The sequence below is a fragment of the Styela clava genome, chromosome 15, assembly GCF_964204865.1.
Source record: "Styela clava chromosome 15, kaStyClav1.hap1.2, whole genome shotgun sequence".
Lineage (NCBI taxonomy): Eukaryota > Metazoa > Chordata > Ascidiacea > Stolidobranchia > Styelidae > Styela > Styela clava.
The window spans coordinates 6,921,931-7,066,109 of NC_135264.1; the positions used below are offsets into that span (position 1 = coordinate 6,921,931).

Genomic DNA, 144,179 nt, shown 5'->3' on the forward strand with positions numbered 1-144,179 from the left:
ATTTCGTCATGGCATCTTGCTCGCCAATCGGTAAGTTAGTGTTAGTGAAGTAATTTGTAAGTTATTCTATTATAGGACAGAGTATTTTATGCGAATGAATTGAAACATGCCAATACCGTGCAATCTATGTGCCTCATGAATTAAGCCAGTTAGTTTAATTTTTGGATTTACAAAATTAATTTTCATATAAATTAAAGGTCGAAATTGTATTATATTACCTTGATAAAGTTTCTTCGACAACTCTTGGTGGATTAATGTTTTAAGATTTGCGATTGCCGATTGGATAAAAAATATTTTTTGTAGGAATGATGGGATTCTCATTCTTCAGAACCATAACCCCTACAGCCAGGGCAGTTTATGACATGTGGAATGTGTTTGCTGATCACAACGAAGTGACTGGTGTTGGATGGGAGAACATCTGCTTCAATAGAGGGAATAAAACAGAACAGATCATTTGATTTCATTCGTAATTAACATGTATTTTATGAGCCAATGTTCATATTTTGGTAATGAGATTTCCGAATTAAAAAAATTAATCTGAATTTATATGTATATATAGTAAGCCCTTTTTCTTTTAATACCGAATGACTTCAATCGAAAACTGATCTTATTTGTGTTCTGTTATATATATCGAGTGTTTTTCATTTTATGGGAAATAAATATAGTATTGAAGTAACGCTGCACAACAGTCTATAATCCCAATATAATAATTATATCTCAACGAGTATTATCAATACATCATTAACAAATGTTATCTGATTTGAGTGAGTGAGTATGATATCAGCATTGTTGGGTAGAAGGCTTTTTAAATACCACGAATACTTTTTTAATTCCTGATGTCAAATCTCTCTAGGAATAATAAGTAATAATCTGTATAATTTTGCTTCTTATTTTCGCAACTGTAGAGGACCAACACCAAAGTTTAACTAGTAATTTGGGGGCTCCCGAAGTATTCGTACTAAATGGCGCACGACCTGAACATAGCATGTGTACCAGGTTAGGGTTGTTCAGGTTGTGCGTCATCTTGGTACGAATACTTCCAGAGCGCCGTAATTTGTGCTCAAATTTGAATATGGTAATGTTAGGAAATGAGTTACGGATACCGAAGACAATTAACGATATACTCACACTGTCGTTTATTTCAATGAACCTTCACCATGTCTAAACATTTGAAAGGTATCTACGGAGTTTTACCAAAGAGAGGAATATTAAAATATCAATATTAATATTAAAATTTATACGCACAATGGTATCGCACAATTTATTAAATCTCCGTATAAAATGCCTTTATTTTAAAATAAATTGAGTATTTCACTGGATTATTAGAAGATAAGACTACTAACACACTCTTCAAAGAAAAATCTGGACATGCAATAAAGAACTAGATCTTGTGTTGGTTTGCTACACATTTGCACTAATAGTATTCAATTTGCAACACATATAATGAGATTTGATCGTTCCAAAAGTAAGCTGTCACAAGCGGTTGTTGCGAAAAAATCATTTATATTCCACCGAGTCTAGCAGCTATCACGTCATGATACATGAAATACAGAATTGTCATTTGCCCCCCTGCACCCCCCCCCCCCCAAATAATAATAACGATTGAGTCCGCATTATATTATTTCGAAAATTAACTACTTTGGTTGGGGGCACAATATGAATAGGGTTTTAAAAGAATTTTGGAATTCTATGTTCAATAAATACCTTTGATGAAATTGACATAAACTAATTTAACCTTCTGAAGATTGACAGACTGGAATAGCTAGGCAGAGCTTTCTTTACACGAAAATGTTGTTTTTTGACGTATTGTACAAATGTATTAACTTGAACAATAGCGAACAACTGTCTAGACGTGATCAATTGTTTGAAATGTACCGTGGAAGCGCTCCATCACGAAGTCGAGGAATTGTTGCACAAAAGTTGGACAATGCACAAACATGGAATTGAAAGATTTTTTTTCTCGATTTCTATAAAAATATAATACGGACACGATGCTTTAACATTGTCATATCTGTACCATTTTGCAAGATGAAAGAAGGCATTAAATGCAGTGTTTTGATCGTCTGGTTTTTAGCCGGAAGCGCTCGTTCGCTTTCGTGCCCAAAAACTGGAGAATACCAAGTCATTGACTGGGAAAAGGGACGTTCAAAGCGAAAATTAAATTTTGATTTTTTGAAGACAGTTCGTTTAGGACTATAACTTCGAATTCATCGGCAGACAACATATGACTGAAATGCAAATTGGCAAGGCCTTCAGCTTAAAATCGTGGCGGATAAATGCGGTGTATGATTATTTGTATATAATCCTGCCGAATTGAATCGCTCTTTACATTATTGAATTTAAAATTGAAACTTGTCTACCATAACTAATTTCTTCCATAAATATGTATATATATATTTAGGTAAATCAAATGGAAGGAATTGGTTTGATGTTTCAGCTTCGATGGGTATTGACATAGTCGATTGTTGCGACATGCATCACATCCAACCAACAGAGGATGGATTCATGTTCAATTTGACGCAATATATCCAGGGGAAGAGTGTAGAATAAATCTTAGAATATGATCACACATGTATTCAAGCCTGAATTGTTACGGATTATAAAATTTGTAACATATATATATATACCTTCCTGCATTCTTTTTGAGGTGACTACGCGCCTTCAGCGTGAACAGTTCTGGTAATTTGGCGAAACAGTTTTCACCAACCTAGCTAATTATATTGTGAACAAGGACTTGAGTCTGACCAAGCACGAGAGATTATTTAGCATAAAACTGACAGATAGCAAAACTATTTCGAAAGTTATTCAAGGCTTCATTACAACAGCGAAATTAATGATATATACTTGTGCTGTAGTTTCAACTTATTTTGGTAACTAATCTGGACAGCGTGTCTTATGATACAATGTCACTCGCCAATTTCCATATTCGTATTTTTTTTTCAAATTACCAAGAAACTCCTAAAAGATCTATTGGATGTCACCTTTCACTTAATTAGGAAAAAAGGAGAAACTTACACAATGGATTAACGACTGAGTGAGTGAATGTTTTGATTGCGCATGTAGACTAACTGACTACTAAATCATTCCAAGGGTCTTCGAACATAGGATTTCGGTCTACGTTTATTCAGAATCAATGTATAATTCAACTTCAACAAAGTCATGCTCTAATAGCCAAGGTGACGAGGCCGAAGAAGATATAGTGAATTGAGAGTAGGCTATAGTATCCTTCGCATGTTAAAACCTAATTGCTTATTGGTCACGAAATGTACGTTTGGATCGTATTGTTATTATGTTGTTCTTCTTAGGGGTTTTCCCATATTGCTATGATAAATCGCTTCCATCATTAACTACCGGATCGTTTGCTTTGAAGTTGAAAGACATTTTATTTTCGCTAAAAGGCTATTTCTTTTATTTACCTCAAAAATTTCTGTGGGCTCTATGAGATTAGTTTTTTTTTGTGTGCGATAACTCATCAAAATTGCGCACTTTGTGGCGACACCGCGTTAGTAAAGAAGATGTCTTCGATGACCATACCGGTAGTACTTTGTTTCGGCTTTCGTGTCCATAAATTTGAGCATCGCTCTATTGTTTATTCATTACGACTGTGAAGGATGCTTTATCGGACACGAAATATACATGCCCATACTTTTGATAAGTTCTTGTTAATAAAACGCTTTTTGATAATTAATGGATCAATCGATTTCAAATTGTCAGTACAGACAGATAGCCCAAGACGCTAAAAGGCTGTTTTAATTTTTCATAGCTCTTTCATTGTATTTAAAATGGAACACTTTTTATTATGTCATGCTTGTCCGCCGATTATATCTGTAAACTCGGTGTTCTAAGCCAGGGCTACTCAACTATCACGCAAAACGTGTACATCGCAGTTCCCAGGCGAGTGATTATTTGCAAATCAATGGGATCGCATCCCGTGAGTACTGATTATGTGGTAAAGGATAGCTAGACCGTTGTGGGGGGTCAAAGCTAAAATGCAAGTCGTGTTTTCTTCAGAGTGATATTCTGAAAATTGTTCAGCGGTTCATGACTTCTTAACGCCATGTATTTGTAAACAAATAACTGGCTAACTAATCATATACCCGATATCGTCTAGTAACCGGACGAGGGGCCGGGGTACGCCATATGATTAAGCCGTCCTATCGGTTTCCCCTCACTCTGTTTTAATATGTAAAGTCTCTTCCATAATATTCCCGAAAAGACTCGGGTGATCGGGACTAAATATTTGTATAGTGTTCGCATATTTAAGAGACAGTACAAAACACCTTTAGCAACATTTCCCTAACTGTTGAGAGATTTTATTTCAGTTGCTGAAATTTTGTTTGGGGCAGAGTATTTCTTCATGACAGACTACGATACTTACTTGGTGATGGCATCTTGCCCACCAAATGGTCGGTAAATGTGCATTTCGGGGTTATGGATAAATACGGAAATACAATCAAAATTTGTTTTTTGACAGGATTGAGCGGATTCTCCCACTTCAGAACTATTGATCCTACCTCCAGAGCATTTTAATCGTAGAATGCATTTGCTGACCACAATCAAGTGACAAGAGTAGGATGGGAAAATGTGCTTCAATAGGAAATAGTGATCCCCATAAAGTAGCGACAATGACCCATGTTTATTGCGTTATCAGTGTTGTGTTTTTATTTTATTATTCTTTCACTGCAACTGTTTTTGTCATTCTACAAAGCAATTTAGGTACTCCTGGAGTATGCGCATCAAGATGTCGCATAACCTGAACTCTAACTTGGTACACAACCCGAGTTCAGATTGTGCACCATCTTGGTGCGCACACTTCAGGAGGTCCGCAATTTAATCATAAAATAAGGTCAATTAGTCGAAACGTAATCGCCATTACATTATTTACAAACCAGTATAAAAACACGTTTTAATTTTTGTCACAGCATCCACAATAAATTTCATTTGATAGTGATTTCCGATGGATTATTTTCGATAAAAAGGAAAGATCAAGGGCACGAATGTCGAACACCAACATGAGATATCCACAGCACATCGGGCTATTCTTTGCTTTGCCAGAAAACTATAATGAAAAATAAAGTACCCCGTCCCGAGTTGATCGTTCACGTTTCTCTGTACTCTACTGCCAATAAAGAGAGTGGTCACCCACAACGACATTTTGTTGGAAAATTTTAAATACACAATGAGTAATGCCAATAAAAATGGTATATTTTTCAAATATTTAAACAGAATAAATAAAAAATGAACAATAACTAACTTTGATTATCAAATCTCAGCAATTTTCTGAAAAAAAATAATATAATATTTTACAAATGCATAACGTAATACATAGTATCAAATAGTTAGAGTGATATTACTCACATTACGAATTAACATTTCAGTCCTTGTTCAAGTTATCTTCATTTTGATATGACGAACCAGGGACTCCATATTCCTCTGCAATTTTTGTTCGAACATCAGTTAACATATCTTTGATAGCACGAAGGCCAGCAAGAGTTGATAAACTGCTACCTGATAGACACAAGTAGACTAAATCACGAATCTGACGTTGTTCAAAAAAATTTATTGATTACCATCATTATTATTCATATATTACACAATACCTTGATACCCTCTATCAAAGAATATCAAATTAATTATTCTTATTTCAACCCTGTTAGCAAGAAGCTTGAAATATTCGAAGATTATATGCCTTTTGAAAGTGAAAATGATTGTTGACAAATAAAGACAGAGCTATTTGCGTTATAGTTAAGTGCAAATACGATAAAGAATTCGCAAGAACTATGGATAAAAGATATTTAATAAAAATAAAACTTTCACATATCCAATGGCTCAATGCAATTGCACTGTGAAGATAGCGCAACAGTATGGCAGATACGCCATATGATTAATCTGTCTTATCGGCTTTTTCCCACTTGGGATTAATAAGTAAATCCTCTCCTGTGAGAGGCCAAACATTCTTGAAAACAAAATATGTTATATTAAAGGAACTTGAAATATATAAATATTACATGCCTTCTGACAGTGAATAGCCACTATAACTCCGTTTTCTGCTGATAGTAATATCTTCTTGTTTTTCCTTTTCTTCATTTGCCTCCACTCCAGCTGAAAAGAACATAATTACTTCCAAATAAGAATCCGAGTTACCAAAATACCGCACATAAATTATGTACAAAGAGTTGAATATCTATCTCTAGGTTATATTGTGATTTCGTGAAATGCAAGGCTTTTGAAAGCCTTCATTGCCTAACAGATTTTACCTGTAAAACCTGAAGGATTTATTTTCTCTAGTTCAGTTCATTAGAGTATAGAATTCATTAGAATAAACAAAATATTCGTTCGGTATTAAAATATCCAAAAACTATGATGACCGACTATTTTTGGGATTACGGTAGATATACAGGGTGGTCGCTGAAAAAGCAGAAAATTTGAAGATCATATGAGATCGCGAATAAAATGCGTATAGGTATAGGGTGAGTTGGAACGATATCCCACAATTTAATTTTCAAAAGAGTTAAGACACTGCTCTGAAGTGCACTGACAACATTTTGAGCATCTACAACACAAGCAACATAGGCCTTTAAAAACCTTGAAAAAGTTATCCATTGTAAAATTAAATAGCTGTTCGACAAATTTTCTGTTTTTCTGACAACCAACCACCCTGTATATTTATTTTTCAAAATTAAAAAATTTCACCTCTTTTCAGCTGATCAAGAATAGAACTGAGTCTTTCATTCACTTTCTGGTCTCTAACAGTCACATTAGAAACGCCAGGAAACAAAATATTTTCACTTTCTGTAGGACTGGCCGGATGAATAGCAAAATTTTCAAGACTACATGGCCTAAGAGAACTCGAACTGCCAGTTTTAGCAGACGTCATAATAGAACTTGAATCGATGTTTATGATGGATGGAATAGGTTCAGCAATATGTTGAGTAACAGGACGTGGAGGTCGAGTATTTGTCACATTTAATCCTGATTGAAATGACTCTACTTGGTATGCTATCACCCCTGGAGTTATTCTGTTATCATGTGTTTCAGGCACAAAATCAGATGACTGCACTCGGCAAAGAATAACTTTTCCAAACTGATTCTTAGTTTCTGTATGTAGGATATTTTTGTTTTGATTCTTTTGCGCACGAGAATCAAATTCAACATCTTGGTATGTTGGTTGTTTCCCCTGTGAAGCATCATCACGAAGTACAGTCTTAGAAACAACTTTGGAGTCTATTTCATATTTCATTGGCAGACTTCCTTCAGGACGTAAGACATTGAAAACTTCTCTTATTAGAGAATTTGGCAGATTTATCATTGAAAAAGAAGGTTCTGAGATTTCTGATTGTAGAGATAAAATATCGGATTCAAATTTTTGTCGTTGTCCTAAAATGCTTCTCATTGCAACTGCTTCACCATTTTTAAAAAGATATGGTGAAAAGTCGCTCAAATTAGAAGAGGATAGTGTAGATTCATATGTAATAGTGGATCCAGTTGAGAGACGAGATTTCTTTTCGACAATGGGAACAGCTAGCGAGGACAAAGACTCGGGCTTTTGTTCCACTCTCGTTGCTTTTCTTTTGAACATGACACTGGGTACTTTTGATAAGTCAATTGACATTGTGCCTGATGATGTTTCTTTCCTCGCACTTAATTTTGTAGAGGTTGATGTAGTCTCACTAGTTTCAGATCGGGTCTTCACAGGTCGAGTTATTTTGATGAGGTTACTAGGAACCCGTGACAAGTCGATCGATTGTGTGTCAGAAGACCAATCTTCTTCTACAGAACCAGTTTGCATTTCTGGTGTTTGTGACTCGACTGAATAGTCCTTCGAGCTTCCAGCTGGCGAAGTAATGTCAAGTGCAGATAATTTTTCTTCATAATGTCGCGTTTTTGATTTCTGACTTTCCACACTTTTGACTGATGATTTTTTTATACTGAGTGATGAAATTGATTTCAATGATGGAATAGAACTCATTGCTCGAGAGGCCACCTCGGCTGATTCTAAGCTGGAAACATTACTCGTTTCTCCATCAAGAGCAGTGTGATATGAAAGTAAAGATATGTCTGATGACTCTGATTCCCTACTTTCAACTGAAGAAATTTTTGGACTGCCTGTGGCACTTTTTGTACTTCCACTCCATGATGATGTAATGGCATGTGCAGATAATTTTTCTTCATAATGTTGCATTTTTGATTTCTGACTTTCCTCACTTTTGACTAATGATTTTGTTCTACTAAGTGATGAAATTGATTCCAATGGTGGGACAGATTCTTGATAGGAAGACAGTTTCAAAGAACTCATTGTTGCTTGAGAGCCCACCCTAGTGGAATCTAAGTTGGAAACATTACTCTTTTCTCCGCCAAAAGCAGTGTGATATGAACTTAAAGATATGTCCAATGATTTGGATTCCTTACTTTCAATTGAAGAAATTTCTGGACTGCCTGTGGCATTTTCTGTACTTTCACTCCATAATGATATACCGGTAATGGCATGTGCAGATAATTTTTCTTCATAATGTCGCATTTTTGATTTCTGACTTTCCTCACTTTTGACAAATGATTTTGTTCTTCTAAGTGATGACATTGATTCTGATGGTGGAGTAGATTCTTCATAAGACGACAGTTTGAAAGAACTCATTGTTTCTTCAGAGCCCATCACGATTGATTCTAAGTTGGAAACATTACTCATTTCTCCACCAAAAGCAGTGTGATATGAAAGTAAACCCATGTCTGATGACTTGGAATCCTCACTTTCAATTGAAGGAATTTCTGGTATGTCCGTGGCACTTTTCGTACTCTCACTCCAAGTTGGTGTAATGTCATAGGCAGATAATTTTTCTTCATAATGTCGCATTTTTGATTTCTGACTTTTCTCACTTTTGATTAATGATGTTGTTCTACCAAGTGACGAAATTGATTCCAATGGTGGAATAGATTCTTCGTAAGAAGAAAGTTTTAAAGAAGTCATTGTTTCTTGAGAGCCCACCTCAGTTGATTCTATGTTGGAAACATTACTCATTTCTCCATCAAAAGCAGTGTGATATGAATTTAAAGAAATGTCTAATGATTTGGATTCCTTACTTTCAATTGAAGGAATTTCTGGTCTGTCTGTGGCACTTTTTGTGCTTTCACTCCATATTGATGATAAAGATATTGTTTTATCAGAAATGCTAGAAGGTTTATTTTTCACTTGTTTGTGTGATTTCCAAAACATGCTTGGAACTCTCGACAAATCAATTGAGTGATTTTCTGATGAGGAAACTTCCTCAGATGAAGATGGCATAGTCTCATCTGTTTCTTTTTGCAATTCCTCAGAATTCCAAGAAGCCTGTGATGAGCCTGTAAATCTTCTTTCTGACAAAGTAGACTTTGATAGTTCACTGCTAAGATATTGACTCTTTTTATCATCTTCTCTTCGAAAAATTCGGCCTCCAGATTTCATTGCTATATCATGGTATGACGGAGGTTTTGGTGAAATTGTTTGAGACGGCTGTAAAACATTTTTATCCGATACCCTCAACACAGGAATATTTATTCTCTCTCTTGATTCTCCATCCATAGCTGTATGGTATGACAAAGACGGCTGTGTTTCAATTTCCAAGTTATTTTCAGTGACCGAGTACCGAGATTTCTTTTTACTGATTGGAGCTGTTTCATCTTCATGCCAAAGAGATGAGTGAGAAGTCACAGATTCATTTAGTTTTGCTGCAGAAGTGACAGAACTGGATACTCTGGATTTAGATGAATCAATCAAAGTTCCGACCAAAGAATGCTGCCTTCTTTCAATTCGATTTTTCGTTGATGATATTGATTTGGGGTACTCAATAACTGATTTTGTCAAACTAGAAGATTTACCACTATATGTACTGGGTAAATGGGATGAATCAACAGACCATGTTCTAGATGAAACAGCTTCATCAGAAGGAAGTGTTTCGATAACGTTCATCCTATTTCTGCTGTCATCAATCCACTTTTTAACGTAGGGTAACCTTGATCTGGATACATCACTAAAAGTTTCTTGTTGATCAACTTTTTTGGGTAAAGGTTGTCTCACTTCAACACTATTCAAATCACGGGAAAGAGATTCAGAAATTGCGTCACCTATATTTTCATCAGATAATTGCTTTGAACCTTTCTCTGTAAAACTTTGGCACCAAGAAGTATCATCAGTCTGAGTCCTATGTATATTTTCAACATCCCGACTATCAACACCAATGAAGTGTGACAATTTTCTTTTCGAAGTTGTGCTTTTTATTTGACTTCTTTCCGATTCATAGTCAAACCATTCTGCAGATCGATTAGCTCCAGAATCTGGTAGCTTTTCAAGTGTTAAAGAAGAGGCCCCAACATTTGTTGCATGTTCATATCGTTTCACCGGTAATGTATCAGGCAAAGAATCGTCTTTTGAAATGGAAAGTTGTTTCTCCCGAATTACTTGAACTGAAGATTTTTGTCGTGTGCTTTCAGCATCTATCTTTGCTGCGATGCCACTTACCATTTCTTCATAAGTTGGGAAGTCACTTGCATCTTCTCCATTTGTTAGAATTGATTCTTCTGCTGAATGTTTCAATTCTCTTTCCACATCTTCATAATCAACCATGCTATCAGCAACATCAAATGTTCTATCAGAACCGTATCCAGTATGGCTCAAACCAGTGTCTATCATTTGAGAGGCAGGTGAATATTGAGAAGCTCCAGATTCAGAAAACTTCGTAGATTGTTTCTCATAAGACATTTTCTCTGGTACATTCTCATGAGATGTCTCAATTTCACTTTCAGAATCATCATCAGAATCGAGCGTTTGTGCACGTATCTCTTTATGACTAGGCCATTTCAATTTCTCTGAAGGTTTTTTTGAATCGATACCTTTATAGATGGGTGAAACGGGAGCTGCTGGTTCTTCATAAAGAACTGAAGATGTTTCATAAGAATTCTCTCTGTCAGGTATGATCATTGTATCAACAGTTTTTCGCCTTCTTTCTGGCAAATATTGTTCCACAATATCACCAGGTTCAGTAATATGAGATGCTTTTTTCATCCGGTCGGTTGATCGCTTCCTGTCACTAGAGATTCTTCTATCTGTGGTCTTCATTGTGGAATGTTTTTGTTCATGCCTGAACTTGCTACTATATTTTCTAGGTATATCCACAGGTGGCTCAGTGACATCAGATTGGCTATATTCTTCCTTTTTTCCAATTTGCTTAGAAGCAATTTTTTCCAGTTGTTCAGGATAGCCCTTCCTATCAGTTTGAGCAGGTGCTCTGGTGTCAATTTGGATTTTGCGACTATGTTTGTTCATAATTTCTTCTGATGGCTTTATTAAAGCAGCTGCATTTTTACTTTTCAGTATTTGTTTAGAAGTCAGTTTATCAGGGCGCTCAGGTGAGTCCTTTTGATCAGTCCATATTACCTTGGTACTTGATTTTATCATAGATTGTTTTGAGTCCTGTTTAGGTTCGCTATCATGTTTCTTGATTATTGCAGCTGATTTCTGAGCTACAAATGCATCAAGTGGTTTCTCATATAGACTTTCAGAATCATCCGCAGAATCGAAAACTTGAGGTATCTGTTCATACCTAGGTCTCAGCGGCCTTTGTTTCACATGAATATCTTTATATGCAGATGCATCTGATTCGGTGGAAGTGGTTGAAAATGTTTCATGAACTTTTTGTTCTTCGTATACCAATGTCGAATCAACACTTTTTTGCTTTCTTTTGAGTGAATGTTGCTTCACAATATCATGAGGTTCTAACACTTGGGGTTGGATACGAGAAGAAGATTTTCTAGGTCGTTTATGAGATCTCTCACTATCACTAAAAATCTTTCCCTCATATGTATTTATCATAGATGATTTAGTGCCATGTTTTAATTTTGGATTCCAGAAAGCATATTGTGCATCATCCTCTCTTTCCTGTTTAAATGAAAATTGTGAAACTTCTTGTCGTTTTTCAGATAGCTTTTTTAGTGGTACAGAAGACGCAAGAGATTGCTTCATTTCAATTTCAGAATCGTCATCGAAATCAATGACTTGTTCATGTGTTTCTTTGTGACGAGGTGACTCTGATTCAGGTTCAGTGGAAAAAACTGAAGATATTTTGTAAGATTCGACCAATGTGTCAATACTCTTTCTTCTCTTTCCTGGTAAAACTGGATCAACAATATCACTAGATTCGGTAACACTGGGTTGAACTTTGGATGGAACTTTTTCCATTCGTTCAGTTACAACCTTCCTATCGCCAGAGATAATTCTATCCTTGGTTTTGATAGTAGATTGTTTAGCTACATGCTTGAACTGGCTACTAAATTTTCTAGGCATATCCACAGGTGGCTCAGTAACATCAGATTGCCTATATTTTTCCTTTTTTCCAATTTGCTTAGAAGCAATTGTCCCCAGTTGTTTAGAAGAGCCCTTCCTATCAGTTTCAACGGGCACTCTTGTGTCACTTTTGAAGTTGCTACTATATTTCTTCATGATTTGTTCTGATGGTCGTTTTTGTCGTCTTTCAGATGACTTTTTCTGCGGCACGAAAGTTGCAAGAGATTCTTCCAGTTCAGTTTCAGAATCGTCATCGGAATCAATGACTTGTTTATGTATCTCTTTGTGATGAGGTGACTTAGATTCAGATTCAATGGAAGAGGATGTGTCAGAAGATTCGACCAATGTTTCAATAATACTCTTCCATTTCCTTTCTGGTGAAACTGGTTCAACAATATCACTAGATTCAGTAACACTGGGTTGAACTCTAGATTGCACTTTTTCCATGCGTTCAGTTGAGCCAATCCTATCACTAGAGATTCTTCCATCCTTGGTTTTGATAATGGATTGTTTCGCTACATGCTTGAACTTGCTACTATATTTTTTAGACATATCCACAGGTGACACAGTAACAACAGATTGGCTTCGTTCTTCCTTTTTTCCAATTTGCTTATAAGCAATTTTACCTAGTAATTTAGGATACACAGCCTTATAAGTTTCAACAGGTACTTTTGTGCCATCTTTGAAGTTGCCACTATAAGTCCTCATGATTTCTTCTGATGGCAGTTTTTGTCGTCTCTCAGACGACTTTTTCTGTGGTACAGAAGTCGCAAGGGATTCCTCCAGTTCAGTTTCAGAATCGAAATCAATGACTTGTTCATGTATCTTTTTGTGATGAGGTGACTCCGATTCAGATTGGATGGAAGAAGATGTGTCAGAAGATTCGACCAATGTGTCAATACTCTTCCACTTCCTTTCTGGTAAAACTGGTTCCACAAAATCACTAGATTTGGTAACATTGGGTTGTACGGATGGGAACTTTTCCATGCGTTCAGTCAAGCCTCTCCTATCGCCATAGATTTTTCCATCCTTGGTTTTGATGATTGATTGTTTCGCTACATACTTGAACTTGCTAGTATATTTTCTAGGCATATCCACAGGTGGCTCAGTGACATCAGATTGGTTATATTCTTTCTTTTTCGCAATTTGCTTAGAAGCAATTTTAACTAGTCGTTTAGGAGAGACTGCCTTATAAGTTTCAACAGGCACTCCTGTGTCATTTTTGAAGTTGCCACTATATTTCTTCATGATTTCTTCTGATGTTCGTTTTCGTTGTCTCTCAGATGACTTTTTCTGTGGTACAGAATTCGCAGGAGATTCCTTCAGTGCTGTTTCAGAATCTCCATTGGAATCAATGACTTGTTCATCTATATCTTTGTGACTAGGTGACTCCGATTCAGATTCAGTGGAAAAAACTGAAGATGGGCTATAAGATTTGACCAATGTGTCAATACTCTTCCTTCTTTTTTCTGGTAAAACGGGTTTCACAAAATTACTAGGTTCAGTAACTTTGTGCTTGACTCTAGATGGCACTTTTTCCATTTGTTCAGTTAAGCCCCTTCTATCGCCAGAGATTCCCCCATCCTTGGCTTTGATAGTGAATTGTTTCGCTACATGCTTGAACTTGCTACTATATTTTCTAGGTATACGCATAGGTGGCTCAGTGACATCAGATTGGCTACGTTCTTCCTTTTTTCCAATTTGCTTAGAAGTAATTTTACCTAGTAATTTAGGAGACACAGCCTTATAAGTTTCAACAGGTACTCTTGTGTCACTTTTGAGGTTAGCACTATATTTCTTTATAATTTGTTCTGATGGTCGTTTTTCAGATGACTTTTTCTGTGGTACAGAAGTCGCAAGAGATTCCTCCAGTTCAGTTTCAGAATCGTCATCGGAATCAATGACTTGTTCATGTATCTCTTTGTGATGAGGTGATTCCGATTCAGATTCAGTGGAAAAAACTGAAGAGACGTCAGAAGATTCAACTAATGTGTCAATACTTTTCCATTTCCTCTCTGGTAAAACTGGTTCAACAATATCACTAGATTCGGTAACACTGGGTTGAACTCTGGATGGAACCTTTTCCATGTTTTCAGTTAAGCCCATCCTATCACTAGAGATTCTTCCATTCTTGGTTTTGATAGTGGATTGTTTCGCTATGTGCTTGAACTTGCTAGTATATCTTCTAGACATGTCTACAGGTGGCTCAGTGGAATCAGATTGGCTAAATTCTTTCTTGCACCTAATTTCATTAGAAGCAATTTTATTTAGTCGTTTAGGAGAGATCGCCTTAAAGGTTTCAACAAGCACTCCTGTGTCACTTTCGAATTTGCCACTATATTTCTTTGTGACTTCCGATGGTCGTTTTTGTTGTCTTTCAGGTTGCTTTTTCTGTGGTACAGAAGTCGCAAGAGATTCCTCCAGTTCAGTTTCAGAATCAACATCGGAGTCAATGACTAGTTCATGTATCTCTTTGTGATGAGGTGACTCCGATTCAGATTCAGTGGAAAAAACTGAAGATGTGTCAGAAGATTCGACCAGTGTGTCAATACTCTTCCATTTCCTCTCTGGTAAAACTGGTTCCACAATATCAATAGATTCAGTAACACTGGGTTGAACTCTGGATGGAACCTTTTCTATGCGTTCAGTTACGCCCTTCCTATCACTAGAGAGTCTTCCATCCTTGGTTTTGATAGTGGATTGTTTCGCTACGTGCTTGAACTTGCTACTATATTTTATAGGCATATCCACAGGTGGCTTAGTGACATCAGTTTGGGTATATTCTTCCTTTTTCCTAATTTGCTGGGAAGCTATTTTGCCTAATCGCTTAGGTGAGACCGCCTTATCAGCTTCAACTGGCACTCCTGTGTCACTTTTGAATTTGCTACTATATTTCTTCATGATTTCTTCTGATGGTTTTATTAAAGCAGCAGCATTTTTACTCTTCCATTTTTGTTGATAAGTTAATTTTTCAGGCTGTTCATGTGAGTCCTTTTTATCAGTTTGTATTTCCCTGGTACTTGTTTTCATCATAGATTGTTTTGCGCCATGTTTAGGTTTGCTATCTTGTTTCTTGATCATTGGAGATGTTTTCTGCACTACAGATGTGTCAAGTGGTTTCTCGTCTACACTTCCATTCTCATCTTCAGAATCAACAATTTGTGGTATCTCTTTATAACTCGGCTTCGACGGCTGGTTTGCTTGGATATCCGTATATGATACTATTGATTCAGTGGAAGAGGTTGAAGATGTTTCATAAAATTTTTGTTTGTCAGATAAAACCGCTGATTCAACACTAACACTTTTTTGATCTCCTTTCAGCGAATGTCGTTTTATAATTTCATCATGTTCAAACATGTGGGATTGAATACTAGAAGCAACTTTTTTAGGTTGTTCAGATATTCCCTTACTATCACAGGAAATTTTCTTTTCGAATGTGATAAGTTGTTTTGTGTCATGTTTGGATTTTTGCTTTGCAAAATCATATGGGGCATCATCTTCCTTTTCTAGAATATTCTTAGGAGTATAACCAGGTTGTCCAGATGAGTTCTTTCTATCACTTATGGCTGATTGCTTTTTATCATGTTCAAACTTGCTGCCATGTTTTTTGATCATTTCCTTTGGTGTTTTTTTTATAGAAGTTATGTCAGGTTGTTCAGGTAAAGTCTTCTTGTCACTCAAGAATTTTTCATCGTTAGTAATGATTCCTGATCGATTTTTGTCATCAAACTTTTCTCTATGCCTTGTCCCCAATGGTACTTTTTCCAAAACAGAAGATTTTTTCGTTTTCGGAATATCCAATTTTGTTTTGACATCATCTGTTGCAGAAACAGGCTCAGAAACAAATGACAATGAAATAAGATCCTTGGCAGAACGTCTGGCTTTCTTTTCATTTTTAGATTTGACAGTGTCATCAGTTTTGATGGTGGGCAAAGTTGATTTGTCTGCCACAATCTGTGATGAAGATTGCTTGTGAGGTTGCTTCATTTTGTGAGGAATTCCAAGCATCAGCCTTTTCGACTCAGCTTTGGAGTCTTTTTCCAAATGTTTGCTCTTACTGCTTTTGCTATCAGTATGTAATGAGGATACGTTATCTTCTTCTTCAAAATTGTAATTTTTGAATTTTCCGGTGTCGTCTACTGAACATTCAGAAGTCGAAGTACCAGTAATATCAGATTGCTTAGTTGATATTTGACTTTTTTCAGAGAAAGAGGTTATCAAATCTAGTTCTGCTGGTCCTCCAGGATATACTGCTTTTGTAGGACCAACGTCATGATCAGAATCATCTTCTGATACATCATTTAAGATTAAGTCCTGTGGAGCCTGAGTGCTGCTTTGTTTTGAAATACCAATTTCACCCAATGACGCAAAAGAGTCCGAATCTGTGACAAAAGCAGATTCTTTTATATCCTTATATATCTGTTCAGCCATAATGCTATCTACTGTGGTTGAACTGCTTTTAGCACAAGTACAGCAACTAAAAAGACCTCTCTTCTTCCTTGCCTTCCTGGAAGTTTGTTTTGTAATCTTTGCTTTCTTCTGTCTTGTACCTTGAGATTTAGTGCTACCTGGTAAAAATATTTCTTCGGAGGCAACCTGAGATTTTAATCTGCTAACAGAACTTTTACGTTGTCGTTTATTTGGAGTTTCATAGTCAGGCTCCACTGGCGAGGGAGACTTTCCAACTTCACCTCTTCCGAACACATTATCTGAATCACTTTCAGAAGCAAAACCGTCTTCAGAATCGGTGTCAGAACTAGCTAAGCTTTCATTAAGATTTTCTTTTTTCCATTTCTCTTTATCACCATACTTTTTCTGCTGAGTCTTTCTCATGGGTTCAACTCTACTTTGAACTGTAATCGTTTCTGAGCTTTTATCAAATGCCTTATTGTCCTCTTTTATTACTGAAACTTGATCAGATGCTCTGTGGTGACGAACATTTGACTTATCTTGCTTTGTCACAGTTGGTTTGTCATATGACTTTTGTCCCTTATTTTTTTCAGTGGGTTTCTTTTGTAAATCTTTGAGGTTACTTAGTGTGATATTACCTTGCTCATTAATTGTGATACGCTTGCTTTCATTGTCTGGCTTGAAATGAGACAAATGGACAGATTCCCCAAGTATCTTATTAACTATGGAAGCGGCTTGTTTTTCCAAAGTACTATGGACCTTTTCGGAAATTTGGTCTTTAGGTAGTTTGGTTTTGGTAACGTGCGTCTTGTAATTGAATGGATTCTGCAAATTATCTTGAACCAAAATACGTCCATCCATATGTGTTAAGCTAGATTTATCAGAAGTTGTTAGTAAACTCATATCAGAAACTGCCCTCGACTGTGGTTGGACATCGATAGTGCCATCATCTTGAATTTCAAATCGCTTGTTACTTTCAACAACAGTCGAATCACCAAAATGTGATCTGCCGATTTGTGCTGATTGCAATACTCTCAATGATGAAACAGGTTTGTGAGACGTAGCAATCTTTTTCTGATGTTGATGGATAGGCTGGAATGAATTTGCGTCTTCTTGTGGAAGGTCATTTGTTGGATAGCTTGTCTCATTTACTGACTCATCCAACTTGTTCTGTTCACGCTTTACAGTTTTAGTTGGAACTTGCACTGACGTCTTCGACGAGCGATCAAATGTCTCCACACAGGATTTTCCAGCCAATTTGTCTCCAGATTTGTACTTCTTATCTGAAGTGCCTGGAGGAGAGGAACTTGTTGCAGTATAGCTGATAGAATCCGCTTTTGGGCTTACACTTTTCTCTCTGTCGAGTTTGGGCTGATGAAGACGTGATTTTTGAGATACAATTTCAGGTGACTGATTGCGCAATTCAGTATCTGGTAATAAATCATCAGGTGTATTCACTTTAGAACATGATCCAGATGAACTTTGATATCCATCATGCCCAACAGATCCATCTACTTCTAGAAGAGAATATGTTTTAGCTGATGGAGTTTTGCTTGATATCTCAGATAATAGTTTGCTTGTATGTGACACAGAGCTACTTTCACTCATGGATCTTGTAATAGGGTCTTTAATACTCTTTGGGTCTTTGGGTTTAGTTGAAGTTATATCTTTGCTAGTTTCTACAACATCACTGCCTGTATGTTCTATACCATATTGAGTTGGCTTGTTGGCCTTGTCGCTAGTACTAATATCCAATCTTAACTTTTCAGGTTTATCGCACTGTGATTCCGATAAAACTTCACTCAGTTTATTCAAAGACTTAGAACTACTTTCAATTTCAGAACTAAGCACATCAACATTATTCATGTCATCATCAAATCTAGTATAAGATGATGTTGTTCTTGATAATTGTTCATATGATTTTTCTAATGATTGCGAAAAAGCATCAATATCAGAGTGGCTACCTTTATCCTGAGAATCTAAAACTCTTTGACTTGATGAACTCTGTGAATATGATGTAGTAATCTTTTTCTCAGGTGTTGTATCCTCTTGAAGCATTGACTTTGAAAAGTTCGAAAGTAATCCTGACACGACTTCACCAAATGCTTGTATAGAAAACTTCTTGAAGGAAAATTTGGATGTTTGGTCAGTCAAACTACCCATTGCAGAAGTAGATCCTGAAGTAATTGTTGAAACAGCATCAGATTTTTCAGGCAATGGGGATGCTGCAAAATTATCTTTCTCAGGACGGCTGCTTAGTTCTGAGTAACCTAATGATGAATTTGATAACTCTCTCACAGAAGGTAACTTGGAATATGATCTAGAAAGATCATCATTCAGAAGCTCACTTCCCTTTGCCACAGAATCGATGGAAGATTTTGAAATTCTATCTGGCTTTTTCAGTGAAGAGACACCAGAATATTGTGATGCATTCTCTTCACTTCTGTCAGTTTGAGAACCCGAGTAATTCAATAATTCTGACTCCGACTTTTCAGATATTTTCGAAAATGCTTTATCGGAATGAGAAATTGACTTAGTTTTTTGAGAATCAATATTTGATTTCTTTGAATCATATGGTAAATGGGTAGGCAGACGTGAAGAGTTTTCAGATATATTGATTGACAGTTGAGCAGAATATGATGGTGGCAAAGTTCCCTGTCCAGAAATTTTACCAGTACTAGCATCAGCATGAATCAAAGAGTCATCACTTTTTAGTGAGAGCTTTTCTGAATTAGATTCTGAAGTTTTAGACCCTGCAGAATCAAACTTCCTAGGATCAGCAACTGAGTAGTTCGAAGTCTTTAGGCGTGCTTTTTCATTTGTCTTTACAGACTGAACACCAGAATAAGACTGTGACAATGTGTCATGATCAGATTGAGAACTGTTTTGGCTACTAGAACCTGAATAGCTAGATAAATTGGCATGAGATTTTTTAGGCAAAGACAGATCAGAATAGGATTGACTTTGCTCGATATTTGTACCCTTTTCTTTGTCCGACAACGAGTGAGATGTACCAGAATAAGATGCAGGTGACCGATCTTCATGGAAAAGGTCTATCCGTCCAGTATCAGACATCATTTTTGATTCTTCACTCATTTTTTCGGAGGAATATAACTGATGATTAGACGACAATAAATCTCCGTCTTCAGTAATTCTTCCAGTTTCAGATTTTGAATAATTTGATGATCCAAGTGATTGTTTTCCATCTTCTCGCAAGGAAGGCAAATGTGAATATGTTGACGTGTTTTTTGATATGTTTTCAAATCCATATCTTGAGTAAATCGAAGATTTTGGTGTAGCTTGTTTCGATGGCAACTGATTAGAAAAGGAAGCCAATGAACTTCCTTGATTCGAAATGTCACTCTGTACAAAACTTTTCTCTGTTCCAGATCTTGAATGAATTGGGGATTCATAGACGTTTTTAGTGGAAGACTGATCCGATGATGCAGACGAAATTTGCTGTTCGTAACTATCACTCACTGAGGACCTTTTTCTCGCACCAAATTTTGAGTAATGTGAAGATTCTGATGAAGAACCATCAGAGTCGTTAACTGATGAATGATGAGAATTCGGTTTCCATGAACTCTTTAGATTAGAAATATCACTGTCTAGAGAGCTTTTCCCGGCAGAGTGATGTGAAGTTTTATCAGGTTTCTTTATTGAAGACTGTTCAGAATATACCTCTGACAAACTTGAATAGGCTTTGGCAGAAGCTATACTAGATTTTTCAGAAGGTGGTAATAATAATGGACTTGGCTGGTTAGTAATATTACTTTTTGTAGAACTCTTTTCAGCTACAGAGTTGGTATGGTCCGAAGAAAATTCTGTTTTTGGTTCATCATCTTTTTCAGATGTTGATTGTCCTAAATAGGATTTTAGTGGAGTTTCGTGACTGGAAAAATCACTTTTCTCTGTTTCAGACTTTGTAGAAATTGCATCACGTTTTTTCGGAAAGCCTCTACTGTTTCTTGATATTGAGTAGCTTAAAGAAAGTTTGTCGTAAATTTCATCAGATTGCTTGTGAGAAGATGGTTCAGAATATGATGCTGACAAACTTTCCTCTTTAGAAACATTGCTCTTTGTTGAAATTTTTTCGGATGCTAATCTTGAGTACCCTGAGAATTTTGACAAAGTTTGTTCAATGTTAATCTCAGCCGAAGGATCAGAATATGATACTGATAAACCTTCTTGTTTAGAAATATCACTTTGCTTAGAGCTTTTTTCAGCAGCAGATCTTGAGTAACTTGAAGGTTTTGGCGAAACTTTATCTAGTCGTTTTTCTGCCACATACTCAGAATATGTCTTTGATGAAGTGTTACTACCACTTAAGTCACTCATTGCAGAAGTCCTTTTGGATATAGATTTTGTGTAACTTGAAGAAGCTTTTGATAGGGATTCATCAGACTTTACTTTTGTCGATTGTTCGTCATCGAATTCAGAAAAACTTACATTTTTAGCAAAGTCACTCACTATAGAGGTCCTTTCCGAGGAAGCACTCTGCTCCTGAGGATCAATCCTCACCAAAATCCCGTCTGATACGGGATTTGAGTAACTTGAAGTAATGTTCGATAAAGATTCATCAAACTTTCTTTTTGTTGTATTTTTAGAAGCTGATTTCGAAGAAACTCTCTGCCCAGAAATATTGCTTGTACTTGCAGTATTGTCTGAGGCAAGGTTTGAGTAGTTTGACAAAGACTCTGAAGACACCCTCTTCTCAGAAATGTCACTGCCTACTGAAATCTCCCCTGATGCAGTTTTTGAGTAACTTGGAGTAGATTTTAATGTTGTCCCATCAGGTTTCCTTGTTGTCGACTGTTCATAATTAGATTCTGACGCACTTTCACTTCTGGTAAAGTCACTCTCTGCAAAATATTTTTCGGCCTCAGATTTTGAGTGACTTGATGCAGATTCTAATGATGCTACTTCAGATTTTTTTTCTGGTAGTTGTTTATCATAGGATTCCGACAAGCTTACACTTTTTGCAAAGTCACTCATAGAAGTGGTGTTACTTAAGTGAGATTTTGAATAACTTGAAGTGGAGTCACTTTTACCCGAAATCTTCTCAGTTGGAAATTTTGAGTAATTATTCACAGGTTTCCTTTTTGTGAGTTGATCAGCATATGGTTTTGAAGCATTTTGCTCAAAATAGTCACTCCTCACTGAAATTTCTCTTGATGTAGACTTTGAGTAACTTGAAGTAGATTTTAATGAGGTTTTATCAGGTTTTCTCAGTGCCGATTTCTCATAATTAGATTCTGAAATGCTTGCACTTATATTGAGGTCACTTTCTGCAGAGTACTTTTCAGCTCCAGGTTTTGAGTGACTGGATGCCGATTCTAATGACTTTACTTCAGATTTTCTCTCTGTTAGTTGTTTATCATAAGAGTCCGAGAAACTTACACTTTTTGCAAAGTCGCTCACAGAAGAATTATTATCTGACAAAGATTTTGAGTAACTTGAAGTAGAGTGACTCATACTCGATATTTTTTCAGTATCAAGTTTCGGGTAATTTGAAGTCGGTTTCCTTTTTGTCAGTTGACCAGAATATAACTCGGAAGATTCATTCTGCTCTAAAAAATCACTTTCTATTGAAATCTCCTCTGATGCAGATTTTGAGTAACTCGGAGTAGATTTTAATGAGGCTTCAAAAGTTTTTTTTGATGCAGATTTTTCGTAATCGGATTCTGAAACACTCTCACTCATATCAATATCATTCTCTGAAGAGATCTTTTCGGACTCAATGTTTGAGTAACTTGAAGGAGATTTTGTGGATTTTTCTCCAGATTCACTCTTCGGCAACTGTTCAGAATACGATTTCGAATAACTCTTCTGCTCAGAAAGTTCACTGGTGGCTGATAACTTCTTTGATTTTGAGTAGCTTGAAGACTTTGACAATCTTTCACCAGTATTTTTTCTTAAAGACATCTCTGAGTATGATGCTGAACTTTTTGGATCAATAAATTCACTTTTTGAAGATGCCGATTTCATGTCACTTCTATCGCTTTCAGTTTTATCGTATTCAGATTTGGTTGAATTTTGTGAGTATGTCGGCGTATCACTTTTTTTAGAAATGCTCTTACTAGAATCTTTTTGATGAGATATTGAATAAATTGCACTTCTTTCAGCTTCACTTGTACTTGAGTGGTCTTTCTGCGAATACTCCGAACTGCCAACTGATTCTAAAAATTTGGAAGATTTTTCAGATGAGCTTGTTGTTTTAGATACAGTTTCACCTTGACTACTTAATCCTGATTTACTAATAATATCACTATACTTTTGTTTATCTGTTCTACTGCTGAGAGTAGTAGCATCAGGTGAAATCTCATGGCCGAATGAGGTTGATTCACCACTTTCTGACTGTTTCTGACTTTCAGGCATTTTTTCATATGTTTCATATGAATCTGAACTATCTTTGCGCACAGAGGATTCCCTGATCTTTTTATATATACTTGATAATTTTTCTTGATCTTGTCCGTCTAGTGATGAATACTCATCATATGAAGCATCACTTTTTGATATGCGCTCATCTTCGGAAACTACACTACCCTTATAAGTTTTGTCAATTCCATATGATGAAATCTCACTGCTGGGGTGACTTTTCGTAACTACAATAGAAGAGTGGGACGATTGACCCTCACCAAAAGGCCCTGAATGTTTGATGGTTTGACTTGGATATGGTTTATTAGAAATTTTTGGACGAAAATCACCATGCTCCGATCTGATTGGTGGAAAAGGAATGTCTATAGCATCCCAGAAAATTTCTTCTTCCACAGGCGTTGATTTACTATCAATTCTATCATCTGGCATAACTGACCATATAGTGCTAATTTTAGGCACATCGCCACTACGTTGAGCCTTCTCATAAACTTGCAAATTTGTAATATCAACGGAAGAAGAGACATCAACTTGATCAGGTGGCAAAACATCAAGAAGATCCAATTTTAAAATGTCGGCAGATTCATCAACACCAAGTTGATCTAGACGAGAAAGATCAGCTTGAGCTGTGAAGTCTAATCTAGAAAGTTCCTTATCAGGTATATCACATTTGAGATTCCTCGGAAGACTTTTCCTTGACATTGTATCAATAAGATTCGCTGTTGATGTCGGTCTTTTGATTTGAAACTTGTCAAATGAAGACTGTGATTTCTGGCAAGCGGTTGTCCTTCGTTTCCAGCGTGCTTTTGATAACAAGGTCGCAGATGAAGAATCATCCTTGCCTGAATAATCATCTTCTTCAGATATAATTGAAATACTATCAACAACATCATTTTTGTCCACTTTTTGTGAAACATGTTTTAGGAGCATTGTTTTGGGCTGTAAGAAAAACATCGGTACTTGAAATAAAAGACCTTTAAGCTATTTAACTAACAATGGTGGTTGAAATAGACTCGTTAAAAAGCCAGATGTGTATCAGCTCAACATATATTAGAGCATAATTCAAAATTGATAAAATTAATTTTTTTTATAATTTTATATCACAATGATCATTAAATTAATTATGAACTAAACATAACAAAAATCTGAAAAATTTTGCATTTATTTTAATTTCATTGAAGATGATATTGATTTCGAAGAAATGATGATTGTAAAAACCATTTAGCCCCAAATAAATGGGAGTATTTTTGATTTAATGCTATCGAAATTTTTGATAGCATTTCTTCATAATGATAGATTAAAAAACTAATTATTTAAGTAAAAGTCAAATTTTTTTTATATCAAACTAGTTTAATGACAAAAATTAAAAATGGTTTCTCACCTCATTTTCAAAATTGATTTCATCTTGCATCCAATTAGCATTGAAGAAGATGAAAGCGAGAAGATCTTCAACAAACGTTCCAATAATTAAAAACAAGACGGCAGATGACAAAGAAGCATCAGTCATGTATTTAAAATCAATACCAGCAAAAGATACAACTTGGTAGCAATAATATAAGCAAAATGCAGACAGTAAAAGTGACATAGCCATTGTTATAATAGTCATGAATCCGTGTATGTAAGACACATTGTTTCTGATATTAGTTGAACCTGGATACTGATAAACTGTTCCTGTGTCAGTAACAATGCTGCTGCTATCTGCTGTTGTTTTGCTCCATGTGGTCTGAATGAATTGATTATCTCAGACTGAACATAATCATAATCTGAGATACAACAACACATAACCTACTCAAAGAATAAGGGTCGCGTTCTACTGACATTTTAAAATTGCCTTAAATATTTTTTCTTTCTTAAAACAAATACTACATTATATCTAACCATCATTTGTCTCAGAAATAATATTCAAAACATAAATTGGTGAATATAACTTTCAGTGATCACCTTTCCATTATTGTTTCTGCTGTTAGTTGAGGGCTTGCAAGCTTACTTTGAAAAAAGGGCGCTCCAGAAGTATGTGTACAAATATGGAGGTAACTTATTTTGTTCCCCCACTTTACATCAAGTTGAGTGAGGGGACTGAAACTCATGGGCAGGGGGTGTATTTACTTGGCTAATACAGACAGTCCCTGACTTCGTAATAGAACTAAATAAGGGAAATCGGAATAACTTTTCCTTAACCTGCTACACATACTACAGGAGTACCAAAAAAAAGCACAAAAAAATGGGGCGATCACTTGCACACAACGACTGCAACCTAATCATTCAGTCAAAAAATATGTTGTAATTGAGAGATGCTAAGATTACCATTTTCAGCAGAATTATCTTCATATTTCGAAACGATTTCAAGGCCTAATTACCTCTGCAATATCAACAAGTTTTTCATCAATCACTTCATCCTTACTTCCGTGGAGCAAAACAGAGCTAGTAATCACAGGAGCATTGATAATACGAGGAATATTTTGGAAAGTTTTATTTGTAGATGAAGCATTCGATAAAACTTGAGATGAAGATTCATTTTCATTTATTATCGAAACAGATGTAGTAGATTGTCCTGAAATACGATTAGTGGTATTATCCATTGTGTAAATGAGTAGTTCACCAAGAGAGCAATGCTCTAATATAAGGACAAGAAGTCAAACATGAAGTGGGATGTGTATCAAATCTTCGTATCATATTATCTTTGTAATCATAGTATCGATACGGTACTGCAGTCTTCTCGATTTTGACTGACCACCAGATTGCAACAATTATTGTGAATACAAAACTGCCACAAGGTACGCAATTTCTAATTTTGATGGCGTCATCGCAAACAAAAAAAAGCAAATCTCATAGAGCCCACAGCAATTTTTAAAATAAAAATAAGTAATGAATAGTCAGCCTTCTAGTGACAACAATTTTCAACCACTGAAAATGTCAAAGAACTATGTCTAGCAATTGAAGACAAAAGCGATTCTTCCATAACAACAAGAGAATTCTACCAACAACATAACACCAAAACGAACGTACTTTACTGTATAAAATTTACCTGTTCCAAACAGCATTTTAATCAAGTTAACAAAAAAGTTTGGTTCTGCATATTGCTCATATGAAGAAGATTGTGAAGCATTGCTGTCATGCGTATGAGTATTATTAGTTGATTTTGATATTGCATCTGCTCTTTGGCTCAAATTTACAGTTTTTATAGATTGGCTTTGGGATTTTTTCTCCGCATTTGACACATTATCCAAAGATTTTTTGTAGCTATTGTCATCATCTGTCATTGGCATATAAGCAGAAGAATTATCGATTCTACTGGAAGACCCGCCTGCGGAAGGTTGTGGGACAAAAGCAACATGTAGTGTTGTTAACGGAGCACTTTTACATCCCTCAGGAAATTGCTTGTATTTGTTTTTGCTGAACTGTCGCTGTCTTCTCCACATTACCTGAAAATTGATACGAGGAATAAGTGCAGTATGTCTGATTGAAACAACTGATATAAATGAGCAATAATTGATGAATCATTAAAAAATATTATTTAAAATTCAATTATTTTTTTTAATTGCAACCTATAATATAAACACACAAATACAATTTAACAGTTGGCTTATTGTGAAAAGTGCTTAGGACAGGCTAATTGCTGCACGAGTGATTATCAGCATGGACTTTGTAATGGGGTTTGCAAGTCTGAACACTAAAACAGTGTCAATCTGGGGTAAGATTGTTGGAATCTATACTTATGCAACAGATGCTCGGTTATGTTTTCAATATCCAACCAGAATCATTCATCTGTAATATACATTGTTAGTGTTTGTAAAGTTAGTGAATCAATTTATGGATCATCATATGATTAGGTGGCCTAATTGTCTTCTAACTTCTCCCGGATAAAATAAAAATCAATTTGGTTTAGATTTGCTTTCAATATTTGTGTCGGATATGTCATGTTATGCTCAAACTGAAAGAAACGAAACAAGTAAATCACCTGAGTTGAGTAAGTCGGAAATGGATATCCAGGACCTCTATCATCTGAAAAAGACAAATGAATTATAGTTCCAATTCTCACATAATTAAATAACTTCAATTTAGTTAGCTATCTTCCTTGTCTTTCCATTCTAATACCTGAATAAATATAAAGATTAGTTTTACATTATACCTCTATCATCAAATAGTTTCATCTCCGTATCAGTGATACCAAGCTTAGATTGAGACACTCCTGGTATTGCTTGAACAGTAGCAACTCCCTATAATATAAAGACGCTAACATTACCATTTGTTCAAATTGATAATTTTTATATTTTGTTTATGAAAAAGATACCTTTGCACTATACATAAACTTCCTGTTTCCTCTTGCACTCAATACAAATATTATTCTCAATATAAACAGTAACAAAATTCCGCCACACAAACCACTTGATATTGACAGAATTAAATTGTTTGTGACGCTTTCCAACCTAAATATACAAAAATGGAAATATTAATATATTTTTCGCTGATTATTTGTTTTCTGCGAGACTAACTACTTATCCTTCTTCTATGCTTTTGTGCCGGTGGATCTGTATTCATATTGTTGCAAGGATGCTGTAGCAAGAGTAGAGATAACAATCCTAAGTGATTCAAGAGTCTTGTTGCACACTAACACAAATATATTTCTGTAACGTTTCGTCTGAACTATGTATGTCTGAAGAAGTCTGACCTTGGTCAGACGAAACGTTACAGAAATATATTTGTGTTAGTGTGCAGCAAGACTCTTGAATCACTTAGGATTACTATATTTTACTGTATTATCAAGGTTGCAACTTGATTTGTCTACCCGTGCTGACGATAACCTTGTTGAGCATTAGGAAATACTCGCTTGCCGATGTGGCACATCGTGCCGAGCGCCAGGAATATGCTCACCACTGTACCTTTAATTACCCTGCGTGAGTTCGCAGATTCAAATCCCATGCTAGAGTTAATTATGTGCAAGATGATTGCTGGTTTCCTCGCGCCGTAGGGTGGTCCACATAACTGCTGGTGGGTTACAGCTTCGTCCTCTACCAAGTCAATGCTTCCGAAAACAAATGACTGGCTAACTAATCCCATACCAGACATGGACTGGTAACCGGATGAGAGGCCGTGGTTCGCTATATTAATGAGACAGCTTTCTTTCCTTGGGATAAATATGCAAATCTTATTTTCTCCTATCCTACATAAAACACTGTCAAACGAATATATTCTAATCTCTAAATATTTAGACAGACTATAACAAAATTTAAAAATAAAAAATAATAATTACCACACAGCCGCTTCAAAATCTTTTGACAATACTACATCAGGTCTAATATAATCATAAACCATGGCCGAAATAAGTATAGAAGCTGATAAAGATGTGAGGATGGAAAATAGACGGGGTGTCATCCGAAACATGTGATATCCTGAAGGACACCAAGAATATTTTGTTTAGTATATGTTAGTGATGTAGTGTATTTTACTATTTTAAGACACCTTAGACATATGCCGTTCGTTCACTCTTCTCTTTCCAAATCATCTCGCATTCATTTTATTGTATACGATTAACACGAACAAACTAATAGAATTGATTTTATTGAGCCTTATTAAACGAATAAAATAAAAAAGAGCAGTGAAATCTTCTGTCCATTCTTGTCTGCTGTAGAAACTTTTAAAAATGAAACGAGTAACCAGTGGTGTTTACTATCAAAGAAGTTTCCTTTTTTGATACTTTTTAGTATTCTAAGTACTAAGTTAGGAAGCGAACGTTTTTGTGTTATAAAAATTTGAAAATTCATTCGACAACTACCAATAATACTGAGATAAATACTTACTTAAACAATCCACAGGACATAAAAACGCTAAGGAGTGTCGCTTCATAAATTTGTTTTGAGATCCAAACTAAAACAACAACAAAAAATGGAAAAACAAAGGAAGTTATTGATGCATAGCTATAAATTAAGGCGATATTATCTTGCAAAAATACAGGTGGACAAAATTAATGACTTTATGAGATTTACAAAATTTGTCATGAATATGGTATAAAATATGGTTACAATACACCCAGGTTCGCCAATTTTGTAAATGCAAGGTGTATTACTTTTTGCAATACAGGTCATGGTGCATTGCGGATGAAAATTTGATTTTTTAATAAAAATTAGAAAGAGGGATAGTTTTACAGTGCTTTATAACACAACTATTACTTTACAACTTTATCTTAATAATATGCGTAACAGAAAATAATAAATATTTTTCTAGAAAATGGATCAATATTTCGCGACACACTTATACTTACATGTTCGTCATTTGTGTCATTCTCCAGTACAAGTGGCACGGTTACACTAGAGTTTGTGGATAATGAATATTGATTTTTCATAGAACACCACTTTTGCTTATTACACGTCACTTCAACTTGACTGAAAATCCTGCCAAATGTGTATTTGTCAGTGTAAAAACCTGAATATACTAATTCCGACACCAAATATGATAGTTAAGATATTGTTGTTCAAGATATTCAAACAATTGCATATTTTGAAATCGAAATAGTTCGATTTTGAGAAAAAAAATTTAATTTAATTTTGATTTTAAAACATGATTCATTGATGCTTTTATCAAGTTTTTGATAATATAAAACAAATATCAACTTCAAAAGTAGTAAACAATTGATAGAAAAAATATGGATACAAAAAAGATTTCTAGCCAGCTAATCTAGCCTATGTCCAGTTTTTAAGTAGAAGTAATTTCCTAAATGAGATATAGGACATAAAATAGTTGACTGCATATTGCCACGGGAAAACAGTAGCTTATGTTATATATTTCAGATGGACTTTTTTGGTTTTTCGTCATTATGGATATGTTTGATTTTTCTAGCTTCAGTATTATAATCTGGGAATTTTGAAACCAAAATAGTATATCCCTAAAATGTGGGTAAAAAATAGAGGGATGTGAACAACATGAAAACATTTCGCGTAACTGGAGCTTTCAAAACTTTTTTGAAGTTTAATAATAATGCATAAATTTATTTTTTCACGAGACTTTTTTGCTCTATTACATGTACAAATGTTAAGAGCCCTAAAGCACACACTGCTAATAATAATGAATGAAGCTGGCAGGTTAAAATCTTTAAGAAATAATTCAGTAAGGAAAAATTGTTTTGATCGTGACAGTGCAACCACACGTTGCACTGGCTCTTGGCTCTGTTACAGTATTCTCAGTCACAGTTACATCTGTGACTGTTACAGTATTCAACTTGTAAGTTATTTCTAAACCTAACTCAGACTGATGACGAAATGAAAAATTATGATTCGTGTTATGATTACCATTGTAGTTGACATCAATATGATATATTTACCAGGATTTTTCAATATTTTCTTCTTCATGTTCCTCATGGCGCTTAAGAGAAGCAATTCTGATTGCTATTCTATCTGCATTTAACTCAGGAAGAAATATTCCCAAGATATTTTTGTTCTGTAGTATGGTTGTATAAGACCTCAAACATATGATAGCACTTGCTTCGCTGTTTTTCGAAAGTGGAACTATTTGTAGGTATACATCCGCTTGCACACTATGAAATATATTTTATTGTTTATCATTGCTAGTTAACTTTTTTTCAAAATTGATTTATTTCTATGAAAGATACCTTGGTTTTTGTGTTGTACAAAATTGCATAATACAAGGTAAACCATTTGTACTTTCTCCAATCCATGTAATGTCAGTGCTCTGAATGTAGGAATTAAATGATTTGAATGTTGAGCATGAATAGCATGGAACAAAGAGCATTTAGTATTACACCAATGTTCTGTTTATTTGGTCATGTTCTAGTAGAAGGCATGAGTAAGTATAGCATAAAGAAATTGTCACACAAAAATTGTAGATATTTCAATAATCAAAGCTGTGATTGAAGTGCCAACTTTAGAGTATTGTTACCACAATATTGATTTGCACCAAATTAGGTTGATATGTATGACAATTTTCCCTCGCTTGAAAATTTGCCAAAAAATCTTTATACATTTCTATTCAAATAAAGCTAAATAAATTGAGTTTTTGGAAAAAAAACTACCACATCAAAATACCCTTTTATCAACCAAACCAGGTCAAAGGAAAGCCAGGGATTTGACTGAAGTTCCTGAGTAAATTGAAATTACTTTATTTAATGACACAGTAGTTATTTCTACTTTGGACAGTTACAAAATTAACCAAGTCAGTATTTTAGTAATCGTGCTCAGTAAATGTAACTAGCAGCGAAGCTTGAAAAAAGAAAACTTCAGATAGTAACTGTGAAGATATGTTTTTATAATATATATGAGAACAGGCCTACCTTGTTATGCTGATGATCAATATATAACAATAGAGGTAACAAACACAAAAACACAGCAACAATAGCAATGACTGTGTGGATATATGGTTCCATCGTTGTCACCTAAAAACAAGATTCTACACCATAAAAAAACAACTAGGGACAAATTGAATAACTTTGCGAAATTCATCTTGTTTTTCAATGTAAAAAGCAACTTTATTTTTCCAAATTTATTCTGTGAAAAATAAAACCGAGCATACCACAGCCCTTTTTGCCAGAGCAGCATGAAATCCAATTTCTCTTATAACAGGTGGAAGATCGAAAGAAAATTCAATTAATACAACAGGATATGATTCAAATCCAGACAAAGTAACAATAGGTCCATAAGCTGTTTCTGTGGCAGATAAATCCAAATATTGTGGTTGTACCTATCAGAAATAATAGCAAAAAGCGTAAAAAGCGATATATTTTGAGTTAATAGTTGAATGTCTGTGGATTAATAATTATCAATCGATACTATGCTTACAGTTATTGTATCATATTTAATGAAATATCAAACATAGTTAAAAAAAAAATATTTTTGATATCTCGTATTCATATGCTTGTTTTGAAAACATTATCAATATAGTTTGACAATAAACATATTTTATATAAAATAATTATGAATAAGACCAATTTCTCTGACTTTTTGATTCAGGTTGAAAGGTCCATAAGTTTTTCTTTCTACGGAACCATCATCGGTAGAGAATGATATATTAGTTAAAGCATCACTCGATGACATCACAATAAGATCTTCTATGATGTAAGCATCACCCAAATGAATCTCAATCTGAGAAGAGGAAAAGGTTGAAAATTAAATTTGAATGATCAGTAGTAACTAAATTATTTAATTAATTGAAATTAAATATTTCACCTTCCATGATGTAGAATGTATATCAGGTTTCCATGCTGTTAGTGGATCTCCATCCCACAACCATGATTCATTTGTTGATGATAAGATTGGATAGATGTTTGTTTTCGGTTTTACTTTTCCTGTTTTATAGATGGCATATACAAATTGGTAAATGGGTTGCAAAAAGTATTAGAATTTACCATGCAATGTATATTTTATTTATGTACTTTTTATTTAGTTAGTGGGAAATGAAGGTGAAAGCTATCGTCAAAAATTAGATAGAATTTACATATTTATCTCGGGGAGAGGAAAGCCGATAATACAGATTATTCATCTCATCCAAGTATCAGTTCATATCGGATTTGGAATTAGTAAGCCAGTTGACCCGCGGTTGTATGAACCTCACTACGACAGCGGGGAGTCCAGCAATCCTCTCACACGCAATTATTCCCCACGAAGTTCGTAATTGTGAGCCCAAGCAGGGTAACCGAAGGCTCTGTGGCGGGCGTCCCAGTACAAGTAAATACTATTTTCAGATGTGGTGTTGAGGGCAAAAGAAAATACAAATGTAATATTATCAACTTTATTATACCTACCTGACAAAGCATGCAGACTATTCCCATCCTAATTTCGTAGTGTATTGGGGTTGTAACAACAAGTGATATAACATAAACAATTACAAGTGAAAGCATTTTTATACCTGCTCTTCCCATTTTAGTCTCACTGCTTGAGTTTGTAGACAATGTTTCATTATCAATACGAATACGAAATGTTGATAATCTTGAATTATCAGATGTGTTATTACTTTCATCTGTTCCGTTTTCAAAAACAATTTCAGCCACAATACCTCCAGATGAAAACATGACCAGATTTTTTGATTCGGTCAAGTTATTGTCGATAAGAGTATGATTATCACTCACAGTGGTATTAAAACACTCAATATGAGTGTCTAAGAGAGTGTTCATCGTATTTTCATCAGTTTGGTTTAGAGTGAATATAATTTCCACTCCGCTGTTGTTAGCATCTTGTTCACAGTATTCATTTAGAGTGAGGTTTCCCAATTCATGTGCGATAATATGTTCCAGGACACTTGCTCTGGTGTGGCGCGATTCCATCAACCTTGCGAGTCTTTGTAAAAGCTTAGGATTCTGAGAATTTTCTACATTATCAAGAAGTTGGTTTATCCATCCTATTACTTCTGATCCATCCCCTGGACCTGATATTGCATATGGAATTCGACTACTCAACCAATGAATATCCTCATCCGGAACGTATTCCGTCTGAAAAAACAAGAAATACAAAGATATCATAGTAGAAAAGCGTGAGAAATCTGGTTAACAGGTTGTGAGTCAGGATTATCACAGCATGGAAGAACTTTGACATTTTAATTAATATTGATTATTGAATTCATGGTACTGTATTTTTCAAGAAATATGACCTTTTGGGCCATTTGAACATTGGGCCATGGCCCACTGCTGGGCCACAGAAACATTTCAGTTAGACACAAATTAATTAATAAAAATGGTTAGACTTATTGATAAATTAGTTAAATTTGATTGAATTAGAAATGAATAATAATGCTGTTTCTTTCTACTAAATGGTAATTTTCATTTTAATTATTAAAGTGGAAGAGCCAAGCTTTGCGAAAAGAATTTTTTGTTTTTCCTATAGGTTTTGCCTTTCACCGTAACATGAATAAGCTAATAAACTTATTCTCCAATTCGTAAAATGTGAAATTTCCATTCTCACCTGGAAAGGTATAGCATCCTCCAATGCATCATATTTTGTAGGTAGAAAATTAGCAGTGTCCAGACATTTGAAATCGTCCAAATTTTTTTCCCATATTCCCCTTTCTGAACAAGTTATATTAACTTGAATATCTTGCGTTAAAATCCAACTTTTTGTTCCGTTGTCATCATGAAAAATTGAAATCCAGTGAACAGGATCACATTTTATGGTGAGGCTGAAAAGTAACTCAACTTCAAGTATAGCAAAAAAAAGATTGAAGTTGAACAATATCACTGCGCATTACTTGCTCCCCTGTATGGGATCAGAGGTTCGAATTCTGTGGTAGGCTAACTGTGAGTGGAAAAAGAAAGCACCAGTTAGTTGGGCTTCATCCAGCATCTAACTTAGCCTATGGATATGAAAAAATTAACTCCTATCTTAACCTGGACTGGAAACTAGACTGGTTTCGCGGAACAGCTTCTTCGGAGTGTTTCACACATAAGGGATCGAAATTATGAAAAAAATTGGTCGTCATGGCAAACAGACAGTGGCTGTGCAGTTCGACGCAAGCTATGAGATGAAATCAGTTTTGGGGGGTTAAAACTAAAATTTCGCCATCTCAGTATTTTCTCTCTTCTACTTTGGGATTTTCATCAAGACAAGAAGGCTTGTTTTTTTCAAACTTAAGTTCGCTGTGGAGTGGAATATTTCTCACATCTATAATATTAAACAAGTATGTTATTCCCAAAATATAGCCAAAAACAGTTTCCATTTGCCATTGGATAAACGTGGAATTCCAATTGGAGTCTTCTTACTACTAACGAAAACAAAGAATACGCAGCTAACTTACTTGTGACCAGTAGCCAATGAATCCAATAGTATTCTAGAATTTGGTTTTAATTTAGGACGAGGACACAAAATTCTATCACAAGACAATTTTTCTACCGGTGGAATCCACTTCGCATCATCACCACAAAATAAAGAAAACTGCCGATTTCCATCACTAGCCTTATATCCCTAAAGAGAGAGAAAATATAAAAATAGAAATCAGCCTGTTATAGTGGGCTAGGGTGGGATTTTCAAATTTGTTTGGGAGGAAAGTCGATAATACTTTTTAATCCCAAGATACCAGTTTATGGCAGGTATAGGAATATGCAGGTATGCGTTATATGAATCACACCAGTAGTGCAAGGAGTCCAGCAATTCTCTCGCACATAATAATCCCTTGGATATTTGAACCTGCGAATCCACAAAGTTCGTGATTTAAAACATTTAATATACTTATTCTTACTCGATAGCATGATATCATAATTGTTTCTCTGTAATTATACAGTGGTGGTGGAGAAATTGCTTTGACGTCTCCATTGTCCACTCTTCCTTCATGTTCACATTTGATAGGAACACACTGAAAATAAGAAGTTCCACGAATATGAACAAATAAAAACTTTTTGGAAATAAAGAATGGACATACTAAATGTGGGACGTTTTCGATTTGAATAAATTGTCTTTTTAATAAGATGGTTTCACACCTATGCTCTTAATGAGGTTCTGAACAAGCAGCAACTGTCCTGTTAGTCAGTCAAGTTGGATACTTATGATTCAAACCTTCATTAGTTCATGATGTCAGTTCTAACCTAAGTATGCTTCATTGAATTGAAACAATCTAATATTTACAAACACACTTATGTGTAGTTACACTACCAGTGTCGAGTACGCATCTCTAAACCCAGAGTGGAGTCGAGTCACTGATCATTGAAGGAAGGAGTTTGAGTAATGAACAAATAAATAATCTCAAAATGAGACGGGTCTAATTTGAGTCACAAACCGAGTCATCGAAGCTTTCACCAAACCGTGATTATCTTCGATTCCCAAGTCAAGAAGGCTGTCTAGAATATGAAAGTTTGAGACGATTCCTGTCATTCATATAAGATGAGTCTACGCAACACCGATTTCACCACAAAAAATATTGGAATCTGATCTAGAAAGTCAATTACTATTATTCACTTTGGAGTAATATTCACCTGCAACACCGTCAAGTCCTTGCTCCACATTTTCGTTGCCAGACACGTAGCAGTATCGAATGTATTACCAGGAGAAATCATATATCCTCTATTGCATTGTAATCTTGTGGTTAAATTGAAAGTATTTGCTCCTTGATACTGCAAAAAATTCAGAATATATTCAGATGTGGCGCAACATGCTAAGCGTTAGGAATACGCTCACCATCGCATCTCTGATTACCCTGCATGGGTTCGCAGGTTCGAATCTTATAGGGAATAATTATGTGCGAAAGGATTGCTGGACTCCTCTCCACTGTAGGGTGGTTACGGCTTCCTCCACCATCAAGTTCATGCATCTGAAAACAGACTGCCAACCGGACGAAATGCTGTGGTTCACCATATGCTTTGACAGCCCTAGCGGCTTTTTTTCCCCAAGATAAATATGTAAATTCTATTCTATAAGCTTCTGGCTTGTTAATAATAAAATATTTACCGTTCCGTATCTAGGTGGTTCCAAAGGCATAGGGCACATAACAGGAGTGCAAGAAATACTTTTTGGATGAGGCGTCCATAATCCTGTCGCTTCGCATTGTAAAATCATTTGACTTTGAGGCTCGTAACCTAAATGCGGATGTGATTACTTTAAATAGAACTGGTTGATCATACAGTAGTTAATTTTGTTTGTCCAAGTGAATCTAACTTTGGTCGTTGGTAGTGGAAGTATGAAAAAAATGGATTTGTGTAGCTGTTGAATTATTTAGAATTTTAATTACATTATGAAAATTTTGAATTTCATTAAATCAAGCTGTCTGAATATGAATATCATTTCATATGTATCTCAGATGAAAGTATAAACAATAAGAAAAATAAATCTTGCTTTGGGATATTTTCGGAATTATGAATATTATAAAATTTTTCTAAAAATTCACTTTCTGTTAGTACCGTGATTTTGCTAATTACTAAAATCTACTAAAATATTTGAAATCCAAATATATTTGGGAAAAAAAAATTATTTTGATCAAGATATTCCTTGCGTCAAAAGACTCATACCTTCGTCACATATAATCTCAATGACGCTAGTAACAGGAAAAAAATCAGTTTGATTAGTTCCGCCTTGAATAAATCTGTATTCAGAATTAAGAATAATTGGTTCCTGGCATGATACTGGGACACATTTTCCCTCTGGGATCCATCTCCCATCTTCACCACAAGATAATGTAGCCGATCTCACACCCGGTACGAACCAATGAGTTGACATGCAACTGACCTGATAAATAATAAAAAAAAATAGTGAAATGGTCTGATCAACGAACAACGGAGAAAAATTTGAATATTGCAATTCAAAATCTTAGTTCATAAAAGGCAATAGACAAGTAGACTTTATAATTACATAATTGGAATTGAGGGTCTGATCATGAGTCGGCAAATTGTGGCCCGCGAACAAATGTTATGTGGCCCTCGCACAGGAATGGAATTTGCAGGTGCATCGTAAAGTTTATTGTGCCGATTTTGATAGGCAATTCGATCAACCGTACGATATCGGAAATGTTCATATTTGGCCTGCTAGCACATAATTTTGCCAACCACTGCTTTAAACGAATGAAAAATTCCCATAATAAAACCATAAATAACCATAAATGTTAAAAGAGGTTAATATAAATATTTTTAAAAACAAGTATCTAGATTCTAGGAGAAAAAGCAAAGAATAGGTAAAAGAATTTGTATCCAATGGCCCATGATTATGTAAACCAGTGCAAAATTTGGAATTAGACTTAAAAAAAAGGTCGTCTTCTGGCGACTTTTTCCTTCAAGTACTGAAAAAGTGAAATTGATTCAATAACTGCGATCTAACAACAAAAACAACCAGTGTTGAATTTAAATATAAATGACCTGTAACTTAGCTCCCAGAGAAGCATCAGGTGGTTTGATCCAAGCTGCATTAGGATCATCAATCTCGTCAGGACAAAATATAGGTTCACAGTCATGTTTTGGTACTCCATGGCTCCATTCACCATTCGATTTACATCTTAAATTAGGTGCAATTAAAGTAAATAATTACAGAATAATTAGAAAATATTCAAAAACAAAACATCAGTAAAAAATTCTGGCCCTCAAATAACATATTTAAAAAATGACCCTACATCCTGAATTAGGTGCAATCAAATCAATTAATTTAATGAAAAACAGAAAAAACTAATTTCAGGTACCGGTAACTGTTTTGGCCCCAAATAGCATACTTCAAAAATGAATATATTTAATTAAGATATATTAAAAATTTCAGTTGAGCAGTTTGTTCTCAGATAACATACTTTAAAAATTGCCTTACATCCTAAATTAGGTACAATTAAATTAATTAATTATCGAATATTTAAAAAATAATGATATTTATTTATTTGATATGAGATTAAAAAAAAAGTTTCAGTTAAAATGAAAAAATTTCGATCCTTCAAAATAATAGAATTTTTTAATATAGCAGCCAGCTTGTACATAAACTTGTTCAGAGTGAACAAACGTGCTAAAAGTGTGGTTTAAATATATATTTTAAAAGCAAAGCATGAATGTATGGTAGCATTTCCAGCAATACTTACATTGTCTTATGAATTCTTCGTTTGAAAGTACGAAAAAACAGGCCAGGAGGACATTCATATACCACAGCTGCTTTATATTTAGAAACACGTTCAGGAAAAGTACGATTAATTTTATAAATATGATTTTCGTTTGGTTCTGTTATTGGTAACTTCTCGCATGTAACTATGACACATCTCACGGCCTGTAGTGGGTCAGGAGTCCATAAACCATCAGAACATGTGACATCAAGCGTGAACGACTGAAAATAAGAAATATTTGAATATCACAATCGAGACCTCATTTTCTAAAGTCAACAAGTTTGCAATCCCAACTTTTTATAAAAAAAAATTGCTCAATTCTCCGTCATATCAGGGATGACTTAAACCAGATAATTACCATTCTGAATACATTCTGAACAGCAGGGGTATAGCCTAGAAAATAAATAATTCCAAATTTACTTTTATATTGGATTCTTTTGGGCATCCATAAGTAACATACATTCAATAAATAAAATTCCTTCTGAGAAAAGTTAATAGTAACTAGTAAAAGATAACAAAGAAATATCATTTCAATATTGTCCTTATTACACTAACCTTATAAAAGCCTCGACTTATCCAAGTTCCATTTTTACATTTATATTGTGCAGTTTCATGAACACCACCAAATTCATCTACCGTTCTGTTGTATTTTATAAGTTTGGAATTCTTAACAGGAGGTGGACGATAACATTCAATAGGAATACATGTTTTGTCAACAACCCATTCTCTTGATATTGAACACGATACCATGAAATTTTTTACTCTATTTGCAATGTGGAAATCTGAAAAATATTATAGTTAATGAACATTTATTGGATGAAAAAGGATATATATACTGAATAATAATTTTTTGTGTAGTTTGTGTCAAGCCAATGTACAGCTCAATTCTAATGATGAAATGATTCTTATGATTGGATTCACTCCTAGACAACTCTTACTCATATATATTTTCATTTTCTCCAGGCATGGACATAACTATATAACTATAGTCGCACTGAAAATTTGGCTTATACACACAGAACTCTGATCGTACTAATTCTCTTCTGCAATCATTCGCTGTGATAGGTGCGTGTTGCGATTTGTAGGGCCGGCTTATTTGAGAATTTTTATAAATTCACTGTTTTAGAGGCTTATATGCGAGGTTATATGAATGCTGGGGGTTTGTGGGCGGTTGTGTACAGGCAACTATATTTCTAGTCCATATCAGCCATACACTAATTTATTGTAAAAATGAAAATCAATCAAATTTTCTCATTTCGAGCTATGCTTTCTTATTAATGATCCTCGCACAGCATATAGGTGAGATTATTTTGAAAATATTGTTTTCCTTACATCGCTTTAACAAACAAAACAAAATTGGCAAGAAGTTTCAAAGTTTTATTAGCAATAGCCATTAGGTTAATTGTTCTAATTCGATAAAGGTAACTTTGCACTAATGCATATTTTGAAAAAATGAAAACTAATCTAACCTTTTTTACACCTGTAAGTCCAATAAGAACCAAAATAATTATCCCCAGATATTGCAACAGCATGTTTTAATATAGGAAGTGAAGTACATGAGACATTGACACAGCGGACAAGATTTATTGGTAATGGAGTCCATCTTCCATCATTCTAAAATTAAGAAGGTTATGTTTATGCTAGTAACGAACATAAAATAAAATTTCATTTCATCCATAAAGAGAGCAAACTTCATTAGAGTAATGAAACTTACCTCACAACGTACTTTTACTGATTGTTGTTTTATATCAAACACTTTACCCATGACACAGTAATACGTTGCTTCTTCGGTATAAGTAGTTCGATCGTATTGCACGTAACTGCCTTCGATATGAAGAGGAATTCCGCAGTCAATAACTGCAAAATCAGGATCAAACACTTTTTAAAATAATATATATTTTGTGATACCATAAAAAATGAACTATGTATCTAGATAAGAATGATATTAACATGCCATGATAAAATATGCCAGGAAAGCAATAATATTGGTAACCCCATAGGGTCTCGAGCCCCCAGTGGGCCGCAAAGAGCCAGATCCGATCTTTCGTGAGATTAAAAGTATTACCAGTTTTAGTTTTTTATTCAATTTTTCTGTATTATCAAATTTTACTTTGATTTTATTTTAGTTTCTGGGGGTCAAAAAATTGGGCCGCGCCAAGTGGGTCGCGGTGAAAAAAATTTAAATAAAATAGTCGAATGCCAAATTGATCTTAAAAAAAAATATGCCGACAAGAATACAGCAATAATGTGGCGAACTTACATTGACAATGATATTCTTTTGGATCAGGACTCCAATTTGAATATTCGTTACATGTAATTTCAAGTGCGTCTTCACCATGCGACCAGCTGTATCCATCCAAACAATAATAATGAATCGTTGTGTTGTATTTGATTGATTTGCCAGCACGATATGAATATGGAATTTCTGGTGGAATAGAACATTTTACAGGCTCACAAGTACGATCATCAGGTCTTGGGCTCCATCTTTGAAAAATGAAAGGTTTAAAGCAGACATTGCCTTGACATATGCCTTCTAACCAGATTTTCTATGATGTGGTCAAAATGGACAATTCAAAAACTATTTGTTCCTGGAAATACCATAGCAAGGCCAAATGAAATTACAATAAAATAAAAGTGTCTGGCAGGTGAAAGAAAAACGTGGTTTCATTGTTCCTAAATAAAGTACCATTATATTGTGAAGTGAGTCAAAGACCATAGTTGTATTGGTATTACCTGCCATGGTCTGGTATGACCATAGCTACATAGCTTACCGGTAGATAAAATGAGACACGATTTTTGATAGTAATTTCATATCAGGGAAAAATGAATCAAAGATCATACATGGCCTTTATCTGGTTAAACCATATATGAGGCTAATTTAACCAAAGACTATAATATTACCACTATAAATATGTGAGTTAAAAACACCAGTATTGCCTGGTATTACCATAATAAGCTCAAATGAGGTAAAAGCATGGTTTCTGACTGGTATTACCATAAACCCGAATGATTTTTTAAACAAAATCTTTCATTATAAATCTGAATGAGTTGAAAACCATGGTGTCTGGTATTACCATAATAAGCTCAAATGAGTTGAAAGCATGGGTTCTGACTGGTATTGCCATAAGCCCAAATGAGTTTAAACAATATTTTCCATTAAAAATCTAAATGAGTTGAAAACCATGGTGTCTGGCATTATCACAATAAGCTTAAATGAGTTAAAAGCATGGTTTCTTACTGGTATTACCATAGGCCCAACGAGACCAAATGATTTGAAACAATATTCTCCACGTGGCATTACCATAGCAAAGAATTCCTTAGTAGAATTACCATGATGACATAAATCACAGACATAAACTTACACATTGTTATAGCACATAGTTGTAAAGAACTTTGTTCTTGACAACAAAGAAGGTGAAAACATCAGACCATCATTGCATGTGAATTTCGCAACAACAACCTCCATAGAATTCACGAATCGTGTGTATGTTGCACCTTTTATCTAAAAATTTAGCATATTAGAATAAAATGAAGTTTAATGAAATGAAGGTAATCACTTTGTGGAGAGGAAAACTTATAAAACTTAAAACATATGGCATACCAAGGCATCTCAACTGTTTATAAGTCCATGTCGGGTTTTGAGATTACCGTAGTTAGCCAGCTATTTGTATCAGATGCATCCACGTGGCAACGGAGGAAGCCGCAACCGATTGTGGTTACGTGAACCAGCGAGGAGTCTAGCAATCATCTCACACATAATTATCCCCCACATGATTCGCAAAGTAATCAGAAGTGCGGCAAGGGTATTCAGCATGATACACCATATCGCTGAGCCAAATACTTCAAATCTTGCTAATGGTACCATTGCTTGGCAACATAAACCAACCATCCATTCTACAATTACTATTCTAAACAGTCACAAACTTACATCGGGCAGAAGTGGACATCCACATAGAACACAATCCACATATCTTGGGTCAGGAAACCAATTTCCATTCGATAAACATTCAGAATTGATTTGGATAGTTCTGTTCTCAATCCAATAGTGCTCATCACAGATGAAATTAAGTTGCGTACTGTAATGAAAACAGGTTAGTATATGAATAGGATAAAAAAACAGTTCAAAGAAAACGATATGTGCAGATTACAAATACACAAATTTTAATGAATGTTTTAAAACAAAATATACAAGCAGAACTTTTCTCTAATCCGACAGTCATTCAGGTAGCCAGTTTTTAAAGTTTTGAACTATAGTATATTGGAATTTAAAATCGAAACATAGATCAGGACAAAAACAAGGCATTTCGATAATATTCAAAAACAAATGACAAGCCATTATGCACTTTTTATTATTAATACATTAGAATGATACGATGGGCTGAGTTTTTTTTTGAAGTATGATGCATGGTCTGAAACAAGAAATTTGATAAATCTTTTTAATTTCAACTTTGGTATTTGATTAAGCTAATATCCAAAAAATAACACTGGAGATACATGTATACGGACAATTCCAAAATGACAAATTCACGAGAAATGGTACACTTATCAGCCAGAAGCAACTATACAGTGACTACACTTTTAAGGCGAAATTGCTCAAAGTACGGTTACATGCATTCACTCAGAAGTGGACAAAACTCATCTCTGAGCAAAGTTATGGATGACGATTAAAATGCTACAAGATACTTAGACTATATATATCTTAGGTATGTGTTCATTTCTTTACCCGGCTTTGTAATATGGTTCATCATATTTTCCTAATGCCTTCAAATGCTTTGAAGATAAATCTAAATTTATTGGATAATTGCAGGTAACAGGAAAGCAATTCACTACTGCTGTTGGATCAGGATCAAAGCTAGGTCCTTTACATCTGGCAGTAAAAGTTGTTATATTTCCTTCCATCCAATAATCTGAAAACAAAAGATTGGATTCTGGTAGTACTATGGCACGTAAAAGTGACAATACTACGATTTTGTGAATAATATGACTGTTGATATTTCATAAATATTACATATTTACCAGCACATTAAAGAAAACAAACAGAACATATCATAATTTTGACATTAGGATTTTACGTTTTTTTTAATGAGATCTTTGGCACATTATAAATGGCGCTGGAAAAGCATACACTTATGCATATTATGGAGATGAAATGATTTGAAAAAATCTTTCTCCCTCGATATACTGCCTGTGTACCATCGTAACTTATAGTGCCGCTAGTTGGCAATCGATTTGAACCCTCACAAGATCTTCAAATTTGTGATACCAACAGTGTTTTTTAAAATTATCATTTGTTTGACACATTGGACAGAACAAGGATCTGGAAAAGTATATGCCGATGTATAAAACGATATTATGTTTTGCCGAATTTTCTTTTGATATATTCCTATTCTATGTACCATAATTTATTACGCTCTCGGTGGATAATCAATTTGAATCATAATCTGGTCTCTACTATGTGATGCTAAGTAAAATGTGGCAATGTTTAGTCAAAGGTTAACTTACACCCATACACATTTAATTAAACCTATTGTGATTAGCAGGGTTGTGTTGAAATTTTCAATTGACTCCAATACCGTTCACCATTATAAGTCTAAGATTTAGACTCCTGACTTCAAATCATCGAAAACATTAAAATTTTGACAAACTAGAATCTGAATACACAAAGCAAACTCACTTTCATGGCATTCATAATACACAGGTTCTGACTGTAAGTAGGCTGGAGGTAAAAGTCGTGTTGCATGTGGAACTACCGGTGGTGCTAAACAATCAAAATCATCATCAGCGACACATTGCTCTTCACTAGGTTCCCATATTCCTTCCCCTGAACATGTCACTTTCCATTTCTGCTTGCCTTTGTTAACACTCCATCCCTAAGATTTACAAATATAACTTGAGAGATATCCTTAAATTAGCGTACTTTTGTATCACTCTCATACAGGGACCACCACTTGATACTTTTTTTTTATAAAATATTTAAAACTGCTAGGTTGGCGCAACAATATCAACAAACTAAAAAATCTTACAGTTGTACAAGTATATTCTGCTTCATCCTGAAAGTCAGTACCGGATAAGATTTCATATCTGGCATGTCGAACAAGATTTGGATTGCCACAAGATACAGGAATACATACATCGCCTGGAATGATACAAAAAAGTGACCAAAATGTCAGCTTTTCCGAAACACTCGATGGACATCGCCATGAGAGAGCAATGTGGGATGAATATGCCAGAATTTTAATGCAGGGCATATAAGCATATAATGTTATCCACAACAATTGTACAGAACATATTTTACAGACCATATTATAAGGCTCAATGTCAATAGATTGCTTAGATTGGATTTTATTCATACATAAGGCGCATTGGACTATCAGATGCAACAATTTTTATAGCAATACCATACTGGTTTGAGGTTTAGACAATGATTCGACAAGAGAATAAGTGCGCCTTATGGTCTGTAAAATACAGTATATAAATTGTGCGAATAGCCTGAAATAAAGTGATTCGAATCCGTTGAAAAATTATTCTGCAAAGCCTGGTACGATTAGCAGGTTACAAGACATTAGCAGGTTACAAGACATAGTAGCACCAAAATATTAACCTGGAAATTCAGGCAGCCATTTTGCTTCAGGTGAGCAAGTCAAATCCATTGTTTTTCCTACATCAGGTTTAAAAAGTTTGTATCCAAATATACAAGAAACTTCAATAATTGCACCCCGTCCTCTTGCATTAGAATCATTAAGATGTCTTGGTCCCAAATGTGGGCATTTTACTCTGGAGCAGTAGAACTGAAAAAAAAATTCTATTCAGAATACTACTTATTAAAAGATTCAGTGGTTCTTAGGCTTGCGCGTAATTTATGGATTTACCGAATTATTTCGAGTTACGGAGGGGATGTTACGAATTACGTAAAGTCATAATTATTGGTCGAGCATTTTGGCGATTGAAACGACAAACGAGCTCTCTTAAAAGCAGTCAATTCCCTCAATTGTAAAAAATGAAAGTTTAATAAAAAGAAGAAGTCAGAGTTCCGGTAGTCGCAGCCGTTTTTCTTTCTCTTGTTTCGCAGGAGGGAGAACGCATGACACGTTGCCACCCCTGTTTAAGAAAAATTTTTGATGTGAAATTTCATCTACAAAAAAGAATTACGATTGCGCAACTTGGTTTCCCGGGTGAAAACGATATTATATTGTGCGTTATCACCGTATTGCAATTAACACCGCAGACTTGATAAAATTGATCGCATAAAATTGGGACCGTTAATTTGGGAAGGTGATAAAGAAAAATCAAAGCTAACACAAAAGATGAAAACCAGAATAAAATTAATTTGAATTTACTCCTTGAAATTTGTCTTTAACATCTGTCAAGTGGATTCAAGTGGTTGTTATGATAGGTTTAAATGTATGAAAAAATATCGCGAGCACGGGGTCATTACATAATCGATATCACCGTAACTACGAAATTGATTTTTGGCAATTACGTGCGAGCCCAGTGGTTCTATTGATAAATTAAAAGCTCTGTTTTCGTTAGATTGCTCTATTCCAGTGGTTCCCAAACATTTTAATATCGTTACCCTAAATCAAGTTACCAAATTATCCCTCCCTTCCATAAAGTAAAAATTTTAGCGTGTGATTTATCAAATTTTAATAACTATACAACTAGAACATAAGAATCTTTGAACACAAGAACAACGTCCTGATTTACTCTCAGTGGGGAAGGTGATACTGTTTCTGTATCATCGTTCATCACCAATCGTGAGCTTATTTCAATGTCTCCAGTGAGAATCCAACTTCACAGCAATAAATTGAACTAAAAATGAGTGTGTGACCAACTACATTAGGATGTAGCAGCAAATTGTCCAGGACAGTTGAACGTTGGAATTACCCCTTAAAAATGTCAAATCATCCTTTTGGGGTAATTACCCTCAGTTTGAGAACCACTGCTCTATTCCATACAACATGTTATATTTTATAAAATTGTTTGATCATTATGTGATATTCAACATGTTTGCTCGAAACAAGGCTCTGTTCAAGCAACTTTGAGACAGAAAGCTACTGAGTTTAGAAAAACAAAATTCTTTCTGGTTTTACAAAAAATTAGAGGAAAATTATTATAAGCAACAATTCAATATACACAAAAATAATCATAGCCAGAGGAACGAAGTTTAACAGCACAAATAGAACTTATAATCCTAAATCAATACCTTCCAAGGATCTGGATACCATGTTCCATTGTCCCTACAAGTCACATCAGCATATATCGACTCCAATTCTTCAAAATACCAGCCTAAACGACATTTGTATGTAACCTGTGAAGAGATGAGAAAATATAGATGTGTCATATTTAGTAATGTCTAGAATAGAGCTTACATTGTATTCAGGGATAACTAAATTAAACTTCAGATGAAACGTTACAGAAATATATTTGTGTTATTGTATAGCAAGACTATTGAAACACCAACCTTGGAATCCTTTGTATTTACTCCTAGTTGTCCAGCTTTTGTTTTTACGATATCAACATGAGGAAACATAGGAAGATTTGTGCAAGTTATTGGAACACAAGTTTTCATTAACCAACTAGGTACATCATAATCAATATCACCAAGACACGTTCTTCTTTGCTGAAATGTAATTGAAAAAGAAATATTATATAATTCAACATAGTAAAACCTATAATGGCATAAGATCAGGTCTAGAAGTAGGCAATTTTGTGAAAACATTTTTGCATTCGAAGTTGTTGATTTGTTTTTATGACTTGTACATACAAATCATAATCAAATTACAAGTGTTAAAAACTTTATATTAAATACTCATACCTTTACAAGAGCAGGTGAAATCCAGAATCCAGGTTTGCATTCGTATTCTACATTTGTCCCATATTTAACAGATGTATCATTTTCATTAGGTTTCATAGTAGTTATAATTTCAGGAATAGCAGTTGTATAATTAACCAAATTTATGGTTTCATTTGGCAACATAGATATATTTGAGATTTCAATCTCGATTTCTGGTTTAGGTTTGGGATCAAGAATTATTTTATGATATGCGTGACTCAATTTGGCAATATCGATACACGAAGATAGAAAACATGGGTTTGAAGCAGGAGGGGGGTCCCAGAACCCAGTTGCATTACATTTCATACTGATTTGATCATCGTCCAACAAAAATTGATGTCCCTCCACACAGGTCAAAAATGCAGTCGCTCCAATAGGGACTGAAAACAAACAATTATTACGAAATGTAGAAAATCTAAAAAAAGTAAATTTCAATTCAATCATTAAGTACTGCAGAGTGAACCAGAAAACAGAGCCATGTTATTTGAAAATTTTCGTGCAAAGTGTCTTCAATCAATAAACCTTTTTCATACAATGACAAGTGTTAAATAATTTTTTTCCATTTTAGTAAAAGTAATTAATGAATATATGGGTTCGTTATTTTTAGTATGGGTAGTATGACAATTATGATAAATACTTTCGCATCACTTGAGACATAAGCTTGTCCTTGTCAGTGCAAATACCTCAAGTATGTGACTGGCGATTATATTTGAACTATCACCAAACAGATTCCTATATTTGCAACTATGATTTACTGCTATCTCTACCATAAGACATCTTAAGAATAGCATTTTTATAGACTTTTGTTATGAACAAAGCCCTGTATAAGCACCTACTGATATCTAACAATATGTAGGAAGCTCCTATTTCTAAAAAGACTCGTATCTTGTCAGTTCTGCATTGCATACTCAATTTATTACATTCTGGGTGTGATCATGGTATTTGAAGCCGAGATGTGTAACCCGCAAACATCAACACAGGTGAGTATAACGCTGCAACTGCTAGGCCACTTCCCCAACAAAAGTATAAGTTTTGAATAAGTATTCAAAATGAGGAGAAAAAAAATTGGGAGCAGAATATATGAGTATAGCTAACTAGTTTAACATTTAAGTTACATGGGTGTGTCTCAAAGGCTGTGCAGAATAAACAACAATTCCACTGCTTTAATAAAATTCCCCCGAATAACTATCTTCATTACCTTTTGCCTTCCTGTCGTCATAATTAAGTAAATTCTGTTGCACTGACGTCTCAGGTTTCTTACAATATGTCGGAACACAATCAGTAGCCATAGGATCAGGTACCCAGTCACCCATGCTATTACATTGCAAAAGTAGGGACTGAGTACCACGATATGAAACAAAATGATTTTTGTTGCATATGAGTCGTGCTGCACTACCGTAAGTAGTTCTGTGTGAATGGAAAGAATGAACAAAATATTATTATTTGATTAGATTAACGTAGTACAATGTGAGAACGTCCATGATCTTTATTAGACATGTGGGTGACGTGGTGCATCCATTTTACTAAGGAAAAAAACTCATGGCGCACTTACACGAAAAAGATGCTGCTTTCAAACAAAACTCAATTTTGTGATCGTTAATGTGTACTTTATGCCTTTTAAGGTTTGTAAGCATGTAGGTCATCAATGATGTGCCACAAACACAAAAAACTAGTCTTACCTTACTCAAACTTTAAATTAAACTTCAATTGGAAATGAGAAGCCCTGCTTACCCTGCTAATGTCTTAACCACTCCCTGGCTATTTGTTCTAGGAATTCCACAGTTGATTGGATGACATAGTAATGCGTTCACAGGTGGAAACCATTTTGCATCATATTCACAAATGGAAATTCTGGATTTCAAACCACCATGCATTAAATATCCGACATCACATGTTACTGAAACTTTTGATCCTATCTCGTTTCCATTGCCTAATATAGCAAAATAACAATATATTAAACCGACAATTTTATCAGACTATAACTCAAGAGTACTGAGAATTTTTGTTGAATGACCGCACCACACTTTCTTGACCTTTTATCGATGAATTACTAATAAATTCTATCAAAATAATTATTTTGAAGCCTGGTTTGCCTGCAATGAAAGTGAAGGTCGTGGTAAAATCTCTTTTGACATTGACTTATGTTAAAATAAAATAGCAATTAAATTTGAAAGATTTGGAACCACTACTGATACCCAACATCGCTGAAATAGAGTTGAAGTTCTGTCTTTCGAGCAAGATTATGCAAGGACATTGGTTTTAATAATTTTAAATATTCTCTGTATTGATAAGTTCCACTTTATTTTAGTTCCAGGAGTACGCAAACATATTTGGCTATGCCAAGTGGGTCATGATAAAAAAAGTTTGAAGAAAACTGCCATAGACACAGCGAAGCATATTTGTGCTGCTGTCTAGATGTATAATCTACTTATAGTAAAACATCCACATCACTTGATTAAACAGCTGCAATGCCTCCAAATCCGATAGAAATGTTTGAATGGACAGTGTTACCAGGTTTGAGATGGAAAATTTTTTTTGATGAATCCTGTAAACCAGTGGTCGGCAACCACCGGGCCACGGCCCATCGCCGGTCCGCGGAAAGGTTATTGCCGGTCCAACAGTAAACCAGACAAACACAACACCAGAGGTCGGGAAAAATGCGGCCCGCCAGCTAATTTGTTGCGGCCCTTGAACGACCCGACATTCAATAAATAAAACAAAAATTAATCACAAATTTATTATTGTCTTTACATGGATTTATGTGGTGACAAGTGCTGCTGTACGGCGCTTCTTATGTAACAAGTAGCGTCAGTTGTATGTCGTTCGAGGTAATTTTGATTTTTAAAGTTTGAAAATGTCTGGAAAACGGAGCGACGCGGGTCAAGCATTTCAAAGTGCTTGAACGGAAAAATATTTTTCTTTCTTGCGCATTCCAAAACTGGTTTGCTCGATATGCCCAGTCAGCATCGCAGTTGTTGAGGGTTTCAATGTTAAACTCGTTACGAAACAAGTCGTCGAAAATTCGACCCCGGGACTGCGCCACAGCTCATCTGTGCGACAATGCAAAACGTGTAATGTGCACGTTCGGAAGAACATATGGCCTTGAGCAGCTTTACCTAAAATGCATTACACTTAGATTAAATTTCGTACTCGCTTGTCAGATCATCATTTGGACGACGAGTTGCCATAAAACATCATCTTTCACATTGATAATAAGTACATAAAAACAATGTATTATTGAATAATAAAACGCCACCTATACATCTCATTGGGACAGGCTTCCAACACAGCAATAGAAGAGTAGCAATGCGAATGCGCCATAATTTAAAGTTTAATTATGGTAGTGATTGTTCGAAGGCGGAAATATTGCGGCCCGCGCGCTACCAGAAATGTTTATATTTGGCCCGCAAATACATGAAGTTTGCCGACCACTGCATAACACTATTGAGCAACATGTCTGATTTCATATACAATTGCCATGTCAGTATGTCGCAATAATGCTGGGTCAATTGTTTTCTCCATGTCTTTCATCAGTCCGACTAAGATCTCCCCAACAAAACGATACAGGCATTGTTAACCTTCCCGAAATCTTAATGTGAGGCCTGATTTTCAGTATTGATAACTACAAAAACGATATAGGCTGGAAGTAAGAAACACGCTACGTGTGTCAATGTCGACCATATCTCGAATATGGGAACAGTTAATGGCCATCAAACAAATACAGACATCACATTAAATAGCATCACCGTCGTTTTTAGTATATTGTCAACATAAATTTCCTAATGCATATAATTAATTGCATAGGCCTAGTTCGTTTGTATAAAGGTGGTCCGCCGAAAGTTTGGTCAAGCTTTACCGGTCCGTCACTTAAAAAAGGTTGCCGACCACTGCTGTAAACTGATAGAAAGAAACTTAAATCACAAAGACAGTTGTGGGACACAAAGACATGTTGGGTCGCACGCTAGACAGCCCTACTAACAAAACAAAAAAATCTACAACAAAAAAATCTTTAAAAATAAGTTTGTTATGTATCTGTGTATGTATGCAAAGAATGTCAACATACCGATAATAGTTGCATTTTTTATTCTTGTTTTTAAGTCTTGTAAAGTATCACATCCAGAAAAATAACAGGCAGCAATATCAGGATCAGGTTCCCACTTGCCATCAATACCACAAGTTATAGAAAACGAATCTGATGTATCGTCATATGTTCGACCATCTTCACATTGGTATAATACCTGTATAAATTTAACATGTAATTGGAAAAAAACACCAATAGAATAAAACAGTAAAAATATTCATCCGCTCAAGTTCCTCTAAGTGTATTTAAGTATGTGTGACTTTGCTTTGGGCAGAGTTAAAGGAAAAAATATCTATTTTAGTGGAATATACAAGCTTTATTCCTCCCTAATTATGCATATAAACTACGAGTACTTTAATTGTTCAATATTTGATGGATTCTTCATGGCGTTATGTGCCAGTTGCACTCTCGTATCCGTACAGTTTAGAATTAGATAGTTTATAGGTGTGCATAAATAAGTATTATGTTAATATTGGAAATTTAAGAAAAATAATAATGCAAAGCAAAATTCTGCACAAGAACGACAAAACTTCTGAATGGGGGGCAATTCCTTCCCTGGTTGGGAGACATGACTGTATCAATTTTTTCTGACCGTTGTTATGAACTGACCATCTGAGAAAGCCCAAATTTTATCAGATGAAAACTTACAAAAAAAAAATTTGTAAAGCGCGAAATGTGACGCAATACCTTTAAACCAATCAATATAACACCAAAAAATCTAAAATAATTTTAAATCTGTATGTCAGAAAAATAAGTTTAGAGCAAAAATTATAGTATACAAACTTGTCACAAATTGCACTTATGTAGTGATAATTACTCAAGTACCAATACCACAATTTCATGTATGATCATAAGTCAAAATAAATTAGACCTAAAAAGTCATTAACGAACCTTTTTCCCAACAGGTGAATTTCCTATAGAATCATCTTCAGTTGTAGCAAAAGGCACACTGGGTGGTTGTTTGCAGAATACTCTTGAACAAGTTGCGTCATCAGGCATCCATGTCCCAGTATAACTACATCTTACTGTCTTCGAAAATTGGTCTTTACCAAACCACCAACCAGTAGCACAAGCCAATTTGAACTGGTAAAAAAAAAGATAAATAAAACAAGAAAGCAATTTTTAAAATATGGTCACAAAGTGCAAATGTTCGCATTTGTCATATAAAAGTATTCCCATATGTTATATAAAAATGTTCCCATATCTACATGAAAGTGTCAAGTCAAATATCGAGTCCCATTAGACATTTTATTTCAAATAAAAACAGAAGTAATAGTCTTCTAGCGTTTCAAACATCTTACTGAAATTTAAGTTGAATTAAGTACTGAAAATTTAAAATAAATCTTTTCCATTATTCAAGTAGAAAAGCAATGTTTTCACCATAAAACAACATCTACAATCACAACAATAATTTATCAAAATGACCATACGTACACTTTGTGTCCAAAAAAAATCAATAAATATTTCATTATACATTTCTAACTAAACACTACTGATGACATTGCTTGAGTGGGACAGTACCAGATTTATGATTTCGATATACATATATACTTTACTGATATAACTATAATAACCAATAATTATCATACTACAAAAAATATAACATAATAATGACATTAAAAAATTCGGAGTAAATTAAATGAGTAACCATTGGGTATATCAAGACATATATAGCATATCAATACAAACTTAGTTTAATACTATACAATAATTCAAGAACAACAAGGCAAAATAAGCCTCTGTAAAACCCCAATAATTCGGAAACAGTACTTTTGGGCCTGGCATCCTAGACTACTTGAACACAAACGGAAATTCAAGTGTTGAATATTCTTTTTCCCATTTCGTGAATTAAAATATTTATGGCTTCAGTTATTTTGGGTCACCTTGTAAACATACTTGAGATAACAAACTTACTGCACTTCCAAAATTATATTTTTTGGGATAGGCTTTTATAGCAGCATTTTTTGGTATATCAAATTCTCTCGGACATTCAACGGGTACACAGGTCAAACTTTCAGGAGGCCTTGACCATGAACCATCTCTTCCACATGCGATCATTTGATATCGTTTCATTGATGTTGTGAACCACATTCCTTTTTGACAAGTGATTCGAACTTCGGACATGAATGACCAGCCTTTTGTGCCTGGAAATATTTTTGCTGTAATGAGCACTAGACGGTAACTTGTAAGAAGTGCATATCGATATAGGTCTAATTGGAATGGCCGCAATTTATTTAGTTCAACTAAACTTCCCCAATTTATTACAGAACACTATGAACTAATTTGAAGCAATGAACTAATTTGAAGCATAGTTCTGGCAGCTGGACTAGAATTGATATGTTATGGGTTTAGATTAGTAAAAAAATTGTAGGCAAATGGCTAGGATGAGCCTCTAAAGTTGGATTCATAGCAAAATTAGTTGATGTTGTACCCAAAGTTAGATCATGGATGGGTCGACTCTGAGAATAACAAATACGAGCAACAAGCATAAACCAGGCTTCACCATAATACTGCATTCTTGGCTTTTTTTGACCGAGCCAAATTAAAATTTTATTTTTCCCAGATGGAACGACCAAAAGCAAACTCTGTAACTTGTGAGGTGAACACAATAGGACAGAAGACTTCATGGAAGCTATATGGTCGCTCCTGTTGTGTTAGTTGGTATCTATTATCTTGAAATAGGAATTACTAGACAGTTAAAGCAGATATCAACATGTGCATTGAACAGAATAATTTATATTTTCCTGGAAAAGTTTTTTGTCCAAGATACAGTTGGGTATAATCAAACTTCAATAAGGGTAACATAAAAAAAAACTCATGATATTACTGAAATTATTACCGAAACTAAGAAGGGGTTCAAATTCTAAATAAATTTTTATAAAAGTAATCAAGAAATTTATTGGTTCTATATTTTGCATCACCCTGTATAGCACTGCTTCAATTCCTAAAAATCGTGAGTCACAATACAATATACCTTTAGAAGCTACAGCGTGCAACACTCCCTTAAATGGTTTACATGTGGTCGGAACGCATTCTATATTTTCAATATCAGGTGACCATTCTCCAAGATTTTCACATGTAATCACAACAGTTGATGTTTTCTTTACAACTCCAATAAATTTATGTCCGTGAATACAAGTAACAGAGACTGTTTCTTTGTAACCAACTGAAGGTACTACATAAAAAAAGTAAAAAAGTCAGACTTCTAATATTGACAATCGAAATGAAATCTTGAACAGAAATAAACATGTATTAATTCGACCAAGCATTTTTAACAGACAATTCAACAAGAGTGTGCTGAAGCTTTTGCAATATTTTTTTTTTTGGAGTTGACCAAAATTTTTCTAGTCAGACTCAAAAATTTCTGTCAGTCAGAAGTTTGAGTCGATTACAAATAAGAAAACGTCTAATATCAGAAACGATAAAAAGATATCATTTAAAAACCCAAATTTTCACTTTAATAACCTTTTTCAAAAGCATATAAGTATGTTTCAGGTACCTTTGTTGGTCGAAGTAGGTTCTACATCAAAAACCAACTTTTTTCTATGCATGGGAACAACGCAATATGATGGAACACATTCAGTCTGACTTGGTGATGGAATCCACTTTCCACTTTGTGAACATATGACTTCTAAATTTCGTCTTGTTTCCCTTCTACTGCATATATCTTGAATTGTTATATTAAATTTTATTTGTTATGAATCATTATCATTCAATACTTAAAAGAAAGGGCGCTCCAGAAGTATGTATACCAATATGGAGGTAACTAATTTTCTTCGCCTACTTTACATCAAATTGTGTAAACGGACTGAAACCTATGGGCAGGGGGTATATTCACAAGACTAACACAGACAGTCCCCAAACTCGTAATAGAACTATAATAAGGAAAATCAGAAAAAAAATTATGGCTTAACCTTAACCGGGTACACACACTACAGGAGTACCAAAGAACGAATGTCAAGTCAAATATAGCAGCTGCTGTTTTGAGTTACAAGTTGAGTATGAGTCAGCAGATTTTCTAATGAACAGTGTGATGCAGTGTTTCCCAACCAAGGAGAAATTCTTTCTACTTGGGAAATTTGCCGATTTGAGGAGGAATTTTGCTTTGTATTCGCCGTAGTATTACTAATATTCTTTAATATTTACCATTACTGTTTATAATACTTATTCTTGAACAAATAACAAATTACATAAACTATCCAAAAAAAGTAGTGTGACTTGGGCATAACACTAGCTACGGATCTATTTAAGATGGAAGAAATAAATCACATTTTTTGCATAGTGACGGAGACTTGCGCATAATACTCGCAAAAGAGAGAGGAGGAATGAAGAGTTTCAAATTATACAAAGATTGGGATTTGAAAAAAAAATTGGTAATGCCTAGTGTAATGAACAAATATAAGTCTGATGAGTGGTGCAATCAGAACCTTGCTTTACACCAGGGGTCACCAACGCGTTGCCCCCGGGCACCAAGTCGCCCGTAAAGACCACATGAGTCACCAGCATGTCTGTTCCAAATTAAGGTCAATGACGGCGCTTACAAGTAAGCTACATCAAATAACTTTAGTCCTGCTATTCTTGTATAAATTACTCTTACATGGGAACTGGAAATGAAACTATATTAAATATTGCAACGATCAACCCGATTTGTATTTAACTTCGGTAATGTGAAGGGTCATTTAACACGGTTTCAATTATGACATAACACAGATGTCACCTTCCACGAACTCGCGTTTTTTCTTGTCAATTGATCTGTGAAGCAGCAATAATAACAAATATTGACCGCAAAGAAAGATGGCAGAAAAACGTAAAAAAACTTACCATTTTCACGATGAATGGGAGGTGTAGTTTTTTATCACCATGAAAACAACTGCATGTGTCTCATTTGCGGTGCGATTGTTGTTTCATAATGTTTATGATGTTGTTGCATTTTCAAAAAAAAATTGGCAAAGCGGCACAATGTGGAGAGACTGGTCAGCGCACTACGAGCAGTAAAAGCCCGCGATTCAAAGCAAACAGCAATCGTATTTTATGAAACCAGTGTTTGGTTCAGCCTATCTTTGTGAATCAACATTTTCTGGCATGAACCTCAACAAGCACAAATACGGAACACGCCTCACTGATAAAAATCTGCAAGACTCGCTCAGAGTTGCAGTGTCAAGTTACACGCCAGAGTACAACACACTGGTGGAGAGCATGCAATGCCACTTTCCCCGCTAACTGACGAGGTAATAGACCAGATTTGTTTGATTTTGATTTGCTCCTGGTTGAAAATAAGATATTCATAATTTTTTAAATGTGTTTGTAAAGATAGTACAACTGTTAGGTGTATTTTATTTTAAGCTTGTGCAGGGTGTTTGTAAAAAATACAGATGCATTGTGGTTTTCTAGAATATTATAGTAGCGATCATTTTAAAATCAATTTGAAAAACACTCAGTTTAAAAATGTAAGTGTCATTGATAGGAATTTATTTGCTATGTTTTAATAATCCTTGATAATTTCATAAATATTCTTAAATCTCATCAGTGTATCTACTTACTAAATATCAGTAATTACCAATAGTTCGAGCTTAAACGAGCTAATTGACTTTTTTAGAAGTTGGCATTGAACTGGTAGCCCTCAGCTTAGTCGATACCTGGAAAGTAGCCCTCTGCTTCGGAAAGGTTGGTGACCCCTGCTTTACACTAAGTTGAAAATTTGGGATAGAATGAAAATCAATTCAATCATATATTGCAATCAATGATTAACAGTCTAAAAATATACAAATCTCCATTTTTCCATGCAATTAATTTTTCTATTTACGAAATAAACTAAACTAACTCAATTCAAATAAAAGTAGAAACGTGTATAAATTACCATATCCAAATATAGTTGACCATTGAGCATACACTAAGTCTTGAATGTTGGATACAACAACTGTTTTCCTATGGATATCAAGTCGTAAAACAGTCAAAGGAGATTCGTTTTGCCATTTTTCACTTCCTTCATCATACAATGCAAAGAAATATGGATGATCCTGTCTCGTGTAGCAGTCCCAGACCTATTGATATGAATTAAATAAACGTGATAATGCAGTGGGCACCAAACCGTTGGGCGCCGATCATTTTCTAGTAGGTATCCAATAAATTTCAATTATGGCAATGAGAAACAAAAAAATCTACGATTTCAACATAAATTTTTTGCCAATTGGTTTTTGTTCATATATCATACGAGCACAGATTACGTTCATATCAACTAAACAAATTAAATGTAACAAGTTTATTACGTTGTTAAATTCAAAATTCCCTAACAAAATTGTTGGGTTTTATAACCTTTTCCATTTTATTATTTGCCGACTACTGGCCCAATGGATAGAGCAAGGATTTTCAACCTTTATGGTAGATTGAAACCCCAATAAAAATTCCAGAAACTCGAGGAAAGCAATAGCTTGATTGTCTGCCTCGTATAAGCTATAAATTTATATAGCAGCAAACCTATTACTGGCAAAACAAAATGGCAAAAACTTCACCTGTCTTTCATCTTCAACGGAACAAGGTTGCAAGACAACATTCACTGATCCTTTTCTTTGAATTTCTTCCTTTGGTACAAGAGAAGTCAAACATAATCCAGAAGATATATGTTGTAAATGCATGTCGTTTTCAGGCCACCATCTCCATAGTATTGTATTAGTTACGTTACCAGAACAATATTCAAAATCAAACGTGTATAATGTATAACGATGGTCTGTTATATTAACTCCAATGCAGATCTGGTCTTCGTAGGCAAGATTGTAGATTCTGGAACAAAATTTCGATTTCCTCAAAATTTGCATCAAAGAGGATTGTACAATAAAATTGTGATAAAGGATAAAGTGTTTTATTAGATGAATAAGTCATTGCATCATATGTTCACAAATTTTGTTCTGTGAATTTTCCTCAACTTGAGGCAAAACCTTTGAGCCACTCAATATATTCCTTTTGAATATTGCTACAGTATTCTTACAGTCAGAACACCAAACACAATGGCAGGGAGAAAGAAGCATTAGGTCATCATTTAAACCAACCAAGATGGCCACAACTAAATAATCTAATATTTCGAATACATTGTAAAGTAGCTTTAAAACCCGGAATAACGAATATTGTCTAAATTGGGCTATGTTTGACACGTAACACAAAAAAAAAAAAGTTTATTCCATGATTGTGATGGCAAAATGGAACAAAGATAAAAACTTTGCTATGTATAAAACTAACATGAAATGTGGATAATTCCAATATCCGTCTGCACATTGATAAGTTGCCACAGCACCAAGATAAGGTTTCTCATATTCAGTATCATCTGGGGAATTCCATGATATATATCTTGCATTTGCTATTTCATCTGGCAATGGACATTCAGTAAAGTAACATTTAAGGCCTTCAACTGATGGAACCCACCTAGAAACAAATTTATCAATTTTGTTGGTAATGGTAGATCACAAATGATTTCTCAAAATATATGACATATAAAAACAAGTTACATGGCTTTCATTTGCTGTGGATTGGGGTGAAAAAAAGGTTCATACAAAATAAATAAGCGAATTAGTTTTTTTTCATGAGAGACAAGCAGGCATTCAGTCAGTATACTCTCAGGCATATATAACACAAGGCATTTATATAGAGTAAACTAGTTCTTATTATACTTGAAGAAAAAAATCTCTTACTTTCCATCAGGACCGCAAACAGTAAAAACCTTTTTTTCTTCGAGAGCATGTCCATTATAATACAATGAATCTCCTTTTTTACAACCTATGGTTATGGTTTGACCAACGCTACAGTATGAAAAAATGATTTTGCAATGTTTATTCATATGTGGACAATATTAGATAAATATTTGATATAGGAATACTGATATCTAGAAGACAAGTAGATCTTGCTTTTAAAAAAAAAAGCAGAATGTTATTCTTATTTTTATTGTAATTCGACTCAAGTGATGGCAAAAGAAGTTTTTATACCTTTTATAAACAAGTTTGAGAAGAATGAATAAAAAATGTCGAAGATCGCAAGACTTACAAATATACATTGTAAATCCTACCAATCAATATAAACAAGTTAAACGAACCCTTTTCCTCGAGTTGAAATAACATTTTCAACAGATGGACAAACGGTAGATATACATTCCAAATTATATGGTGTTGGAAACCATTGTCCCGATGAACTGCATGTATGAATGCTTTCATTATATCTTTTACCATCACTATCTTCAAAATGCATTCCAAAAACACATCTGTATCAAGAAATGGAATTTTAAGAAATCTGGTCGAAAGAGTCTATGGTACAGATCAGGGATAGCAAACCAGTGACCCACCATTTTTTTCCGGTGACCTGTCAGGGCATGATTAAATAAGAAAAATCAATAACATGTCGAAGATCAAAACTGATAATAAAACCGACTTTAATTCGATCTGACAATATATGAATTACTACAGTATTGGTAGCTGGCAACAATGCTGTTAGAACATTTATGACATAATAATGCAAGCTCCTGATCCTTCAAGCTGCCCTTTTTCTCCCTTTCGAAGGTGCATGAACCAAGGTAAGTCTCGCAAAATAATTTTTGGGGTATGCAAAATTTAGACACTACCTTTCAGTTTACTCTTTCATGCATACAATGCTGTTTGAAAAACTAAATTTTATTGACTTGAATCAACAACCTCAAAAATCTGAGCAGTTGATTCATTTGACCTTTGAACTACACCCAATAAAACATAAGTAAAGTAAAAATACCAGTTTTCTAAATTGACACAAACTATTTCACAGAGCTACATTTATTCTAACATTGGAAAAACTTTGCTCACTTGTATGATATAGTGTTATGGATCGCAAAGGTAACTCCAACAACCATAGTATCTCTTATATAAGGAGGCATTCCACAATTTGTTGGATTACATTGAGCCACAGGAGGGTGCCATGTGCCATCATTATCGCAGATACTAACCCTTGAACTAATACCAGGTGCCACGACATAACCAAGTTCACATGTCACTTTAATTTTAGTCTTGATAATAACTTCCAGTAAATCCTGTGTGTAAAGGGTTAAGATTTAGGGAAAAGAAGCAGTGTCTGAATAAAGTTGTTTATCAAAAAAGAAAATCATTTTCTGTCCTACTAACAACAACTTAGTTATTCAATTCATACATTGACACACACTGTGTGCAAAGTGTAATTACATTTCCAATGAAAAGCTTATAGCTTTTGAGATAGATTTGCATTATTGATTTTTTCATTTTTTAAATAAAATTAGAGCTCACTCACCTTAGGTAAAGATAATGGCAATGCATGGGCTGGATCAACAGGCCGAGAGCAGGTTAGTGGCTCACATGATAGTAACCTGAATGAATTTTAATAAAGAACTGGAAAATGTACAATTTTTGTGAAAAATATTCAAGAATAAATCGTCAATGTTGCCATGATCGAGTTTTCTCTATGTACATTGAATACAAATAGAAGATGAGATATTATGATAAAAATAATTTTTGCTGACGCGGGAAATTCAATTCCCAAAAGAATCCGAGAAAGATCCAAAAGTATTTTTGTTTTATTTCACTTACGAATCATGATTTTATTCTCATTCACCTTTAAGAATTTAACGAAACCTTGTTAAAATTTATATTCAAAATATCAATCCGATAACGATTTCGCTAAATGGCTAGTAATAGTAACAGTTCACTGTTTTATATGAACCTCCGCTAAAATGGCATTTACTGGAGTTGTCATGTATATACATAGCTAAAGGCTTTCAAAAATATTTATTTTTGAGTGAGTACAAGGAAATACTGCCAAACAAGATATCTATAAATACGATAATATAAAACTTCAGCATTACACTCCACATAATATGTATTAAAATTTTTAAAAATAGGACAAGAAAGCCAATTCCCCCACACAATATGTGATGAAGATAACGCAGGGAAAAAAGTTTTTTGAATACCTTGGAGAACTGCTCCATGAACCATCATTTCTACAAGTTATTAATTTACTTGCTCCACCACTTTGAAAACGATAACCTTGCTCACATACGTATGATACTGAGCTACCATAAAGAAAAGGTTCAATCTGAAATAAAAAAATGTGACATACAAAATATGCCAGTGGAAGATGAAAAATTGTTTCCATGGTTACTTGACTATAGTTAGTACTAAAGTGAGTGCAATGGTTGCTATCCAAGTCAAGACAAATTTTTTATCAATATTACTTTTGTTTAGCTTTTACCACCAAAATGAAAAATGAGTCCAACTTGTTAATCTAAGTTTGCTGCATAATATTGAGTGTTTTACCGAGTGATATTACTTTCGATGGTAGTTTTATATTTTTCACTTAACAAGTTACCATGTAATTGCAACTTTGAAAATTGACAAATTACTGACTGCCTACTTTTGGCGAAGACCCTTCCTTTCAGCTGCTGGGTAAACATGGATAACATTGATTAAAACAAAAATCTAAAATAAAATTCAATCATTCTGACCGTATCATTGCCAGACTCTATCCCATCCGGTAGTTTTCTATATCCTTTATTAATTTTATCAACAGGATAAGAGCAAGTGAATCTTGCTCTTTTTACACAGATTTTTTCAGTGACTGGTGCATCACATGACATTTCCATAACTGAAAACAAGATATTATTCCCAGGAATCAAATACAAACTATTACCGTATTTAACTTTAAAATGAAAAATAGAAATGTAAAATCAACAAATATCAAAAAAGAGACCCTCATGGAGCTTAAATTAATGTATGATAGCATGGGATCCTAAGGAAGACAACTTATCATAGGATAGGATTTACATATTTATTCTGAAAGAGAGGAAAGCCAATAAGACAGCTTAACCATAAGGCAAACCGCGTCCTCTCGTTCGGTTACCAGTCCTTGTTGGGTATGAAATGAGTTAGCCAGTTACCTGTTTTCAGATGGACTTGATGGTAGAAGAAGCCGTAACCGACCAGTGATTACGTGGACCACCAATATGGCAGCGAGGAGTGCAGCAATCCTGTTGTACATTATTAACGCCACATGTGATTTGAACCTGCGAACCCACACAAAGTAATCACAATTGCATTGGCGACATATACCTAATACTTAGCAGGATGTGCCACACCAACGAGCGTGTATGATAGACCACAGTATCTTATCCTGTTAACCGTCCATATCGGGTATGGGGATAGTCACCCAGTTATTTGTTTAAAATGCATGGCTGATGGTTGAAGAAGCTGAAACCAGTAGCAGTTATGGGAAACACTATGAAGTAGTGAAAAGCCCAGCAATCCTTTCTCGCATATTAACATATCACAGGATTTGAACCTGAGAACATGTGCGATGACAAGTGTGTTCCTAACGCTCCGCAGCAGTCAAGACTATGTTTGTATAATAAAAAATTTCCAATATAGGGAAAAGAGACTACCTATACCAGATTCGCCAGATTTTCGAATTCCAAGGCAAAAGTGACTAAACATATATGTGTATTTAAACTCCTGATATTTTGCGCCGTATTTTTCACAGAATATTTGTTTATCTTGAACAGTTGATTCCTCACAAGTAGCTTCTGGGCAAGGTTTTTCCATTTTTAATTCTTCATCTTTAGGTCCTTGTTTTACAAGTCCACAATTACAAGTAGATATCTTCAAGAGAGGGATATTACTATAAGATATTTACAATGAATCGGAAATATAGGGCTTAAGACAGTATTTTTTGAAATTTCCTGAAGTGCTGCCTGTGGAGTAATAACAAATCTATTTTGACTTGAATGAATTTTGATAAAGACTCCATCTTGTGATTTTAAAACATTACACTTAACTGTGTGAGCATCGCAGATGATATATCTTGGGTTCAAATCCCATACCACCCACCTCATCCAGGGTGTAATACATTGTCCTGAAAGATTCCGGTCCTTCCGAAAAAAGTAGGCCTTTACATACCTCTAGATATCAGTGGCTGCTTGTAAAGGGTCTCACTCGGAGCAAAAAGCATGAACAACTAGCGTATAAATAAATACGGTTGGGTGATTAGTGACCAAATACCGAAGTCAGCGACTTATAAGGTTCACATCCATGTAAATCTCGTATCAATATACATGATTTATTGGCTAAGTACCTTGCATATTGAGTAGTTTATTGATCAGAACATTCCCACTACAGTAGAGTATGCTGATTTGGAAAATTTCTAATATTCGCAACCACAGTAATAATTAAAGTAATAATATTGACCCACTACTCACGTCATGTTCTCGAAATGCTGACTCGTTAATCATTTTAGCTGCTTGGTAAAGACACACTAAGTCATAGTCTGGTATAGGATTTGATTCGTCGCATAAAAATTCTGACGTCTCTTGGAGATCGACAGTATTTTGACATGAAGCGATAAAAACATCATCTCGTGGACGAAGTAAATCACTGCAGATGTTCCTATCACTACCTAAAGCTGATAATGCAAAAACATTTTCCAACTTAGCATGCTATACTAAAAATAGTATAAATTTGAGGCAAAAAAATATTTATGATTTTAAGATATGTTTCTAGTATACTAAATTTTTGATCATTTTAAACATAATAATAAGTCTAAAGAGAAATTTTTGGAAAGAATATAATTATATTTTCCAACTTGACATGCTATAATAAAAATTATTTAAATTTAAAGTCTATTCAATGTAATTTGATAGGTCTAGAAGATTTTGACAGTCGAGTTCTAATATAAGTTCCGTGCTTTCATTTGATACATTTAGTAAAATATTTTGATTTTTTGAAAAATTGCACTTACCTTCCATTACCGAAGAATTTTGACCGTAAACGAACTCTTCTTTCCAAGCCTGTAACGTAAAAATACATAAAAATAAATAGTAAAAACTGTGAAAACACAAAAATATAGGGAATAAAAACCTAAGGCCAGATAAGGGACTCTGTATGAAAAAACCAAACAGTATTTCAATGAAAAAAATATGGATATTAATAAAAAATTAATATCTATAACTTAATTTACTTATAAATTTAGAAAATAAATGTGCATAGTATTTAAACCACTCATTCAACTAAGTCAGTTTAATATACACAGCGTGGCCCAACAAAAACAGAAAACAGTAATTTATTTATCACTTCTGCGAATATAAAGAACATTTATTTAACACGATATGTTCTGTTTGTGTATAATTGTACCCCAGATGACCTGGGGTGCCCCCTGTAAAAAGCCCCAGATGCTTGGAATTGAGATGACTAGAATCAAAATTATTCAACATTAGGATGAACATTTAATGTGTTCATAATCACTTACATTTTTATCTTTTGATAATCTCACAGTTGGTTTTGCACTTTTACTTTTTGCGAAATAGGCTTTCCGACTTGGATTTAGAATAAGGTATCCATCACATGCCCACATTTGATCTTGGTCTTCAAAACTACAAGGTTCCAAGGATACACTGTCTTGATCCCCTTGTTAAAATATATTTTCTGTTATTATTCAGATTAGATAAATTATCATTAATTACCAATATATAAATAAACGAATGATTAACAACTAAAAGCACTCTAATATGCTCTTCATTCTGTGTTGTATGGCGCAGTTGATGAATATAGGAAATTTTCCTATTTATTCAGGAGAGACAAAAGCTAACTCAATCACATGGTGACTACGATCTATCATCTGATTATCATGTCATATTAAATATAGTTGACCCTTATCAAAAAAAGAAAAATTGAGGATGCGGTGGCACGAGTTTTCCCAATGCTTGGGTAAGTCAAAATAAAAGATCAATTTCAATTTTGTATGATATAATAATTGCTATAACCGATAACCGATACCTTAAATTATTTTACAAAAAGCTAATTTTTAAAAGTTAGTTACCTGATGACCGGAAAGACACACATCTTTTTGATGATACATGAAAAATATGGCGCTGTGTTATCCATCGAAAAAGAAAGCTAGCATCATCGGTATCATTGGTCGGACATGGTACGAGCTATGAAGTAACGAAATAAGAGATAACGACAAGAAATAGTTGAGAAATTTCAAATGAATTTTGAATATCTAACCATTATCTCAATTCTTGATTCAATGAGAGTGGATTTTCCGCATAATACTGTGGTGATATCGGTTCCGTTATCATCTTTGACAGAATGTTCCTCCGACGTTTGAAGATAGAAAGATGCAGATAGAAACTTTGAAGAATCCAATTTTTTACCATCAGTGGCAGATCTATGTAAAGTCATATCATGAAATTTGATAATATATTTAAACGACTTGTGCTATCAATATGGTTTCTGTGGGACCAATTACTTATCCTTTCTTCTATATCTTCTTACTATATTAGTTCATTTATTATCAGATTGAATTGCCGTCTACCTAATTATAATTTATTTTATCACTAGCACGTTTTGTGCAATAATTTATGACCAAAACAAGCATGATGGTCACCTTGTGACACGCAGGTTAATGGTTCAGCATCCCTGCCCTAAAGAATTTATTTAAAAACTTTCAAACTAATGATACTTGAAAGAATTTGATGTGTAAATAGCATAAGACATTACTTTAAAATCCAGGTACATGGTACAAATTATACAGAGAATTTCATCACTTTTTCGCCATAATTAAGCATATTAAAATTGATAATTCACCTAAATTTCTTATCAAACATAGATCTTTCCATTGCTGTAACAAAACCACCATCAAGTTGTACTTGTTGTCTTATATTTTCCGTAATATATTCCCGAAGACTTGGAATGAGACCAAATTCAGCAGGTGCATGAAATGTTCCTTTTGGGCAAGGTTGAACACTTGAACTAAATGGGAAATCTTTATCAGGCTTCACAATCTAAATATATGAAAAAAAAACAAAAAGAAATATTTCGGAAATGCAATCAGTTCCATAATCAAAAATATTTAGTGTTCACCTTCTCACCTTAGACATAAAACAAAAAAATATTACTAAATTATATTATGACCAAGCAGGTCACACATTGAGGCCTTACGTGTAGGAAGCACATAATTTGCAGAAAAGATCAGTGGGTGAATATGACAAGAACTCCCATAAATTAAAATATAATAGCAAAATTTTGAGAGAAAAATCATGGGACAGAAAACCAGATAAATCTGACAATATTGGCTCTATAGAAAGCTGTCTTTCAACTTGACAAAAAAGTTATTTCTATTGCCCTAGACAGACATACTGCTTCCGAGTTAAGGTAATTTCTGATTTTTGAAAATTATTTATAATTGAGATATGTTAGCATGATGTCACACGACCTGTGGCAGTATACGAACAGTATTCGGGTATGTCATATCTGTTGAAAATTTTATAGAATTTTCATATCTGTTGTAATAGAAATAACAATTTATGAAAACATACCTTCACGCACCAAGTCGCAACACTTTCATAATCCTTATCGCAAGGTGGATAGCAAGCAATTTTTTCAATGTCATCTGCAGTTAAATGTTTAATATCAAGCATGTAATTTTCAATTGGAAGAAAGTTTGCTTCCCAATCATCATCTCCATTACATGTTAATTCAATCGTTGTCTCTATGTTGGTGAAGAGATATCCTTGAAGACATCTGAAATAAAGTGAAATTTTTTAACGAAATAACGATACTGATTTTTACATCTCTTAATAGTAAAATTATTCTTGTCTGAAAAAATTTGACTTCATTTCCAAAAAAGTTACAGTAATATATTTGCATTAGCGTTCTTTTAAATGTGGAATTAACAGTGGAATACCATACTTGTAAGTTAATGTAGAACGGATTCCTACTGTTGTTTCTTTGGTGTCTTTTTCAGCATTGAATATTCCATTTTCTGGAATTTCACATGTCTTCGGATCACAAGTCGGCACACTTCCTTTCCATCTTCCCTAAAAAAACAGAGTGAGTGAGTTTTGAGTGAGTGAGCATGACCTCATTTAAACAGTCTACATTAAATACAAAAGTAACTTTTTTCCTACAAATAGCTTAATCTCATTCATTGGCAGGCTTAAATTACACTTGGCATTAATATGTTACAAAGTCAAAAATGCTTTAGTATGAAAAAAACACCTGTCGAAATCGATCCCCATCTATCCAATTCTACTCACTCAGTACTTGAATCTACTCACTCACATTTTCACAAATTAAATCATAGTCTTTCTGATTAGATTCTTCCTGCATATTTCTAGTAAAACCTTTTTCACATCCTAAAACAACTTTTGTAGCATTAGCGTATCCTGATCCAGGATGCGAGTAAAGTATTGATTCAATTTTCCCCCTGAAATATAAAGAACCGCAAATGTTACAAATGGTACGTATAACTATACTGCTCCTAATATATAAATTTTTATGCCTCAAACACTGAAAGCGACGTTCTCAATTTAAAATTGGAAAGAGTACTAATAGAATAGAAGAGTTGAAAGAGACCTCGACAGGCTTATGAGTACATAAATTGCAGAAAAAATGCAAGAGACCATTGGTTCTATAAGTTGAAAATTCGTTTCCTCAAAACTGTGTAGCACGACACATTATTCTCATCTCTCATCATAAGTTATGAATATGACGAACTATATTATATGGAAAAAAAGGGCTTTTTTAAATATTCAAATCTGCACGAGAGAGGAAGACTAAAATTTTCCATCGCACAATGAAATTAACTTATTCTTTACAAAAGTAATTCAATATTTTGTACAACCTATTTACTTTTAGAGAAAAACAAAGGAATTTTTTCAAAATTAGATTTTTACATACACACTCACAATCTACTTGCAAACAACTCACTTGTATAGAGGAGTTATAGAATGTCTGATTGCTCATACTCTCCTATTTGACTCACTCAGAAAGCCTCTCTCCTGTATGATGTTGGAGTCGTTGATCAACTCAAATCACACTTTTGAATAACATCTACTCACTCACACTCTTCATTATCCCTCACCCAAACCCTCTCACCTGTATGGTGTCGGAAGTGTTGAACATCTCAAATCACACTTCTGTACAACATCTACTCACTCAAACTCACCTAAAACCCTCTCACCTGTATGGTGTTGGAGGCGTTGAACATCTCAATTCACACTTTTGAATAAAACTGCAGTATTCTCTAACATGACTATCTACCCAACACCAAGGTCCAAGTCGATCAGAGTTAGGATTTCGGCAAAACGAATGATCTGGAGCTCTTATTCCTGAACTAAATAAGTACATTTTATAATTAAATAGTTGAAAATTGCATTCAGGTGTATGTAATCTAATATCTCTACACACCTTTCTTGATTTAATTTGATCTGTAACTCTTTCCAATTTAGACATAATTTCCCTGAATCCGTCCTTCTGATTGTACCGTGATAATCTTCCCCAATACCTACTATACATTCGACTGGTGCTTCACAAATGAAAGGTCGTTTTTCAAGCCCACCAGTGACATTCCATGTGCCTGAAGGAGCAGACAGAGCAACTCCGAGAGTACGAGGACAAAATGGTACCTTACATTTTTGCCATCGTGGTTTTGGTACCGTAGTCAGACACCAAGGTGGATGTTTCGACGAGCGATAGCTTGGTGGATTCCTTTAATATTTGAAATAATAATTCATAATATATACGGATTAATAAAAGTGAAAACAGTTTAAATAATATTTTAATTTGTAAAATTACTATTCGTCCTACATTTTTGAGCTTGTTTTTAGAAATTAATTTAAATTTTAGAATATTTAAATAATAAAGTATGACAAATAAAAAATTACCGCAATAAATTAGAAAAGTATTTTTATATTAAAAATTGAAATGCTAACGCAATTACTTGGGCTTATTAACTACCGTACTTGTCAAGCTTAATTTCAAGATAAAAAAAATACAATCCAATCAGATAATACTTAATTATACTATTATGCCTGGGCCATCTATGTTCCATGCTTGAGAGACATACAAAGCCCAACCAACACTTACCTACAAAAGTTATGTGGTTCGGCTATGTAAGTATGTTTATGTGGGTATTGAGAATCCCATCTCTGACATAAAATGCCATCCTCTGTATGTTGATGTACAATATCATCTGTTTTAGCATAGTCACTCTGGCAATTATATATTACTGGCAATTTGACTTCGTTTTCTGTAAGTAATATAGATATGAAACATAATGTAAGTGTTACTGAAAAATGAAGCACAAACCATAAACAAGTGTAAGAGTAACTCCATTCTAAAATCTTGTAATGTCTTATTCGAAAGTTAAAGACTACCAGTCCATCTAGAATGCCTTTTATTTATGTACAGTAGCGATTTCCAAACTTAGAACTTGATATAAAAAAAATTAAATCCAATAAACTTGATGTTGAGAGAAATGTATGACTGGCTATTTCGGACATTCAGTCACATTATGATCATTTATCTGCATATATATTATAAATCTTTTCTTTTGAAATATATCTAAGTGGAATCTTTTTCAATATGCCATATTTTGTATTGTATTTGTGGAAAGTAAAAGTGTTTGTGAGCTTGAAAATTATGAAACCTCTGGTGTAGAGTGCAGGCTTTTCTCCGGAATCCATCTGACTCGGGAGCCTGAGGCATCGCGCGAATTGTTAGAAATACGCTCGCCACTGCATCTCTGATTATCTTGTGTGGGTTAATAGTTTTGAACCCCGTAATTATGTGCAAAGAGGGTTGCTGGACTCCTCTCCACAGCAGTGTGGTTTACATAACCCCTGGTCTGGTACAGCTTCTTCCACCATCAAGTCCATGCATCTGAAAGAGACTGGCTAACTCTGGACATGGACATGGACTGGTAACTGGACGAGAGGCCACGGTTCGTCATATAATTGGCCGTCTTAGCAACTTTGTTCTCCTCTGGTATAAATATGTAAATCCTATCCTATCCCTTCCAAGAATCTACTAGCTTAAGTTCCATCTAGCAACATATCTATAGGCTTGGTCAGGGTTGACGTTAATATTCACTTCAATAAAACAATGAAATAGTAAGATACACACCGTTTTCATCAATTGCTATCCATTTGCCTCTTGTTTCGCTTTTTACAACAATTTTAACAACTTTATCTTCCTCATTCTCAGTTTCGTTATTTCTCTCAGATTCCTTATTTAGTATAAGTGAGGGATCACTTGCCAGACCTATTTTACTTCCTTTATCTCCATTCTTAAGAATCCATAACTGTTCACTGTAACAGATTATAAAGGCAATGATGGCTTAGTGGTTAGAACTTTGGATCCAACTATGTTAGCAGGGTTCGAATCCTGTGCCTCCCACCCTACACAGGGTGTAATAAAATGGGTATGCAATGCCAAAACTGATAGATTAGATAATCAGATAAGATAATTCAGAAAAATTGATAAACTATGTCTGAATCTTTTGGATACCTTAACCATTAAATAATAGAGCTCAACAAAAATAGTATTGGTTCATAGTAAAATCATTACAAATAGGTACTTTTTTCGATACAGTATTTGCTCAAAGCAAGATCATGCGCATCCACCTCGAAATAAAATAAACTCATCTCAAGAGCATAGTTAGTGGTCTGCGGCAAAGTGCCAATTTTGAATGGTGTGCCTACTGAACAAGTTTTTAGCTTAGGTAATCTGGTACGTGCGAGCAATACCAATATTTTTGCGTCGCAAAGCCTATACCTGAGTGACACTGTCATATTAGCAAAACTAGACAGCAAAATCCTGTTGCAAAATACACGATGTTATAAAAAGGTATTTCTCACTAAATTTGTTTAGTGACAAAAGATTCGAATACAGTTTTCTTCCTAAATTTATGAGTTTTCCCGGTGCTCCCGAAGTATGCGAACCAAGATGGCGGACATCGGAACGTAATATGAGTAACAGGTTAGGGTTAGGCGAAAATTTTTTCCAATTTTCCTTATTTTAGACCTATTATCAGTTCGAAGACTAGCCAAGAGCCTCCCGTAGTATTTATACCTAAAATTATGGCCTAACCCTAACCTGGTACACATATTACATTCCGATGTCTGCTATCTTGGTTCGCATACTTCGGGAGCCACATTTTCCCTAACCCTTTCTGCAAGAACCCCTAATAATGCCATAAGATCAATAACAAAAAAAATTGTTTATGCAACTACTAGAAAGGCCATCTTAAATAAAGGTGTGGACCGCAGCTTAACCCAGTTACTTGTATCTGGCTTTCGTGAAATAAAGGTTACACACCCCAGGTCTAGAGGGTTTATTGACAGTAAAGTGATGAGAGCTCACAGTAACTTCGTTAATAAAGTAAAGCCCGATTGACAATAAAGTAAATATAACTCGTATGAATATGATTTCAATTTCAGAAGCTAATTTAAGAATTTACCTTCCGCTTCTACCTACCTTGGATCACTTGGATTACAGTACTCTAGTAGTAAAGTAGTCGATTCATCTTCTTGATTTGCAGTAATGCAACAATTGAATGAAGAAAAATCACTTGTAGGAATGTTAATAAGCATTCGTCCTTCATCAGCCCACAACCACCAACCCTCGTGATCCGAACTGCAGTTACCATAGGCTAATTGTCCAGTGCACCCAGGACCTAAAAAAGTTTGAATATTAACAAAATAACTTAGCGTATGATGCTCCACATACAAGTTAATACATGGATTAGTATGTTCTAATAAACAACTCGCTAGCATATTCTCACAAGTGGTATTTCATTTTTCAAAAGCATAATGAAGTTGGTGCAATGACTAGACGGTGTTCATGTCACAGGTTCGAAATTTTTAACGCCTCCTTGAGGACAGCAGTTAACACCTCACCAAGAACTAGGTAGGCTATATGTAATTCATATTATTAAGTTCAAAGTAACTGATAACTGCAAGTGAAATAAAATTTTGTCATTGGACTACAGTGCTAGTGTTTTCTCACACAACACATGCATTCAAGATGTCTCTAATTTGATTGCTTGCTTTCGATATGTAATCACACACAAACACAATGGACATCAATAATAGTAATGGGCAGGCATGTCCAACCTTTTTAGTGTCGCGGGCCACTTTCACATGGGGAAATTTATTGCGGGCCGTAAATGTTTTTACCAAACTTAAACACAATTCCGATTTTTGTTAGAATTCAAGCGCCGCTGAATCAAACACCTGGATTGCACAACAATTTTGTGGATTTCTGAACACAAGATGCACACATGGACCATGGTCCATGCAACTCACCTTTTATGAAAAATGCACATACATTGGCGTAAATACTCAAAAGAAAAAATAAATAAAGTCAACATTTTTTCTCTCCAACTAGTTCGAAACTTGCTTCTGTTTGTCATTGCACAACTGTTTAATATCATTGGGTGGTTTTGATAACGCACAATGTAAAACTAACTGGCTTGTTAAATTTTTGTTTGTCAGCGTACTCCTAGGCTTCGATTTCATAATTTTCAAACTATAAAACTTCAAACTCAAAACAGATTTACGGCATATTAGGCACCCATCTTGTCTTACAACTCTTCCCAATCCTTTTGATATTCCCGATTTAAATCCTCAAGTTTCATCTATTTTGTTCCAGTCATACCGGTACCAGAAAATTTTATGTTAAATATGTTTATTTGTCAGTATTTATGAAAAAAACTTCACGTGGGCCGCACGAATTCTTCATGTGGGCCGCATGCGGCCCGCGGGTTGGACATCCCTGGTAATGACAATAGGCATATTTCTGAATCTAGAGATAGAAGAAATAGATTCATCGAAATCAATGCAAAATACGTCTTTTTAATCAACGCTTTGTGTTGTTCAGAATGAGATTTACTATCAAGATACCACTTTCTAATTAACGTTGGCAGCTAGTGAACTTCTGTTAGTAGCAGTTTTTGAAATTATGTATTCTTGACCAGAACAAATTGTACCTAGAGGAACCACACAAAGATCTCTATCTTCTGATGACACACTTATTAGTTTCATTTTTTCCGAAACACGAGAAGCTTCATCAGCATATATTTCCCATTCTTCATCAAGAAGCAATGTTGATTCAGCGATGCAAATTTTTACATCCCCTGAAAATCAATTTTTAAAATCATTGATTGAAAATAAAATGCATAAAAACTTTTTTAACAATTTGCAAGTTCAATTAGGACGATTGCACCTGGAAATGACTGGGCCACATTACATTTCGTATTAATAAAAGTTGAATAAAGTGTTCTTTACCATCAGATGTCAAAATGGCAAGTATTCAAATATTCAACACCCCTGACCTTGAATATCTTTTGGAATACAAAACTAATATTACCATTATCTAACAATCCACAGTTTGGCAGTATTGTTAAATGAAACGCTTGATATGGTGAAATAGATCCTCTGTTACTATCTGAAAAATAATAATTATTAATAAACACAAAGGTGAAAGTTCAAAAAAGTGTATCCATTTGTTATCAAAGAGTTCCAATGAAATAAATGAAGACGGCAAAAATATGGGGTGAAATATCGGGTCCTGTAGCAATCACAGGAAATTAAAGAAAATAAAAGTAATGTCCTTCTTCGAACCTTTTTCTATCTTACTGATAATTTGAAATTTATTGCTCTGTTAGCTGTGAATGAACAAGTTTTTCCCAGCAACAACAAAAATCATTTACCGTCAAGTTTGACATTCCATACTTGGCTTCCTTCATTAGCTAGACATGTTTCTACGATCAGCATCGTGTTATTTATAAGAGCTCCGTTTCTAGGATAAAGACATTTTCCAGTATTTCTATGTAGCAAGTGATTTTGTGATACTGTACTCCACCTCTGGCTGGTGTCGAGGAAATTACATGGTTTTATAGTGACCTGTGAAGTGAACACGGTGGAATTTGAATCAAAAATGCTGCAGAACTCGAGATGAAATACGCAGCTGAAACACCGAGATGAGTGTGTGGCCGAGTGAAATGACACCACACAAAGTAACCAAACTGGCTGCCTTTCGACCTTCCAGCAAGCATCAGAGGAAATGTTGCTGCTTTCTCTCTATTATAAATTGATGTTTAGGTACATGTTTTATCATTATTTTTAGTATTTTGGAATGCGTAAGAACATATTGAAATTTGAAATAATTACCATTGTTTCTTGTGGCAAAAAGTTTTGATACTCGAACAAATCAGAAGTCGAAGTAAATTTTTTATTTTGGAATATTTTATTTTAAAAATTCTCTTCTATTTGAGCATTTAATATGTGATGTTCGATAAAAATAATAGATTTCACTTATCTACCTCATAAAATTCATTCACTGTTAGGCAATCTCCTTTGAAACTAAATCGTTGCCAATTGCCAGTGCTATCTCTTGACATGAATAGATCCTTATAGCCAGCAAAAGCAAATTCTGCAATCCATTCGTCACCATATGGTTTGTGATATGTCAAAGATTTGTTACTTGTAGCCAGTTGCATTTCACTTCCGACTGAAAATGTTGTTACATTATATATTGTTGAGTTATACATACAATTGTGAATTGTAAATTCACTTGTTTATGAAGCTTTACACATAGATTGAACATGCTACATACATGGTTACCCAAAAAAAAGCACGGCGCGTGGCGCATTGTGGTAAGCGTTAGGGTTCGCAGGATCGAATCAATCCCATGCGGGGATAGTAATGTACGAGAGGATTGCTGGACTCATTGCCGCCGTAGGGGGGTTCACATAACTGCTGGTCGGTTATGGCTTTCTCCACCATCAAGTTTATGCATCCAGCCAGGTTTTTTGTATATGCACCCAGGTTTTTTCGAACTAATTCTCGAGTAAACATTACTTTTGCGCAAAGCGTCCAAGTACACTTAATATTTTGGGTGCAAACATACAAAAACAGAAGTTCAATAGATAGATAAATTTTCTTCATTTTTGTGAAAGTAATTATTAAATTTATAGGTTCTATTTTATTCAGGTCATCTTTGTATCTTGTGAGGGCCATGTATTCCATTAGTAGCTCACACTTGAAAAGTACAATCAACACAGATAAAAATGATTACGAAAAAAATTCCATCAAATTGATTCCTTTTTATATATTTTGTCTTTTTAAAGCTTCAAAATACTGAAACTAAGTTATGCTACAATGAATATTTTACCCAATTTTAATTTTTTTCGCTAACTGAATCACTAACTGAACTTACTGAGTATTATACATTTTGAAATTTTCTGCAATCGCCTTTATGTATGCAGGTTTGCCTCAAAGAGGGTAACTATCACTCAGATAAAGAAGAGAGCTACGCCCAAATATATGGACACGTCTGTTCGCAGTACAGTACGGTTTACCGTACCGTCAGTCAGTTCACAGTCTACAAATATATTCACACCAAGCGAAGCAGTACAGTAGGACACAAAATGGCGTCCGATGTCCGCAGAATGTTTAATGACGTCATAGCAAACAAAAACAAATCTCACAGAGCTAACAAAAATATTTAAAATGAATAAAAGTAATAGCCTTCTGAGGAAAATTTTTATCTTCAACCACTGAAAATTTCAAAGCAATTGGTCCAGTATTCGAAGAGAAAAGCGATTTTTTTAAAAATGATGGAGACAAATAACAAGAATAACAAAATTTTGAAACGATCATTATGTCCACTACGTGTCCAAAAAGGTATAACCACAAGTGGAAAAGACACAGAGATAAGCTAAAATTTATTGCTGCAACGAAATACAGTATATCCATTAATCATTCCTAGCTATCCTGGAAATAAACTTGAACCATAAAAACAAACCTGGTTTTATATTGTGATCTTCAAATCTCCATTTTAAGGTTTCATCCCCAATAAAACATGGCATGCCCCCGATCTAGGAAATAAGAAAGTTGTTTGTCTTTCTGAATTTATCAAATTTTTTATCTTTACTCAGTATACTTTTTTTGTCTTTTTGAAAATATTTTTCAAATTACGGTTTGGTGCACTCGATTGAATGTAAACAATGCAATTATAATGGAGTTGACTATGAAAGCCCAAAAAGATCAAAACTTGATAACGAGAATAGCGATCGGAGATCGAAGACTTATCGATCGAAAGTTAGGGGATCCCCCATTCATTCACTCTGACTCTATAGTGACACCATAATTTATCAAAAATCAATAGGCTTCTGGTCCGAGCTATGGTGAATGCACATGCAAAATTTGGGGCAGATTGAACCTCGTTTTCGTGAGATATCACGTGCATCTAACAGACAAACAAACAGACAAATACCTATCAACATACTTACCGATCTTAAGATCGATAAGTAATAATAATAGGACTATTGAATTTACCTCATTTAGTGGATATGTAGTATTTGTTGCATTAATATCCATTGATGTCAAATTCAACGTTGCTTCTTCTGTCGCGTTATATATCGTGGAGTTATACATACAATCGACTGTTGAATTTGATGTTGTATTTGATGTTGTATTCACCGAAATATCAGTTGTGTTTAACAAGCAAGTTTTATTCTCTGATGGAATGTAATGATACTTCCAACTCAAACACAGTTTTGCTTCGACGTGAATTAGAAATCCATTTACGACTCTCCAATATACGTCATCGTTTTCACATGAGGACAATATGCCCTGTTAATAATTTAGTAATGAAACTTTATCAGATATAATGCAAAAGAATGCTGTCATCATCAAAATAGAGCCAAGATTCGATCTTTTCTCAGAGAAATCAAAATAAAGATTATTATTATTATTATTATAACATGCGAGCACAGCGGTTTCATTGTTTGTAGGTATTGTCAATTTTATTTTTTTTTTTAATATATTCAGAATTATTGGATTTTGCTTTATTTTTGTTTCAGTCCATTGGGGTCACAAAAAAATATGGCTGTGCCAAGCAGGTCATTATGAAAAAGATATGAGAGACATTGCTATAAATAATACTATTATAAAAAATGGTTACTTGGAAATTGTCTTTTGCTAAATCTAGACAATTATCTTCAGATACTTGTATCCTGTATTTCGTATTATCTTTGTCCCAACCTAAACATTGAAAATAACAAGGTTTATCTACCCCCCTTGTCCGACAATATGATAACAACATCAAGACCATGTAATGATAAAGCTTGAAATATAACCTTCTCCTAACTCTGATAAAGTAACATCATGTCCGATTTGGTGTTGATTCAAATCTCCAAGATTGTGACCATCAAGGCTATAATTGTATTCTGTTATTTGTCCATTTTCAATCTAAAAATTTAATCAGGTTATTATAGTATTACTAGAAAAAAATTAGTTTAACAATGAATATTGAAAAAAGTGAGGCTTCTTCATGTTATAAACAGGTAACGAAAAATCAAAGTTGCATTGTCAGTAATGGCTCGGCGTTGTGGCACATCGATCTTAGCGTTAGGAATAAGCTTGCCACAGCACCTCTGATTAATTCCAGTGGGTTGGCTGGTTGGAATCCTGTGCGGGATAATCATGTGCCAGGGGATTGCTGGACATCTCGCCAATCTAGGATGATTCACATAATTGTGAGTCAGTTACGGCTTCCTCCGCTATCATGTCCATGCATCTGAAAACAAAATAACTGGCTAATCCCATACCCGATATGGACTGGTATCCGGGCGAGTGGCCGCGGTTCACTGTATGATTATATGTGGATCCTATTCTATCCTGATTGCCAATTTGAAAATTTGATAGGGCTTATATTTCTGAGCATACTAAGAGTTGAAAAAAATCAAAATAACAATGCGATGAAGTATTTTGAGTTTCAATTATGTTGATTCACAACGTAGCAGTTTCTGTATGGATTAAAAGATATAATTTCAAAATCCCGAAGTTACCAGTACTTTTGTTATTACCTGAAGGAGGTATTGAAGTTGGGTGTCAAATAAAATTGCTCAAATCAAAAATTGCAATGACTTAAATTTATTTGAGATATTTGAAGAAGTTTTAACAAAGATTTAATGATTAAAATCTACATTGAAATTTGACATTGCATTTTACAAAACAACATCTCGAATAAATAATGAAACATTATAAATTTCAATGAAATTAAGCCAAAATGTCCGTTGTTTGAATTTCAACATCTTCACAATAGAGAAAAAATTTATTTACTTTAATATCAACTCCGATATAAGCATCAGACACACTATTATTCTTCATTACAGTAAGGAAGGCTTCGTGTGTTGCATTAGTTTTATCAGCAGCAAGTTTAGCATGGATAGGAATATTCTGTACTTCCATATTTTCACATATATGTCTGGCTTCTGCTAAAGTAGCCTCTCCATTGAATTCGAGTTTATAACAAGTCCAAGCTGAAAAAATGAATTTATTAGATCTGAAATAATAAATGTGAAACAGTAATCTTAGTCTTTATTAATAACTGTTGAAATTACGCTGAATTATAAATAAATTCATTCACAGATAAACCTAATTTGATCACAATTACGAAAAAAAATTCATCAACATTAAATGATTCGTAAAAAATTTCAATACTCCAATCAATATTTGAAGTTTTCTTCCAAATAATTATACAATATACTATACTCCACAGTAATTTTAACTACAATAAAAATTGTTGTTAAAACAAGAACTAAGTTGTAATTTATGCAACTGTAACTTCACAATTTAGCACTACATCACCAAATTTTATACAGATTTTAAAAAGTGGAAAACTGGAATAATTAAGTGATAACCTATATTGTATATTCATGCTTGATCAAAAATAAAATTTTCCATCTTACACACCTAATCTAGTCAAGAATTGCTAAACAATATCACACATTAACTTACGAAAATTAGTTGTGACAAATCCTTCTGGACACTGAGGTCTGCAAAGTTCATGTGGGCAGGGTTGATAGTCTGTATTATTACCAGAACAAGCACCATGACCATCCACACCATTCAAACAAGTTCTATTTCTCGATCTCTGTCCATTTCCCATACTTACACAGCTGGGGAAACAATCAGACCAATTACCTAGAATTAATGATTTAAATACGTTTAAATATGTTGGAGTGATTAATCTATCTTGGCATAAACCATCTGGTTAAGATAGATACCGTAATTCATACTCCAAATGTCTTTTAGGCTCGAGCGTGTGGCGCATCGTGCTAAGCGTTAGGAATACGCTTGCTACCGCACTTCTGATTACCTTGCGTGGGTTCGCAGGTTCAAATCTCATGTGGGATGGTTATGTGTGAAAGAATTGATGAATTCCTTGCCGCCGGCCGTAAGGTGGTTTACGTGACCGCTGGTCGGTTACGGCTTCCTCCACCATAAAGTCCATGCTCTCGAACTAATCCCATACCAGACATTGACTGGTAACAGGACGAGAGGCTGTAGTTCCGCATATGATTAGGCCGTCTTATCGGTTTTTCTCTCCCCCGGGAATAAATATGTGAATCTTATCCTATCTGAGCAGCTAATAAACTTTATTGTGTATGAAGCAATCTCTGGTCGAGATAGGCTTTGTTATATGATGCTCATTGATACCCTTTGCTCTGAACAAAGCCCTATACAAGCAGCTATTGATATCTATTGATATGTAATGAACAACTATTGTTTGAAGGAACAGGAATTTTTCTGGTTCAGCATTGCCTACCCAATTTATAACACCCTTGGTAAGGGGGGCATGGGATATGAACCCAAAATGTGTAATCTGCAATGCTGAGACAGTTTAAATCTAAAGCTTTAACCGCTAAAAAATCATTGTTGTTAAATCTTGAATTTTAAAGCTTGTTACCCCAAGTACTCCATTCTACTTTTCTATCACATATTGTGTCACTGGTTGAAAACACTTTCCAGTAGAAAGATGAATTTGAAGATGCAACAGCTTTTAAATTGTCTTCATCAACATTGAGATATCTGAAAAATCATGAAATGTATTCTAAGAAAGCTTTTTAAAGACAGGTATTCAAATGTAATTGTAACATACATTTGAGAGGATTTCCATTTGATGGAAACCGTAGGCAAATTGAATAAAAAAATACACGCTATTTAATTTACGAATGACTTGCAACTGGAATATTTCACAATTGGAACAATCCGATGATCCAAATTTTTTTTAACCTGGATAAAATTCACTTTTCCAAGGCAAAAATATAAAGTATACCTGTCCATTGTAGAATTGTCCATCAATTCCAGTGTACCATTAACACATGTCCATAATTGTGAGTCTGATTTGGCATCACAGAGCACTGCTGACATAGATCCCTAGCAAAAAGTATTATAAATTATAAGTATTTAACAATGTATGAAGATGGATAGAATGAGCATAACAAAAGGTTAAGTGCATCACTCTGCATGTATTGATTTAAAAGTGATTTTGAAAATATGATACTACATAAAAATAGTTTCATAAGGGGGCTTTACAACTAAGCTCTTCATAAACAGCGACTACTTTCGAATGGTTCAGAACTGCTCTGAACATGGGGTTTGAACCTGTGACTTGGAGGTACGCTAACATATTTGTGTCTTCGGGGCCAAATAGGCACATTGACGGTTACTGACACCTCAATTTCCGACAACATACCACTGACATGTCCTTTCGTTAATGCTAATTACTACAAAACAAAGGCCATTGTTACAACATACATGTATGTACAGATAATAAGAAATGTATGAGCCATTTTTGTTTTTATGTATTAAAAGCGAGGTCATTCAAGAACCAAAAAGCTTGTACGAGGCTGCATATGGCCCATGTGCCGCAGTTTCCTCACCACTGCTTTCAAGGATAAGTCTTCTCGTAAATATAAGCTGAAGAATGCACCTTGTACTAACATTACTTGGGCACTTACTGTATAGGCTATTTAAAAATTATATATATTTCTGATTTCACGATAAATAGCTAACACATAAAAAAATGCTCACAGATTTAGCAGACAAACATTGACCAGTTGCCATGTTTCTTAAATTATGTAAATCATTCCATTTCCATAAGAAAGTTGAAACTAATGGGTGGTTTGAATTTGGACAATCCCATGTTACTCTCACATCCTCATTTTCTTCGTGTTTCAAACAATATTGTGGCTCAGAATCAGCAGCTATATAAAAAGCTAAAAATAAATAATAAACAAGTAAAATCATAGTTTTTCTCCAGTTATTGAAGATTTTATATGGCTTAAAAGATACTCACAATCAGTAGGTCCACCATAAACATCACAGTCTAGTTCATCATCCCCACCCATGCAATCTATGTATCCATCACAAATCCATGTTCTTGGCCAGCATCGATTTGACACATCGAGATCAGATGACACACAAGTAAAATTACCAGATCCGCATTGCTGTAAAAAATAGAAATAATGGAAGATAGCTGCAGAGAGTTTCTATATAATATGTGTGTCCTAATTATATACAACATAGATGCACATGATACATATTTTCCAAAATCAGAAAAATTTGGAACAAACCAACGGACCCTAGGAAAAATATGATATGTTAGCCTTCTAGCGAAGATGGAACCTCCACAAGGTTTGCCATTTTTAATTTTTGTGACATCACCAAAAACAAATCCCATAGACCCCACGGAAATTTTTGAAATAAAGAAAAATGATAGCCGTCTAAAGAAAACAACATCTTCAACCACTGAAAATTTTTAAATCAATTGGTCAGGTAGTTGAAGAGAAAAGCGATTTTCACACTAACAACAACAATAACATGTTCATGTTAACAACACTTCATGTTCAACAATAAGTTAACCATTTTGTGCCAAAAAAAACTTACATCATCAATGCTTTCACATTCACTTCTTGAACATTTTTGAATATCAATGGTAGATCCTGGACAATATATATTTGCATGGATTTCTCTGCATCTTCGTACTCGTACTCTTTCACCAACAATCTCACAAACTGTTGCACTGCAATCTCCCCAAATCGACCAAGTGGACCACCCATCACCTGAAAAGCAGAATTTTTCGTAAATTAGAAAGAGGTTTCTTTAAAAGGAAATTCATTCTTCGTGTATCAGTATGTACCAGTATTAGAACTTTTAATTATTTTGAATACTGTCTGGAGTTAACAAGATCCGAAATTTAAAACACTAATATTTTTGAAATGATAGTACAAAGTGAGGCAAATACATTATACATTGTTCAGAGTATAATCCTGTACACCATTCTTGAAACAATTCGAGTATTTAGGATCCCAATCAGGTAGTTAAGGCATCTCTAACATTAATGTCTAGTCTAAATTGTATGCAAATTATGGATCGCCAGATATGGGTGAGAGGGGGAGGAGTAAACATAGTATAAAATAAAAATTGGCATATATTTAGGTTTGCTAAACTGTTTTCAGTATAGGAAATCAAATAGATTTAAAATTGCAACAATCTTAGAGTTTCTAACCAAATATGTCTTCAATTTCAGTTTTATTTTGGGAAATAGAAACATTATTATTTAACACTACATAAATACTCGTCTACCTAAAAGTTAAATATCAATTATGGATGCTAATTCAATTAGAGAAGAAACTAAAATAAAGACTAACCACAAAAATCACAGGTCTTTTGACAATTCCATCTTGCAAATATCGATTCACATAATTCATCACTTTTGAATGAACTACATTCTGACTCTTCTGCTAAATCAGTGCAGTCTGACGCTGTGATTTCAAATTGGTATTAATAAAATACCATTTTTAACTTAAAAAAAGATCAAATTTCATATATTCTGGTAACATATGGTGAGATACTAAATGTACGAGACGCAACTAGACTTACCAATGCTAGGCTACTATGATATGTCAGCAGACTCGTAATAGGGGGCCCATATTAAAGTACCTAAAATCCATAAGCCGGGAGTTTTCTATTTTAAAATTCACGTTTATCCAATATTTACCGACAGTTTTCAAGCGATAGTTATAGCCTAACTTACGGTAATAGCAAAGCTCAACTAAAAGATGTCGCCAATACACTAACCAGCATAGTTGAAAACCCGTAATGTCTTACTTTTATACGATAAAATAGCACAACTATTCTCTCATTTATTCCAGAACAATCACCGATATGACTGATTATAGTAAGTTACCGATATGAGTTAACGTTAGGCTGAGTAATAGATACTGGCACATATATGGAATAATGTAATGTTGTATACACAATGTCTTCGATTTAAATTTAGTATAGCTGAATTAACAGAACTCACCGTTTGAATATCGCGTAAAATAGCAGAAAATCACGACGAAGAACGTTTTAAAAACAATTAACGTTAGCATCCGAGAAGTCGTCGTTCAAACGGCATACGCGCCTAAATCTTCTGCTCCTGTGTCAGTGTTTACATATAATAGACAACATTAAAATTAGTCCCCACACGCAGAAATAAATAATGTTTATCAGGGAACACAATCCCCGTCAATCCAAGTCCTGCGCAGCTGTTTGATCTAATCTAGAATATTATTTTTTGCTGTGGAGAAAGCATGTTCCCGGCCCACCGGAATATATTCATTATTTTTTTATAGTTTACCTGGATTTAATAGACACGGAACATAGACATCATTGATTATGGACCTTTCCCCGACTTTTGCTCCCCGGAAAATTCTTCCTATACTTTAACATTGGAAAATTTTCAGGGCTATTTTAAGAGTACTTTTGCGAGTTGGCGCTTGTAAAATGGGGTATGTGTTTCAAACCATCATTAGGATTCATCGCATACAATAATCTGTTTTTTTAAAGTACTGGTAAAGAATTTTAGCCTAGTCTATCACAGCTATTTTTACACTAATTTTTATTACTGCAATTGAATTAAAACTCCTAGGAAGCCAGAGTGATCATTGAATTACCTGATTTATATTTAAGTTTCCGAAACCTAACTGAAAACTAACGAATAGAGTCCAAAAACGCGAAAACGAGGTAATGTTTACGACCACGCTTGAAAATCTGTCTGAGTGAGAAAAGTGTCTGAGCGGATGCGAAAAGGGAGCATTGTTACGTCACTTTTTGCATCTTGCTGATTGACCAAAGTCACGGAGTAAACAAAGAAGTCGATGCTCGGGGAAAGGTATGTCATAACGCCTTTATTTTTTAAGAATGAATATTTCTATACTTTGAAGGTCTTTGTCTTAGAAAATATTTCTGTCCTTTTTTTTCTAAGAAACGTCCTTATTTTGATATGTGTCCTTATATTTGTTTTGTGGGTGGAGGTTTTTATACCAGGCACTTAAATTGGTCAATTCGAATTATCAGAGTAGCCTACCAGCAAAGCTAAGTTCATGTAATGAAAATACAATTTAAAAGTGAGATGGAAAGATAGTTTATAAGAATAAAGAACTGATGGAACAAATTCTTTCTAGTGCAAAGTATGATTAGACACGGTCGCACTGGCATGAATACATTTTGTTTATTTACTTTTCGTTCCTTGTTATCATATTATGGACCTTTCCCCGACCTTTGACCCCCGAAAAATTATTCCCATACTTTACCATTATTACCTATTACTTTAGTGTTTTTGAGAGTTGGCGCCTGTAAAATGGGATATGTGTTTCAAGCCATCAATATGATTCATCGCATACAACAATCTGTTTTTTAAAAGTACCGGTAAAGAACTTTAGCCTGGTCCAGTGGTTCCCAAACTTTTTAGATTTTGGACCCACTATTTATTACCACACCTTATGGCGACCCATTTAACTTTTTATGACATAACACAGCAATGGCTAATCATCGCAAAACTACCGTGTTTCTTTCAAAATAAGACCTGGCTGGAAAATAGGACCTAATTTGAATTTTAAAAATGATATTATTTAAACCCTACCCTTAAAATAAATTTAAAATGTGTGGGAAAGGAGAGGCTAATTGACGTGATGGTAAGGTGAAGATCACACCACTTTTCAAGTTTGTGTGATGTCAGCATGTCACAATCACAATTATGATATTTGTCACCTGATTTTTGTATAGAAAATACACAAAAAAACAATGGGTGTCGGTTTTTATATAATGTTTATTAAAAAATCTCGTGATTTCCTACAATGTAATTTTATTTTTGATAAATGAACTCAAAAGACCTCTTCCAAAAACAACCATAGTGTTAAGAAAACAAATCTGAATCCTGTCCAAATTTCGGGGAAACACGGTAAGAAGTGCTGTACAGTGTACAAAACAGCTATGCGTAAAAAAGCCACATGGTCATTCCTTGTGTAGCAATTTTTTGTTCCTTTGACAAGATCGTAAAAATGAAATTTTCGCAGATTAGAATTCAAATTCAATTTAATTTCTTTTGTTTTTTTGAAGATTTACGTATTCGAGTTGCCACCGATCCTAATACCCAGTTTAAATAATCAAAGCTTCCTAGTTCCTACATCTTTTCACGACCAACTAAGATTCCTTTTGCCACCCACCAGTGGGTCGCGACCCATAGTTTGGGAACCGCTGGCCTAGTCTATCACAGCTATTTCTGCACTATTTTTTTCATTACTGCAATTAAATTAAAACTCCTTTGAAGACAGAGTGATCATTGAGTTATCTGACTTATATTTAAGTTTCCGAAACACAATTGAATTGGCAGAAAAATATCTATCAAGTATCACAGTGAATTTTCTCGTTTGAAAGACAAAATTTGACATCATATTGTCACGAGATTCTGCGTACGCCACAGTATGTATTAATTTTATAACTGAGGTAAACATTTATTGAATGTACCACTAAAACAGATTAACTAAGAGTTCCGAACACCGCAATTCCCAACGCATGCTCACAACGAAACGTCTGCAGAAACTACAACTATTATGTAATATAATATAAAAGTGTCGAGGCCCATCTTCGCTTATGTACAAATTTACAAGACAATGCGATGCACCCCATTTGTGGCCCTGAGTATTTTCCGTCTGTTTTTCGAGCTGAAACTCAAAGAATCTTTTATATATAGGCGTTGAAGATTATTACATTGCAGCGAAATATCGGTATCCGCTTTTTTTTGTATCTGATTGGTATCAATGAAAAGGGGTGATATCGGTACATCTCTAACTAGTAGGCTACAGTTCAATGGAATGGGTGCCATTGTTTGACTTCCAAAAGATCATCTATAGGCCTACTGGATTCTGTTTAGCGTTTGGGGCACTGCAATTCTCATTTCCATTATGATTGGGAATTCCGCTATAATTAGCGAGTAGAACATCAGAAACAGGCACATCACAAATCACGTATCGGAGAATTTTCATGCACACGTGTTTTACTTCTAGCAGAAAACATCGCGTGTATTTTTTCCAAGTAAATATCAAGACTTCTTTCAGCAATTTCGCTTTTGAAAACCATCTCACGGGTGAGTGCAGCAAGATTTCAGCAAATGGACGGAAGTTCAGAGTGACCCATTGATATACGCAGTAAGATATCACAGCCCTGTGAAAAAAAAAAGCTTTTTTTTAAATCTTTGACTGTTTTAATTCTTCCATTGGACATGACCGGTTACATCGGTACATGACCTCTCAAAATCCTAAATTGCCCTTTGATAACTTTAATAATAATTATATTATGCCATGATAACCTTATATACAGCATTTACACAAGGGTCGGGAGCCTAGATGACCTTAATCGGTCCTGCACACCGACCCGCACAAAACAATAATCAATCGCTGTTTATTACTGAAGAAAAATTTTCTTCATTGTATTATTATCTATTATTGTTTATATTAGTGTTGTTTTTGTGGCAATAAATCTCTCTCACTGTGGATTCCTGACAATTTACAATCAGGAGTACATACCTTCCTTAAACAATGATCGACAGTCATATATATAACCCGTACTGTGATTAAATAATATGGAAGGTTGAATAACGTTGGTAGAAAATAATACATTCAATACATCGAATACCCAATATATTAGGGATGTGTTCTTGTTAAATATTTTCACTCTGCTGTATGTCTATTTTTATTGCACAAATTTTCGTTTGCAAACAATAACATACCTAAAGTTTGTATTTTTTTTTAACTTGACCTTTACCCTAAAGTTTATATAAATGATTAAACGCTAGTTAGATGTGTTTTAGTGCCGTTTGCGTTAATATTCAAAGGGAAACACCGCAGATCTACATTTTTAATAAGAAATAATGCAATTATGTTGGTATTATCATACTTATATAGGCAATTCAAAGGAACTTATATGTCAGGACCTCCTGTCTGTAAAACGTGGTGATGGTGACATTTATTTATGTGCCGAACGAAATTGAGCCAAACCATTGAAGCCTCAAACTGTTACTCGTATGAATTAAACCAACCCCAGCAGTTTCACAACTAAGGAAAAAGTATGAACGCGAAGGAAATACATAAACGTTTTTGGTCGATGTTGAAACAAGGCCATTGCGCCGTGCAATTGCCTCAGGTTATCGGAATTATTATATTTTAAATTAGAATCAAGCAGTTTTTTTTCCTGAAAACTGCATCCCTATTTCGTCGCCATATTTCCTTTGTCTTTGAGACAATAATAGGACACCATTCCAAACAGCGACTCAAATAATTGGGTATTGAATTACGCATTTCGTTTGGGTGCTTAATGAAATCTATGGATGTTTCGTTCATCTACTTCTTAGTTTTTCTTCTGTAACAACGGCTTGATCATCGAAGTATCAAGGGTCGCATACCAATTTTAGAACAGCTTTAAAAACCAGACACTTTCATTCTCAAAGGTTCGGTCTTCCTAAGAGTTTTAGTTTAGTTACGGAGATCGGAAAAGCCTTGTGATAGACTATAAGCTGAAATTGGCTATCAGAACTTTTGTATGGCAAATGGGGAAATATTTTGGATCAAAATATAGGAAATATCGACTACCAGTTTAGGAGGAGCTCACGGAAACTCTTTTAATTAAAATAAGGATTAGGGGTCTCGAAATATCTATCGCCCTAAACCAGCGGTTCCCAAAGTGGGCGAAAACGCCCCATGCGATAACCCAGGAAGCGCTGACTGCGAATTGGGGGGCGCTGGCAACAAATCGGGAACTTACAAGAAATGTAACAGTATTTGACATTTTTATTTATTCCAGTTCCCCTTTTTGTTTGATCTGGTTTACTCATCCATTTCGGTGTTTGAAATTGCTCGTTTAACGTTAAATATTATATATGATTTTTGTTAATCTATTGTATTGTTTCGGTATGATGCAGGTCTAGCGCATGGCTTACGTTTATTGACACTTCATTCGCCACAGCCCTTCTATATTGTCTGGCATGTCTCGTTGTCCAAAGCCAAAAATTTAGGCAATATGATAGAAGTTATCGATTATATGAACCTATTTCAGTCCAAAATTCTGATTTGCAAACAACAAGTTTTCTTTGTACCTAAACGATTTCTAATGAAGCCGCTCAGGCTTCAAAATCATCCGGATTAATCAAGCAAAAATGTTACATTTTTCGAATTAAAAAAGCCAATAGCAATGTCCTTTCAGATTTATTAACACACCATCAGCAAAGTAAGTTCTGGTTGATTGTTTGGAATATAAGACGCCTTCTGTACCTTTGAGCTGATAATGGCAGTAAAATAAATAACGGCCCATGCGCTAAATTATCGCTTACTTAAACAATTATGCAATGAAAAGGATGAAGCACTCAAGCGCTTAATACACCACACCGAATTAAGACGGCTTCCCAATGGAAACTGCCTTACACCAGCCCGACCGGTGTCGTTGCTCGATAGACAATTGGTTAGGATAGCAATGGTTTTTCGCGGCTCCCTTCACCCTGGAATGCGAGTTTTATGTTTTCGTCGCGTAAAGCAGCATATTCAAGAATTACACACCGACATAGAAATCTGTTTCTATGATATATTTTAATCCGAAGTGGGAAATTGACCCTTTCGGCATATTTACTAACATGGAATTCTTATTAGGATTGCATTGCAAAGCGATCTTGAACCCAAAACGAAGTCCAGTGTTTCATATTATCCCTCCTGAATTAAATGAAATATCCTCACATGAGGGATTAATTAGGAAATTTTTTTTTCCCGCAGCTCGTACTCGATTGCCGTACCGTGATTCTAGATGGCAAGAGAAACCGTATTTGACATATTTAAGAAACATAGGATTGTTTTTGACTATATTGAAGCCGTCTATTGATGTGCTCGCGGCCTTTCGCTAGGCCCATTCATCTAATTAGACTAATGATAAATGGAGGATAAATTTATTTCTACTTTTCAGTCAGGGGGGCGTTTGTTAGCTAAAAGGTCGTCCAAGGGGGCGCTGGCAGAAAAATGTTTGGGAAACATTGCCCTAAACAGTCGCAGTTGTTGTCATGAGCCTTCATGCGTTGGAAGTTTGTAAAAAAAATATGAGGTGGAACCATTTGAAAAATATGACAGTGATCAACCAAAATAACCAATAAAGCAAATCCAGAAGAATACGATTGTATTGGATATTTTAAAGCATTTCAAAAAGTTGTGGCGTGACAAAAAATTGCAAGTTTTAGAAAAAATTGAATCTGCTTAGCATGGTAGAAAAATATTCGTCTCTCCACATATCATCAACGATGCGCAGCACGATAACTGCCCTCGGAATGTTGCTGTTAAAGAGTTAGTCTTAACCCTTTCCCTTTTTCTTTAAAATCCTGTTTCTCCAATCTTCAGGCACAGGCTCGAAATTGGCATTGCTTGAAGCTTTTCCACTGTGAAGTAAATTCAATGGTTAGTGGTAACTTTCAAACGACGTAAAAAGCGGTTTGAGAAGGATTAGGATTGACATTTTCATTCCAGGGGGAGATGAGAGTCGATAAAAAACGGCTTAATCATATGGCAAACCATGGACTCTTGTCCGATTATCAGTCCATGTTGGTTATAGGATCAGTCAGCCAGTTATTTGTTTTTGGGAGTATGGACTTGATGGTGGAGGAAGCCATAATCGAACAACTATTTCCTCAATGTACTGAGGGGGCCATTGTTTCACCCGAAAATCAACTGAGTTGAGGAAAATTCAGCTGGGTGTGGGAAAAATCGAGCTACCTCACAGATTTTCCATTTTCACAATCGATTCCAGTGAGCTGGTGTTCTATGAATAGCGAATGTTCACATCAAATCCGTACTACCTACCTCAATATCTGTTCCTGTTTCCATTTCTCAATTTGCTTTTTGCTCAATTCCTTATGATCAATTTCATCCTCATCATCTTTTTCTAGCATTCGATCTTCTTCTTCAATTTGATGTTTTGCTTTTTGCCACTGAGCAACGAGAGAACTAATACCTTTTGCAGGTTTTTTCACTACTGCTGATTTTTTCACCTACAAAAGGAAATAACATTTATATCATTTGATAGTTCATCATACTATAAACCAAATCTATGGAGTCGCAATCAGAGTTTTGCAAGTTTTGATCGATATCAGAGCCGTAGTGCTTTATTTATCTCTGGAATAAAAATATTGAATTCTCTTTAGTTGAATTTCAGACTTTCAATGATGATAACGAAACTCAAAAACATGACTGAGCATTCTTAGCAGTGTTCACTATTAGCGCACTTTTTTGCGAAAATTGCGAAGCACTTTCGCAACTTTTTTTAGGGACTGCGAATAGCACTTTTTTCCGATTTTGAAGAGAAATAGCACTTTTTTCCGAATGGAATAAAAATTCAAAGTTAACAAATATTTTCGAGTATTAAGTTGACAAATAATTAACATACTAGTACTTTTGTAACTCAATTCTGCATATCATAAGGATATTTACCGGAATTTTAACCTATGAGATGCAGACATAGGAGATAAAGCTTTTGCATTAACCGCAAAATTCTTGTTTATAATATGATTATTATACAAGCACACCGATTCCGCTTCTCCCGCAAAAAACGCTCCCGGGTGTTTGAAACCAGATGTTGGAATACTAGCAGTGCGTTTCTTTAAACGAGAGTGGTCATGTGACTATCATTGATATCGATGAATTCAAAATGACTATAAAAGTGTTAGTAACGTGTTATAGTCACTTTGGATAAATTGTGACCAAACTGCATGATTTTCAAATCAGACGAAACTTTTAGTAGCATGTCACAGATTTGCAAAATCACCAAATTCACAAAATACCATTAAGTGCCATTTTATTGTAATCGAATGTTGAAAGGACGTGGCATTTTCCGGAATTTTGCGATATTTACTATTTCTCATTGATATGCGAGTACGGGTGGGCAAAATTCAATATTTTTTTGAATCGAATATTTTTAAGGAGTACCGAATAAACGTGGTGGAAACATTAAAAAATCGGCAACAAAGCCTTTTTACTGGTTAATTCCGTTGTAATCGCTAATTGTTCTTGTCACCGAGGCGATGGTCCAGGGTTTGGGTAATCTATATTCCCGCCCTCTCTTTTTCACAAATATGAATTCTTGTGGGTCGGCAGACATCGAAGTTTTATATTTCGGGTTTACCCGTTCGTTCACATCGGCAACAGCTGTTGAAGACATTGAGGACTCAAATTAACATTTGCGTTGGCTTTAATATTACCTATCAAGATTTGTAAATTTACTGTCCCAATTTTATGCGAATGGTAATATTATTATCCATACCGTTTTGCAGATATCTATTAAGACGATAATTAACTTTCTCATGTATTTCTATGGTGATAAACTTCGCAAATCTGAAATTGTGCCAATCCTGAATGTTGATTTAAAATAGTGATTGAATAATTCGGCAATAAAGGCATATCTGCGTGGTCATAAGACGAGATGACGTTAATGAACAGCACTTCTTTTACAGGATATTTTACGTATGCGACTTAATGCTAAAAAGATTGGGCTCGAGTGCTTTTTTTTCGAGTGCCTAATAGAGGTCAGGCGCTAATTGTAACTAATTCCCTTAAGTTTCAACGTGTTTTCAACAAAACAATACCCCGGCGATAATTATAGCTAAAATGTTACCCAGCAATTCACAATTTTATTTATGGAATTTGCAAATTCACCAGTTTCTTGACGATTTTGATATTGTCACGCCCTAAATATTAGTGCAAAAAATACTCCCCTTCTTCCGCGGCGGTTTGACGGGTTCTTTGTTCCATTCTTCAGAAAGTTTTGACACGGGGATATAGAATACTGAATCCGGAGGGTTGAATGGTACTGGTGATTTTCCGTTTTGAAATGCGTGAAACATTCTCTATTTTAAATTAAATGACGTTTCGCGGGCTAGAGTTCTCCCCGAAAATGATGTGTTCCAGACTTAGTTAGACGATAGATAAAACATTAGATTAATAATTTTCGTGACGCCCCGTTTTCGAAAATACAAAGTTATATCGCAAAAAATGCGTTATGATACATTTGGAATGAAACATTATTTACGCTTAATTCAGATCATATTTTACTCTTCATGACACCCGGTATCCGAAAATACAAGGTTATATCGCGAAAATGTGTTTTGTTACATTTAAAATAAAACATTTTTGCGATTAATTTAGATCATATTTTCCTTTCAGGACACCCATTTTCGAAAATACAAGGTTATATCGCAAAATGTGTTTTGTTACATTTAAAATAAAACATTTTTGCGATTAATTTAGATCAAATTTTACCTTTCACGGCAACCCGTTTCCGAAAATACAAAGTTATATCACAAAAAAATGCGTTTTGTTACATTTATTTTGCATTCCCAATAAAATACATATTTTCCCTAATAAAGGTCGTCGATGAATCTGTTCCTGTCGTTCAAGCTCGACACACGTTTGGACGAGTGTGGGGCGGTTTTTTGGTCGACGATAAATTAAAAAGTTGCCACACGTTATTTGTATAACGATAATACCTTAAAATTAAGATTTTATAATAGAAGTGAATTTGTCTCAAGATGGTATTTTACGATTCCTGCCCACAGAAAATAAACACGCTGAAAGGCTTGGTTATAATTGATATTCGTTTAATTTATTTTACACTATTAATAAACGCGCCACACCAATTGTAGTCGCATCGGTATGGACTGTATGTTTTTGGCGCTCTCACATTGATATTAATTTTCAACAAAACAATACCCCTACGGTCATTAAAGCTGAATTCGTTACCGAATAATTCACAATTTTATTTACGGAATTTGCAATTTCAATATCTCACTTGACGATTTTGATGATGTCATGCCCTAATTATTACTGCTTAAATGCCTCAAAATACAACAAATGTAATCATTTTCTACGATAACAGGCGCAACAATTCGTAAACGAGCTGTTATAACGAAATTCGCGATTGATTTTACCTCTCTCTTGTTTACAATTTTAACATCCCGTCGGCCATGTATGGTCGAATAAAATGTTCACATATTCGAAACATGACTTGGCCAAGGATGGAAGGGATCACAAAAGAACTAATAGAAAGTACATACGCGAGGGTATGATATTAATATCGAGAATATTTGTGAGCATATCACAGGACGGAAATATTTTGCACCCGGCTGTTTGTTGGCAGAACAACGATACGCTAAAGTTAATTGATCGAATACAGGGAAGTATTTATTTATCATCTCACTTGCGAACATCGAGGTTTTGGCGGAATTGTACGATCATGTTTAAATAATATTTAAATCTTTCTTAAATAATAACTTTTTCAATAAATGTTCATTTTACTTTTGCGTCTTTATTATATGTCGGGTTTTCATTTATTTTAAATTCGAAATTGTCTGAAATACTCCAACAGGTGTATAAGTACAATAATAATAGTACTTACCAAAGTTCTTACCAGGGAAGTTTAATACACACGATGTGTAAAGGGCGTCGTAACACCCGTTTATTAATTATAAATTTTTTTACATTCTGCTTAAAAAACAACGGCAGCATCTCACGTAACTCTCGCGACCAAATCTTTTTTGTTTTGTATGGCATCGTCTTGGCGACGAATTTATTGCCGACTAAATTTCAATTGTGTTTTAGGATAAGTTATTTTCTGTTTGTTGGTTTCTAAACTTTACAAACTTGGGTAGCAATTATGTGAGATTTGTGCATATGAACGATTGAATATCGCGACTGGATGTCCGATATCTGAGAATGCGTAATTCTCTTTCAACATTAATTTTCAGGATATCAGCGTTCATGTGGTCGAATAAAAATTATTTATTAAATGGATTGGTATTTCGAGACACTCTCAAAATTATTTGGGATCCACTATCATATCATTCGTTTATTTTTTATATTCATGTTTTTCTCAATAATCACCCTTGTTATATTTAGTGTACCTTCGCAAAAGAAAACTCTTTGGTGTCATCCTTCCTATTAGTGTAATTGAAATATATGGAAACCCCGCAAGTGGCGTTGTGATGCGAATATTTGATACTAGGTCAGCAGCATTACAAAGAGTGCTATTTATGAATGCTGAAAGTACATGACATTACTAAACATTTTGCCAATATATGATGTTTTCTGCCCGATTTAAACTAACTCGCACGCAAACCAAGGCATGTCGACATTTAAAAATTACTTGTCTTTGGGTAAGCTCTGAAATAGTATAATATAAATGTAAATGAGAAATTAGGTCACGCTAGCTCACGAAACGGGAGGATTTTCAAAGTGATCTTGTGTAATATTTCGGAGAAAAAAGTTTGAAAGGAAAGTAGGTCAACCTATCTCCTAAAACAGGGGAGTATCCTGCGTAATATTTTGGAGGGAACGTAGGTTAACCTATCTTTTAAAACAGCGGGTGGCGACTTACAAAGTGGTTCAAAATCACAAATTAATAATTATCAGATTAGGTTTAGGGATAAATCGAAAAGTTGAATTTCCAGCGCACCCAACCCTAATTAGTTGATTGCTATTTATATTTGAGGGGGGGGGGGGGGGGGGGATTATTTTGCACAGGATTTGTACAAACGATCCACCCTGTAACTAATATGGTTTCCAGCCTGCCTCGTGTCTGTTAGATGGAAGGAGTAACAAATGTGATAGTCTTTGCTGTTTACACGAGTAAGCAACTGACACCGTGATACATTGCATGAAAGTTTTGTCCGCGGCAGGTGTTAGCAGATGTTATTTCGTTGCCGATGAATTCGCTTGTTTTAATTAAACATGAATTCGCTTAAAGGGAACTCGGTTAACGAAAAGTCTTCTCTTTAATTCATAATATTAACCGGAGGAGCGCTTTTTCGAGTATCTATGCCGTTTTAAATGGGTTATATGAAAGGCTAAGGCACCTAACTTGTTTATATCGGCAAAAGCACTTTCGCACTTTTTTTTTCGACTGCGAAGCACTTTCGCACTCATAATTTGCTTAGAGTTAACACTGATTCTTAGTCTCAAAAAATTTTCAAGTTTTTGTTAACAAAATTCAGTTATATAGAACAGTAATTCCCAACATTTTGACTTTGGCGGACCAGTCTCGCAAACTGGCAAAAAAATCTAATAATGAAACAGAAATTAGTAACATGTATTTAAGTAACATGATCCACAAAGTTTTGGCACAGCGGTTAGGAATCACTGTTAAGTTTGGAGCTAATTTTCATTTTTAGTTTGCCAACAATTTGTAATCAAGTGTAAATATTCTCTTGCAATGAATGACAAGCATACCTTTTTAACTTTTTTGGATTTGGTATTGCTTACAGAGGCCTTCATCAGACTAGAAGATTGAGGAACAGCTTGAGGCGACGATGAACCTTCTACTTGAGATAAAGGTGAAGATGATCGTTGTACATACGATAGATCAGAATTCTGTGTCATATACATAGCATACCCAGTTCTACTGGGAGCTTGAAAATGAGATTGAACTTGAGGCTGAAAATAAAAAAATTTGTCTAGTTTGTATACTATTAACATAAAAGACAAATGCGTAAATTTCACAACACATTGCTGTAATGAAAATTGGGCGCTTTAGAAGTGCATGTTCGCCTACTTTTCATCGAGTTGTGTAAAGGGACTAAAACCTATTGGCAGAGGGTATATTCACTTGGCTAACACAGTCCCCGAACTCGCAATAGAACTAAAATAAGGAAAATCTAATAAAATCATGGCCTAACCCTAACCTGGTACAAACACTACGGCAGTACTCAATAAAGTATAGGATTCCAATACTAGTCCCATAATGTGAGCTATGAAATAGCTTTACTTATGAAATAAAAATCCTACCTTGTATAAAACAGGTTGTGACATGATTGCTGACGTTGTATCCGCTTCCGCTTTTTTAACATTATCTGAAATAGTCAAACAATTCTGATATCATAATATTAGGAAACTGAAGAGTTTCAAACAGAATATATATTATAATATATAAATCAATCACCAAACGTTCAGAATATAACCAGAAATTATACAAAATAGGGATGTCCCGAAACAATGGACCATTGAATACAACCGAAGTTAGTTACATTAAATATATTTCCGATACAAATTGATTAAGGAGATATATATAATGCATTATTAAATTCAAGTTTTATAAATTCACAATGATTTCTATCAATTTCTCAACTGAACATGAACAAATTCAAAATATTTTCATTCGGGGATGACCATAATCGAATACTGGACTTTACCAAATACATTATAAAAATGCCAAAATCCCACAAACTTAAAATTTATGGACTTTTGAAAAATCTGGAGAAAATTGGAATTAAGCCTAATAATATTATCACAGTTACAAATGGCATGTGTGGCATGATTAAAATTTAGGAATTTTTTTACTTCTGGGTAAGAATAGAGAAATGTTTTAAATACTGAAGTAAAATGTTTTTCTTTATCACATTAGGCTAGCCGACATTGTTAAGCTGATTCCCGAAACTTCTCCCTATCTCACAAGTATTCCTCAATACTCGTAAGTATTCCTCTATACGAGTATTAAGTCTTATGCTATCACAGAAAAGCTGATTAATCTTTAGTTTGCATGCAAAAATGTACTTTCATTCAGAAAAAAATCGGTCATCAGATCGAAAAATTGTGTTTTAAGTTACATTTGCTAAATTTCTTGTAGGATGTAATGCTTTTAACTTTGCTCAAAAATTAAGCTGCCTCCTTAAATTGAACAATATTATAATCAACTATAACAGGATATCGATAATATACCAGATAGATACAAAATATTATGTAAACACTATTTAAGCAAGAAATGCAAATATTAATAATTGATCGTAACCATAACAATCCTGTTATGGTAACGATCAAAACTGAAGATTGAAACAATAAATTATGATGCAATTCAAATATATTTGACTATCCGATTTGGACATCCCTGTATTCTTTATTATTTATTGAGAAATATCATCTCAGAATGTATTCAAAACAATTGTTCAATTTTGGCCATCCCTGATAAGATATATATGTACAAGTTATTGAACAACTGACCCTCCTCATCACTCATTTCCATCATAATTCCGTCATCATTTTCAAAATCTTCAACATCTCCCTCGACATCTTCATCAGGAGGTGGAGGCGGGAGAGGAGGCTTTTCTGCAGGGGCACTCGGCAACGGAGGAGGAATTTCAAAAGGAACAGACTCCTCTCCTGGAGGGGGTGGAGGTTGAGGACCTTCCATTGAAAATGGTGAGGGGTATGAACTATAGTTCTGTGTATATCCCTGGTATAGAGATTGAGTAGATGAAGTAGGCATTCGTTTGGGAACATCTGATGTATTTTTCGAAGAAATATCATCTTCTTTTTCAGTTTTACTTTTCTTTGTCTGAATGTTAATTTCAGATGTCACAGGCGTACCACTACGCTTGTTCTTGTTTGAATCTATATAGAAAATGCACATCTATGAGAAAAATTTTTTTGGTACAGAACTTTTTTAAGTGTCACTTTTGCTCAGAATAGCATCCACCAACAAGCAGTTAGTCTTCCAGTCAGATAAACTAATACAATTTGTGATATCTTAAACCAGGTTATTATCATACCAACTATCCTGCCTGTGGTGTAGAATAAAATTGATAATATTAAGAGAGAACCAAATTAGATATATGATTAAATTTGATATTTCATTAGTGGAAATTTAATTTTGCAAATAATTTTTTGACAGTATATTAAAAAAAGCAAATCAGATTTACAAATTTCCATAGTGTGAATCAAATTGAAAAATTCTAAATTTTAGTGTTAACAAATATTAATATTAACAAATCACCACAAATTATCCAGATCTAATAGATAGACGGTATTAAGTATAATGCAACAGGACCTTCTTTTTTCGAAGCAATATCACTACTTTCTATTGATTCATCTTCTTTTTTGCTTTCTGGATAATGCCATTGAGCTTCTTTGGTCTTGTTATTCACATAAAAATATCTTTTTGCAGATCTTTTTCCATTGAAATCACGAACAGGTTTATATGAAAAAAAAAGAAGAAGAAAAACCTTACAACAACATGAAAATACTGTATAAATGTTCACCACATCTGAAATCAAAGTTGAAAAAACATTCAAATACATGAAAAATGGAAATATATAATTCATTAAAACATAAATTGCATTTCAACTCACCAGCACCTCATGAGATCATACCAAATGTTGTTGATATCGACAAATTTCTTTGACGTTTTCGGCACCACTGCTTGTGTAGACGTCCTCTTCTCGACTGCATTCTATAACCTATACCCCACCCCGCATTGCATTCAATTTTGAAAATTCGATCAAAAATTTATAGAAATGATTTTCCACAGAGAGTTAGCAAATAAACTTCGAGATCCATTTAAAAGAATTTCTTTCGAAATCGGATTCCATCGAATATTTTCTCCTTTTCTGTGGTTTGTCAAAATTAAGGTGAAAGAATTCCAATTATTATTCAATCTACCTGTCCCATTGACAAGACCACCCATCAGGCGTTGCTGTTTCTTCATATGTTTTCAATTGTTGTGTTGCGATTTGTAGCTTTTTTAACAAATATGATGCTGGCAGCACATCTTCTTTCCAATCTGTAATTCTCGTCTGAAATTGAGAATTTAGGGAATGATGAACTCGTCGCATTCATGCAAAAATTTATAAAGCTTCAAAAATAAATAAAAAAATGGAAAATCAAAAATTTCATTTTCAGAATTTGGTTACTTAAAACAAATTTTTTACCACATTCAGTTAAATTAGATGTATATAAACAAGAATGAGAAAATTTTATCAAGTCGGAACAATATATATATGAAACTATCAAAAACTTGTTATCTTGTTTTTTTTTCGTTAAAAGATTTTATAAAATATCACCATTGAGTTATTTCTATTTAAGATTATATTCGAGAGTTGAAGTCCTATTACTAAGAACATTTATGCATATTTATGCATAATCCCATGTGGGGATAGTTATTTGCGAGAGGATTGCTGGACTCCTCGTTGCCGTAGGGTGGTTCTCGTAACCGGCTTTCTCCACCATCAAGTCCATACTTTTGAAAACAAATAAATGGCTGACAAATCCCATACCCGACGGCGACATGGACTGGTAACCGGACGAGAGGACGTGGTTCGAAACATGATTGAGCCTTTTATCGACTTTCTTCTCCTCCGGGATAAATAGGAAATCCTATCCTACTTTAATAGTTACCTCTAATTCAATCAGAAGACGATGAAAGTTAGTGAAAGCTTTTGCTGAAATTCCAAGAAAATTGAGTTTGTCGAATATGGTTCCAGATAATGTTGAAATATCATCCTGAAAGATTAAAAATAATAAAAAGGGGGGCTGAAGCTACATAATGAAGAGAACTTGGAATTTTGTAGGTGTACAAAACAACAACCAGCATATATCATGATGCAACTGTAATATAAATACCCTGAATAACCCCATTTCAAACGCTCAATAATTTCGAACTATAATTTCAAATTTATGAGGATGCTATAATCACATCTTGTTATTAAAGACGTTCTAAGGATTGAAGAATAATCAAAGAGCACACTTAACATATCTACAATAGAAGTAATAGGAAGCTTCATCAGGCCATATACTCTAGGTTCCAGTCAACTTTTCACACTAACTCACAGACCTGGGATGGTGTAAGAAAACCTTCAGTTCCATCATCTTTTCCACAGTAGATGGTATCATATCGAATTACATACAGTATTTAGGAGTAATATGCTAATCTTCTAGACACAATTGTTTTGGCCTGATTCTCTGGGGTCTGTACTCGGCGCTTGACTTATTTTCTTTTTTCTGGCATCTGCTTATTATTATCATTAGACCAATATGAAATTGGGTATTGGACAATAATGTTCTTTTCCTGACAGTTTTTACTGAATCGGCACTCTCACACTGTGAATCTGGAATATCTCAGCCAGAAAATGTATAACGGGGCTTGCTGTTGAAATAAAGTTCATTCGTTCGATGACAATCGAACTTACTGTTTCAAATGTCAGAAATTGGTTGAGTATTTGACTTCATATCCCCACCCACACGACACTTTACAATACTTGGACAAATAAATATAATTACCTTAGTTTTACTGGCATCATCAGGAATAGCGTTGTTTAGTGTTGAAGAATCAGTATTTGTTGTTTCTTGTGGTTCTACGTCCAATATTTTGGATAATTTTGATTCATTCAACCTATGGTGAAAATAAGACAATGTATTTTAAGATTCAAATCATGAGATTTGCTATTTTAGCAAAATTTGGCACCCAGGATTGCAAACTAGTACAAATAATGAAAATCCATCTAGTAATTGAGATAAGAAACCTGTACAATACTACACACTAGTTGTGTGTTGTACTTGGAAAAGGATAAGAAATTTATTGGCTGTAAAAAGAGACACTACATCTTGAAATTAAGGCTGGGCATTTTCGAATACCTGATGATTAAATCAATATATTTTTTTCAACAAAATCGAATCTTGAATACTTGGGAGATATGTATTGGCATGTGACATTTTCATTGTAATGGGTCCACTTTGACACATAAATTACTAGAAACATAGAATCCATCACTTAGACTGTTGGCTGAGTGTTGACACACAATAAAAAACATGTTTCTTCAGTAACTCGGGAAAAAAAAGAGTCATCATATCATGTCAGAATTACATTGAAAAAAATGGGGAAAGGACGTAGACCTTTGGCAGAATGAAAAAACAAAATGGCAAAGATTCGAAATTTTCGTCTGCATCGATTCAAATAATTTACTATTCAATTTAAAATTCCCAGCTCTGCAGAAAACACAAAGAGACTCAACGATTCAGACTTTGCTATCATCTTAGAAATGGTATACTCATGGATTGGAAGTCAGAGTCTAACTTTTTGTTGTAGCTTGAGCCTAGCTTACCATATTAGATGGAGCTGAAGCTACCAGAAAGGTTAGTGTCTTCAGCTCATAATCATCTAATTATTTATTCACGTTTATAATTTTCTAATACTTCATACACATAATAAAAAAAACTGTCCTGCTCAGCCTATTATTTTTTGGGATTCAATTTTTCAGTTTGAATTCAATTTGAAAGTTGAAAGTTTAATTTTGAATCCCTTATATTATAGTTTCTAAGTTCTGCTTTCGTGAAAATTGGCATTTGGGGTGATATACAGTTTTACATAGAGTCAAAATTTATTCACCATGGACTATTTCTTACTTATTATGAGAAGGATCAATGTCTTTGATATGTGTGATTGTATCGTCATCAACATGATTTTGCTCAAAATCTTCTTCTTCGTCACTGAAAATTTCACTTTGCTCTTCTTTTTCGGGTGTTAAACTTTGGAAAAATACAAACAATTTTAGTGCATTTACCACTGTTCAAAAGAATTTTAGTACAATTTATGAGATGTTTTCTTTGAAAAACAAAATTTTCTTGAAATGAGAGAGCTCATAATGATCATATATCTTATCCAAGATAGGAAAGTTTGATGTTGTAGAATTTTTCATGTAAATTATTCAGGCTGATAAATTCTAAATTTATACTTTACGCAGCAAAAACACTATTATTGCTAATTTTTCAAGTACTAAAATTGCAAAATTTATCGAAAACTTTGCTGTAATTTCACAAATTCTATAAATTTTCATAACATGAAAAAAATGAACTTAGAAATTTATTAAATTGAAATCATGGACATTTACTGTTGTGAAACAATACTTTCTCTCATTAAACTATCGACTAGCAAACAAAAGACATATTGAGAGCGCGCAAACACAATCATCATCTCACACTGCATCATGCTGTGCCAGTTCACTATTACCAAATAAACCTACCCCATTTTTTGTAATACAGGTAATCTTTCCGTCCTCCATTTTGTTTTATCAAGATTGATTTCATTTTTTCTAAAAAGCAAAACAATACACAAACATAGAAATATTAAATGATAATGATACCTTTGTCACCAATATGAAACGAGTTCAAATAGTGAGCTTTATCTACCTACCGTAATTGACCTCTCCATAAGTATGAAAGGAAAATACTAAAAAAGAGAAATCTCAAGAGTTCCTAGTACTACGTCATTACAGATCAATTTCGAAATGTCATCGATTTTCATTGAAAAGGTTTCTTAAAATAAATTTATATTCATAATTCGTCGTAAAAAAAAAATCGTGATGACCCACACAAACCCATAAAATTTGAAACTTTATCTATTTAAAACTTACCTTTCCAAAACCTGTTTGTCATAATTCTTCCATATACCCTTCTTCCTTTTTTCTTCTTCTGCTTCTTCTAATTTCAAAATTTCCGATTCAAACCTAAATAATAAAAAACAGATTAATATACTATGATTGAGTTCCGCAAATAACTGTTAATTCCTAAATGACGTTGTGAAGTAATTTGATGATTCTCAGACTTAATTGCAATCATGAATTAATAAATTGCTTCCATGAACAAAATAATGCTTTAATTCAATTTGGTATCCAGGAATTCTTAGTTTCAAACCTTGTCATAAGATCTTGTTCCTCTTGATCAGATAATGGGAGCAATCGTCTTCTCAATATTTCTATCTCAATATCGAGCTCCGTAGGTTGCACAATCGGATCTAAAATTTGTGAAGAAAATATTTTGATTCTAACGTTTCCTATTGTAGTTTTTTTTTTATCTGTGATCAGTTGAACAATGCATCATATTAAGTTTCAGGAATTTTGAAGAGGTTTTACGCAGATTAAATCAGCCTGTGTGTACAAGGTTAGGGTCAGGCCATACATCCATTCCTATTTTCCTTGTTTTAGTTCTATTACGAAATCGGAGACTGTTTGTGTTGGCCAAGTGAATATACCATATGCCAGGGGTGGGCACACCGCGGCTCGCCAGACTTTTTGTGCGGCTCTTCTCGCTAACATAAATTATTATCCGAATTTTAACTAAGAGAAAAACTTTAATGTAAACTCTTAAACAGCAAATCTTTCGTCACAATGGTCAATGTTTATTGATGCGTCAGCGGTATTGCAGCTTGATTGCGGTTAGTTAGTCTAAACTCTAAGTTACTGTGCGATATGTCCTCAATTAAAAAACGTAAGTACGAAGATGAAAACAGAGTTGTCAAGTCAGAATGGGAAGAAGAATACGCATTCACCAGTCAGGAGAATAAACCTTCGTGCTTAATCTGTCATAAGCTACTAAGTCAGAATAAAGTCAGCAATGTTAAACGGCACCATGAAACGAATCATGAAAACCTCTTACAAGACTACCCTCGTAAATCAGCTATAAGGAAACACAAATTGAATGAGCTCAAATTGTGCATATATTTGAGCATAGCTGTCTTGTTTATCTATTTATTGTTATTAGACTCTTGTTTGAATTTCTTTTCTGTTCATGGTATTTCGCTAATATTAATAAATTCTGAAATTCAAAAATTCTGCGGCTCTTTTAAAGTTCTGACTTGCAGCATGCGGCTCTTATACTTAAAAATTGTGCCCACCCCTGCCATATGCCCATGGGTGTCCGTCTCTTTACACAACTTGATGTAAAGAAGGCGAACAAAATTAGTTACCTCCATATTGGTACACATACCTCTGGAGCGCCCACCGCTGAGCCTATCCGCATTAAGCATATTTGTATAAAAGAGTAAAGTAAGGATATTTGATCAAAATGCATTTAAATTTTACCTGAAACACTTTCAAGAGCTTGTTCCAATTCTGCATCAACATCAATATCAAATGAATCTTCATTTTGAGTTTCACTAATTTAAAAGAACAGAGTTGGTAATAGGATAAGGAATATTTAAAAATAGCAAAAACACAGCTCTTGTTTCTCACAAAAAGAATATGAATAAAAAACATGTTTGAATTGTCATTTTACAGTACTCAAATTTTATAATTTAGACAAGCTGTTGAAAATATAAATATAGATAGATGATCCCTATCGCTGGTTTTTATTCAAAAAAGTTTGGCATTCAAGTAATATGTTGATGAAGAAATACCAAAATTGATCTATAGCGCAGAAAGATCAAGTATTCCTCACAATTAAAGCAAATTTCTTTTTAACACATTATAAACATTCAGACATATTAATACATTTTATAGTAAAAAGATTATGGTATTCTTTATATTTGTTATGACTAGAAAAAAATATTTTGAAATGTCAATATTTAGCAATTCAAAAAATTTAATTCTATTAATCAAATCTTCATGTAATACATTTTTAAGATCATTATATTCAAAACAAGCATAATATACAAATTAATAAGACTCTTAAAAAAAATTCCTAAAAAAGTCAACTCATACTTTTGTACAGCAATTGATGATTCAATTTTAGCTTGATTTTTCACATCGGTTGTTTCTTGATCATTCTTGTTATGGTCTAAAATATAAGACATCGATGTTATTTCAAATTCAACTTTTAAACTCTAAAACAATTTAAAAAAATAGAAACCACCTTCAGATTCTTCATTTATATTGATGTCTTTCACTGCTGTCGTATCAGTCTCAACGTGTGCTTGAGGTACCTGTAAATTTTTTAATTCATATTTATTAAATACACTCATAAACATAAAAGATGAGAATAAATGTGGTAGCGTTTTATTAAAATACCTAAACCAATAACATGACTTTGATAAAAATTGTAGTTCAACATTTCATTTTCTAAAGAGCAACAGTAATTTGATAATAAAAGAAACATATTGAAGCCTAGCATAACATCCGAGTGACCGAGAGTGTCAGGCCCCAACCATATGCCCAGGATTTATTGAATCGTGTAGGTAAGGCCGAATCCTAAGAATTCTGGGCCTAAGTAATAGTAAAGGGAAATAGAAGAACTTTAAATATTAGGAGTTCTTGGTTTGAAATATTGGTGTGTAGTGTATGCATCATCATCTATTAATTTTAGAGCAATTGGTAATTCGTCCAAATTTTGAAGTTAATGTTAGTCAATCTTATTAGAACAAAATTTAAATGTTGAATTGTAGAATCAATTTCCCTCAAGCCTAACAAACTAGAATTATCGAAGAAGCTTCAGTAACAACCTGAGAAACAGCTTCTAATTGTTTTGAGATTTCTTCTGGTAATACCCATGTAACTTCATTAGTCTCAGTATTCCAGTAGTATGGGTGTTGAGTGTTCTCATCAATGCATTGTTGCCAGCTTCCATAGGAAACTAAATACAAAATTAACAACTAAGGTACCGCCAAGAATAGGCAATGAATAGTAAAAGTGACCCCTATGATAAAGGTATGACTCAGTTGTACGTCAATGTTATTGATGTTGATATGCCCAATTAAAGGCAATTGTTGTTACAGATAAATATTGTATTCAAGCCCTCATCTTTATGAACTGTGACATGAATTTATCAAAATTAAGACACAACTAAAAAAAATTACAAATTTGGATGAAAACTAACTATTGTAATATTTAATATAAATCTCATTTGTATTCGATCGTTTCACCCACTCATGTGGCGCACAATGTGGCGCATTGTGCCAAGCACTAGGAATACGCTTGCCATTGCACCTCTGATTACCATGCTTGGGTTCGCAGGTTCGAATCCTGTGGGGAATAACAATGTGCAAGAGGATTGCGGGACTCCCCACCACTTGCGAGAAGTCACATAACTATAACTACTGATCGGTTACGACTTCCTCAACCATCAAGTCCAAGCATCTGAGAACTAATGGTGGACAACAGACTGTGATTCGACATATGATTAAGCTGTCTTATCCTCTTTTCCCTCTCTGTGATAAATATGTAAATCCTATCTTATTCTATAAATCCTATACTACCTAATGAACAAATTAATTAGATAATCAATTCAATTTGAAGAGGCAACAATTTTTGAAAACACTAAAATTATATTTACTTTGCTGCGACTGCACTGCTTGTGTATCTTGTTCCTTTGTGTCACCTGCTTCAAGCTCATCAATTTCCTTCAAAAAATCCGCAACTTTAGAATCAAGATTATGGATTGCCTGTGTTAAATTATTTTGTACGAGAGATGGTGAGTCAATCTTCTTTTCATCATTGTCACCATGAGAACCACGCAAACCGAGTCCTTCATTTTCAGGTACATCTAAAGAAGAAATTAAAATCATCTATCATGTTCTATCTGTATCATAATATAATTTAAATGTTTGTGCTTTGTTTTCTATTTTAAGACCAGGGACAGAAAAGAAAATAGCACACAAGCATTGCTTGCGGGTGGCCTCAAGCAAAAACAGAAAGAGGAATGCGCAATCACAGAAATACTCACCCAAGATCAAAATAACCCTTGATTTTATGCTGCAGAAAAATAGTGACATGCATGTTCTGCAAGAGACAGCGTTAGTTGTCAATCAATGAACTGTCAGACTGCTGGACTGTATACACGGAATATCAAAATGGACTCGAAGCGATCAGTGTTTAATTTTTTGCATTGTTTATATAAGTTATATACGGTATCTGTAAATACCCATAAGTACTGGTATAAACTTATGCTGCTCAGAAATACTGAAATATCTGAGTGCCAATTCTGCAATTACTGAATTACGATACCAGGATACAGAATTAATGGATTTAGGATAGGATTTTACATATTTATCCCGGGGGAGAGGAAAGACCATAAGACGGCATATCCATATGGCGAACCACGGCCTCTCGTCCGGTTACCATTCCAAGTCGGGTATGGGATTAGTTTTTTTTTTTTTTTTGGAAGCATGGACTTGGTCTGTTGGTAGTGGAGGAAGCCGTAACCGACCAGCGGTTACGTGAACCACCCAACGACGGCGAGGAGTCCAGCAATCCTCTCGCACATAACCATCCCTGCATGGGATTCGAACCTGCGAACCCATGCAGAGTAATTAGAGGTGCGGTGACGAGCGTATTCCTAACGCTTAGCCCGTTGAGCCACACCACCGCGCCTATCGTACGGTAGGCTACCGTACCGCAATGCTACCGTACCGGTACCGGTACCCTTATATTCAATCTCAGGATACACAACTGCATGAATAAAATCTAACACAAAACTACAAATAAGATTATCCGAATACAGAAATATGTGAATTCTATCCTATTCCAGAATTCATGAAGCTATGTTAAAGTAATTTCAAAATTTGCACGGTAACACCGAACATTACCATACATTAATTAATTCGAAAATTACTCACTTTTTTGATAAAGTGTGCTCCTGTTCAGAACACCTCCTCCAATTCGTAACGCAGGTTTTCTCCTGCTCATGTTATTGATCCAATGTACCGTATTAAATCCCCGACATAAAACGTCGGTTCCTACTACAGCACTGACAGTAATATCACAGAAGCGGGCTAATGTCAGATCATGGTTGTACTTGAAATATAGTTAGCTCAATGCTGTTCCGCTACGCCTGAATGCGACTGCACTACGTCATCGTTTTCCTATATCTTGGAACGCAGAGGAGCGGCCTCTGTCTGATATTTATGTGTAATTTTTGATTGATTTTATGAGCAGAAACAACTAGAAAGATGCTCTAAGCACTTGCATAGTCATTTTGTCAATCTTGACCAAACTCATGGAATTATTTTAGGATATGGCGTCATATCTGTGCCCGCACTAGGAAGCATTAGCATGGTGATTGCAGTTAGAGGGTGGATATTTTAAGTCTCTAACATTATAGTTCAATAATAGAAATTTACTTCTACTCGGGGCCTACAGAAGTGTCGATACTTTAAGTTTCAAACGTATCAAGTCTGTCGACAATTCTAGCATACTGAACTGCAGGGCTGATGCGCCAGATAAGATTTAATAAATATAAATATAAAAATCCTATTATGCCCAAACGTCTATCATGAGTATGATCGAGTGGAGCAATGAAACAGATAATTTTTTCCACTGGTAGGCTTACAGTAAAGTTTCTATAGTATGAAATATTATTGACCGAGAGTCAGAATTTTGATTGCTAAATTACCCTTGTACCATATTATTTCTGTATCTAAATAATATGAATCCAGATTGTTTTCTTTGAAATTGTTCCGATACTAAAAGGGCTTCAGTCGCAGCAAATATCAGACGCGTGTTATTTGTCATATACAATGGAAAAAGAAAGTCAATTTTGCTCGTGTGTTCATCACCTAAATTTCTGTTTTTCATTTAGCATACTTTTACTTAAATTTTGCGAAGGCCAGTAAAAATCCCAACAAAATTCGGTTTAGTATAGTAGCGACATATGTTGTTACTAGTCAATACTTCAGAAAATTTGTAATTCACTGTGGAAACTAATGTTACAACGAATTGGCAGAAGAACAAATCATATCCTATGTGGCTCGTCTCTCAAGGTACGTATGTCATCATACACACTCTTGTCACATATACATCATCATTCCCCGCTGGGATACCGTACGTACATATCTCAAGAGACGACATCCTAACTTTTGTACTTGTAGGGTTCGTGCACGAGAGAACCCCCAATTCAGAACGCCATCAATATTTGTTAAACATAACCCGTTTAAAATCAGTTTTTAAAAATTTTTCAATTTTTCCATGATATCCTCAGTGTATTTTCTGATTTTACCAGTAAAACAAGAGAGTTATGCTCAAATATATAGACACAAAAGCCAAAACGAAGAGGCAAACAAAAAACATTGCCGGTGGTGTTGAAATGTCTTTGATCAATAAATAGTAGCATATGCTACCCATCTTTCTCTCATCACCAAATGTGAAGAGTTATGGGTGGAAGTACCTGTTCGTATTGAAAAGTCAACTTTAATTATTATGGGTGTAGTATATCTCCATCCTGGTTTTGATCAATTGAAATTTTATAATGCCTCAGCAATACTTTGTACAATTTGGCATTTAACAACAAAAATATAGAATATTAGGTGACGCTAACATTAATTTATTGAGCTCCCCCTCCGTTTTATTGACATGCGTTAATGGTACGTTACGTTAGGGGTACGTTGGGACATGGGGCACAGTGGAAAATCAGCTATCACACTGATACTATATCCGCAATCCTGTCCGCGGCTCAATGTTCCAATCCGCCCTTCGGTGAGTTACAACGTCCCCGCGAACGGACAACGGACGGGTAGAGCGGCGCAAGCTATGGGGTGAAATTGGTTTTGGGAGGTTGAAAAAAAAATTTCACCGTTCCAGTTTTTTCTTTTTTTTAGTTTAGCCTTTCCAACGAGACAAACCATCGTCTGATATTCTTTAGCGGCAGTCCACTGTAAAATATTCCTAACGTTAGCGAGTGGCTGTGCCTTCCGAATTTTGCCGTGGGATGGTCTGAAAATATTTGTTTCCTATGGGGAACAATGGACCGGGGTTCAGTGGGACATGCTCTACAGGGCACAATTCGACAGTGTTTGATACAATAAGTGCTTAGAGACTTAGAGATGCGTTATATTTTGTGTAATATAATGGTTTCTTTCGACCCATGGCCCAATATGGAATATATTCGAGAATCAATAATATTTCCAGATTTAGATTCGAGGAAGGAAATAATCAAATTTTTTTGCAAAATGTTTTGTCAAAAAATCTGAACTATTTCAGTTGAACATTGATTTTAAAAATATTAAATCTTCAAATCCGAAGTCTCCCCGTACTTTAGACGATTATGCTGATTAATTGCTTATTTTTAAGAACATACTTCGTTGAATTGTGACAGACTGACCCATTGTGCCCCAGGGTCTGTCCGATTGTGCCCCACAAGTGGGGTACAGTGGGACACTTGACAGACGTTTTTCAAAGCATTTTGGTGGTAAGATGTATGTCGCAAGGGAATTTCTTTGTTGCTGAATAAAAACTACATTTACCCCTCTATGCATTAGTCCCGCAAACTTAAGAGAATATGCAGAACTAACGGCTCAAAATATGCAAAAGAAAAAAAGTGTCCCAACCTTCCCCACTTTCCCCTATGTTCTATTATATCCGAAACGATAATTTTGCCAATTGTGTGGCAGAATTGTATGATCGACCATCACCCTGTATTTTGTCAATTCCAACTCAATCTTGCATTACCTCATTATATCGATAAAATAAAAATAAAAAGGATATGAGATACTTTGTTGTGGACGAATTTGTTAGGAAAGCCCAATAATTTTTCTATTCATATGAGATACCCAGTAGTATTTGTGCTGGAAATTTAAATTCATATTCTGATTATTTTGGCTCTGAAGTTCTAGATGGCTCGAAAAAAAGCGCCAACTTAGAAAAAACCTTGAATCCCTCCTGGTATTCTACGATCAACCAGTCTAAGAGATAAATTGAACAAAATTCACTTTAGTAATGGTACTGAACAACAAAATCATTTTTGTAAGTGATACGCTAACAAATTATGTCATTTGAAAGATCCAAGGAAACGTTTTTGCTGAATGTTATAAAAAAGTATAAATAACTCCTAAAAGACCTGGAATACTGTTAATTCGCTAATAAATTCGGAATCTGACAAACAGATCCCCTAAAGACTAAAAACAATCCTAATTCAGGGATGATTGTGCGTGATAGTAGGGAAATGTCACCACTATTCAATAGTTACTTCTCACAGATTGGGCAAAATTTGTCCACGGCATTCCAAATGTTAATGATAACGAACATCTTGGAAACATGGGTACTCCAAATATATCATCTATGTTTATCGAAGAGTGCTCAGTGACCGAAATAAAGAATATCGTAAATTCTCAAAAACGATTGAAGCTCCGAGGTATGACCATATACTTATCTTCTCAAACTTTTCAGTAGTACAATAAGTCATGTTCCCTGCGAACTATTTATTTATCCTATGTGCTTTGAAGGGTTCCCAGATCATCCTAAAGTGGCAAAGGTTGTTCCGGTGCACAAGGCTGCGTTTCTTGATAAAGACTTTATTATAAATTGTCATCATTCTACAAACATGCAATCATATTATTAGTAAATATTATGAAATTGCAGATAAGGGATTGGTAGGCTGTATATCAAAAATGTGTCGCTGACTGGATGACTCACCGAGTCTTTCGCGACCCCTCATCAATTGCTAGATTTAATGTCTTTCGTTTTTTTGTTATTTTTATGTGTGTTTATTATTTTGCATTGTTTCTTGCACGATGAAAATAAATATCTGAATCTGAATCTAGATCTAAAAGAGCGTTCGATACGGTTGATCATATTATATATATATATGTATATGAGCAAACTAAAACGTTGGGGAGTTTGTGGCATATGCGTAATGAATAAATTGTCGTCAACCTTCATCTGTAGGCGTCCCGCCCTGTTCAGTGCTTGGCCCAACACTGCTTCTAGTCTATATCAACAATGTAGTAAGTTCCACCTCAGCTTTTATAAAACTCTTCGCTGATAATACTAGCACAACCTCCATAACTTCGAATGTAACTCAAATATCCAGCCTAGTTGTACAAATTAGGAGAGTCTCGCAGTTTGGGTGAAATCTAATAAACTCAAGTAATGTTAAATAATTATCTCACTGATAAGATAAACAATTCTTCACCCATCCTCAATTTTACATTCAATGGCACCAAATTAAAGATTCATGATTTTTTTTTAAATATATTGGGGTGGTCTATTTATCGATAATATAATATAAAGGTGGGATCATCACATCAACTAAATTGGAGTTGTCAAGGGCCGTAGGAATCACGACAAGGCTAAATAAATTTATTCCTAAAAACGTCATGCAAACTGTGTATTTTTCTCATTTTTAGGTCGAATTGCAGTAGGCTATGGAATAGGCGTTTATAAGCGTATAAATATTTTAAAATTATATGATGTTTATATTTATGAAGTTGCCAAATTGATGTTTAAATTCAGGCATAGGACATGTTGTCAGAGGCTTTCGATACATACTTCACTGATTGTGGTGACGTCCATTCGTATCGCAATCGTTCGACATCTAAAGGAGCATTCTTCATTTCCCGAAATATTCTCAAATTTAACCAAAATTGGATAAAAAAAAATGCTGGCTTCAAAATTTGAAACGATATGGGCTTTCTGGCATTTTCAAAACATATCCGTATAAAAAAAAATCAAAATTAAATTTATGGAATACATCATTTTGAAATATTGATTTCAGTTGAAACTCTTTTCATGGCTAAATGGACATAGGATGCTTGATTATGTGGAGACCAGTTGCGAGATCATTTCAATTCTGTTCTCTGCCATTAGCTTTGGCATTGCAGATCTATAAAAATATTATATGATTCATCAAAAGACTTTAAACTTATATAAACCGGAATAAATATATTTACGAAACTCGAAAACTAACAATGAATTTGTTTTCACCAAGTCCTATCTAATTTAAACGAAATAAAAAATGTGATCGTGTGGGTGTGCAAACTGCGGGCCAAATGCGGCCCGCAAGGAAAAATTGTTCGGCCTGAGGAGAAGTGCCAATTTTAATAGTGTGCCCGCGAAACGAGTTTTTAGTTTAGTTAATCTGGTACGTGCGAGCAATCCCAATCTTTTTGCGTTGCAAAGTCAATTGCGTTGCAAACAATTTTTCGTGCTTGCAACTACAGTTACAAAACTGTACATACAAAATTATTGGTTTCGGAAGCCTTTTCGCAGGTAGAAAATTCCGTAAGTAGGAACATATTTTACCTGTAAATGCCCTAATCCACAAAACTAGGACATAATATTTGTGTAAATTATAATAATGATGAAAACCCGTAACAAATACATGTTAGAATTAAATTACTGCATAATAAATAGAAAATGTTCACATGTAAAAAAGAATGAATAGAGAAATACTGAATTAAAACTACGATGTTTGTTTACCTTTGTCGTCAGCCAACTAGGCTAGACTAAATGAACACCGCGGAAAGTGGGTTGGAGGAGGCGGCAAAAGTTGACAGCTGAGAGAAAACGTAATATACGAAAATGAGCACACACACACATGAAGCTCAAAATTTCATGTTTATTTTTCCATCGTATCTTCGTCTTCTCATTGAATTTCGCTAGCCACACATTATGCGTGCCCATGGGGGGAAAATGGGCCAATGGTTTGGCAAATAATTTATTGTCACTCTGCAGACGGCTGCTTCGATTACGATGTAAAAAATAAATAATTGAAAAATATTCTAAATCAAAACGTGGACGGCGGCGCTATAATATGTGCGTCATATTTGGTATTCTTATAAACACAAAAACGATATTCGATGATTGCGATATTCGAATAGTAAATTCAAACTGAACATCCCTTCTTCAAGAACTGCATTAAATTAACCTGAAATAAACAAATATCACTACACGCGTTTTTTCGTTTTCGGTTTTCGGCCTTCCGTATGTAGAAAATCTTACGTTAGTCGAAGCAATATTTTAACGAGACGAATTTTCGAAAGTTGAATTTTTCGTATCCAAATCTTTATTAAGTAGAATTTTTGGGTGCGGCCCGCGGCTTCACTCAGTTAATTGTTTCTGGCCCTCCTGTAATAAGGGTTGCCCAGGCCTGATGTAAGATATTGTAGAAGCTCCATATAACCATTTTGTAAAATAGTACATAGTAGAATAGTACATAGTAAAATAGTAACATATTGAATAGGTTCTGACGAAAGTTGTAAATTGCCGCCATGTTGTTATTTATTTGACTGCCAAGGGTCGAGGTGAATTTTTTAATTTTTTATTGAAGTCATTTTTCACAATGCAGTTCTGACATATGACTCTTTGCCTATTAGTGAGTTATTGGTGGAAGAGAGAGTAAGAGAATTTATTTTTTTTGTCAACCAAGAAACACATAATATAAAATATCATTGTAACAAAATAAGTGGAACAAAAGTTTTCGGTATGACTGGGAGGTAACGATACGACCATTTACGGTCATCTCAGTTTTTTACTGTGTGTATAGTTTCAGCAAACTTTCTAGGACTAGGTGATGAACTCAGATGATGTTTTCAGTAATTTATGTGTCTGGACTGCCATCACAATAAAAACAAGAGAGCTATGCTCAAATATCTGGACACGTAGCGCCACCCAATGGCAATAATTTTGATGACGTCATAGCGAAAAAAAGGTAATAGCTTTCTGGAGAAAAATTTTATCTTTAACCACTGAAAATTTCAGAGCAATTGGTCCAGTATTCGAAGAGAAAAGCGATTTTTTAATGATAATGACGAAAGAAAATAACAATAACAACAACATTTTGAAACGATCGTTATGGCCACTAAACGTGTCCAAAAATCACATACAGTTGAAGTATATATATATTCCAAGTATTCGAGATTCGATTCGAACAAATCCTCCTTTCAATTCTGAAATCACCAAGTATGCGACCCAGTCCTAATTGTAAGTAAGAACTCTTACGACAAGTATATTTGGAGCGAATATTTAAAATTTTAGTGGACACCTCACAAAACCGTATACCGATGAAACATAGCCATACGCTCCAGACATTGCGCAAACAACCCCAAAGTAAAACTGCAACCAAAGGGATATTTTACCATAAACTATCTAATAAAATAAAGCCATGATATTGTGTTGTAAAAAGCAAATAAAGTGTTGTAAAGTGTATTGTCGTTATACAATACCCTGTAAATATGTATTCAAGCCGTTTCTTGGAATCTTATTATAACTTGGGCGTGGCAAACTTGTAAGCATTCCACAATTCGTAATAAAATATGATATTCGTGCCTCTTCATGTTTCATTATGTCCGTGGTAAGGAATCCATTATCAAAAATATTTGTTTTTGGCTTTATGTAGAACGGGGTTTTGATTTTTGTTTGAACTTGAAACTTAATATTTTTGACTTTTATATTCATCAAATATATTTGCCCCACAGCAACGCCCAAATTTGGTAACATTTTTCTAGTTTAACGATGTTTTAGGTATGCTGAATTCTCAAAACCCAATTTCTTTGGCGTGCGATATCCTCCAAATTATTCATACAGTTGTGTAAAAGGGTCATATGGAAACGATAGAATGAGGGTCAGATTCTTTTATTTTCTACAGTGTGAAAGTACAGTATTTATTTCAGAAATATATTGAAATTAATTGAGATTATGGAAAATTTGTCTTTTAATCTTACGCCGTATTAATTATGACGCTTAGACGACTAATATCAATTGCCAGAAACATTCTATTTGTAGTATGATTGTTACCTGGGCTGGGTGAAAATGAACTAATCAAATATTAAAATTCGAAATCTATATATTTGAAATCATTCCTACTTTAAAAATCTTTCAACTGATTTTTCCATGAATAAATCTCCCAAATATGTGAAATTTACCTCATTTGTGCTCATTTGTGCAAGAAAATCTCTCAATATATTCAAACTTAGTATGAGGTTAGACAATTATGACAAAAAAATCAACATCCACATGCTATCCATACCCAACTCCAACGTGCTACGGAAAGATGGTGAGTTACTTCTTATTTTTGAAATAAAAACAACTGTATTTCATGTAACTTACAGAGATTTAAAAAATTCAAAATATAAATATACAAATATTAAATAAACAAAAATCATAAAATTAATTCAGGAACCGTTTAATTAGCAGTGTCCAAGGTAGCATAATAGGGCTGCATACAACTAATAACACTGGTCGTTTGAATTCACCTCTTAAGCTGTGTAATCTGATAAATGATACATAGTGAGAATGTTTGTCGTTCTTGTTGCCTTTCATGATATCGATTACAGTTTACTTATTATTTACTTCATAACTATTATTTTTCAACCATAGTATATAGTTAAATACCTGTCATGTGAATGTGTTTTTTGAAAATTATTTGTTATTTTTTAATTCTCGATGTAACAATATCATGAAATTTTTCCTAAAACTCTAATGTTTCAAAATCAGGACAGAAATAAACGCCATTTACACCCGTGCAGGTATGCATATTGGGTTGGTTACTGCGTATTACCTTTTTTAACACGAAGTTTACATATGGGTTGTTTTGATATTATGTTGTTGTTGTTGTTATTTTTATTAATATTTTTCTTTTTATTGTCATGCAAAAATAGCATTTCTCATCAACTACTGAACCAATTGCCAAAATTTTCAGTAATTGAAGATTGTATTTTTTTCTAAAAGGCTATTGCTTTTATTTATTTCAAAAATACTAAATTATTTTACTAGAAAATAATGCGATAACGTCTCAGAATCATGTACTGTCCAAATACATTCTATTGATCGGGCCATTTTGAAACGTCATTTTTTTATTAATCCGGAAGTATACGCATTCTAGCCGATCCTTTTCTTTGATAACATTATATTTTCACAAGTGGCTTTTGAAAGAGTATTCAACTTTTACGAACAAAAGAATACAAAGTTAACTTCTTCGTACTGTGTACATTAGACTTGCCGCATTCTATTGAAATTTGAATTCGCGTGGAAAAGCCCGAAACGTGAAACTACGAAAAACAAATACACCGCGAGTGAATACTTTCTAAACAGACAGTTCTTGTTACTCAGATTTTGTTGACCCGATTATGGGTATATAATACAATGAAATACGGACATTGAAATATTTCTCTTGAGTAATAAAATTAACACCGAGTGTATTTGAAAAGCGTGTTTTACATATTAGGTCGAAATGGTGCTATTATTTTGCATAGCGTCTACTGCCATATGTTGTCTATCAACGTGCAGTCCATGGAGTGTTTATCGCTAAATTGATTTTATTGAAATAAACGATATGCAGTGGTAGACCCCATGCTATCTACTAGCCTTTCATAATTCAGCTTTAAAGTTCACGCTATACTACTATCTAGGTACCTGACCCAGCTTTAGCATAAAATGCTTTAATAAAAAAGCGAAAGTTGTATTGATGATTCTTATAAATTTTCCATCCTCAGATTTAGTGATTAAAATTAAAGGTTTGCCTCTGGAGCCAGAGATTCATGAGCTGTTTGTGTCAATCTATTATATATATTTACGTTTAGTACGTTTTTATATATAAAAGTTTAGCATGGTACTAAATTATTACACTTACGGAAATATTATCGAATATGAACAGAATTTTTTTAGGATAACCAATTAAATATTTTCTGCAGTGTATTTTATTACAAAATTGAAATGTTTTTCTACTGGCGAAAAATTTATATTCTACATTATGTTATGATCACCTAAATATTAGATTTCATATAATAAAAAACCTAACTGACTATCGTTTGTGAGTTGTTAGGTGCACATTTCTACATTGGCTCTATTGCTTGGTTGAATAAATGGCCAATATTGTACTTTTAAGAATAGAGAAGTTGGAGTTTTTATCCCTGTTTAGTTGCATAGATGCTATGCTCGGTAAAAATATTGCTTAGGTAATTGTCAATTGGAGCCGAAAAAACTTTTATTAAATTTTATTGTATTAGATAATTTCACAAATCAATAATACACAATCAAGAATTGTCCTTTAACCCTTGGGAAACGCATTAGCGCTAATTTCTCAGGAACGCCCATGGTTTATTTTGATTTGTTCGATCGTTGATGACTTCATTCATCAATAAAATCTTTTGTTATCCCTATGGTAAACCGAAAATCAACAAATAGAGAACCAAAATCGTTGCTTGGCAAACTGTAAATTGCCCCTAGGTTTCGCTTCATTATTGTGTTACGCAGTGAGTTTCCCTTACACGCTGAGTACGCAAAATAGACAATGCAGTATTCAAACGATTCCATCTTATTGTTCCGTGATGATAAACTTAGTGATAAACTGAATCCGCGTGAGACATTCCAGTATTGAAAGCAAACCGATTTTAAAGCAACTGTTTGGTTTGTTTACGCTAGCGAAGGTATTATTCCAATGAGGTTCTGTGTCAGTCAAGCTATTACAAGACATGGCGACTGCCACGAGTGTATCAAGTTCGGGTTTAGCACCATAACGAGCATTATAGTATATTCTACTGATGATGTTTGAATGTAAGTTAGTGTCGGTATAACCACATGGCATATTAACTTGAAATTTTGAGATTTATTTATTTCTTTTAGCGATGTCGAGTTTGCAAGCTGTGTAAGATTTTAAAAAAATAATTTGCCATTTGTTTTAAATGGTGCCTTTTTCAGTAGATTTTATTACCAATTATAATAATGTTATAAAATAAGCTCGATTGTCCAAAATTTTAAAAATTTGTGTTCTCTATGAAAGTGTCAACAAACTGGAATGCAAAATAACTGAAGTTTTTTAACTTGTCAAAATTGGCAATACCCTTTGAACCTGATTATGAATAAAAAATATGTTATTTGAAAAACTATTGAACCATTAAAAAAATTTTGATAGTAAACTGTGAAGCATGCAAAAAATGCTGTTGTTTTTGTTTAAATCTTACTCTTATAAAAGAATATTTAGGGTAAAATGATATCTCATCCAACATTTATCTTGATATTAACTTTGGTATCAACATCATCATTAGCATTTGATTTCTTATTGCTATTAAGCAAAATGATTGTGAGAGTGGATTTCGGCGTAACCGACGTACATAAGGTTTTGCCCAAACATGAGCTCGCTTGTCGCACTGGTATCAATTTTGTTTCTTCTGCAAGAAATTTATTCACTTAATCATTAGAAATGTATTTATAGTAAGTATTGCAATTAGGTGAAACTGGCAATGATGGAGATAACTACAATTGGGTAGTATTATAACTGAAAAGTGGAAAATGAAACATTTCTATTGAAATGAATAGTGAATAATATGTATAGTAATAACATTATTGAAATTGGTGTTATCCTTATATATGCTGTTAACAAGAATTGATATATCTACCAGGTTAGCAAAACAAAAATATATATGTCATCATGTGTTTTGTTTTCATTTTAGTTGTACTTAGATTTCGATTATATATTCGGAGTAATTTACTTGCAAATATCAATCAAGAAATCATAGTTTGCAGGTATAATTGTTAGATCGAATTGACAATGTCAAAAAGACATAATTTCTATACGGTGGTATCTACAGACCAGAATGACGGAGTGGCAAGTTTATTTTTCAGAATATTTCAAATTTGTGTACCCTATAGCAAACGGGATTAATTTTTAACATGTATATAGTTACGTTGCTTAGAGATATATAGGAATAGTGATTTTTTTTTTAATTCAATTTTTTGTAAATGGGAAAAATGGATTTAAATATTTGAACTGGAAAGAGAGCATTTAATTCATTATTTAATATTATGTAAAAAATTATATGCCGAAATACTGATAGTCATATATCAGTAGAGCGTTGTTTTTCTTATTAACGCAAAATTAATAATTTATTAATTTCAGCCAAAAGAACCAGCGTCACAGACATGTCCTAAATGGGCGATAGCTGTTTCAATTGTTGCCGCCGCGGCACTAGTTGGAGCTGTTATAGCCATTGCAGTCGTGTTTTCTCGCAATAACGGTAAGTTATGCAATATTTGGATATGAACATAATGAAATTATTTTTTCATTTCTATATGATAGTACGTCACGAAATAAATTGTTTCTCGTTTTATTGGGATTACGATTCTAAGTAATTAGATAATATTTCTAAGTGAAGACGAGACAGCGGATCAGAATTGAGCAACCTAATAAAAAATAAAAACTACGTTATGAGAATTATTCTGAAAATTTTATCCTTAAATGCCAATTTGCTATCGATGCATGATTAACTCATTTTATTAACCCCTTGTTCGTTTATTATTATTTTTATAGTTTAAACGTTGTTTATAAATTTTCACGTTCTACAGATACTTGTGATGGGTTCCAATGTACTTCTGGCGCTATGGCAAACGGTGGATCTGATTGCATCTTGTCATCAAGTGTATGTAACAATGTGGAAGACTGTAAAAATGGAGAAGACGAAAAAGACTGTCCGATATCACGTAAATAAGTTTATATAACCACACGTAAATATGCTCTGAAAATTTCTAATTTTTCGATTAATTATTAATCCCGATCAAAAATATTCCTATACAGTGTCATGATATCTTCATGCGTTTTTACTTATGAGCATGAAACTAATCAATGTGGACTTGTAGAAAAATGCGACAATTCATTTATTGTTTGTTTTTTTCAAATATTTATGGTTATTTTATACCCGTGTAGTTAGATACTTTATATATCTGTTTTATTTTAGCTTGTAATAGCGGTCAGTTCTGGTGCATACAAGGTGGTTCACATGGAAATTGCATCTCCAAAGATTGGGCATGTGATGGTTCCGATGATTGCAAAGGAGGGACGGATGAACAAAATTGTACAAAAGCCCCTGGTAATAGAAATCTTCATATATTAATATATATTGCACAAATAGATTATCGCCATGGTTTTTCAATTATAAATGAAATCACAATCACAGCTTGCCAACGTGCCCAGAACTTTCAAACCATTGCACCAAATTGTGAGAGAGATGTTGGAAATTGCTCGGTTAGTTTTTGTAGCAACGACGTCAACCCTAAATGCTGTGGACCAGTGTACGAAAGAAGCATCGCATCTTGTTCAGGTATTTATATATATATATTCACAGTCGATAAACTACAGAGTGTCAAAATGAAATTAATATTTTATTATTTTAAGGAGGCGACATTGAGTTTTCACGAGTACTGAGATGTGAATGCCAGATTTGCGAATCACCAAAAGTTTTTGTTGCCGGAAGGTTTGCTGATTTTAGTTGAACTTTACTTGCAAAATGCCTTTGAAATATCATAACCAGTGTGAGGTGAAGTTTGTGGTAAATTTCACAAAAATAACTTAATCATACAAATTCATGTGTTCAAAATACAACAAGAGGCTTAGAATCGACATTGTGCCACAAATACAGGAATGAATGAAATGAACTAATGTTCTAAGCACAATTAAAAACTATAAAAAATTTGTTTCAGCATGGAAGGGTGTGATTCGAAGGTACACAACTGTTCATTTGGAATTGAAATAAACGACACCGAAGTTGGAAGAGCAAACACAAATGGACACTTCAGTTTCAGTGTGGAATATCCATCAAATTATCGTATCACTTTTTCAATAATTGACGACGTAGACGATCTGTATTTTACACAAGTAAAGGTAGGATACAGCTTTTTATATATTTATTTACCTTGTGCCAAAATCATGGTATCATGACAACATTTTGATATACCATAATTTGTTTTATTCGAAATTTCAGCTCATTAATCTTATAAGCAACCAATATGCTTATTCAGTAACTGTGAAAATGGTTCTAAAACCAGCTGCTATAAGTTTTTCATCAGATACAAGGAAAACTGTCGAACTTGGAACAACTCAAGATGTAGCGATTGAATTTGCTGAAAACTCAATGTTTCTTCCAGATGGAACTGAATATAGCGGAGAGGTAAGGAAATTTATCTAAAGACAAGCGAATTTGGGCCGCTTAAATAATCACAAACCACAAATGAAATTTTTGAACTAAATAAGTATAAATTAAATCTAGGTTGAATTAAAGGCAGTGTAGAGGAATGAATATTTTTATCAGCTTAAACACAAAAATTCATCCAGGAATCGGATTCCATTTATTTTATTGGACACAATACCTATGAAGCATCCTATAGATAAGATATTCATGTAACAATATGGGGATTTGCATAATACCAATTACTGTTTCAAACCTGTAACAAAAACTTTCTCTCTGTTAAATTGCCAAATCTCTACTTCCAGGTCAAAGCTGCGATCAATTTCATAGACCCGTCAAACAGAGAAAATTCAGACAATATACCCGCACAGCTTCTAACTGAGGATGTCGACGGAGAGGGTCCTGGCTTATTGTCGTCCACCGGAATGTTGCAAACTGACATTAAAACCGCAGATGGAAGACAGTTGAATGCACGCGGGGTAGGTATATACGCACATGTAGTTTATTTTCTCGCAAATATTGGCTACATGACGATTTTCCATTTTGTTTACTCTTTTACATTTGAAGAATATATTGATCCCTCTGTGAAAATCTTACTCTATTAGGAAATACTTAGAGATGGAGTAACTCTACTGTCGTTTCGCTTTGAGTGCAGTTTAAATTTTACTTCAATAATTGAATAAGGATGCAAGCCCAATAAATTACAATTTATAAATTCATGATTTTATACATGTCAACAATACTGTTCCGTAGGTACAAATTGAGTTGATCACGGATGGACTCTCACAAGATGAAACTGACGGAGTTAAACTATACAGGCTCGGAACAGAGGACGGCGTTTGGCAAGAAGTTTCTCAAATGAATGTAGGCCTACGTACATAAAAAACTTTCAATCCTTTAATCGTATAATTCAAAACAGTAGCATTGTTGAATGATATTTGTACATAGACATCGTCAGGAACTTCATTGAGAAGACGAAAAAGAAGTAATCATGCGTCTGTTATTACACGTATTGACATAAGCAGCGTTCGTCAAATTTGGAATCTAGATGCATTAGTTTATCCATATTGTCATATGAAAGGTAAACACCTATTTTAATTTTTTTCCTTTGAGGCCTTAAGCTTTCTAAGCTTTTCCAAGTCCAAGTTTTCGTGCTCAGACATAAAGCCAAGTGTTGTCATTTGAAGGCTTCGAAGAAAAACACGTTTACAATATCTAAATTCCAAAAAATAGACCATGAAGTCCTATAACATTCAAGCTACGTATAACAAAAAATCTGTTTTTTTTAGTTCGAGTATTCAGCGATGCCCAATATCTCGAGTCCTCGCAAGTAAATGGAATTGTTGTGATCTCATTATACGCAAGGTCTACAAACGGAGCGTGGGCGAATTATCTTAGAAGATATGCATATAATGGAGTTTGTGTTTCGGTTCCATGCAACGGGAATTGGTTCGACATCGCTCAAGTATATGGTAATTACTTATCGATCTTAAGATCGGTACGTATGTTGATAGGTATTTGTCTGTTTGTCTGTTTGTATGTTTGTCTGTTTGTCTGTTAGATAAACGCGATATCTCACGAACGCATGGTTGAATCTGCTCCAAATTTTGCATGTGCATGCATCTTACCTCGGACCAGAAGCCTATAGATTTTGGGTTAATTATGTCGTATAATTAGCGAGTTATTAACTAATTACCGATCTGAGATCGATAAGTCTTCGGTCTCCGACCAATATTCTCGTTATTATTTTTTGGTTCAATATTTAAATGAACATTTTTAAATTATATACAAGTTATAAGTTGAAATCCAAATCAGTAAAGCTACAAAAATGTAAAAAAGCTACAGTCTCAACTCCCGGGCGGAGGCCGAGTCGCTCGGTACAAAAAAGCACTGCTTAAAGACTAAGGGGTTGCTGCGCTAAATCAGTATCAGGAAAATTGACAAAATTACCTATTTTTATTGAATTCAACTTGCTAATAATATAAAGGGGTTAAATACCATTAAAATACGTAGTTACATTCCACATTCGCTATACCGATATGCTTATATTTTCTGTTCAAGCATTGGTCTATTTTTTGTGACAATAATTTTATCACTGATATCAAAGCAAAACAACCCCCACATTCTTGCATTGCTAATGTTGTTTTTTAAAGCTGAAGACAATGACTACATAGTTGTTGAGCCCAAAGTGCCAGATGACATCCAGACTACACTAAAGTTTGAGTAAGTATAACATATAGGATACTGAATCATTAACTGATCTACAAGAATTCTTAAATAACAGAAGTTTCTAGATTGTCGATTCAACTGAATTTTATCTAGGATATATATCAGATAACAAAGACCAATATAATTATGCAATCAATAATTACAAATATATACTTTACGTGTATGTAAAAGTGCACAAGGTAAGATGGAGAATTTTTTTATGCATATAATTCTAACATTGACTAAATCCATCATATTATTATCACACAGGAACAAATTGAATTACTTCACTGTGCAAATACCAAAAAATGAAAATGTCCATGGCTCAAATGGGCCCATATACAGATACCACTATGAATGTTATAGTGCGCCGTTCGGAGATAATCATTTTCGATTATCCAGGTACGTTATTTCCATAGCACCATCAAAACGTACATTTATCTCGTACCAAATGGGTTTTGAAAATAAATGTCGCCTTTACCAATAAAAGTATTTTGCGCCAAACGCTGTAAAACAGGCGTTTAACACGCGCATATATTTTCCCCCGGAACTAACAAAATCAAATAGAGAATTGCTGAAGAGATCTCTTTGTGACGTGTCTAAATTTTCATTTTTACTTATGTACGTTTCCCACCCCTTTCACGAAAGTTATGCATCATTTACTTTGCTTTTATCTGTTACATGCTTGGTATTGACATATTCTAACTACTCATCATCTAACATTAGCCAAATGCATACCGGTTTACCATTCCACGTATTTCGCTTTCATCGTATCCTCGTTGTTGGGCAGCCGCGTCATTTTCATACTGTGCTTAGTCAACACAATCGGCAGAAATGTTGCTGTGTTAGCACCAGAAGAGCACTCATCGAAGTATATCCTGATCACTAGATGTCGCTGATTCGTCTTCCTCTGCTCCCTGTAACTAATCCGCTATACCTGCTGCTTGAATTCAGCAATAAGGTGTCGCTAACTGGATGACTGAGTCTTTCGCGATCCCTCATCAATGGATCAATGGATCCCTCTATGGGTCAATGTTTTCCGTTTTTGATAGTTTTTTGTCTTATTGTGTGTGTTTATTACGTTACAATGATTCCTGCACGACGGAAATAAATATCGGAACCTGAGTTGCTTTATCGCATTAATTTTTAAACTAATGACATAGTCGTAACATCTCAGTTTTAGTAATTGGCTTCTATTATACCTACGGCACTTCATAACATCTACAGCTTCTTGGACACCAAAGAATCATGATAACCAGTAACATGGCATTCTATTCTATGGAGGTGCTGGTTTCGGTGACAATGTCTCGCTTGAAACCGAAGCAAAATGTTGTAGATATAAAATAACTACTGACACGTTTTTTTGAATTTGAAATAAACAATGTTTCCATTTTTGAAGAGTTTTACCTGAAGATATTGAAGTGAATACAATTCCCATAGACGAAAACAACATTTTTTCACCTTGGATAAATGATCTGTTTTCTTGGTGGCCGAATAGAAATCTCTTCAAAGCTTGCTATGTGAAAGTAAGTGCAACAAAAATCTCAATACATTGAAGATGCATTAGTGTATTAAGAATCCCATAATGCTAATTATATTATACAATACCGTAGTTGTTTGAAATGAATGCTTATTCAAAATGAATTCAATAAATAATACAATAAAATACAATCAAAATATAAAAATCGCCTGCACGGAAAGACAGTTTTGAAATGCGCTGGGCTTTTACTTCACTGTATAAATCAATATTTTTAAAAACTTCACACGTTCTTTTAAGGTTAAGATATTGCCAATTGATGCCAACGAAGACGACTTGAAAGAGTGGACAGTTGAGGCAATCAGCCGTGGAGGAACACATGCAGTTACAAAAGGAAAGGAATACGGTCGTAGAATATCTCGAGGAAATGGCCTAACAGCATGTGTTGAATACAAGTGTCCGTATGTACTTTTTCTGTTTTGCATTAGTTTACGCGAGGCAAAATTTTGCTGTATCTCATTACAATCTAATATAATATACCGTATATAAAAAAATATTTAAAAAATGGGTATGTACAATTTCAGTAATGCCGTAAACTAGATGAAAGTGACTTGGTTTGGAGAAATGTTAACAACTTTGCGGAAGACATATTAACGTCTTAATGCGATTTACTGGCAACATTAAATAAAATGTACAAAATTATCTTCAGAGATACCCTATCAGATAATGAATTTGACAGAACGGAAGTGACCATCACTCCAAAACTGAACGGATTCAATTTTGCTTTTGTGATCCCACCAAACATAACAATCAACACAAGCTCATTTCAAGACATCGTGGATGAATATCAAAGGAAAATAGAAACTTTGTTGGGTAAGCCGAGTCTCACAGCTCCAGCACTCGCGGCTCATATTCCAGAACTTGGTATCTTCTATAGTGAAGCAATTCATCCAAAGCTGGCTAAAACTGAAGCGAGGCGTAACTGTATTCAAGGTTCGGCTGTCCTAACATTCTCAGTTTCTGCTGCGGAAATATCTGGATCTGGCTCCGGCTCTGGGTCCGGATCTGGCGATTAAGTAGCCTACAGTAGGAATTTTATCATTTTTAAGAGACCGACAAATGATAGCTACAAGCTCGAATGTCCATTGAACACGTAGTGCAACATTAAATTAATATAAATATTATAAAAAATGTTTTTAGGTAAAATAATATATTAATAGAGCTATAAAATGACTATTGGATATATGTGTAATGTATAATTATGCAGGGTCAGGACGGCCATGGGAAGAGTGAGATTGTGTTTATCAGCGTTAGTGGATAACGTACATAATGGGTGCTCTAGCTAGAACAGGAGTTCTCAAACTTTAGGTGTTGCGGAGCCCTTGAAAAGCCCGACTACTGTTCACGGAGCCCCAAATAAAATGTTAGCATAGTTACTTCCTGATTAGTATTCCTGGATAAGTTAAAAGTACTTTACTTAATTTAAATGCTAAACCTCTTTCAATAGGTTTAATACAAGTCAAAATAAACCTAAATTTCAAATATAAATTATATATACTAAAGCTGTAAATTTGACACTTAACAAACAATGCTCTCTTTTCGCATCCGCTCAGACACTTTTCTCACTCTGACAGATTTTCAAGCGTGGTCGTAAACATTACCTCGTTTTCGCGTTTTTGAACTCTATTCGTTAGTTTTCTGTTGTGTTTCGGAAACTTAAATATCAATCAGATAATTCAATGATCACTCTGTTTTCCTATGAGTTTTAATTTAATTGCAGTTATAAAAAATAGTGTAGAAATAACTGTGATGGACTAGGCTAAAATTCTTTACTGGTACTTTTGAAATACATGTATGCAATGAATCATTATAATGGTTTGAGACACATACCCCATTTTTACAGACGCCAACTCGCAAAAGCACTCTTAAAATAGCCGCTAAAATTTTGCAATGGTAAAGTATAGGAAGAAATTTTCGGGGTTTAAAGGTCGGTAGACTTAGACTCGGTTGACTAAAAAGGCCTCTAATAACGTGCGCAATTGCATTTTGTTACAATCGCCGATTTCTTACGTCAGCATGGCGTCTTTACGCCGGTGTTTATTCTCCCTAAATCAAAAATTTTCTTCGGCATATACATGTATTGTTCCACAACGACGACGATAATTGCTTTTTTGTTCTCGTGGGGGAATTGTAAGTTCAATGTGAAAAACATGTTACCATTTTATAGTCATCGGCAACGAAATGCTGAAAATAATGATTAATAAAGAGGTAAATCCGCAGCTCAAATTTCTTGAATGAAAAACGGCATTCTAAAATATTAAAAAATTTAAAATGGAAACTCACACTATAAGTTTGGTTTCAGCAGACTCACGTCTGATTAAAAACGTGATTGTAAAGCACAAAATTTGATGTTATATTAGGTTTTCCTCGGGTATTCATCGTAGTCACTGCGAAATCGAAACACAATCAATTGTATACGCGCGATGTGCATTTTTTTTCATTCTGAAACTACCGACGGAGCCGCATGCAATAAAATAAATTTCAATCGTTTGTATTTTTTCCAGACCTTTTTTTTAAATCGCGAAGCTGTTACTGCTTCTTTAAACAGTTGAAAATTAGCCAAGTCAGTATTTTGAAAAGTAATCGAATAGTTTGCGGAGCCCCTAGGTGTACTTCACGGAGCACTGGGGCTCCGTACGGAGCACTTTGAGAACCTATGCTCTAGAACAGCGGTTCCCAGCCTTTCTACCCTGGCGGACCGGTAAAATTAGATTAAATGTACTCGCGGACCGGCAAAAATTGAAATGGCCGTAACAGAAAAGAATAACATATATTTGCGTCTTATAATGCAATGTCGGGCACTCAATATGCTTCTAGACAAAAAAGCACACTTTAAAACATTTCACACGAAGAATAACTATCAAATAATGTGCCGACCAAAAATTAAAAATGAGTGAAACATAAAATAATACCATATATTTGCGTAATGAAATGCAGTGCTGGGCACCCATTATGCGTGAGAAAGGCACGCATTAAATTCTCACATTAAAATAATGCACAATTAACTTCTGTGAGAATTTTGCTGCTGTTTCGTTTCCAATACAAGATTGCGAACGAGGCAAAGAAGTTTTTGCAACACATAGCTCTGCAGCCGCGTGCAGCCGATTTCCTTGCCTCGTTTTAATCAAAGTGAGGTTTTAATTGAATCGAGTGATGAGAATGTTTTTTCGCATAACGCAGTAACTGGCTGAAAAGACGGACCACAGTTTGATTGCTCGATTACTTGGCGATGGGTATTCGTTATCAAGAGATATCTAAAATTGTGATAAGTAATTCTTTTTCAATCTGGACTGTAAAGAAGAATCACGATTTTAATCAAGCCCTTTCTTTTTCATTGGGTTCATAATATTAATCCCTCTGCAGTTAATCGACGCCTCAAACGGAATGAATTTGCATTACAATGACAAAGTCGTCGATAACTTGGCGACAAGCTCAAAATCCTACTGTGTCTGGAAAAGATCTCTGCGGCTCGTGCTTTTGTTTTGCGTGTATCGCGTGACCACCTGTGGGGTCGCAACAAGTTCATATCTTACTGGATTATTATACTGTTCTTGACTGTTTTCTAGTTTGAACAAGGAGATATCCATTACGTTTCATATGATTGGTCATATTAATCAGGAAAAGCACGCAGAACAGTAAAGGCACGCGTGCCGATTTTTAGGCTTCTTAATTTTGCGAGATTTGATGGAGCGCATTCGCGGTGAATCGGAGCTGGAAAAGCGAAAAGTGTGAGTGATCGGCGCCAAGATGTCGCGTAATACGGCGCCAACATGTCGCGAAAGACGTCGTAATATGACGGCAGAAGAGAACTGCGTAATGAGCCAACGCAACTTTGCCTACGGTAAAGCGATTGAAACGGCATAAAAACAACAAAACTTCTTGCGGACCGGCAAAAAAGCTTCGCGGGCCGGCACCGGTCCGCGGACCGGCGGTTGGGAACCACTGCTCTAGAAGTATGCGAGAGTAAGATGTCGCACAGCCTGAATCCTAACCGGTACACACATACTATGTTCAGGTTGTGCGCCATCTTGGTTCGCATACTTCTGGAGGTCCACATAATGAAATAGAGTGATAAAGATTCATATAGTATGTTTAGTAAATATAATAATTGGGAAGAATGTCGTTGAAAAGTCTCAATTCATAAAACGGTTTATACTATGGTCCGTTATTGGGAGAGCGTCAGGATATTTGCTCTGAATCATATTTGACACAATAACAATGTACCAGAGAATCGTAAATCGTCGTCAAAACGAACATGTTTCATAAGAAATTCTCTCATTGTGCAATATATTCGTAAACCAAGTAACAATGCAAGTCGACTGTAGAGTTTTGTTGCAAATATTTGTTAGTAAGTGGGATCTAATTTAAAAAAATTATATTTTAAAAATACGAGTTCATATTTGATAGCTTGAGTGTCGATACCTCTAAGGATTGAGGCCCCTAGGCCTCAGCCTACCTTGCTAAATGGTAAATCCGACCCAGGTTGGGATAAATAAAATAAGTCGTTATAAGGTGGGCGTATTCACATGAAGTAAAATTTATACAATTGCAACAAGTGGGACACGACATTTTGAGACCTCATGATTCCTAATATGTAATTAAATTTTTCAAATTTCATAGATAACAAATATTTGTTGATGTGTATGTAGTAGTTATAGTTATTGTCTTAATTGAAAATATGGTCCATTTACTAGTATTGCTTTCAAGATCTTGGCATATAAAAATTACAGAACACAATATTATGGCTCTGAAGATGTTCTGAAAAGAAAAATAGTATTCGTGTTTGTTAACTTTAATGAAAGTATGAACTCAGTAGCAGATATGCTTCTCACTCTTGAGAACGTTGTTGTGACATGCTTTTCCCTACTATGATCAATATATCGTGTTTTCTCAAGATAGCGAGTGTGAAATTTTATGCGTGATCTGCATTCTACAATATATTCTACAATATAAAACGATATTGCAATAATTCCGGCTGTATCAAATGAATGTTGTTGCATATTGAATTGATCTGAGAGAAAACCTGGATATGTCTGTACACGTTAATTTGCTTCGTTGACGAATACATGATACAATCACGATTTTCTCTGTCTTGGCCAAAATTGTGTCACAATTTGTCAACAAATGCAAAGAATATAAAACTGAGAAAGTTTACTTCGCTATTCCTGGCTTTAAAGTTTGGACATGATGCATTTGTCGGTGATATTTCTAGCATCATTGTTGATTACCGCTTCTTTGGCATTTGAACATAAATGCACTCTGTCGGAGCAAGTATTGCAAGACTTCGACATTGAAAAGGTAAAGGTAATGTTATATTCAAATATTGTGCAGAGAATATGCATATTTTTTAAATTTTATTGTATTCGACCAGAGATATATCCTTATATTGTAAAAATATGAAATTAGCTAAAAGTTGCAACAAATGCTGGATTAAACCTAAATTTATCTAACATTTTCACAAAATAGCAACATTTCCTTCGAATAATTTAATATAATGGAGCTAATATACAATTAATTCGCTTCCAAAAATCATAGCGGTAGCGTTACTATATATTTTCTGTCAATTACTTTAAATTTACTCATATATATTTGTTCATGAAAACTCTTTACATAGTTAAACAGAACCAAATGGTACACCGGACTACAAACCAATGATGCTGCGGCATCTGATATTGACTGTGAATCATTAAGAAATTTTACAGAAACTGACTATGGTTTTACGGCTACCACAAGAAGCTACATGACTCAAAGGTAATGCCATGTTTTGCAAATAAAAATAGATATACCGTTAGAATACAATAAACACAAATTTGAGAACATTTTCCCGCATATATATATGAGTTTTTAGTCAACATATAGCAGAGTATGTCAAGCAGCATTTGTATCTCATCAACTACTCCTTGGACTCAAGCACGAAAACAATGCAAGCAGTTGTCAACGCATAATTTATATAATCTAGCCGACTGGATTGCCAGAATCAAATATAATGCATATACATACAAGCCATGCGGCGCCCGCGATCGCCGCTTTTACTGGAGGCCCGGGTCAGTTCAGGGTTGCTATGACGTATTAATAGGGGATGTTTCAGTAACGTAGCGTGCCGCAGAGACCGGATTACTAAAACGTCTAATTTATTTGAACTCTGGGCGTCTTATCGGCATCCTTGTGTGAGTGATGGAATGTGGTATATAATTACAGCATTCACTTGGCGAGAAAATAGCGATAAAATGAAAAAGACAACAACAACACAATAGCCAAATGATTCACAGGTCATTTTGTGTCCAATAACCATAGATACTTCTTTTTATTAGTTCATGATATGAAGTGTATATATATCTAAATGATGATAACCTAATTTCAATTGTTGCAGTAATCAATACGTTGATTGGGTTTCCCATTTTACTCGCCAGAGACCAGGAGTGTATCAAGAGAGCGGAGAGAAAGATGGTGAGCATAATAATACTAAATGATGTCTTACAATAAATTCTGGCATAAATGAAGGTTCATACATGTTTGCGGTTTATGCTTTTGCACTCCCAACCTGTTCACCATCAACGCTCAGGATCTCTGGTGTCATATTACCGTATTTACGTGGCTCTTTTTCTATCGCGTTTTAATGATTTTTTTTCGTGTATACTTATTCTTGAGGAAATGGAAGATGATGTCACACATTCCTGTTATTGACCATCTGATAGAAATTTCTCGTGTTAACCCGAACATAAATTGTTTTCTGAAACTATATTTCTAATAAATTATATAATTTTACAGAACCTGTGATGACAACACTCTATACACGTGAAAAAAACGGAAATTTCAACAGAGCTGCAAACAAACTTGGTTAGTACGTAAGAATAAAGCCCAGCTTTGCCATTTTTATTTACGCCTCAGTCACCTGAAGAATTATTAAAATTTATACGGAAGCTTACAGGACTAAAGGTTTGTACAATAACTCTATAAAGAAGATGCTTCTGAAATGGTGGAGAGTTGCTACTGTAGAGGTAGATCATGATTTCAAGTACATGCTTTTACAATAACCTAAATTATTTTGATTTCCACAGTTCACAAGGTTATTCTTGATAACGATTTCTTGTTCGTAACGGATCATCGGAACTATATCATGACGATATTTTGTTCTAATGACGGTAAGAAAAATGCAAATTAAGTTTTAACACATATGCCATCGTGCAGATTTTATGAAGGTTTAAACAAAATATTCCAAACGCTCAACAGATTTGTCTGGTATTCTCTTTTTATTATAAATGAAGTGTTAAATTGTTGTTGTTAATTTTCTTGTTGTTGTTGTGACGATTGTCTTGACTTCATACTCATTTCACCTTCTTCCTTGACTAAAATACTATTTATGAATGTCTAAGTGAAGCTAATTGAGTAAAGTTAGAGAGGCACGGGAAATAAAAAATCGAGGTATCATTGACGATAGAAGTTGGAATTTCTTAAGATAGTTATTATACTTTCGTGTCCGTTTGAGCATTGCAATATTGTTTTGTTTTTTAAATGAGTTCATTGCAACATTTTCCCATAGTTTCCATTTTGCTCACATAAATATTTATAAGCCACTATCCATTTTCAGCACAATGGGTCATTTGGATCTTTTTTCCTACTCCGAATCCAGATCTTTCAAACATTGCAGCAGCTTACAACAAAATGCATCGCATGGGAATATCTGCAGGTTTCCATGCATCACAATGTGGAGCAGCTTAAGGAATAACTCGAGAACAAAACGTCATTATACTCAGCAATTTAATACTCAGAATTTTTTTGATAAAGGACCACAGCAAACAAACAAACAAAATTAGAATATATAAATAGAGTAAATTTTAATTTTTATAAACTGTTTTATGGTGTAGCGAGTACATACGGGTAGTTACTGTGTGTTCTAATATTCTTCACCACTCGTGTTATATATATATGCCTGAAACAAGGTCGTTGCTCTAATTCATTTTCTTTATGATATTTTCTCTCGCTCAAGTATTCGTTCTTTGTTAGTTAGAAATTCGGTTTCATCACACTCTGTTACACTTTCATTACACTCTGTTAGCGTGTGTTCAATAACACGGGAGTGTTATTGCCGAAATTTAGTAATCCAGGGGAGGTCGCTACGCTACCCGCGAGGGGAAATGTATAGAAATATTTTTAGTAAATTAAGAAGCAGATGTTTGTTTGAAGTTTGTTGGAGGACCCGGGTCGTTGCGCCAGACGAATGGCGGGAAATTCGTCCGGCGCTCTGCCCCCGACCCCTTCAGTCCATTAAGAAGTTCAAATACCACGTAATAAACTGATCACCCCTAACCGGAGTCGAATTTTTCCAATTTTAAGGTCCGTGATCACTCAACCGTGACGAATTTTTTTTGACACAAACTAGACCTCAACTACCTTGTATGACCCGAATATGGCACCTCTACCTTCTACCATTCTCGAGATATAACGTAAAATCACTGGAGCGTGACTGAGGAGATGAGGAAATAAAATTTCTTCCGAAATAGATTCAAATAATTTTTCTTAACATGCCCATGCCTTTACTTTCAACCCTCCCACAGCCGGTAAGCCCATATGGGCTTTTCAACGCTATTAAAGCTAGCGAATGGTAAACTACTGTTGCTATCGCTCTTAGCTGTTTATTGACGTAATGCCCTGGTATGAGAGAAGCGATAAAACCTTCCAGCCGTGACGCAAAGTGCGAATCGTATAAATAACGTGGATTTCAAAATTGCCTGTCAGACGTCTGAAAATGTCGACTCAGCTCAGACAGGAAATACTCCTTTATAACGACTTATTATTGTTTTAGCATGTATTTTCAGTCATACTAACTATCCCTGACCATCCCTGGCGCTGTGTTGTTTTGATAAATATGATTTTGACTGCTCCATAGTTGGCAGAGGTATGGAGATTTTTTGTATGTAAAAAAAACGTAAAATTAATGGTAATTTTAACGCGTAAATGTGCGTATGGGATTGTTTACGTCGTTCTACGCGCATTTCCGTCGAAAAAATTTAATTTTTTTGCATTGGGGGTGGTCTGTGCAGTAATAATAAGAGCTGTGACGTCATCAATATCGGTAATTTGACCTTGAACTTGACAATACTGTAAATACAATTGTGAATTTCAGAGTAATAACCATTTATGCTATAATAGTCGTTTTGGTATTGTTATGTTAGGAAAAACTTGACGAAAACGTTGAAGAAAAAATTAATTAATTAGGAATTAATTATTAACCCTCTACTGTACACAGAATATCTCAAAGTTCAATTTTTTTTTAGAAATTTTTGAAATTTTTTTTCAAAAATTTTTTTTCGATGAGTGTGTTTTAAAGATATATTGCTGAATAGAACTCTAGCAGACGTTTTCAAAAAGCCATGAGTTAAGATTTAGGGCTTAATGGTTGACAAAAAAAATAAGTTTAAAAATACCCATAAAATGGTGAGGGATTTGAGCTGTCCGAAGGTTAATAGGTCCTTTCAGAGGCCTGCAATAAGCCAAAATCACTAGACCATGACTGGGGAGTGAGAGAAAAAAAATTTCTTGAAAAAAGCATTAAACTAAATTTTCCCAACATACCTATCTATTTTATTTCTCGATAGCTTCATTTTTATGTGCGCAACCTTCTTACGCCACTGGAGGGCGTTAGCGTGTGTTCAATAACACGGGAGTGTTATTGCCGAAATTTAGTAATCGAGCCATCTGCAGTGATTTGTAAGTCGCCCTGTAAACGATGACCAATTCAAACAAAATATACAAGGGACAGGTTGGGAGACGAAACATTGGATGCCAGTTAGGAACTTTCAATGACCAACATAATTGTTGATATAAAAGCATTGAATAATGATAAGTAATAATCAAAGGAGTTGGGACTAATGTGGCGCGCGAACAACACAAACTTAATAATGTAGCCCTCGATGCCGGCAACCTGAACCACCCTGATTTAGAACATACGCTGCAATCATGGAATCGACATTATGAACACCGTGGACGATATAAAAAATGAATTGAGGTGATGAGGTAAAAGTTGTTGTTGGATTACTTTGTTTCCGTCATCTCTCCGCCACATTCGTATTCATTACGAATATCGACAGATTATGATAATATGCAAAACTTCTGCTGTATAGATGTTTGTTTGTACACAAACTTCCGGTGACATCATGCATCATGATAAAATTATTATTACTATTATTATTGAATGTACTTATTATTAAATTATCAGTATATTTATGTTTATAGCGTGATGCATGAAACGAGTGATTCATGTTTAGCTGAAAATAAACAAAAATAGTTTCCTTGATAATTAGAAAATGATTTTTTTTCGAAACATCTCTCAAAAGGACATAAAATTACCCGACGAGTTATTTGTGTGAAATATATATATATTTGGTGGTGGAGATCCTTAGGATAATAAATATATACAACAAAACTTGAAATTTAATATGAAAAATTTGCTCTTTTTTGTCATCGTCTTCGCGCCAGTGCTTGTATCCTCTGCTCCGATAGGTGAGTTTTAGGCTGTTGAGATTTGATGTGATTCAAAAAAATATTCGATTCAATTCTGAAATCATCAGGTATTCGAAAATGACCAGTTTTAGCCTACTGTATAGGGCTAAGTTTTGTGAATCCTTGAAATATCACTGGTATGATTTAAATTATACTTCAAATAATATATATGTGAAAGGACCGAGAGCCTATTTAGCACAGGCAAATTTGCACGAGAAAAAAATTTAGCGGAGAAATGACGGCCCATTGCCGTTAATCACCAATGCTCGCAAGCAACATACGAAACAGTCAATATGGAGAGATACTTGATCACTAATATTTCAGCTCTCAGATCATTCAAATCGCTTGCTTGCTATCGAGAAAACTCCGAACGTCGAACTGTTCCGTCGGTGGAGAGCCAATACCCCACTTTGAAAGATGATTACAAAACACGTAACAATGCGATTGCAAAATGTGCAACATTAGCTGCATCAGAAGGATACAACATGTTTGCAATTTCAGACGGAGGACTGTGAGTATTTTACCAAGCCATTGTTATTGAAGATGGTCAATATTTTAAAAAACGTTTCAAATTATGAATCAAAATATTCATGAGTGTGATAAGATTATATCTATTTAAGATGCCTTAAGCCTAATATCAACATCAACAAATCAAATATATTCGATCTTTATAGGTGTGCAATGTCGCCTACGGCCTACAAAACATTCAGATATTTTGGTCCATCCGACTTGTGTGGTAAAAATGGCAAAGGTGGACTGAATGCCAACCAAATATACGGTATAAATGGATGGACAACAGGTATAATTTGTCTTTATAAACTATAGAAATGTCCTTGCGTAGTTTGTAGTGCCAAGTGAATCCGCTTCTTTAGGCAGCAGCAGATAGAAAAAGATGACAATGAATTTTTTACCTATTTTTCACACCAATTTGAAATTTTTTATCACAAATTATAGTAACCAGGGAGTTTATTATTGGAAACACATTTGGTTTGGTTATCTAGTTGAAAAAAATAATATGTTTAATTTGAGATTTCATTCCAAGTTACCAGATATTCCGCTTACGCTTTTGTTATGATTCTCAAAAATGTACATGGATTTACAGAATGAAGGGTATTATCTTGTGTATAGAATATATATGTAAATAGAAACTTCGTAAATGGTAAAAATGGCAGATGGTAAAAATAATAAAAAAAATTATAATCCAGTCCCCGTGCGATATGAAAAAATGTAAAACCTGAAATATTCCTGCATTTTATTGGATGCAGTGTTTCAAATGACACCAATAGGATGCTTTAAAGACGATGAAGAAAGGGCAATTCCCTCGGCAGAAGGTAAATCAGAGCTGTTAGAAGAAGATTACAGGACACGGTCAAAGTCTTACGAGAAGTGTGCGGAATATGCGGCAACAAATGGCTACCACGTTTTTGCAATACAAGAAAGAATGTATGTTGTATATTTATTATATATACATGATTTTATTTATACTCTTGGACACAGAACAATTAAATTTTTATGTAATATAGTCCAATTTGCTGAACTAATTATTCAACAACATCCAAGGAAAGAGACAGGAATTCCCTCCTTTTAATTATTGAATTCTGGAGCCTTATATTATGCTTTAAGTGTATGAAAAAAATTGAACTTAACATCTTTACAAGATGTAGTGAGTGGTATCTGCCGTGTTCTTTGGAACTTTAATCCACTTCTCCAATCTAGTGTAAATATGAGACAGATAAATCAAGTTTGTCATTTGCCCTTTCACAGAGAAACAATGTCCAAAACATTACTATTGTCAAATCGTTTACGTTAATTTGAAATTTGTCGAAGCGGTCACTCATATGTCAGAAACATCGGCTAATACAAAAGTTAATTATTTCAAATTTTATCATAACTAAAAAAGAATAAAGTTATGATTAATCGATTACATATTATATTTTGTTAGCGTGGGCCGTAGAGCCATGTTGACCACCGTATTTTATTAAATATTCATGGATTCTATCAAAAATGTATACCTGCTTAAAATTACAGGTGCATGACGGGGCCTAGAGCTCATCTGACGTACAGCAAGTATGGACCTGCAGAAAATTGCAATAACTACGTCGGCGGGCCATTAGTAAATGGAGTTTTCGCGTTGAATGGATGGACTCCAGGTATGATGTCTATGTTCCATATTGCATAAATATCATATTGATCTCGTTTCTGCAAAGTAGACCACTATCCATGTGTCTTTTTTCAGAGGCGCCACGGAAGAAACTGGGTATGATTAATTGTATATAAAGTACGATCGTCAATTAAACTGGCGATTGTTATTCAATGATAATACTCAAAAAGCAAATTCGAGGTACAAGAAGTGTTCTTAAAATAAGCCAATGATTACTTTCACGTGAACAAGTATTCGAGACCTGTTCTCGCTCACCAATAGATGCGTCGAAATAAAACTTTAACATATAAAATAATCTATTATAAGGTGAATAAATTTATAAATAACTTGAATATTTTGTTGAACATGTTGAACACACAACATATAGGTTTCTGGTTCAAGCGTGTGGGATGCTACAACGATTCAAAAAACAAGCCAGCTCTACAAAAAGCGGATGGCCAATATACAATCCTAAAGGACAATTATAAAAAGCGCACCAAACCCATAAAAAAATGTGCAAGAATCGCGGCAAAAAAAGGATTCAAAGTTTTCGCTCTACAGGATGGTGGGATGTAAGTTTTTGTAGTCAATTTTTGACATCGAATAATAAAGTATATACATCCCTGGCTACGTGTATCTACGCAGTCATCAATATTTTAAAACAGCACATTTCAGAAAGAATTAGGATTAGGCATAGCGGTTAATTTCCCACCTTCATTTCTTGTAAAGTGCTCAGTATTAACAACAGGAGAGCAATGCTAAAATATATAAATACTGAAGCCAAATGATTTGGGTATTTGGCTAATTGACTTCCCACAAATTTATTATATATGTATTTTCTATTTAACAGGTGTTTTACGGGACGTAATGCCCATCTGAATTACAAAAAATACGGAAAATCTAAGGCATGCTTGAAAGGGGGGAAGGGCGGTCCGTTAGCAAACCAAGTTTATCGCTTGTTCAAAAAGAACCCCAAAAATATGAGGTAAAGTAAAACTTCGACTTACGAACCGACATAAGATAATACGTTCATTTTAAATCACAATGTTACTATGATTTGAATAAAAGTGGATGAAAACCCCTCTGTCTGGGTAATTTTCTATATTAATAATTGAGTTTTCTGTAAAGATCAATCGCTTTTGCAGGGCACTAAACAATATCAGTTTGGAGAAGAAGACAAATTAACTTGAACAGTGTCAAAAAACGCAGGTGCATGGACGATTCTGTGGAAAACTTCAATTCTATCTAACTATATATATGTTAAACTGTAATCTGTTTGTTGTTTGTTTACTTGTGCATCGCATTAAATGAATATAATATAATCACCGAGAAAGATATATAAATCCGTGATATATATATATATTCAGATGAAAAGCAGGCTAGCTGAAATAAATCATGTTAGTCAACTGTCAGTAATATGTAACTGAACATTCCACGTAGACGATGTAATGGCGAGAGTATTTCTAAAGACTTGAATGATGTAATGGCGGGAGTATTTCTAAAGACCTGAACGATGTACCGACAAGCACTGTTTGAAAAAAATGCAACAATCTTCAACGAGTCGCGAAAGCATGCGTCTGTTTCTCTAGTCGCCACCTCTGCGTACAAAATAGCCTTCCGTACCTTCAGCCCGTCAGCATTACGCTTTCAATTTGTTGAAGCGTGGCGCTTTCTGCGACAATAGGTCACTAGAAGAATAAACTTGAAGTCAGTCGAGCATATTGTAGTAACTGGTGTGGTCAAAATTTGTTGAAGGTTCACGAAACACAATGCTCTATATGGTGTGAGATGCCAGGAACAGTACACGCCGTGCCTTTCATACCGTTGTATATCTGAATAACAATAGACGCGTGTTAGTTAATTATTAAAGCACTTTCTTGGTAAAGCGCAAGAAGCAAATTAGAATTATTCAAGCAACGGGCGCAATTTAAAGCACACCACATATAGCCCGAGGGTAAAAAATTTGCAGGATTAATTAAGCATATGGATTCATAACTGCAAGATTTTAAAATTTTCATTCTTCGAAAATTGGATTCGTTTCATAAGATTGGAAAATTTTCGTCGGCGTTTTTCGTTAAAACAAATGTAATTATTTCAATTTGTAGAGTAAACTCGTTCGTGTCGTTATATATTTGTGATGACCATGCTGCAGTTGGACGTACTGTCAAAACTGGTATTTTTGGGGGTTTTATTTCTTTTTATCCGCCTTTTCAAGCGACCTAGGAAGCAAATGAATTTTCCCCCAGGCCCAAGAGGTATTCCTGTTGTCGGCTACGCACCATTTTTAGGACTCAATCCTGGCGTAACATTTATGGAATTGTCAAAAAAGTACGGACCTGTTTTATCCGTAAAGATTGGATCAAAAGTTTGGGTCGTGATCAACGGATATGACGCTATTTACAAGGTAAATTTAAATAACTTAGCAAATATATGATTACAGCAGCTATCGATTCATTTCTGTAAATGATAGAATACCTGACATTTGTCACGTTAGTCAAGTTGTGCATATATCGATCTAGTTCTGTATATGACGTTATAACTGACCTTTATCATTATTTATCAAATCGTCTATACAAGTTCCTGTAAGGGTATAGAAGATGAGTTGCAAGTCTTTACCTTGCGGTTTCCAGTATTGATTCTGGCATTTGTTTTAGTGCTTCGAATAAAATCTTTGCATTTTAGGCTTTGGTCCAGCAAGGCGGCGTTTTTTTCTGGTAAAACCTCAACACATATGTTTGATGTATTTTCTGGCGGAGGGCACGGAGTTGCGTTCGCCGATTATGGGAAGAGCTGGAAACTTCTGCGAGCATTTGGAATGAAAACGTTAAGAGGGTAAGTCCATACTTTCGGTATTGAGTTAAGTAAGCCTAAAAAGCATATTAACTAAAGATTATCTCCATAGATTTGGCGTTGGGAGAAAATCGATGGAGGAAAGAATTATGGAGGAAATTTGCCATTTAACTCATGCTATTGAACAACAAAATGGAAAGCCATTCAACTGCAAGGTTTGGGTTTATAATTATTTTTTCATCTTAGCTCGAATGATAATTTTTATTTTGTTTCAGATCGCAATCTCCAACGCACTTTCTAATATAATTTGTAGTATTACAATGGGATCAAGATTTTCATATGACGATAAAAGATTTGTTGAAATAGTTGAAAGATTAAACAAAATGTTGGTGAATATCATTTTTTTGCGTTTATTCATCTTTTTCGGTTCACTATAAAGTTTGAATTCAGTTTCGGCAGAAACATTCAAAATCTGAATAAGGTTTATTTGAAAAATTTTCGTGCCAACCCGAAATTAAAATACCCAAATTGTTGAAGAATACCGCGCTGTAAACGAATAAATCAGATTTGGTTCGTGCTGATAAAAACATTAATTCAAGAGTATTGTAAAGATAGTTAGCTTGAGCACATCGAACACTAATTATTTTTGATCAGATCATCAGACAAACTCGACGGCACGATATTCGGAATTCTTGTTTTCTTCCCTTTGCTGAGATACCTGCCTGTGTTTTGGACTTCGTATAACCGCATTCATAACAATTTAATACAGATAAGACGTGAGAAATTATTCTTCAAAAAAATAAACTTTTTAAAGCTCAATATGTCTGCGACTGAAATTTGTTTTTCCTTTTTGTTTTTCAAATTTCAAGGTGTTATGCTGGAAATTATTGAAGACCACAAGGAACGTTTTGATGAAAACGATATACGAGACTTTATTGATGAATTTTTGAGGGAAACTAAACTTAAAACCAGCGACGAGAGTGTTTTCAACGTTTGTATATAAATGTCCTAAATTTTGCTAAAATAAAATTTTGATCTCCTTTGAGTTTATTACTTCACCTAAACTTACAGGAAAAACAACTCTTGCACAACGTGTTAGATTTGTTTTCTGCTGGAACGGAGACGAGTTCTAGCACCCTGAGATGGTGCATTCTTGGCTTTGCACATTTTCCCGATTGTCAGAGTCGAATTGCGGAAGAGGTACAAAAGGTCATAGGTGAGTATCCTTTTTTTGGATCTATTGTAGAAAGCCCCCGCCACTAATGCAAAAATATGAGATTTGAGAAAAGCACATCTCCACGTTTAAAAATAACAAATTAGTATTAATCCAGTTAGGTTTCGGGTTAAAAATCATTTAAAAATTTGAATTTCCAGTGCAATCTGTATTCCTAACTGGATAATTACTACTTTTTTGGTTCTCCCGTAGTATGTGCACCAATATGGCGGACACCGGAACGTAGTATGTGTATCAGGTTAAGGTTAGGTCATATATTCAGATACAAATACTACGCGAGTCACTTGTCTAGTCCCAGAATTCGTAATAGAACTAAAATACGGAAATAAGAAAATAACTGAAATAAAATTATGGCCTAATCCTAAACTGGTACACATACTATGTTCAGGTGTTCGCCATCTTGGTGCACATACTACGGGAGCGCCACTTTTTTTTCATTTCGAGCGGTGGCGAGGGTTAGACTTTTTATTGGCGGCGGCTTCCTACAAAAGATTAATTTTTTCAACTAGGTTTATATTACATTGTATATCATTACAATTTGAACAGGATTGAATGGAATTCCTACGATGGATCACAGAGAGCGTATGCCGTATACACGTGCATTCGTCCAAGAGGTTATGAGGCACAGAACAATGCTGCCTTTAGCATTACCACATAAGACGACATCAAATACTTCAGTAAATGGATATGACATTCCAAAAGAGACTCCAGTAAGTCACTGTTTTCCAATGAGATGTCTTAAACATTTAACCATACTACAAAATTTCGTAATCTAAGTGTATAGCGTCGCATACATGTTTTTTGAAAACAACCTTCTTGACCTTCTTCTATCCCGCAAATATGAAAATCTCAACTTTCTTCAAATTGACTTATGAAGTAAGCACAACACAACCACGTAATATATTAATTTTATCATTCAGATAATGCCCAACATCTGGTCGGTCCACTTCGATGCCGAATATTTTGGAGATCCAGAAAAATTTCGACCTGAAAGATTCATCAAATCAGGAGAATTTATCCCCTGTAATCACGTGATACCATTTTCAGTTGGACCTCGTATTTGTCTCGGGGAGCAACTCGCACGAATGGAACTGTTTTTATTTGTTACGAGCATTGTTCAGAAATTTAAAATCATCCCTGACTCTAATCATCGGTTGCCAAACTTTAGTGATGGTTTATTTGGTGTTGTTTATGGTTCACACGATTTTTCAGTAAGATTTCTGATTAGATAACTCTCAACTAGTAAGTTCTGGCAACTAAAAATCCTCTTCCGTAAAAAAAAAATTTCGAATTAATAAACATTTTCGCATTTCTAATGTTATGGAAGATATGTAATAGAGATAAAAAGCATCAGATTTATTAATTACAATTCAATTTCATGTATATTTGGTAGAGATTGAAGTGGTAAAATTGAATGGCGTAAAAGTGGTACGAACCCCTAATTATTTGTTGGGAACAATCACACTATAGGCTTCACGAATGCCCATACTGAGCTTGTGAGTGTGTTCGCAAGCTGATTCTCGCTTTCGTGGCCATGATTCGGCACTCCTCAGTGCAATGAAGCTGTTAGCAACGCGAGTAGTAGTCATTTGTACAGCAATGGACCTTTCCCCGACCTTTGACCCCCAAAAATTCTTCGCAAACTTTACCATTGCAAACTTTTCGGGGATTATTTTAAGAGTGGTTTCGCGAGTTGGCGCCTGTGAAATGGGATATACGTTTTAAACCATCATTATGATTCATCGCATGCAACAATCTGTTTTTTAAAAAGTACCGGTAAAGAATTTTAGCCTAGTCTATCACAGTTATTTCTGCACTAATTTTTTATTACTGCAAATAAGGTAAAACTCCTAATAAGACAGAGTGGTCATTGAAATATATGACTTATATTTAAATTTCCGAAACACAACTGAAAACTAACGAAAAGAGTTAAAAAACGCCAATTCTGCAGTCCACGTGCATTCAAAGAGTAAACCGAATTCGTTTCCTGGGTGTTTTATTCGATGACAAATTGTCATGGAAATATCAGTCACAATTGGTACTATCTAAAACAAGGACAGCAAGGAGAGCTATTTCAAAAATCAACAAGAGAGCTACGCCCAAATATATGGACGCGTCTGTTCGCAGTACA

The 144,179-nt window shown here is 34.6% G+C and overlaps 7 protein-coding genes across 9 annotated transcripts in view; 5 read left to right on the forward strand and 2 right to left on the reverse strand.

The window, feature by feature from the left end:
• The window catches only part of LOC144432364 (uncharacterized), a 3,923-nt gene extending 3,313 nt beyond the window's left edge, over window positions 1-610 (forward strand). Inside the window, exons 5-6 of the mRNA XM_078120377.1 lie at window positions 1-30; window positions 304-610. The exon at window positions 1-30 is cut by the window's left edge and continues 54 nt beyond it. Coding sequence (XP_077976503.1) covers window positions 1-30; window positions 304-458 — 185 coding nt within the window. The 3' untranslated portion in view covers window positions 459-610. The remainder of the gene's footprint in view (window positions 31-303) is intronic.
• A 4,579-nt stretch (window positions 611-5,189) lies between these two features.
• Window positions 5,190-83,603, reverse strand: LOC120334588 (uncharacterized). Its single transcript, XM_078109429.1, has 89 exons — window positions 83,466-83,603; window positions 82,810-82,923; window positions 82,046-82,221; window positions 81,456-81,606; window positions 81,191-81,375; window positions 80,433-80,533; window positions 80,064-80,185; window positions 79,112-79,297; window positions 78,434-78,633; window positions 77,449-77,560; window positions 77,274-77,353; window positions 76,646-76,942; window positions 76,113-76,185; window positions 74,629-74,816; window positions 74,017-74,209; window positions 73,674-73,751; window positions 73,294-73,440; window positions 71,781-71,979; window positions 70,428-70,612; window positions 69,390-69,552; window positions 68,712-69,011; window positions 68,485-68,637; window positions 67,584-67,728; window positions 67,212-67,339; window positions 66,839-67,043; window positions 66,108-66,304; window positions 65,526-65,688; window positions 65,338-65,452; window positions 64,768-64,925; window positions 64,261-64,309; window positions 63,722-63,924; window positions 62,909-63,125; window positions 61,976-62,115; window positions 61,442-61,566; window positions 60,766-60,841; window positions 60,309-60,532; window positions 59,573-59,737; window positions 59,175-59,282; window positions 58,726-58,908; window positions 58,005-58,272; window positions 57,353-57,536; window positions 54,995-55,162; window positions 54,470-54,670; window positions 53,410-53,639; window positions 52,387-52,578; window positions 51,478-51,652; window positions 49,146-49,344; window positions 48,613-48,821; window positions 47,397-47,794; window positions 47,043-47,201; window positions 46,785-46,889; window positions 45,183-45,369; window positions 44,605-44,717; window positions 44,256-44,451; window positions 43,305-43,488; window positions 42,510-42,657; window positions 41,944-42,083; window positions 40,842-41,065; window positions 40,296-40,438; window positions 40,051-40,195; window positions 39,137-39,363; window positions 38,564-38,802; window positions 37,866-38,001; window positions 37,026-37,242; window positions 36,469-36,596; window positions 35,997-36,134; window positions 35,267-35,380; window positions 34,826-34,992; window positions 33,997-34,210; window positions 32,948-33,527; window positions 32,269-32,387; window positions 32,041-32,184; window positions 31,616-31,783; window positions 31,377-31,478; window positions 30,699-30,778; window positions 30,411-30,623; window positions 29,355-29,484; window positions 28,894-28,960; window positions 28,347-28,485; window positions 27,387-27,522; window positions 27,225-27,312; window positions 27,054-27,097; window positions 26,121-26,517; window positions 25,453-25,646; window positions 24,477-24,818; window positions 6,694-24,034; window positions 6,013-6,102; window positions 5,359-5,508; window positions 5,190-5,280 (listed from the first exon to the last, which is right to left on the reverse strand). Exons 1-88 carry the CDS (start codon window positions 83,533-83,535, stop codon window positions 5,375-5,377), a joined length of 32,130 nt encoding a protein of 10,709 aa, XP_077965555.1. The 5' UTR covers window positions 83,536-83,603; the 3' UTR covers window positions 5,190-5,280; window positions 5,359-5,374.
• A 6,015-nt stretch (window positions 83,604-89,618) lies between these two features.
• LOC120334230 (uncharacterized) lies at window positions 89,619-107,769 on the reverse strand. The gene is made up of 19 exons (XM_039401700.2): window positions 107,588-107,769; window positions 106,306-106,515; window positions 105,476-105,606; window positions 104,890-104,959; window positions 104,739-104,814; window positions 104,121-104,194; window positions 102,955-103,054; window positions 102,675-102,767; window positions 102,285-102,353; window positions 101,668-101,790; window positions 100,546-100,657; window positions 99,664-99,768; window positions 98,929-99,062; window positions 98,318-98,436; window positions 97,492-97,881; window positions 96,283-96,347; window positions 95,728-95,931; window positions 90,313-90,500; window positions 89,619-89,891 (listed from the first exon to the last, which is right to left on the reverse strand). The coding sequence occupies exons 1-19, from the start codon at window positions 107,655-107,657 to the stop codon at window positions 89,807-89,809; spliced, it is 2,418 nt and encodes an 805-aa protein (XP_039257634.2). The 5' UTR covers window positions 107,658-107,769; the 3' UTR covers window positions 89,619-89,806.
• A 6,605-nt stretch (window positions 107,770-114,374) lies between these two features.
• Window positions 114,375-126,565, forward strand: LOC120334229 (cartilage intermediate layer protein 1-like). 2 transcript variants are annotated; one of them, XM_078109359.1, is made up of 17 exons: window positions 114,375-114,393; window positions 119,578-119,695; window positions 120,024-120,158; window positions 120,413-120,544; window positions 120,632-120,775; window positions 120,850-120,928; window positions 121,155-121,335; window positions 121,436-121,621; window positions 121,945-122,118; window positions 122,393-122,503; window positions 122,588-122,720; window positions 122,929-123,111; window positions 123,793-123,862; window positions 124,118-124,249; window positions 125,247-125,373; window positions 125,625-125,785; window positions 126,034-126,565. In XM_078109359.1, the coding sequence occupies exons 3-17, from the start codon at window positions 120,059-120,061 to the stop codon at window positions 126,398-126,400; spliced, it is 2,280 nt and encodes a 759-aa protein (XP_077965485.1). In that variant the 5' UTR covers window positions 114,375-114,393; window positions 119,578-119,695; window positions 120,024-120,058; the 3' UTR covers window positions 126,401-126,565. The 2 variants fall into 2 exon arrangements, with proteins under 2 accessions (XP_077965485.1, XP_039257632.2); XM_039401698.2 differs by lacking the exon at window positions 114,375-114,393 and adding an exon at window positions 119,113-119,286.
• Window positions 126,566-130,539: 3,974 nt separating this feature from the next.
• Window positions 130,540-133,404, forward strand: LOC120334271 (uncharacterized). The gene is made up of 6 exons (XM_078109557.1): window positions 130,540-130,682; window positions 130,999-131,135; window positions 131,755-131,831; window positions 132,153-132,221; window positions 132,443-132,526; window positions 132,973-133,404. Exons 1-6 carry the CDS (start codon window positions 130,569-130,571, stop codon window positions 133,101-133,103), a joined length of 612 nt encoding a protein of 203 aa, XP_077965683.1. The 5' UTR covers window positions 130,540-130,568; the 3' UTR covers window positions 133,104-133,404.
• A 2,313-nt stretch (window positions 133,405-135,717) lies between these two features.
• On the forward strand, window positions 135,718-139,555 carry LOC120334273 (uncharacterized). Of its 2 annotated transcripts, XM_039401753.2 has the most exons (9): window positions 135,720-135,884; window positions 136,209-136,395; window positions 136,559-136,683; window positions 137,150-137,327; window positions 137,913-138,034; window positions 138,121-138,141; window positions 138,413-138,596; window positions 138,875-139,009; window positions 139,170-139,555. In XM_039401753.2, the coding sequence occupies exons 1-9, from the start codon at window positions 135,821-135,823 to the stop codon at window positions 139,207-139,209; spliced, it is 1,056 nt and encodes a 351-aa protein (XP_039257687.2). In that variant the 5' UTR covers window positions 135,720-135,820; the 3' UTR covers window positions 139,210-139,555. The 2 variants fall into 2 exon arrangements, with proteins under 2 accessions (XP_039257688.2, XP_039257687.2); XM_039401754.2 differs by lacking the exon at window positions 138,121-138,141 and having other exon boundaries at window positions 135,718-135,884.
• Window positions 139,556-139,690: 135 nt separating this feature from the next.
• On the forward strand, window positions 139,691-143,647 carry LOC120334246 (cytochrome P450 2J6-like). Its single transcript, XM_039401717.2, has 9 exons — window positions 139,691-140,428; window positions 140,707-140,856; window positions 140,927-141,029; window positions 141,090-141,199; window positions 141,469-141,590; window positions 141,684-141,805; window positions 141,886-142,030; window positions 142,595-142,758; window positions 142,969-143,647. Exons 1-9 carry the CDS (start codon window positions 140,412-140,414, stop codon window positions 143,278-143,280), a joined length of 1,245 nt encoding a protein of 414 aa, XP_039257651.2. The 5' UTR covers window positions 139,691-140,411; the 3' UTR covers window positions 143,281-143,647.
• Window positions 143,648-144,179: the final 532 nt, after the last annotated feature.

Bases quoted from the DNA above. Each gene is read 5' to 3' on its own strand.
- LOC120334229 (XM_039401698.2), top strand. From the start codon at position 119,230: ATGTCAAAAAGACATAATTTCTATACGGTGGTATCTACAGACCAGAAT. The intron at 122,119-122,392 runs GTAGGTATATAC...ACTGTTCCGTAG, and splicing joins GACAGTTGAATGCACGCGGG to GTACAAATTGAGTTGATCAC. The intron at 123,112-123,792 runs GTAATTACTTAT...TGTTTTTTAAAG, and splicing joins CGACATCGCTCAAGTATATG to CTGAAGACAATGACTACATA.
- LOC120334271 (XM_078109557.1), top strand. From the start codon at position 130,569: ATGATGCATTTGTCGGTGATATTTCTAGCATCATTGTTGATTACCGCT. The intron at 131,136-131,754 runs GTAATGCCATGT...CAATTGTTGCAG, and splicing joins AGAAGCTACATGACTCAAAG to TAATCAATACGTTGATTGGG. The intron at 131,832-132,152 runs GTGAGCATAATA...ATAATTTTACAG, and splicing joins AGAGAGCGGAGAGAAAGATG to AACCTGTGATGACAACACTC.
- LOC120334588 (XM_078109429.1), bottom strand. From the start codon at position 83,535: ATGCTAACGTTAATTGTTTTTAAAACGTTCTTCGTCGTGATTTTCTGC. The intron at 81,376-81,455 runs GTGAGTATCTTT...ATTTATTTTTAG, and splicing joins TTATGGTGGACCTACTGATT to CTTTTTATATAGCTGCTGAT. The intron at 31,479-31,615 runs GTATGCTCGGTT...TCTTGTTTTTAG, and splicing joins CTCTGGCAAAAAGGGCTGTG to GTGACAACGATGGAACCATA.
- LOC120334273 (XM_039401753.2), top strand. From the start codon at position 135,821: ATGAAAAATTTGCTCTTTTTTGTCATCGTCTTCGCGCCAGTGCTTGTA. The intron at 137,328-137,912 runs GTATGTTGTATA...TTAAAATTACAG, and splicing joins TTTGCAATACAAGAAAGAAT to GTGCATGACGGGGCCTAGAG. The intron at 138,035-138,120 runs GTATGATGTCTA...GTCTTTTTTCAG, and splicing joins GTTGAATGGATGGACTCCAG to AGGCGCCACGGAAGAAACTG.
- LOC120334246 (XM_039401717.2), top strand. The intron at 140,857-140,926 runs GTAAGTCCATAC...TTATCTCCATAG, and splicing joins GGAATGAAAACGTTAAGAGG to ATTTGGCGTTGGGAGAAAAT. The intron at 141,591-141,683 runs GTGAGAAATTAT...TCAAATTTCAAG, and splicing joins CAATTTAATACAGATAAGAC to GTGTTATGCTGGAAATTATT.
- LOC120334230 (XM_039401700.2), bottom strand. From the start codon at position 107,657: ATGAGCAGGAGAAAACCTGCGTTACGAATTGGAGGAGGTGTTCTGAAC. The intron at 99,063-99,663 runs GTAACTATTAAA...TCTCAATTTCAG, and splicing joins GTCTTCTGATTGAATTAGAG to ACGAGAATTACAGATTGGAA. The intron at 96,348-97,491 runs GTCAGTTGTTCA...TGACTATTTCAG, and splicing joins GGAAATGAGTGATGAGGAGG to ATAATGTTAAAAAAGCGGAA.